At 44.4% G+C, this 125,074-nt stretch overlaps 1 protein-coding gene across 2 annotated transcripts; it reads right to left on the reverse strand.

Moving 5' to 3' along the window:
* Nucleotides 1-1,719: 1,719 nt before the first annotated feature.
* On the reverse strand, nt 1,720-111,632 carry eps8a (EGFR pathway substrate 8a, signaling adaptor). 2 transcript variants are annotated; one of them, XM_083632250.1, is made up of 21 exons: nt 111,442-111,632; nt 50,668-50,757; nt 44,730-44,806; nt 38,664-38,731; nt 36,205-36,366; nt 34,951-35,100; nt 33,266-33,348; nt 32,502-32,638; nt 30,756-30,829; nt 27,196-27,322; nt 21,879-21,967; nt 21,705-21,779; nt 21,092-21,240; nt 20,287-20,464; nt 19,752-19,786; nt 16,973-17,087; nt 16,486-16,626; nt 14,314-14,545; nt 13,386-13,569; nt 11,745-11,877; nt 1,720-4,969 (listed from the first exon to the last, which is right to left on the reverse strand). In XM_083632250.1, the coding sequence occupies exons 2-21, from the start codon at nt 50,730-50,732 to the stop codon at nt 4,859-4,861; spliced, it is 2,385 nt and encodes a 794-aa protein (XP_083488376.1). In that variant the 5' UTR covers nt 50,733-50,757; nt 111,442-111,632; the 3' UTR covers nt 1,720-4,858. The 2 variants fall into 2 exon arrangements, with proteins under 2 accessions (XP_083488376.1, XP_083488375.1); XM_083632249.1 differs by having other exon boundaries at nt 19,653-19,786.
* Between the last annotated feature and the right edge of the window lie 13,442 nt (nt 111,633-125,074).

Here is a 125,074-nt window from a genome sequence, read left to right on the forward strand (position 1 = left end):
GGTGTGTGTGTGTGTTTGTTATTGCATCAGTGAGGTCACAATGCATCCTTGTGTGTGTGTGCCGTGCCCCATTATGATATCACTGATGACCAGTGTTGGGGGTAACTCATTACAAAAGTAATGTAATATATTACATTTAGCACTAACTCAGTAATATAACTTATTACCAATAGGATTTCAGTAATAGTATACCAGTTACTTTGTTAAGTAACACAAGTTACAAATTGAGTTAACATTTTTTTAAATCAAAGCACATATTTAAATAAAAGATACAATCATTTCCTAATCAAATTGTGTGTTTTTATGCAAATAACCACTATAGATGAGAATAACAAATATAAAATTTAGAATTTTGGAGGATTTATACTGACTTTAAGACAGTTGAAATTATTTTTGAGGATGGCTCTGGGGTGGCGATGCTTCTGCTACTGCTGTTATTTTGGTGAAAGTAATGCAAACGTAGTGTAGTAAGTAACGAGTTACTCTACACAGACAGTAATAATGTAAAGTAAGTTATTACTTTCAAATGAAAGTAACTAGCAATATGTAGTATATTACATTTTGAAAGTAACTTGCCCAACACTGCTGATGACATCAGTGTCTGTGTGTGTGCCCCCTATGACATCACTGATCAGTCTTGTCACAGTGCCTCCTTGTGTGTGACATCACTGATCAGTCTCGTCACGCCTCATGTGTGTGTGCATGCCCTTATGACATCATCACTGATGACATCACATAATTAGCCTAATTAAAAAATCTGGCTCCGTCAGGTTAGGGTTAGCCGCAAGGGTGCCCTTTACACACCCTGGTTTCAGCCCGATCGCACGTAAAACGGCATAGCTGTGGCCGAACACAGAACTTGAAACAAACATCGCCCACATACTAAATTTGATATATATAGACGGTTTTAACTTGACAACAAAAACATTCTAAATTGAACCCCCGCTCACTTCCTGTTGCAGTGTTTGCTATGGACATAAAAGAAAAAAAAACATTCAAGTGCAGGACTGACCATTCCGTGAAAACCGTCTATACAGCTGAGCAGCGAAAACAAAAATAACTATGTCGAGTGAATATTTCTGCAGTTTGCCAAATGCTGAGAAAAAGGAAGTGCTGTGGGGTTGCGCTCTGGTGAAAACCGTCTATAGATACCGGTAGATAGATGTAAGCCATGACCATCATACAGTCTATCATTGTGTTACTTATGGATGGAATTATAGTGAAAATAAATTAGTCCCCTTTTAGCTGGGGACCCTGGAACTTAACCAAAACTAAAATAAATAAATAATTGCCGATTAAAAACTTTTTGTTAAGTTTTAGGTCTGAGGGAAATGTTCTATGGTCTCTTGTGATTACAAATATAGCTGAATCATTTGGTTTGATAAAGTGAAAGTATTTTGATAAGAATTTTAAGAAATGTCTATGGAAAAAAGAATGGAGGATATAATATCTTGGTGCATATGCCTAAACTGGAAGTGGGCATGACTTTAGCCCTCTATTTGGACACACGACACATTCAATATTAATCAACTCTTGACTAAGCGCAGCCACCACCGAAAAATACATTATATTCCTGTAAAGTGACGTTTTTAGAAAAATCCCATAATAAGCCTCAACTTCCTCAGAAAATTAATCAAATTCCTTGATCCCCTCCTCCCCCCACAGAGAGACTGACTAAGAACAGTATTTCTGGAAGTGTTTATTGCAGAATTAGCAGATTGATGTGAAAAAGGCACCATGAAAACTATACACAATTGCAATTTGCACCGCAATGAATTCTCAATTCCCATATTTTTGATTGACACCTACAACTGTTTGGGTCGGCTACCAGGGACAGTCAAGTAAATATAACAAGTAGTGGACCCTTCTACAGCCAACTATTTAGCTTTAAGAATGAACATCATACAGCGCTGTGCTACAGGTCTATTGTCACAATAGAGACAAATAGATTTTCATTCATTTTCCATTGTGCCACTTCACCCCGTCATATTACACATGCATGGGTCCATATGCTTTCCCAACCCTGGGGGTCTATACAACCGATGACACAGAAAATACACTGGTCCTTTTTGGTACAAATTATGTGCAGACATTTACACTACTTTATACATGTGCTATATAACATTCTCTCCATCTAGTGGGTGTTCTTATAGGCTGCTGTATAGTCATTGCTTCAAAGAACAGTCATGGTGTTATTAGCTGTGTTGGAATAATAACATTTTCATTGTTTTGTCTTGTTTATGGCATTTCCTCTGTGTGACAAACTTCCTCTGCGGCCACCACATTTCTTAACGCCTTTAGGTCGATTACTTTTGCAAGATGACATTCACTTTGGAATCCCTCTACACCAGTGATTCTCAAATGTTTTCACATGAAGGACCCCTTAAACTGACAAAGATTAGACCACGGACCCCCATTTGATAGGATTTTGTCCCACGGTCCCCCATATGATAATAAGATAGATGCTTTTAGATGTTTTATTACAGAAAGTGTATAAAACCCATGACCAAAATAGTCATGTTACTTATGAATGGAATTATAGCGAATATAAATTACCGCCCTTTTGGCTGGGGACCCCCATTTGAGAACCACTGGCTTGAAGAAATGCACCGTTTTTTTTGCTAGATTGGTCTGTTGGTCATTTTCAATGATGAGAACATAGACACCAGAATCACCCATGGGTGCCTAGAGGACCATTGTCTCTGGTACTCAATAATACTTTAGAATAGTATGCAGTAGCATTATCCAAAGTAAGAAGACTGGCATTTCAGTAATAAAAAGTTGATAGTGGTTTTTATATGGTCTGAAGGTTCATGGGGGGGTCAACATTTATAATTGGAACTATTTTAGGTATGCAACCACATTATTCATCCACTCTAGAAACAGGGAAGGTAGTCCCTGCTGGTTCAAAACAGTAATGAGCAGCCGTGACAGCGGGGCTGGCTCCGAGCTGTGTAGTTGACATAAAAATTAAGGTTGCGTTCGAGAAATGGACATGATCTGAGCAAGCCCCCCCCCCCCCTCACATTTGCTTGAAGTCGTGGGCGTCACGGATGGTGTGATCCACGGCAGATGGGATCTAGTTTATTTGTGGATCATATTTCATGTATTTTCTCCACAAACAGGTTGCATAATCATTTAGGACGACCTACCATTTAGCTTTAGAACTGCTACAAGTTAATTTTCTCACTATTACATTTAAATAACGCTAGCAGCCTACCATCACTCAACATAGTGTAGTATGGATAGCATGTTAGCCAAAGAGCTATCTGACATAAGATGATTTTGATGTCTCGGTTTAATGCATAAGCTGACAATGTCCCAGTCATCCTTTTGACATCCCCTTGGTACTGTGGATCCAGCCTACAGTAGGATCCAACCAAGGAGCGAGCGGAGATCCCTCACAAGACATTAGTATATGACTGGACTACATTCCTTTGGGTCTATGGATGATAATCCCATTTCCTTTAAGACCAAGTCAAAAGAAACAGATTTCCAGCGGCTGCAGTCCATGTCTGCACACACACAATGTCCATAGTACCCGCTTGTTCCCGTCTTCCTTAAATACACATTCCTCAAAATACTACATTGTGAATGATTTTAGAGGATTGATTTTTGATTAATCTCAATAGTAGATCTACATTTACATCTATTCTTGTGCAAAAATGCCAATGGATAAATCGAACGTCATCATCCAAGAAATCTGCTCCTTTGTGATTGCTTAGCTCCTAAATAACGGTAGGATTTAATGAATTCAATATTATTATAAAGTTATTGTCCATTTAATGGAAAGGTAGAATCATTATTTTGACCTCTTGGCTTTTTCAGTCAGTGCTATTATCCATTAAGTTACTCTTTTGATACAACGTAAAATAAAAAAGGAAGATGTATATAAATATCAGAATTCTCCGAAATTTATACAATTATATTTAGCAGTCTGTTTTTCACCATTTTCTTCTGAAATAATCGTCAGCACATTAGGAGTACTCAACATTCACCGCTTTTGGTTCATCTCTGAAATCTTGTGTTTCACATACATCATCAACATGACAGTAAGCATGAACAGCAACTACCTAACAGCCATTCTCCTAAATAAATACTGAGAGGCTCTGCGTTAGAAAATGTGTACAACGTTCCTTCAGTCTTTCCAAATACCAAAGATACAAAACTCTTCCGATCACCGACGTCAGGTCAAACCAGAAAATGACGCAGTGTCGATTCCAAAATGGGACATGAATTATCAGGCAAACATGGCAGAATCTTCTCTGTTTGTGGTTGCTCTGTGTACATTTGTGCATACTGGATGGTAGGTGGGGGAGGAACATTGATACAGCATAGTATTGTGATATTTTGTGTGGCAATATATAGTATTGCAGGAATGAATGTCAAGTATTGCGATATTTTATTATATAAATTGTCAGGCGTATGCAACATTTATGACAGTGTTGGTCAGTCTGTCTACAGTACTTGAAAACTTTGCTGCAATAAAAGTGATTGAAGTGACATGAACAGACTGGAAACTTACATAAAACAGATGCTGGGGACATAATTTGCAGTGGAAAAAAGTTATTAAATCGCAATATCGCAATACTCGATATATCGCAATCCTAGCATATTGCAATATCTCAATACTATCGTATCGTGACTTAAGTGTTGTGATAATATTGTATTGTGGGGCATCTGGTGATTGCCACCCCTACTGGACGGTCCCAAAGGTCGGTCGCTTCGTCTTCTACGGAGACAAGCTGAGAACTTCCTGCCTGCGCCGCATCTTCTCCAGGAACTGGGCGTGGTCGGACGCCGCCTGGGGACAACAATAGTGTAGTGACAAGAAAGTGTGTGCTTTTTAAACTAGAGGTCAGTGAGCGCTGCTTTCATCGAAAGACTCCACCCCTGAATCGCAGGTGCTGGCTGCCAGCTTCTCCTGCCTCCTCCTCATGATCTGCTGGAGCTCAGCTCCTGAGCTCCTCTGTAGACACAGACAGAGGAAAGAGAGAGAGAGGACAGAGTGGTGGAGAGGTGAGGGGAGAGAGAGAGAGGACAGAGTGGTGGAGAGGTGAGGGGAGAGAGATAGAGGACAGAGTGGTGGAGAGGTGAGGGGAGAGAGAGAGGACAGAGTGGTGGTGAGGGGAGAGAGAGAGAGGACAGAGTGGTGGAGAGGTGAGGGGAGAGAGAGATAGGACAGAGTGGTGGAGAGTCGAGGGGAGAGAGAGAGAGAGGACAGAGTGGTGGAGAGGCGAGGGGAGAGAGAGAGGACAGAGTGGTGGAGAAGTGAGGGGGGAGAGAGAGAGGACAGAGTGGTGGAGAGTCGAGGGGAGAGAGAGAGAGAGGACAGAGTGGTGGAGAGGCGAGGGCAGAGAGAGAGAGGACAGAGTGGTGGACAGGTGAGGGGAGAGAGAGAGAGGACAGAGTGGTGGAGAGGTGAGGGGAGAGAGAGAGGACAGAGTGGTGGAGAGGTGAGGGGAGAGAGAGAGGACAGAGTGGTGGAGAGGTGAGGGGAGAGAGAGGACAGAGTGGTGGAGAGGCGAGGGGAGAGAGAGAGGACAGAGTGGTGGAGAAGTGAGGGGGGAGAGAGAGAGAGGACAGAGTGGGGGAGAGGTGAGGGGAGAGAGAGAGAGGACAGAGTGGTGGAGAGGTGAGGGAAGAGAGAGAGGACAGAGTGGTGGAGAGGCGAGGGGAGAGAGGGAGGACAGAGTGGTGGAGAAGTGAGGGGGGAGAGAGAGAGAGGACAGAGTGGTGGAGAGGTGAGGGGAGAGAGAGAGAGGACAGAGTGGTGGAGAGGTGAGGGGAGAGAGGACAGAGTGGTGGAGAGGTGAGGGAAGAGAGAGAGGACAGAGTGGTGGAGAGGTGAGGGGAGAGAGAGAGGACAGAGTGGTGGAGAGGTGAGGGGAGAGAGAGAGAGAGGACAGAGTGGTGGAGAGGCGAGGGGAGAGAGAGAGGACAGAGTGGTGGAGAGGCGAGGGGAGAGAGAGAGGACAGAGTGGTGGAGAGGTGAGGGGAGAGAGAGAGAGAGGACAGAGTGGTGGAGAGGCGAGGGGAGAGAGAGAGGACAGAGTGGTGGAGAGGTGAGGGGAGAGAGAGGACAGAGTGGTGGAGAGGGGAGGGGAGAGAGAGAGGACAGAGTGGTGGAGAGGCGAGGGGAGAGAGAGAGAGGACAGAGTGGTGGAGAAGTGAGGGGAGAGAGAGGACATAGTGGTGGAGAGGCGAGGGGAGAGAGAGAGAGGACAGAGTGGTGGAGAGGCGAGGGGAGAGAGAGAGGACAGAGTGGTGGTGAGGGGAGAGAGAGAGAGGACAGAGTGGTGGACAGGTGAGGGGAGAGAGAGAGAGGACAGAGTGGTGGAGAGGTGAGGGGAGAGAGAGAGGACAGAGTGGTGGAGAGGCGAGGGGAGAGAGAGAGGACAGAGTGGTGGAGAAGTGAGGGGGGAGAGAGAGAGGACAGAGTGGTGGAGAGTCGAGGGGGGAGAGAGAGAGAGGACAGAGTGGTGGAGAGGCGAGGGCAGAGAGAGAGAGGACAGAGTGGTGGACAGGTGAGGGGAGAGAGAGAGAGGACAGAGTGGTGGAGAGGTGAGGGGAGAGAGAGAGAGGACAGAGTGGTGGAGAGGTGAGGGGAGAGAGAGAGGACAGAGTGGTGGAGAGGTGAGGGGAGAGAGAGGACAGAGTGGTGGAGAGGCGAGGGGAGAGAGAGAGGACAGAGTGGTGGAGAAGTGAGGGGGGAGAGAGAGAGAGGACAGAGTGGGGGAGAGGTGAGGGGAGAGAGAGAGAGGACAGAGTGGTGGAGAGGTGAGGGAAGAGAGGACAGAGTGGTGGAGAGGCGAGGGGAGAGAGGGAGGACAGAGTGGTGGAGAAGTGAGGGGGGAGAGAGAGAGAGGACAGAGTGGTGGAGAGGTGAGGGGAGAGAGAGAGAGGACAGAGTGGTGGAGAGGTGAGGGGAGAGAGGACAGAGTGGTGGAGAGGTGAGGGAAGAGAGAGAGGACAGAGTGGTGGAGAGGTGAGGGGAGAGAGAGAGGACAGAGTGGTGGAGAGGTGAGGGGAGAGAGAGAGAGAGGACAGAGTGGTGGAGAGGCGAGGGGAGAGAGAGAGGACAGAGTGGTGGAGAGGCGAGGGGAGAGAGAGAGGACAGAGTGGTGGAGAGGTGAGGGGAGAGAGAGAGAGGACAGAGTGGTGGAGAGGCGAGGGGAGAGAGAGAGGACAGAGTGGTGGAGAGGTGAGGGGAGAGAGAGGACAGAGTGGTGGAGAGGCGAGGGGAGAGAGAGAGGACAGAGTGGTGGAGAGGTGAGGGGAGAGAGAGGACAGAGTGGTGGAGAGGGGAGGGGAGAGAGAGAGGACAGAGTGGTGGAGAGGCGAGGGGAGAGAGAGAGGACAGAGTGGTGGAAAAGTGAGGGGAGAGAGAGAGAGGACATAGTGGTGGAGAGGCGAGGGGAGAGAGAGAGAGGACAGAGTGGTGGAGAGGGGAGAGAGAGAGGACAGAGTGGTGGAGAGGCGAGGGGAGAGAGAGGGGACAGAGTGGTGGTGAGGGGAGAGAGAGAGAGGACAGAGTGGTGGAGAGGTGAGGGGGGAGAGAGAGAGGACAGAGTGGTGGAGAGGTGAGGGGGGAGAGAGAGAGGACAGAGTGGTGGAGAGGTGAGGGGGGAGAGAGAGAGGACAGAGTGGTGGTGAGGGGAGAGAGAGAGAGAGGACAGAGTCATGGAGAGGTGAGGGGAGAGAGAGAGAGGACAGAGTGGTGGAGAGGTGAGGGGAGAGAGAGAGGACAGAGTGGTGGAGAGGTGAGGGGAGAGAGAGAGAGAGGACAGAGTGGTGGAGAGGCGAGGGGAGAGAGAGAGGACAGAGTGGTGGTGAGGGGAGAGAGAGAGAGGACAGAGTGGTGGAGAGGTGAGGGGAGAGAGAGGACAGAGTGGTGGAGAGGTGAGGGGAGAGAGAGAGAGGGCAGAGTGGTGGAGAGGTGAGGGGGGAGAGAGAGAGGACAGAGTGGTGGTGGTGAGGGGAGAGAGAGGGCAGAGTGGTGGAGAGGTGAGGGGGGAGAGAGAGAGGACAGAGTGGTGGAGAAGTGAGGGGAGAGAGGACAGAGTGGCGAAGGGAGAGAGAGAGAGAGAGAATAAAACCAGAGATAAATGGACAGATAATAAGAAGACAATACGAAAAGTATTAGTTGAACACTGGAGGCTTGGTCCACACTAACCCATTTTCGTTCTAAACAACATCGCTTTTTCTACGGTTACGCTTTGCGTCCACACTACCCTGGCATTTCCAACCCGCGGCCCAAACCGGAGACGAACTGCTGACCCCGTATCAGCTCTAAAACTCTGGCGTTGCATTGTTGCACATTGCTGCACATTTTTCCACCAAGCATGCTAACTATGCCACAAATCTGTCATGGCGGAAAAGAAGACAAAGCCCAACGTAATTGCCAGGCAGAATATTTTTTACAAAGCAGTCGGCCATCCAAGAATCGGCAATGAAAGTTAGCTACAAGCTGTCACACAAGCTCGTGAAACAGAGCAAGCCTCTCACTGATGGTGAATGTTTTAATGACTGTATGGTCGAGGCAACTAGTATTGTGCCATAACAACAACGCTCAGTTAGAAAACGTCAGTCTGTCTCGTCACACAGTCACTCAGCATGTGGTCTCAAGTCATTGGCCCTTCACTTACTTTATCTAAAGTCAGTATGCCCCCCCCCCCCACACACACACACACACACACACATAATCCATAAAGATAAACGAGAAAGATTAGAAAAAGACTAACTAGACAGCTCGGGCTAAGTTTGAACCATTTAGCTTAGCAAAACCAATCTAGTGGTTGGAAAATCTGCTTCCTGTTTACACGGGCACACGCATATCCAGTGTATGTGAATGGTCACGTGATGCACGTTTCAGGCATGTTAGTATGGACGGAGATTATTCCTGAAACGCTTGTGTGGACAGAGATCACTTCTTTTACGCCGGTTTAGAACCTAAATGTGTAGTGTGGATGTAGCCTCAGAAGAGCGTCTCGGCGGCTGGGAAGCTGGGAACAGTTTTTTTTGCCAACAAGCTGGTGAGCGGATCTCCTGTCCCATTCGTGGACCTGAGAACATTTTCTTAACAAATGTGACGAGAAAATCCTCTGGTCATTCAGGACCTAATAAGAAGACCTTCACCAGACCTGAGGAAGTTCTCCTAGACAAACTGCCACTCCAAGCCATGAAGACTGCATGGATGAGGATGCCTGCATCAATCATCTGGTCTAGTCAGTGGATAAGGATATTCACGTTAGTGTGAGCCAGGAACTACCCTGCTTCCCCTGTATTATACGGTACCATGTAATGCCTGGGGTTAGTCAAACAATGTTCCATAAGCATAACAGTAACGTTAGGCATATTTACGACTGTTACATTCCATTATCCACAAAAGATGGTAACGTTATTAGTGGAGCTGGGTGGTAATTTCTATAAATGTAAATCTGTAAATCTATATTAGTTAGCCGCGTTTAGCATCAAGCTAACGTTATAATCGGCAGTCTCACCCCAGCTAACTGCAGTCAGTCAAACAATGGTCCATGACCATAAGCAGCATAACGGTAGTAACGTTAGGCCTATTTGCGACTGTTGCATTACTTCACACAAGACGGTAATGTTATTAGCAGAGTTTCTGACCAGGTGGTAAATCCATTAGCAAGCAGCTAACGTTATCGGCCAAAACCACATTACAGCAGCTACAAGCAACAAGGTCCCTCAATGAAACGAAAACACAGCCCCAACTCTACTTTCCCCCGATATCGGTCACATTGCTGCAGTCTGGCCAGACGGGCTTCACTAGATAAATATTTATTTATTTTTCTGTGCGGACTTTTTACTGGAGTCTGTGTTGTTGTTTGTTTTTGCTGGCATTAGCTAGCGGCGAACATAACGTTAGCCACTGCCTGTTAGCCTTCTTCTTCATTGGTATATTTCCAGCCGGAGCCAGGAGGACAAGAGGCAGGCTCGTGAACGCTCAGAACGTCACATCCGCCAAATTTGACTGGAAATCATGACCAGCATGAAAATCCTGCAATATCTCTGCAATGGGTGAACACAGAGAGACGCAGCTGGGCTCATTTTTTAAGTTACGGAACTGCGCATTCACTCATTGGTAATAGAAAACACTTTGTGAACGTTTATTTTCCCCAGAACCTACGGATAGTTCCTTTAAGAGATCATCACTGTAAACTCAGAACTAAAAAAAACAAAACTAAAAACAACAAGTGGCCCTGGTAATTTTTGGTAGTTTTAAATTGTATGTGTGATGTAAAAAAATAAATAAAAAAAAATCAGGCGACCCTATTTCAATTCCAGGTGACGCAAATTAGGGTCATAACCCCAAAGTTGGGAACCACTGGTGTATAGTAATATGTATTAATGTATATTAGTATTAGATTTATTTTGTAGGCATGACTGCAGCAACAACTACTTACTACTTACTTACGTACATGAATACAGCAGAAATGTTAGGAGATTATACTTATATGTGACAGATGAAAATAATTGTGAGATGGGATTCCATGTTATGCAAGCATTGCACAGCCATTTGGAAAATGACAATGAACATTACTTGGACTGCCGTCCAAAGCCAGGAGACAGAAGACACAGTATAGTACGGAGCTTTTGTCTCTTCCAGATATCATTCCAGCCAGAGAAGCTTCTACATCTTCTATATCTACTGGGTGAGTGGGTGGTGAGGGTTAGAGACATGTAGATGGGGAACACTGGAGGCTAGCACATTCAGCAAGTTAAAGGGGGATTACTGTACAGCCACAGCAGTTATTTAGGAAGACAGACTACTTTAAATACTGCTACACAATCATAGGTTTGTTATCCTGCTGGCCAGAATTAGGAACGAGAAAGAAAATACAAAAAAGTATCTATTACAATACTTTTGATTAAAATGTTATTTGGCAAGGACATAATGGGCTGAAACGCGTGAAATTACTTTTTTTTTTGTATAGTTCCTTTAAAGCTGGCCAACAGAATAGAGCTGTGAACATTGATTGTACACACAATACCTTAATCAATGTGGCAATAGAATCAGAAGATCAAAGGAGGATCAGAAGAAAACCTGCAGGTAGGAAATAGACACCACAGACCAGACCTTGCCAGAGTTGGGGGATATCAGCTTAATGACACTGTAGACCACAAACCTGGCAACCATGCATCCTGCAATCTCAAGACTATCCTAAAGCCTGACTGAAATGAAACAAAACCGTGGATTACAATGTAACACTAGACTCACTGGTAATCATTCTCATAATAAAGCATGATAAGGCAACCTTTCAAACAAAATCTAAATCTAATCTCTAAAATTGACTCTTCATTGAAACACAGACTAATGAAATTATTTTAGGCTTAGCAGCTCTTTAAGGCAAGGTGACCCACCCCATCTATTCAATGTTAGGTGAAACTGTGAGATACATTGCTGCCTTAAATTAAGAACTAATTTACCACAAAACAAATCGAAGGAACCTCCATCAAATCAGAGGTGTACAACATTGACTGGTCAATATATGATATCTAATAGAGGTTCAATATCGGCCCAATAGATTGGTCTAACCCCAATTCCCATGATAAACCACTCAGAATAAGGCAACTTCTAAAATGGAAGAAAAACAGGTTAACATATTGAAGCATCAGAGGAATAATAGTATCTCAACAGTGGGATATGTTTTGTCAATTCACAATAACCCCAACTGTAGCCACGGCCAGCCATGCCATGGAGGACCCCTGGTACCCACCTCGAGAGCAGCCTTCTGGACAGAGACCTGGCTAAAGACCCTCGCTCCATCATCTGGACACACCGTCTTCAGCTCGTCCTTGTTGAGTGAGAAGAGCTGGGCTCCTGTCAGCACTCCTAGACTGGTGATGGTGCTGGGAAGAGAAGAGACCAAGACCATAAGCATTTTGATATCTCTGAAATTCTCTAAAGACCCTAACCGCGGTGTAAGGAGAGAACTGAAGCCTCAAAGCTAAATTTAGCATTCGGACTAGGGCTGATTATTTTCTCGATTAATTGATTAGTTGTTTGGTCTAGAAAATGTCAGAAAATGGTGAAAAAAACTTCGGTCACTTTTTCCCCAAAGCCCAAGATGGCGTCCTCAAATGTCTTGTTTTGTCCACAACCCAAAGATATTCATTCAGTTCACTGTCATAGAAAGAAACCAGAAAATCTTCACATTTTAGAAGCTGGAATCAGAGAATTTTTACATTTTTTGCCTTAAAGAATTGCTCAAAGCGATGAATCGATTATCAAAATAGTTGTCGATTTATTTTCTGTCGATCGATTAATCGTTGCAGCTCTAGTTCTGACCCTCAGCTATGGTCATGAGCTACGGGTACTGGCCAAAAGAATGAGGTCACAGATTCAAGCTATGGTCATGAGATATGGGTACGGCCCAAAATAATGAGGTCACAGATTCAAGCTATGGTCGTGAGCTACGGGTACTGCACAAAATAATGAGGTCACAGATTCAAGCTATGGTCATGAGCTACGGGTACTGCACAAAATAATGAGGTCACAGATTCAAGCTATGGTCGTGAGCTACGGGTACTGCACAAAATAATGAGGTCACAGATTCAAGCTATGGTCATGAGATATGGGTACTGCCCAAAATAATGAGGTCACAGATTCAAGCTATGGTCATGAGATATGGGTACTGCCCAAAAGAATGAGGTCACAGATTCAAGCTATGGTCATGAGATATGGGTACTGCCCAAAATAATGAGGTCACAGATTCAAGCTATGGTCGTGAGCTACGGGTACTGCACAAAATAATGAGGTCACAGATTCAAGCTATGGTCATGAGCTACGGGTACTGCACAAAATAATGAGGTCACAGACTCAAGCTATGGTCGTGAGCTACGGGTACTGCACAAAATAATGAGGTCACAGATTCAAGCTATGGTCATGAGATATGGGTACTGCCCAAAATAATGAGGTCACAGATTCAAGCTATGGTCATGAGATATGGGTACTGCCCAAAAGAATGAGGTCACAGATTCAAGCTATGGTCATGAGATATGGGTACTGCCCAAAATAATGAGGTCACAGATTCAAGCTATGGTCGTGAGCTACGGGTACTGCACAAAATAATGAGGTCACAGATTCAAGCAGCAGAAAGAGCTGCTGGAGAATGTACAACCGGCCAAGAAGAGGCAAGAGGAGGAAAGAACCCGATAGACAGAGCATGTCTGGCACACCAATCAAACATTCTCCAACAACTGTTGGCAAACACAGACAAACAATGATTGTAGATGTGGAATCCGACCAAGCATCTCCAAACGACGACAGACAGCCATGGCACACAAAACAAACATCTGTGTTTGTCTGTGTTGTAGAATATTTAGATTGGTGTGCCATGGACTGTAGAAGAACTTACACTGGGCTGAAGCCTTTCACCTCCAGCCAGGCCCTGACCTCCTCTGGGCTGGAGTCATAGGTGATGGTGATGGAGGGCAGGCTGGTGCTACGAGACGGAGCCTGGAACTTCCTCTGGGCACTGCGGCCCAGAGTTAGCCTGTGCATCAGCTCATCCTGGACCTCCTCCATGTTGGATTTTCGGCCTACAGGGAGAAGCAGACACCAGTCATTCGGACACATACTGTAGCATGCAGATCCAAATGATCAGTAAGCAAATAGAACATATTTTTACAGTATGCAAGTCCATGGTTTTTCTGGGGGGGAAAACATCATCTTGAGGATGCATGGTATGCAGTTGGAATATAAGTACAATGGTACTGTACGTGTTTTGTGCCACAAAGCAATCTCCCAGCAGATTTCCCACCAAATTTGCCCCAGTGTCACGCAATGTAAAATGCAGTGTAGCGGCCGCTACAAGATGTCAAGTTTCTCTGCAAAGGTCCCGTTTTTTTTAATGGAACACTCTCCCGATTCTCCCGACCAGCTTTGTATTATTACAAAATCTGTATATCAGAAAACTGTAAACAGTTTTGCAGGCATTCATTTAGTTTGACAGTTATTGAGAGTTGATTTGAGTTGAGTTGTGGACCAGTGATGTAATTTGTGCACGAATGACATCACTGGTCCACACCTTTACTCAAATCAACTCTCAATAACTGTCACACTAAATGAATGACTGCAAAACAGTTTACAGTTTTCTGATATACACATTTTGTACTAATACAAAGCTGGTTGAAAACTGGCAGAGTGTTCCTTTATGGTAACTAAATCTCAAATTCTGGTAATGATTACTGATGTTCAAATGCTACACATTTAGGTTTAGGTTTAGCACTTTCAATGCAACACATCCCAAAGACCGATAAATTTGCTGTGATGGAGCGACTCACGGCCAACGGGTATGGCGCGATCCCTCATTGCGACGCTGCTGCTGGACGTGGTGCTGTGCCGACGGCTCACGGTGCTGCTGCCCGCAGGCTTGGCAGGCTCTGCGGCCGGGGGAGGCAGCGGCGGCGTGGGCAGCCTCGCGGGGGCTGGGGCTGGAGGAGGGGGCATGGGAGCCGGAGGCATTGGTGTCGCCACTGGTTTGCTGGGGGTGAAGTCTGTCTTCGCAGTCTGTTTCTGAGAGAGGACAGATGGAAATGTGCCCTTGGTTTGAACATGGCACTTGGATACGTTGGCCTCACTTCTAGTTCAATTTCTGAAGATGTGGTTCGTTTACCTCATTCAACTCTCCCAGTAATTGCTGGCAGGGTGAAATGAAAAATCAAACAGTGTGATCGTGAGAGGGTGTTATGGTTTACAAACAGCACTGCAAACTCACCAGAGGGGGATTACCTAATGTATGTGATTGTGAGAGGGTGTTATATATCTATGTGCTATCTATCTATCTATCTATCTATCTCTGTAAAAGGTAGCAAGTGGGCAATGTTTGTCCATTTAAATTTTTGTCCCACTGATGAGGTCATAGGCATTGTGACATCACTGTCATAGGCATTGTGACATCATCAGTGACGTCATAAGAGCAAATGTGATGTCATTAGTGATGCTAAGTTGGGCAATCACAATGTCTATGACATCATCAATGATGGGACATCATCAGTGACGTCATCAGTGACATCATTGACCAAAATCATCTTATGACATCAGTGATGTCATCACTGATGCGAAGTTGAGCAATTGTGCGCTGTGCATGCCAATAGGGCAGGCGAGGCCATGCAGCAGCTGAGCTGTGGGCGAGGCTGCCCAGCGGCCGAGCTGCGTGCGGCCTCGAAGGGGCCGATACCCTAGTGGTTTACAAACAGCACTGCAAACTCACTACAGGGGAATTACGTACTGTAATATGACTGGTCTACTTTGTCGTGTATTGTGGCAAGGTTCTAATATTTAACTAAGCAAATAGATCACATCCTAGAAAAAAAGCTTAGTTCCACAGCACAACAACCACGTGTCAAGAGGAAAGAGGAAGCAAGATGCAATTCCACTAGAAACACTGGGCAAACGCCCGCACTACCTTGAACAACTCAAACTCCTTCAAACAAGCCGCCCTACCTTGAACAACTCAAACTCCTTCTTTGGCATCATAAGCTTTCATTGTCCACATGGAGAACACATGGGATGGAGATGAAAGGAAGTCATTTCACAGATAATGAAACTCATAATGTGATTATAAAGTTTGACAGGGCATGATAGGAGCTCACAGCAAGGAAGGATAGTACAGTATATAATGAATTACTCATGGTGACTACAACCATGCAGACCCATCAGAGGCACTGCGCTATTACATTGTCATAAGAATATTGGTAAGAATATTGATCAAATATGACAAGACAAAAGACAAGAAGACAATCTGATCAAAGCCATAAAAAAGCCATAAAATCATGTTAATGATGTCAGCAAGTTGCATAATGGTTCTGTGAGGGTATGTTCATCCCTACCTGTATGGTGTGGCTGTAGATGGTTATGTGAGGTATGTTCATCCCTACCTGTATGGTGTGACTGTAGATGGTTATGTGAGGTATGTTCATCCCTACCTGTATGGTGTGGCTGTAGATGGTTATGTGAGGTATGTTCATCCCTACCTGTATGGTGTGGCTGTAGATGGTTCTGTGAGGTATGCTCATCCCTACCTGTATGGTGTGACTGTAGATGGTTATGTGAGGTATGTTCATCCCTACCTGTATGATGTGGCTGTAGATGGTTCTGTGAGGTATGTTCATCCCTACCTGTATGGTGTGGCTGTAGATGGTTATGTGAGGTATGTTCATCCCTACCTGTATGGTGTGGCTGTAGATGGTTCTGTGAGGTATGTTCATCCCTACCTGTATAGTGTGGCTGTAGATGGTTCTGTGAGGTATGTTCATCCCTACCTGTATGATGTGGCTGTAGATGGTTCTGTGAGGTATGTTCATCCCTACCTGTATGGTGTGGTTGTAGATGGTTATGTGAGGTATGTTCATCCCTACCTGTATGGTGTGGCTGTAGATGGTTATGTAAGGTATGTTCATCCCTACCTGTATGGTGTGGCTGTAGATGGTTCTGTGAGGTATGTTCATCCCTACCTGTATGGTGTGGCTGTAGATGGGCTCTGCTCTGCCTGTCACGTCCACCGCTCTGGTGAGCTCCAGAATGTTATTTGGCACATAGCCCGATTCCCCACAGCCATTACGGACCTTCCACCACTGCTTCCTGTCATCAAGAACCTGTTGGACAAGAGTGTCATGGTTACATTTTACTGATGTACACTGATTTAGGATCAGGGTTTAGTTTATAGTTTGTCGGTTGTTACATAATGGATAATGTACAGTGAGCTGGTCCCAACGGAGTGAATCAACCATAATGACCAGTTCCCAAAATATTCAGGTAAAATGATTTTACATCACAAGCTAAAGTAATTTATAAGATTCCACAAATGAACTGTAGCTAGCATTCATGGCTACACTGTAGCAGAACTGTAACCATGGAAATGTATGTACCGGTAGCTAGCATCCATAGCTACACTGCAGCAGAACTGTAACTGAAGAAAAACATGCACAAAAGCTTGTTTACCTCAACAACCTCATCCTTGAGAACAGAGAGCTCTGTGTTGTTTCTTGCCACAAAGTCATATTTAGATTTGGCAAACACTTGTTTTGGCTGCCCTCTGCTGTCGGCATCATAATTTCTGAAACATACAAATCAGATTAAAACATTAGAGGTATAATTACAGAAACAATAAATCTATGTGGCTATTGACCCCATTAGTCACTATTAAGCACTTACCACTGTTAGAGCATGTTTAACTAACTCAACCCCAAACCCAAGTTTGTGTAAATCCTGACAGCTAATGGGAACGCATGCTGCTGAAATGGCCATCTGCTATTGGCTGATCTGTGGTGCCAGGGAGGTATTGTCATGCGTTTTACCATTAGACAATCTGGGCACCCAGAGTCTATCAGTCTGACGACTAATAAGACCCTGGGACACACAGACAATATTTTGCAGGTTCCAGTGTAGCGTGGACGTCCACGTCCATGACACCTAAAATTGGTCAACTCCATTCCCACTTAAATCAACTGGTAAACAATGACTGCGGCGCACGGAAGCAGAAGTCTTGGTGTGGACGTCCACTCAACACAGGAAACCTTGAAATATCAGCCGTCTGTCCCAGTCTTATTAGTCGTCAGACTGATACACTCTGGGTGGCCAGATTGACCATTAGATGCCAGGCCTTACACAGATTTGTATTTCGGGTTTAGAGGCCCTTTACACGAGGACAGTTTCTGGAAGAAACGACACAATAGCGTTTCCTTCACACCTTTTCCTTCACACCTTCTCCCTGTTTACATGAGCGCTGTTGAATTTTTAAAACGCCGTAATGTACATGCCAGGTCGCTAGGTGGCAGTGTGATGGTCAACGGGGCTTTGCTCGTCGCCGACATAGTGACGTAATGGTGGAGCGTCGTACAGTATTTGCATATAATGCATATAATCCATTTCGTGTACCTCCTCAGAATAACACTCTTGGATAAGGCGTAGAACTGCCAGTATTATCTGGTTCTGCCACATAAGCACCCGCAACATCAACGAGAGCACAACCGTAAGATCACATGGCCAAGATCTCTTGGCCATGTGATCTCATCTCATGGCTTCTCTTATCACTGCTATGCTGACGACACTCAGCTCTACCTCTCTTTCCCCCCCTCAGACACCCAAATTGAGGCACTCCCCGGGAAAGACTGTCCCCTCATCGATCTTTCCATATCCATTGACAACACCACGGTGTTTCCCTCTCAAACAGCTAAGAACCTTGGAGTGATCCTTGACAATCAGCTGTCCAACCCAGCCTACATCGCAGCAACTGCCCGCTCCTGTAGGTTCTCCCTGTACAACATCCGCAAAATCCGTCCGTTTCTCACAAGGGAAGCAACACAACTCATTCCGTTCGCGACTCTTCTTGTCCCTGGCACCTCAATGGTGGAACGAGCTTCCACCTTCGGTCAGGACGGCCGAATCACTGCCGATCTTTCGGAAAAGACTAAAGACACACCTTTTCAGGCTCCATCTGGGCCCTTCTTGAACTAACTTCTTTCTCTCTTAAAGAAAAAAAAAAAAAAGAAAAAAAAAACTGAACTAAACTTGTACCACTGTTCCTTCAGAAGTTGTAGTTGTCATAGACTGTGTTGCATAGTTGATTGCTCTATTGCTGACAAAAATGTGTTATTGTAAGTCGCTTTGGATAAAAGCGTCTGCCAAATGACGTAATGTAATGTAATCCATGTCTGCTTCTCTTCGTGTTGTTTTCCTGACTGAACTCGCGCACGGCTATGACGTAATCGCGTGTGTCGCGTGTGCAGGCACGTCAGAGTTCCTGAAATGAGCCGTGTCAAAGCGATTACATGGAGCGCTCAGCGGGGAGCGTCACCAAGAATTCCACTCTGGAGGGTGGTTTCAAAATGCGTCGTTTCCTAAGCGCAAATTCGCCGTCGCCGTCTAAAAGGGAGGCACTAACGATAAAATAATTCCCCGTCACCATAGGAAACCGTCCTCGTGTAAAGTGCCCCTTAGTTACACTTTAATTTACATTTGAAACGTCTGACACATTTAGAAAAACTATACTACTATAACAAACAATGCTTAAAACAGAACTTTGACAACACACTGTACAATCGTGAACACAACTAGCTAAACAATTGTCAGGAGCTCCAGATGCAAAATAGAGGAGGACACCAGAGTACAAGACAGTGTTACATGCTATTGAATGAATAACTATAATGGGAATGGGAACAAGCCAAACACTGACTGCTACTTGCCAATAATAATAATAATAATAATAATAATACAGCCGTGGAGAAGTGTCCCAACTTTAATATCAGGTTATTGAGAGACAAATGAAGATAAGTTAGAGATTGGCTTTAGAGCCAGAGCAAGGGAAGTCAGGTGGCCCATTGGTGGCCAAAGTTTTCAGATGCCACCTGAGAAAGAATGTTGAATGAAGAGAAAGAATGCCACAGAACAGCTAACACACGTTGGACAGTAGGGCACAGGATCGCCCAAGAAGACACAAAGATACAGATAGCAGCAATGTTACCATTAGAATCAGGAAATGAACAGATTGGACAGCAGAGAAGACCACACACATATTCCCCCAATTTAGAAGGGGGAGGGGGGGGGGGGGGATTTTAGTGACTGTAAAGTGGGAGCAGTTCTCCAGGGTGCGCCGCCTTTGGTCATGTGACCTCAACGTTACCGATCTACGCGGCGGCTGGCAGCGTGTTTAAAGGCAGCCACGGCCATGTCTTGGTCCAGTAGGTGCGTGCGTTCGTAGGCGGAGTTGCTGAAAGCGTACCCGTCTGTGGGGGGGTAACTCGGTCCTGCCATTTGCTGTCAAAAGAAAAGGGAGAGAGAGAGAGAATACAACACAAATTAATAGGTCACAGGAGACAGAAATGGAAAAAAAAATCACACTTTTCAGAGGGATATTAATCTATATATGATCAGTAATGATAATAGGGGCATGTTAACTTGTCCACATTTCAGTTACAGCTGTATTGTAGTTTATTGTGTTTGTTCAACTACATCTTACATTTATTCTCTCGCTATCACATTTGATCAATAACATTTGAATTTCTGTCCATATAAATAGCACTGCAGGAGGTAGTGCACTTTTTGATTTGGCACCGTAACTGGCAGTGAGAGAGATAACCAGTTGAATTTTCAAAACTTGGAAGAACTCAATTACCCAGAAACCCTGTGAGGAGAGGTATACCTGGCTACAGCTGAACGGGAGTGCACTAGGCTATAACAGTGGTGGGATCAGGCATCTGTGTTCAAAAAGGGGGATGCAATTCATGTGGATTTCCTTGTGCCCTTTGGGGTCTCACCTCCTGGCCTAGTCTGTGCGTCCCCTCCTCCTGCCTTTGGATCTCAGCGTGGGCCAGAGCTTCGGCCAGCTGGGCCACCTCCTGCTCCCGGACCAGGTAGGGCAGCGCCGGGGGCTCCCAGCCATCCCGAAAGCGCAACACAGACGGGGGAAAGTACTGGTCTCTAGGCCACTCCAGCCTGGAGGGAAGAAGACAGGCGATTGGATGAGGAGAGAGTGACCAGGTTCCCACCACTGTGACCCTGATGTCAAATTCCAGGATTTTCCATTACTTTTCCATGACATTTCCTTGCTGTGCATAGGAGGAATACAATTGAATTCCAAGGTCTCTCGTTATCATTTCACCAGATACGACATTTGGGTGACAAAAAGTGAATATTGCGGTTTTAATTCAAACAAACAACTAAGTTGTGTAGAAATAATTAAAAAAAAAAGGCTGAACTTGTGGGTGGGGCAGGGCAGATCGTTTTTTTTTTTTTTTTTTTTTGAGAGGGCAGAGAGGAAATAATATAAACGCCAGGGAGGGCAAAAAGAAAAAGAAGATATATCATATTTTACCCCACCCCACATAAATATCGAACAGTCCCTGAATATGGAGAATTAGATAGTAAGACAAAATAAAGACAGAAAAAGAAAAAGAAAAGAAAAAATATATAATTGCATTGACTTTTCAGGGATAGGCTGCATGTGTGAAAGGGGCTTAAGTCTCAACTAACATTTAGGCCAGATACTATATCAAGTCTTGGAAAAAGATGCCAGTGTGTGGCAGGAAAAAAGACACTTCAGGACAGGAAAATCAACCCTACCTGCATTTGGTCCAGCCCTCTCCTAGTGCCACCCAGAGGTGCCTCTCCTCTGCTGTGCCTGATGTGTGCAGGAAGTCTATGGCTTCCCTGGTCAGCAATGGCACCACCACGCTCCTGGCCAGATCCACACTGCCGGACGTCTGGATCACCTGGATAGTGAATATTGACTGATGACTTTAACCATCGTGGATTTAGACAAAACCGTTGGCTCATAGATTAATCTGAAGTCAAGTTATGCTTTAAAGTCCCCGTGGGGAAATTCATCCTCTGCATTTGATCCACTCTCTACTAGGAACCTTACTAGAACTAGGAGCAGTGGGCAGCTGCAGTGCAGCTCCCGGGGACCAACTCCAGTTCCATTGCCAGTGTCTTGGTCAGGGGAACTGACAGGAATACTAACCCTAACATACATGTCTTTGATGGTGGGAGGAAACCCGGAGGAAACCCACACGAACACGCGGAGAACATGCAAACTTGCACACAGAAAGGACCTGGGACGGACCGGGGTTCGAACCCGGGACCTTCATGCTGTGAGGCAACAGTGCTAACCACTGAGATAGCATGGCAGTGTATGTATGCACGGTGAAAAGAGCCTATAAACTACATGACCTACCAGTTTGAGTGGAGTGAAGAGGAAGTGAATCAGGTCCACAGCACTCGGGTTCTGAATGTGCTCGCTCAGTTTGCCCTGGAGGTCAGAGGTCACTCATGAACAGAGAAAACACTAAAGACAGTCAAAGAGTCCGTGGCCTAACATGCAGTGTGCAGCCAATACAGATGCTCTTACCAGCAGGTTGAAAGCATGTTTGAACTTCTGGAAGCAGTCGACAAACTCTTGCTCGCCGGGAGGCTTGGATCGTAGTGTTAGAACGCCCTCTGGTGGAGAAAAAAAATAAAATAAAAATGGTCAAGAATGAAGAAAAAACACTGCTTTGATTTTAGTTCCGTGCCGCCGTCGCCAAGTGCTGCTCTTGTTGAGAAATTGTCTCAATTACCACATGACCTGTGGAGTCAAATAGCCGGTGCATGTGAGAATTGTTATAAAGAGCCTGGTCTTCTACCTGTTCTATTTGTTTAATGCCTTGGGATAACTCTTGTTATGATTTGGCGCTATATAAATATAATTTGATTGATTTATTAATTGATTGATTGATCTGATAGGACCAAGTCATTCTGAAAATCACCAATATTGGACCTGGAAAGGTCATCAAATGACAGAGATACAGTAATGCCATCTTTGGCCATGTAGTCTGTCTGTAAGGCTGCATTTCACCCCCCGAAGAACACTGCCAGTCATATCAACTCAAAGATCCTATATCAAATCCAAACTTTCCAAACAGAAATATAACCAGGTGTGCTGCTGGAAAAGGTGTTGCTTAATCTTTTAAAATAAAAGTGCATTCATGCTGCCATAGGTAAGGAGGTAAAGAGATCAAATCTGCAGAGTTCCAGAACAAAAACAGTCAAACAATCACTGAATAGAAAGAGCTGGACACCATCATTTGTAGCAAGTCAATCAGCTGTTAGTTCAGATTGTCACTAAATGATGGTGTAAATACAGTAGAGGTCTTTTTGGAACTCTGAAGAACTGGTCCTCACTGACTTCAGCTGTTTTGGAGAAGACGGCTACCAAGTTGTGCTGACAACCTCCCTGTGTGTTATATGGACAAACTTCACCTGTGTTTCAACTGACATGAGCGGGAGGAGATGATGACACAATTAAAATGTTTGGGTGAAATATTACTTGAAGAACTGCTGAAGCCTTTGACACTGCATTCATGCCAGTTTAGATGCCTACATTCAGGTGTGCCAAGTCAATGACATCACTAGTGTGGCAGTACATTTTACTCTTCATATTTCAACCCCAGTTGATTCCCATAACATTTTCATTTTTTGGGCGAACTAATCTTTTAATTAAGATTTGTTACTGTCCCACAGCACAAACTGGCTGTCATGTTATCTGCGGGGGGTTGATAGGGGTTGTTGATGAATACTAATGACGGGGCCAGTTGCTGAGATGTCTGGTTTTCAAAGCTCCCTTTCTGGTCTGTAGTCTGTTTGGGACAAATACTCCCCAGTCCCCACCCATTGGCACTGTCTATGTTGTTGCCATTTCTACTGATCACCAATAGAGGGCGATAAAAGACAGATTACGCTCATGCCCCTTTATGGTCATGTTTTTTTACAAGAAGTTAACACCATTAGAGAATGTAGAAGAATGACTATTTTGGTCATAGTTTCACTGTTCTCTCTTTGTTTACAATACAGATAGTCATGGACTTCTGGACAAGATCATTGTCCTGCTGCCAAACTGGGATCTCTGCGACGCTGAGAAGACTGTTGTGTTTGGGACTAACAGCTCTAGCATTGTGCAACATCCTTTGGATTCCATCTATGCTCTCAAACTGATTACAAGTGAGAATAACATGACATCTGTTACATCATCAACACAGTCTAAATGGCTTTAAGCAACATGTCAGTCAGAGGAGGTGACAGCAGGGTCTAGACTCACCTCCCTCTGTTACAGCATCAACACAGTCTAAATGGCTTTAAGCAACATGTCAGTCAGAGGAGGTGACAGCAGGGTCTAGACTCACCTCCCTCTGTTACAGCATCAACACAGTCTAAATGGCTTTAAGCAACATGTCAGTCAGAGGAGGTGACAGCAGGGTCTAGACTCACCTCCCTCTGTTACAGCATCAACACAGTCTAAATGGCTTTAAGCACATGTCAGTCAGAGGAGGTGACAGCAGGGTCTAGACTCACCTCCCTCTGTTACAGCATCAACACAGTCTAAATGGCTTTAAGCAACATGTCAGTCAGAGGAGGTGACAGCAGGGTCTAGACTCACCTCCCTCTGTTACAGCATCAACACAGTCTAAATGGCTTTAAGCAACATGTCAGTCAGAGGAGGTGACAGCAGGGTCTAGACTCACCTCCCTCTGTTACAGCATCAACACAGTCTAAATGGCTTTAAGCACATGTCAGTCAGAGGAGGTGACAGCAGGGTCTAGACTCACCTCCCTCTGTTACAGCATCAACACAGTCTAAATGGCTTTAAGCAACATGTCAGTCAGAGGAGGTGACAGCAGGGTCTAGACTCACCTCCCTCTGTTACAGCATCAACACAGTCTAAATGGCTTTAAGCAACATGTCAGTCAGAGGAGGTGACAGCAGGGTCTAGACTCACCTCCCTCTGTTACAGCATCAACACAGTCTAAATGGCTTTAAGCACATGTCAGTCAGAGGAGGTGACAGCAGGGTCTATACTCACCTCCCTCTGTTACAGCATCAACACAGTCTAAATGGCTTTAAGCAACATGTCAGTCAGAGGAGGTGACAGCAGGGTCTATACTCACCTCCCTCTGTTACAGCATCAACACAGTCTAAATGGCTTTAAGCACATGTCAGTCAGAGGAGGTGACAGCAGGGTCTATACTCACCTCCCTCTGTTACAGCATCAACACAGTCTAAATGGCTTTAAGCAACATGTCAGTCAGAGGAGGTGACAGCAGGGTCTATACTCACCTCCCTCTGTTACAGCATCAACACAGTCTAAATGGCTTTAAGCACATGTCAGTCAGAGGAGGTGACAGCAGGGTCTATACTCACCTCCCTCTGTTACAGCATCAACACAGTCTAAATGGCTTTAAGCAACATGTCAGTCAGAGGAGGTGACAGCAGGGTCTAGACTCACCTCCCTCTGTTACAGCATCAACACAGTCTAAATGTGTCCTGGCTTTAAGCAACATGTCAGTCAGAGGAGGTGACAGCAGGGTCTATACTCACCTCCCTCTGTTACAGCATCAACACAGTCTAAATGGCTTTAAGCACATGTCAGTCAGAGGAGGTGACAGCAGGGTCTAGACTCACCTCCCTCTGTTACAGCATCAACACAGTCTAAATGGCTTTAAGCACATGTCAGTCAGAGGAGGTGACAGCAGGGTCTAGACTCACCTCCCTCTGTTACAGCATCAACACAGTCTAAATGTGTCCTGGCTTTAAAGGATGGCTTTACCGGTAATCAACCCACTTTGTATTATATAATCTTTGTAAAATAAGCACATGGCCAGTGTTTTGCCTTCTCTCTCTGTTTACCTCAGGGTGCATTTGCTCCCACTCCTGTCTGCAGAAACTCCGCCCCCACCAGCTGCAAGTAATTAAGGCTCGTTAAGGCTCTCCATGCGATTGGATGTGCACATACTTAAAAAATAAAAATAAACAATAACCGCCGCCCTCGGAGCAGATTCTGCCTCTCCAGCACAACTTCCGTAGCGCTTTGGCAGAGGAGGAAATGGGAGATCTCCGTGAGGAAAACACAGAGAGAAGGTAAACACTGCACATGTGCTTATATTACCTAGATTATTAATGATACAAAGTGGGTTGATTACCGGTAAAGCCATCCTTTAAGCAACATGTCAGTCAGAGGAGGTGACAGCAGGGTCTAGAGTCTAGACCGACATGTTGCTTAGTCTAGACTCTAGACTAAGCAACATGTCGGTCAGAGGAGGTGACAGCAGGGTCTAGAGTCTAGACCGACATGTTGCTTAGTCTAGACTCTAGACTAAGCAACATGTCGGTCAGAGGAGGTGACAGCAGGGTCTAGACTAAGCAAAATGTCGGTCAGAGGAGGTGACAGCAGGGTCTAGACTAAGCAACATGTCAGTCAGAGGAGGTGACAGCAGGGTCTAGACTAAGCAAAATGTCGGTCAGAGGAGGTGACAGCAGGGTCTAGACTAAGCAACATGTCAGTCAGAGGAGGTGACAGCAGGGTCTAGACTAAGCAACATGTCGGTCAGAGGAGGTGACAGCAGGGTCTAGACTAAGCAACATGTCGGTCAGAGGAGGTGACAGCAGGGTCTAGACTAAGCAACATGTCAGTCAGAGGAGGTGACAGCAGGGTCTAGACTAAGCAACATGTCAGTCAGAGGAGGTGACAGCAGGGTCTAGACTAAGCAACATGTCAGTCAGAGGAGGTGACAGCAGGGTCTAGACTAAGCAACATGTCAGTCAGAGGAGGTGACAGCAGGGTCTAGACTAAGCAACATGTCAGTCAGAGGAGGTGACAGCAGGGTCTAGACTAAGCAACATGTCAGAGGAGGTGACAGCAGGGTCTAGACTAAGCAACATGTCAGAGGAGGTGACAGCAGGGTCTAGACTAAGCAACATGTCAGAGGAGGTGACAGCAGGGTCTAGACTAAGCAACATGTCAGTCAGAGGAGGTGACAGCAGGGTCTAGACTAAGCAACATGTCGGTCAGAGGAGGTGACAGCAGGTCTAGACTAAGCAACTTGTCGGTCAGAGGAGGTGACAGCAGGGTCTAGACTAAGCAACATGTCAGAGGAGGTGACAGCAGGGTCTAGACTAAGCAACATGTCGGTCAGAGGAGGTGACAGCAGGGTCTAGACTAAGCAACATGTCAGTCAGAGGAGGTGACAGCAGGGTCTAGACTAAGCAACATGTCAGAGGAGGTGACAGCAGGGTCTAGACTAAGCAACATGTCAGAGGAGGTGACAGCAGGGTCTAGACTAAGCAACATGTCAGTCAGAGGAGGTGACAGCAGGGTCTAGACTAAGCAACATGTCAGAGGAGGTGACAGCAGGGTCTAGACTAAGCAACATGTCAGAGGAGGTGACAGCAGGGTCTAGACTAAGCAACATGTCAGAGGAGGTGACAGCAGGGTCTAGACTAAGCAACATGTCGGTCAGAGGAGGTGACAGCAGGGTCTAGACTAAGCAACATGTCGGTCAGAGGAGGTGACAGCAGGGTCTAGACTAAGCAACATGTCGGTCAGAGGAGGTGACAGCAGGGGTCTAGACTAAGCAACATGTCAGAGGAGGTGACAGCAGGGTCTAGACTAAGCAACATGTCAGAGGAGGTGACAGCAGGGTCTAGACTAAGCAACATGTCAGAGGAGGTGACAGCAGGGTCTAGACTAAGCAACATGTCAGAGGAGGTCACAGCAGGGTCTAGACTAAGCAACATGTCAGAGGAGGTGACAGCAGGGTCTAGACTAAGCAACATGTCGGTCAGAGGAGGTGACAGCAGGGTCTAGAGTAAGCAACATGTCGGTCAGAGGAGGTGACAGCAGGGTCTAGACTCACCTCCGGGGCCTCTCTTTTTGCCCTTTTTGGATTTCTTCCTCCTGGAAAGCTCGTTAAATGCTTCGGCAGCTTTCTGAAGTTTGGTGACAAAGAACTCGATGTCGTCCAGGATGTGGTTCAGGATTTGCTGCAAAACAACAGTGTGATACGTTTGTTTTCATAACGCCATGCAGCAGCCAAGCAGACCCCTTCTTAATTGTGTTTACTGTGATGATTCCAGATACAAAGATACACACTGCTGCACTGGAGTCCATTAGACTGTCTACTGCTTCACTGGTCTGTGGAAATCCCCACCATGCCACAGCTGTGTGGCTGTGTGGCTGTGTGTGTGTGTGTGTGTGTGTGTGTGGGGGGGGGGGGTGTTGTAGTCCTGGACTCATTTTCAGGGCTTGTGACTCGACTTGGACTTGAGCATTCATACATTCGGACTCGGAAGTTGGAGACAAGGGCCCCGTTCCAATACCCATACTTGTACTTCTTTCTTGTAGTATGTACTGCCGCTGCCCTCACAAAGTATGGATTGTAGTGTGCAGCATGCACGCAAAATGCATACTATTGGGACACACTACATCTGTCGTCACGTGAGCTTCCTGAACTCCGACCTCTTGCTCACTTCCGCCGACGTCCGCAGCGCCACATTTTTTTTTTTTTTTTTAATTCAATAAACAAAGTCTGGCAGTAACAAACAGTACATTATACAAAAAATTCAGACTAAACATTTACAAAATTGGAACAGACAATCAAATAAACAAAATAAAATAAATAAAGCAAAAACATTAAGTCAGAGTTCTAAACAGGAATCAAGATATGCATGTTTTGGTACACACCATGCTTGTTTGGTTTTAACATATTTCAAGGCTTTCTTAAAGTTAATTATCTCATTCATGAACACGCAGCTCAGTCAGTGCGACGTAACTCCAGTAGGTGGCGGTAATGCACAAAAAGTTGTTTGCCAACCGCCATAAAACATTAGAAGAAGAAGAAGAAGACATAACTTCCTGCTGCGCAAAGGATTGTGGGGAAGATTGGCTGGTGAAGCATGCATCGATGCATACTCCGAAATAGGAGCTGATGTAGTACAACATCCTGGTACTCTTGGCATACTGCATCTGACATACTATGTATTGGGACATACTAAATCTTTTTTTGCCTACTAAATAGTATGGAAGTATGGGTATTGGAACGGGGCCCAGGACTCAAACTTGTTAATTGATAGAGACCTTTTTTTTTGTAATAGGCCATAATCATTTGGCATACGTTATTGAAGCTACATTAATACCATGATATTATTGAATTTGGTGCAATGGCAGGCACGTGTGTTCCACTTATGTGGATTCACACTCATGTCAGTAACTCTGGACCAAGGTTGTTATAGTTAACTATAAAAACAAAAACAATACTAAAACTAAAATATTTTAGTTAAAGTCAGTTTTGTTCTCTTTGGCGACACCTATGGTGATGAGCGGTAATTGCAGGTGAGATCCAAGCAGTGTTGCATCATCATAATACTGAAAATGCAAAGGCTTCCATCAATGGGCCATAGGCTCCATCACCATTGTGTTAACTCAGTCTGTGATAGTGACTTAACAGACATTTATTTACATTCAAATCTTCACGATTATCAACTTTAACTGAAATAAAAATAAACACTAGTCTTTAGAAGAAGAAAAAACAAAAACCAACTGAAATGATATTGTGTACTTACAAAACTAATATAAAAGAAAAATATACTGAAAATGTATTTAGTTTTAGTCTTTAACAATTTGGTCAAATGTGTCAACACAACAAGCATGAGGAGGCAATGCTGCATATTATGTTTATTGAGACTGGGATGTCTACATATGACTGTGAGTCAAGGAGGGTTAAGCGTTTCATATCACCTTCTAACATGTCCTTAAAATGACATTTATTTTGCATTGATTTACTCAAGCCATGCCAGGCAGCCGGCTCCATCTAATGATTAAACTTAAGCTAACAATCCAAAGTACACATTTATCAAGGCTGTGATATTTGAGTGATCCCTTACTTTTACGTGAACAGATTTTCTCGATGCCTCAAAACTCAGATTATATTTAAAATAATGCTACATTGTGAAATCAGCTTAAATTCTCCATCTATGCCTCCACCTCCATGGTCCCGCAGTGAAAACTAGCCCCATGGCAGAGGTCCAGAAGCTGCCGACAAGCAGTGCAGAGACATGACACAGAGGCAGACGATGGCCAGAAACATCCGGGACATCCGAACAAAAAGTTGTTTTCTTTCCTGTGCTCCTGACCATCAGTATTGGGCAAGTTACTGAAAATGAGTAATTAGTTACAGTTACTTGTCTCAAAAAGTAATTTAATTACTTTACAAATTACTGCATAATAAAAGTAATTATAGCTGGAAATGCGAGCGGATGTCCCACCTTTAGGTTTCCCCAGCTTGGAGTAGAGACGTTTGGGCAGAAACATTTGAAAATTGCCCGGAGCCAACCATCTGTTTTAAGAGATTACATATCGCCAGAATAATGCGTTGACGTTTTTTTTCATGGAGTGGAGAATTGCTTTCTATATCTCTGATGTAGTCTACATTGAAAAAGGTAATTAAAAGTCTGTCTCACAGGGAGGTACGGTGGTGCAGTGGTAAGCACTATCGCCTCACAGCTCGAAGGTCGTGGGTTCGATTCCCACCTGGACCGATGTGAACACTGAAGGAATGTGTGCCCGTCCGCATGTCCTCGAGTGCCCACCGCCCGGGTGGGGTCGGCAAAATGGCCTTTCTGTGTGGAGTTTGCATGTTCTCCCCGTGCCTCCCGGGGGTCTCCTTCATATAGGAACCCCCTTCACAAAAACATGCAACATCCTGGTTGCTTATATGGTTCCTCCTCTGATCGTTAAGGGCGCCTGTTCAGAGGGAGGGGAACTGGTTGGAATAGCGTGAACCTCCCACGTGCTATGTCCTACCGGTGAAGCTCCCTCGGGCAGGTGAAAAGAAGCGGCTGACTTGACTGCCCATGTCTCGGAGGATGCAGTCTCGGCTCTCCCCAGATCGGCAGAGGATGGAGTAGCAACCAGGATTGAGTAATCAAAATGAGCACTAAACGGGGGATAAAATGGGATAAAAAAATCGGGAAAAAAAAAAAAAAAAAAAAAAGTCTGTCTCACATAAACCCCGCAGCACACTACGTCATGCCCCCCCCCCCCCCCCCCCCCCACTACTCTCTACAACCGAGGATTTTCCTCATGTGTGGAAACAATGATGGCTCTTCTCTGGAAGGGTAACTCCGGGGAACGCGTGGACCTGATTCAACAGGCATGTGGAGCATTTTTGCTGGTCAGTGAGGCGGCGTCTCTCCCCGGACGAGGACTGATCATAAACTGGATAATCCTCTGAAGTTGTCCGCTATTTCCACGTCCTAAATTAACATAGTAACTAAACCATTTAAATCTTGTAATTGAGTTACTACATTTGAAAAAGTAATTAGATTACTAGTTACTGCAAAAAGTAGTTTAATTACACTAACTAGTTACTCCAAACACTGCTGGCTGTGGACAAACAGCGAGACAGATTACACTCACCACGTCTCGGTCCACCCTGGCCGCCATCATCTCCACCGGCCCGTCTTCCTCAGAGTAGCGCCGCTCCTTCTCGTCTGGGTGCAGAAAACACACAGGAGATTAGCCTGCGCGCTAAGCTACATCTGTACTACAGAGACACAGGAGATCAGCCTGTGCGCTAAGCTACATCTGTACTACAGAGACACAGGAGATCAGCCTGTGCGCTAAGCTACATCTGTACTACAGAGACACAGGGGATCAGCCTGTACGCTAAGCTACATCTGTACTACAGAGACACAGGAGATTAGCCTGTGCGCTAAGCTACATCTGTACTACAGAGACACAGGAAATTAGCCTGTACGCTAAGCTACATCTGTACTACAGTGACACAGGAGATTAGCCTGCGCGCTAAACTACATCTGTACTACAGAGACACAGGGTATCAGCCTGCACGCTAAGCTACATCTGTACTACAGTGACACAGGAGATTAGCCTGCGCGCTAAGCTGCATCTGTACTACATTGACACAGGAGATTAGCCTGCGCGCTAAGCTACATTTGTACTACAGAGACACAGGAGATCAGCCTGCGCACTAAGGTACATCTGTACTACAGAGACACAGGAGATCAGCCTGCGCGCTAAGCTACATCTGTACTACAGAGACACAGGAGATCAGCCTGCGTGCTAAGCTACATCTGTACTACAGAGACACAGGAGATCAGCCTGTGTGCTAAGCTACATCTGTACTACAGAGACACAGGAGATCAGCCTGTGCACTAAGCTACATCTATACTACAGAGACACAGGAGATCAGCATGTGTGCTAAGCTACATCTGTACTACAGAGACACAGGAGATCAGCCTGTGTGCTAAGCTACATCTATACTACAGAGACACAGGAGATCAGCCTGCGTGCTAAGCTACATCTATACTACAGAGACACAGGAGATTAGCCTGCGCGCTAAGCTACATCTGTACTACAGAGACACAGGAGATCAGCCTGTGTGCTAAGCTACATCTATACTACAGAGACACAGGAGATTAGCCTGCTCGCTAAGCTACATCTGTACTACAGAGACACAGGAGATCAGCCTGTGTGCTAAGCTACATCTGTACTACAGAGACACAGGAGATTAGCCTGTGTGCTAAGCTACATCTGTACTACAGAGACACAGGGGATCAGCCTGCACGCTAAGCTACATCTGTACTACAGAGACACAGGAGATCAGCCTGTGTGCTAAGCTACATCTATACTACAGAGACACAGGAGATTAGCCTGCACGCTAAGCTACATCTGTACTACAGAGACACAGGAGATCAGCCTGTGTGCTAAGCTACATCTATACTACAGAGACACAGGAGATCAGCCTGTGTGCTAAGCTACATCTGTACTACAGAGACACAGGAGATCAGCCTGTGTGCTAAGCTACATCTATACTACAGAGACACAGGAGATCAGCCTGCGTGCTAAGCTACATATATACTACAGAGACACAGGAGATCAGCCTGTGCGCTTTGCTACATCTGTACCAGGTAAATTCCACAGGAAAGGGCTTGATGTGATGGAGTGTGGACTGTGGAGGAGGAATATATATTGTGTATCGCCATTTACCTCAAAACACCAAGATATGATTTTTTGGTCCACATCACCCAGCCTAATTTAATGTTTAAATGTACAGTATTTAAAAAAAAATGCAAAGAAAAATATTATAATAATCTACATTCCTAATGTCTATATGTATACATACATATACATGAGGTCACTCACAGTCTTGTTGCTCAGTGGTCCAGGCTGACCAGGCAGCCACTCTGCTCTTTACATCCACCTGGTTGACAGTAGCTGGGGGCTCGGGGGCGGGGGCAGCGGGGGGAGGAGGGATCACGCCGTCACTCTTCAGGATCATCCTGCAGACAGACAAAGCGGCCATCCAATCAGAGCTTAGATCAGACAGACGAAGGTACCGTCCAATCAGAGCTTAGATCAGGCCCAAAAAAGCAAGCCTGAGCCGAGCCCGGCCCAGCCCATTGGCTGCATTTATGGGCCTGAGCCTGGCCCTAAATTTTCTTAGTACGTTCGTTGTTTATCTAAACTACTGTATATCCATGTTGTCTGTTCAGTCTTGTGCATAATACAGTGATTGATAAGGTGCTATGGTTACAGTATAATAATACATACTGTATAACATTCTGATAATCACACCAAATATTACCCCAATTATAACAAAGAAAAAGAAAGGGCATTATATCTGACCACGAGCCCGACCCGGCCGGAAATTCTGGCCCGTCTCGGGTCTGGGCAGAGATTGAGAATCTAACCTCTACGTCCAATCAGAGAGAACCATTTAGAAGAGCACTGAAAAGACAGTCCAATCAGAGAGAACCATTTCGAACAGCACTGAAAGACCATCCAATCAGAGAGAGCCATATAGAATAGCACTGAAAGACCATCCAATCAGACAGAACCATTTAGAACAGCACTGAAATTGAAAGACAGCTAAAGCATGTGAGCTGACGTTTAGGAGAGGTGCTTACTTGAGAGCGTCTGGCCTCTTCTTCACCTTGCCGCTTCTGGCGTCAATCATGGCACTTTCAATATCTGCATGGATCAGATTAGCCTAGCAGAAAGTCAACACAGATCATGTCAGCACATAGTGTAGCTGAGTCATGCACAGACTAAGAGGACATGACACGAGGAACCATACATGTCAATCAGCAGAAAACCTATTTCTGATTTTTTTAATGCCATTTTGAATTTGAAGCCCCCCTCTAGTCAGTGGTTCTACCTGTTTAATGGTTGTTGTTCTATTTCAAACATCCTCAGCGTTCTATGAGCGCCTGCTGTAAACAGTAGTCGCATGTCAACTGATTCTGCATCAAAGAACTTACATTGATAAGAACCGAAGGCTAATAGGTTTCTAGTCTACGGTTGCAACATCATGGCGACAGCGCTGTTGTCAAAAAAATCACAAGAGCTTTGTCTCTTGGCTTCAATACTCTTTGTCTGCACTATAGCACAGTATACCCTCCGTAACGTTAGCTTAGCTGCAAGCCGCATTATTGCTGAGATATCAACAACTATTTTTCAAAACCGATTATGATGCTTATTGGAAAGAGCGTGACTCGAAATTGTTAACAAGCCAATGTTTTGGTCACAGTGGTCTTTTGAGACCAATGAAAGTAGCTGAAGCTCGTCCTCAGTCAGAATCGAAATGTCATTATGTACAGTATTACGAGCGTTCCATGACGTCATACAGCATTGTTCCATTTTGAGCTCGAGATTTGTCAAAATATATTTGGCGAACAGTGTGGCTAATCAAGATGGTCAGGAGGACATGAGTCAGAAATGTGAAATATCTCAAATAAAAGAAGACAAAATAGACTCGAGGGAGGCTTTAAATGCAAATTAAACAAAGCTGCAAAAGAAAACAGCCTGTTTCATATGAAGAAAACAAGACATTCAAAAATGTTTTGAGGCCTCAAAGGGACAGCTCACCCTAAAATCCAAAATACATATTTTTCCTCTCACCTGTAATGCTATTTATCCATCTATATCGTTTTGGGATAGTTGCCTGAGTTTTGGAGATATCGGCTGTAGAGTTTCTGCCTTCTCTTGAATACAATGGAACTGGATGGCATTCGGCTCGTGGTGCTCAAAGCGCCAAAAAAATGTATTTGAAAAACTCAACAGCAATGTCTCTTTCCAGAAATCATGACCCGGTTACTCAAGATAATGCACAGACTTTGTTGTGAGCAGTTTCATGTACGAACCATTTTCTTTTGCAGTCTCATGTAGGAACTAGCTAGCAGCTAGCGGGTGTACAGTAGTTCGGTCAAAAGAATATAGTTCCTCCATGAAACTGCTCATAACAAGGTCTGTGAATTATCTTGAGTAACAGGGTCACGATTTCTGGAAAGAGACATTGCTGTTGAGTTTATCAAATGTATTTCTTTGGCACTTTGAACACCACCAGCCGAGTGCCATCCAGTTCCATTGTATTGGAGAGAAGGCAGAAACTCTGCGGCTGATATCTCCTAAACTAACGCAAATAACACAAAACGATATAGATGGATAAATAGCACTGCAGGTGAGAGGGAAAATATGTAATTTGGATTTTAGGGTGAGCTGTCCCTTTTAAATGGAGGTAATTGATTTGCAAAGGTTTTCAGGAGCCGCCCTGCTGGTGCAGTGTTGGAAATGCACCCCACATGCAAGTTACCTTAATATCATCACACTGGAAGAGGTGGAGGTCGGGCTTGCCTTGACCTGACTCTTTGCACACCAGAGCCAGGATGGAGTCGTAGCTGCAGGCGTTCATCACGGCCTGACAGTGCACGACCGTCCCAACAGGGAAGTTCTCCAGCTCGTTCTGAAACAACAACAAGCCCAGACTCATCTGATAGGAATCAACATGGCGTTTAAATATGATGAGTCAAATCTACTGCCGCGCCTGAGATATCAGTGACTTGGCACACCTGACATTTAGGCATCTAAAATGGCATGACAAGTTTAACTTTATGCGGTGTCAAAGGCTTCAGCAGTTCTTAAGTTACAGTAACTCTTACAATGGACAATTTCTGCCTTAAAGGAGGAGGCATGGTGGTTCTTTTTTATGCATTTCTTACCGTCAACAAACTGTATGAAAATAACAAATTCAACAATCCGTTTGCTCTACTCCCGTTACTTTATAGCCGTCAACTGAGAAGTCATTGGCTACAACTGTAAGCTAAAAACCTGAAATACAGCTCGCAAAGAGATAGTTTCACTTTTACCCTGACTGACCTTTTTCACTGACTGTTACCCTGTTGTAGTTATTACCCAATCAAATTCAGATGGGAACACATTCCCCACCCCGTTTTTTGGATCACGTTTTTTCAGATTTTTCTCCCACGTTCTCCCCAATTGTACTTGGCTGTACCCCTGCTGTCCCTTGTTGCTCCACCCACCACCTGCTGTCCCTTGTTGCTCCACCCACCACCAAAACTAAAACAAAACAAATTCATTCTTGTTATTTTCATAGGATTTGACGACAGTCAAGCAACACATTAAAAACACCTGCGTTATCGTGAGCATGACAATTTAACAGAGGTGTGAACTGAAGTCAACTTTTCTCAGGTTCCAAGTCAAGCGCAACACATCCTAAGTAAAGTCTCAAGTCTAAGTATAGTTTTCCAAGTCAAGTCCATGCCATTAAGGTCAAGTCTCAAGTCTAAATGTAGAACAGCAAGTCAGTCAAGTAAGAACAAATCTACAGTTCAGTATCAATCGAATATCTTAAGGAAAACTAAATATCTACTGTAGGACTTTTCAAATATGGTTTTAATAGGTTGGTAAGAGCATGATGAGTTTGATTTCTATAATCCGTTTTAACGTCAATATATTCAATTATTCCATATAAATTCTCTTCATGCATCAAGTAAAGTCTCAAGGTATTACAATTGTGACTTGAATTTGATTGGGAGTCATGGCCCACCTTGGTCTCCTGGTCGATGAGGCTCACGGCCTTCTCCTCCACCTGCAGCACCATCTCCTGGGTCCACACCTTCCCCTTGGCGTCTAGCAGACGCAGCTTTCTGATGCCGTCCTCAATGGTGATCATGCCGTCCTTGCGGTCCAGCACAAATGTCGTCAGGTGCTGAGAAGAACACGGTTGCAGAAATAAAATGGTCATAAAAGCATAATAGACATTAAAGGTGCTACATGTATAATTTTTAGACCATGGTTGAATTGTTACAATTATTTAATTAATTAATTAATTGTTGTGTGGGGATGATTAGTAGTCTCTCCCCAGACTCAAATATGACGTTGAATCGCTGCGCTGAGTGCGCTCCGCACACTACATAACAAATATGGCCACAGTGGTCTGTGCCACTTCGCAGCCCCCGCTGCTGTTTTGAAGGGGGGGCAATTGAATGAGTGACAGGTCATAGCAGCAATGAGAGAGTGGTTCATTTTCAAAAGTCAACAGAGCCAGGTTGGGTGGGCGCACCTGATCTCTAAAGTCGTTACTGATTGGTGGCCCCCGGATTCCAGCCACCGACATCAGTTTGGAGCGAGCAGTATCACAGACCCAGAGAGAGAGAGATCTGCAGCATGCACTAACGTAGTGTATCAGACCGAGAGAGAGATCTGCAGCATGCACTAACGTAGTGTATCAGACCCAGAGAGAGATCTGCAGCATGCAGTAACATAGTGTATCAGACCCAGAGAGAGATCTGCAGCATGCAGTAACGTAGTGTATCAGACCCAGAGAGAGCTCTGCAGCGTGCAGTAACGTAGTGTATCAGACCCAGAGAGAGATCTGCAGCATGCAGTAACGTAGTGTATCAGACCCAGAGAGAGATCTGCAGCATGCAGTAACATAGTGTATCAGACCCAGAGAGAGATCTGCAGCATGTAGTAACATAGTGTATCAGACCCAGAGAGAGATCTGCAGCATGCAGTAACATAGTGTATCAGACCCAGAGAGAGATCTGCAGCATGCAGTAACGTAGTGTATCAGACCCAGAGAGAGATCTGCAGCATGCAGTAACATAGTGTATCAGACCCAGAGAGAGATCTGCAGCATGCAGTAAAGTAGTGTATCAGACCCAGAGAGAGCTCTGCAGCATGCAGTAACATAGTGTATCAGACCCAGAGAGAGATCTGCAGCATGCAGTAACGTAGTGTATCAGACCCAGAGAGAGCTCTGCAGCGTGCAGTAACGTAGTGTATCAGACCCAGAGAGAGATCTGCAGCATGCAGTAACGTAGTGTATCAGACCCAGAGAGAGATCTGCAGCATGCAGTAACATAGTGTATCAGACCCAGAGAGAGATCTGCAGCATGTAGTAACATAGTGTATCAGACCCAGAGAGAGATCTGCAGCATGCAGTAACATAGTGTATCAGACCCAGAGAGAGATCTGCAGCATGCAGTAACGTGAGAGAGTGGTTCATTTTCAAAAGTCAACAGAGCCAGGTTGGGTGGGCGCACCTGATCTCTAAAGTCGTTACTGATTGGTGGCCCCCGGATTCCAGCCACCGACATCAGTTTGGAGCGAGCAGTATCACAGACCCAGAGAGAGAGAGATCTGCAGCATGCACTAACGTAGTGTATCAGACCGAGAGAGAGATCTGCAGCATGCACTAACGTAGTGTATCAGACCCAGAGAGAGATCTGCAGCATGCAGTAACATAGTGTATCAGACCCAGAGAGAGATCTGCAGCATGCAGTAACGTAGTGTATCAGACCCAGAGAGAGCTCTGCAGCGTGCAGTAACGTAGTGTATCAGACCCAGAGAGAGATCTGCAGCATGCAGTAACGTAGTGTATCAGACCCAGAGAGAGCTCTGCAGCATGCAGTAACATAGTGTATCAGACCCAGAGAGAGATCTGCAGCATGCAGTAACGTAGTGTATCAGACCCAGAGAGAGCTCTGCAGCGTGCAGTAACGTAGTGTATCAGACCCAGAGAGAGATCTGCAGCATGCAGTAACGTAGTGTATCAGACCCAGAGAGAGATCTGCAGCATGCAGTAACATAGTGTATCAGACCCAGAGAGAGATCTGCAGCATGTAGTAACATAGTGTATCAGACCCAGAGAGAGATCTGCAGCATGCAGTAACATAGTGTATCAGACCCAGAGAGAGATCTGCAGCATGCAGTAACGTAGTGTATCAGACCCAGAAATCGAGCGCGCAGCACACGAGATTTCTAGTGTCTGAAACTTGTGGTGCTGTGAAAACACATTGCTCCCTAATTTCTGACAATGTCTGATATATTTGTGTTCAGGATAACCCTGATGATACTAATCCAAAAGTCAAATGTACACACATCATCAAGCACGATCATGCTTACTGTCAGGTGTAGTCTCCGCCCTAAAGGTCCATTCTGACTGAGCCAGGAAAACCCTGGAAGTCTTCAGTAATGAGACAGCATCGGGAATCATCTTACCTCCACATGGTACTGCGACGTGTCCGTCATGCTGTTGATACTGTTTTTGGTGTAGTGTTTTCTTTGCTCTGAAGAAGGCAGATGAAGAAAGAGTGTTTATAATGGACTTCTCCACTCACTATATTGATAGATATAAAAGCCTCATGATTGTTTTCACAGGGAAAGACTTGCACAGACTTGTTGGTGTAATTGCACAACACTCAAGGGAAACAAACCAGTTGGAACTTGGAAGGACACGACACACTACGGATACTGCAATGGCCTGATGTTTGGTTTTCCACTCTGCAGCTTGCCTCACTTTGAGTGATAAAGCAGTGTTCTCTACATGTTTTAGAGCAATTAGCTTGCTTTTAAATGTATGAAAGAATATGAGCACACATCGTCCAGCGTTTACCTTAAAAATCTATCAAACAGCAGGGATCAATGTGGCTAAGCTGCAAAGTCGGCAACATCTCTTGCTTGTTGCTTACCTACCCGCTAACATGAGGTCAGGGATTCGGTTACTGGGTGAAGCTGCCTGATGGTTTGGGGGGGGGGTGGTGGGGGGGGGGGGGGGGGTTACGATATTGCATATTGTATACTTGCCGGACACCACTTACTCAGGAAGTTGAGATTCCATTTGTCCGTGGAAACATTTGAGTAACCTATATGATGATGCAAATTGCTGTTTGTTAATGTAACGAGTATGGGCAGAAGCTGTGAATGATGACATGGTGAAGACTTAGCAGCTAAAATAGTGAATAACTACTACTTGCTACCGGCTTGAATTTCCTTTCCCACACTTGCAAGCTTGTAACTTCCTATTTTAGGATGTTTTGGGGATGAAATCATGCACAAACATAAATCAAGCATGTCAGGATATTACATTACAAGCCTGCAAATACATTATTATGTAAACTGGAATTACATCAACAGAACTTTTTATACCGAGTGTGCAAAGCTCGAATATAAACAACCAAAAGTGACCTTACAGTTACTAAATATACGTTTACAAAACGGCTTTTTGTCCAAAGCTGGAATGACGGCAACAGATCTTTTCATTGCAAATGCAAAACATTTGTGTGCAACCACACAGCATCTGAAAATGAAGTGCAGAGAAAAGCTGTAAATTCAGCACTGCGTATGGTTATCATCACGACAAACAGGATCCCAGTTTAACCCCTGTTTACTCATCCATTGACATATTGTGCTTCACACTGTATTAGTTAGGCCTAACTTAGGCCACCGGGGATCATAAGCTTCTTACGAGCCGTCATAAGCCACGATGGCCGCCAGCGAGTGTGAGCGGAGGGAGGGAAAGCTGACTTAAGAGAACAGCAGCATCAGTAGAGAGAGGGGGAGAGGAGCGCCAGGTCAACAGCCGTTTCTTCTGCATAAACCAATAGCTCTTCATGTTAGATTTGCGTTTATACAATTTGGTAAACTGATCCAAATTTGAATGTTGGTTATGGTTTTTGCTTCGCAGACAGCTGTGAAGCCTTGGCCCTTTACGCTCACACAGAGGCATGCATTTCCCAACACACACACACACACACACACACACACACACACATGCACGCACGCACGTTCGACCGATGTGGGTTTTCAAGGCCGATACTGGTGCTGACATTTTGTCACGATTTTGATGATCTTTATATTTGACCATTTTCATGTAAAAAAAAAAGTCTAAAATGAAAAAGGATTCAGTGTTTCACCCAGAATTTAGATTTTTGGCAGGGAGGAAAAGTCCAATATCGGCCTTTGGATATTGGTCTTAAAGGAACACACACAAACAGCTGACTCAGCTCACTTTTACTTGTTTTATGTTTGGCAGATGAGCGGAGGAAATACATTCCATCTGTTCCTGTGAATGTGGGAATGGGGTAATGAGAGGAAGACTGGATAAATGAATATTGACTGACTGGCTCACTGTCCTTTGTACCCCTCTGTCCTATCAATCAGTTCACTTCACATGCTTTCAGATTTTCTAGCTTCATATCAAAACCCACTGGAGCTCCAAGAATGCTTTGAAGACTCCGTGACACACCTCTCTACATCACTACTGCAGCTCATTCTGTCACATCTCAAAGGCTTTTCCGGAGCCGCGCTGCCGTAAACACACGCTCTTTTATTCACTGGCGGGGACCCCGCAGTAGGAGGAACGCCGCAGCGGGAACGCCGCAGCGGGAACGCCGCAGTGGGAACGCCGCAGTGGGAACGCCGCAGCGGGAACGCCGCAGTGGGAACACCAAGACGGGCGACGGGGAGCTCCCGACTGAGATCAGCTGAAAAGAAAAAGCACTACCAGCTTGCTTTCGATTTGTCTGGGGGAGCGACTGCACGTCCAAATCGGGTGTACTGTAGGTGGTTAACCCCGCCCCCTCTCTGTGTGGGAGAGATGGGAGCAGTTTGACCATAGACTGTATACAAATATGGACGTAGCCACCGTGACGTCACCCATTGGTATCTAGACTCCCATTTGGAAGTGGCATTTTGACCGTCGCCATCTTGGTTAGAAGCAGTTAGTGCGAGACCGAGGGTTTCCCACAGAGCGCCCTTCTCTTGGTCTGTGAACAGAGAGCTCCACGATCACTGGTCAGTCTGCTTTATCGTCTAGTTTACTCTCAATCGGACCATTATTTACTAAATAAACATCCTGCTGTATTGAAGAAGACTTGAAACTAGCAAAATTGAGACTATTAACTCATTAGGAAAGTGTTTACTGAGGTCATAAATCAAGTGGGAAGTAGGCTTATATCCATAGACTTCCATACATTCTGACGTCTTTATGCAGCCAGTGGAGTGGTGGCCATTGAGCAGAATGCAGGTTTAAGGGACGTCTGCATTGGCGGAGGTTGCCCCTTGAGGTTGACCCATAGTGGTGGGTGTTGTCGGGTGTGGAGGAGGAATCCATGTTCAACTGAGCACAACAAGTCTGCATACCAGCAGTTATGTTTACATGCCAGAGTAACGCATACAGTCTGACTGAGGTCAAGCTGTTTACATGAACCTCTGATGATAACCAGTGATTGAGTCTGCCTGCTGCCAAGGATTCACCAATTAACAGAATTACTGAGCAACTCTAGCTGCTGTAATGCTCTGGGGAGAAACCAAAAGTGAAAGCAGTATGCTGTTTCCATGCCACAGTAAGCAGTTACACTACTGACTTGTCTTCTGTTAAACAGAGCAGTTACACTACTGACTTGTCTTCTGTTAAACAGAGCAGTTACACTACTGACTTGTCTTCTGTTAAACAGAGCAGTTACACTACTGACTTGTCTTCTGTTAAACAGAGCAGTTACACTACTGACTTGTCTTCTGTTAAACAGAGCAGTTACACTACTGACTTGTCTTCTGTTAAACAGAGCAGTTACACTACTGACTTGTCTTCTGTTAAACAGAGCAGTTACACTACTGACTTGTCTTCTGTTAAACAGAGCAGTTACACTACTGACTTGTCTTCTGTTAAACAGAGCAGTTACACTACTGACTTGTCTTCTGTTAAACAGAGCACGTGAGGCACAGAAATGTACACACTTGAGTGAGAATAAAGCCTCCGACCAAAACACTCGTTGCTCATCTAGAAGAAGAACTGGACGGACAAAGTGTGAGGAGAGGTGGGTCCTGAGGACAAAGTGTGAGGAGAGGTGGGTCCTGAGTTTGCTGATAACAGAGCTACAAGTCAATATTGTGATTCATCTGACATCAGACGGGTCACTTCTTACAAATATTTAAGGGTCCACATGAATAGTGAGTTTACTCGGCACATACGTGTGGCAACTGGCAAGTGTCTGTGCAAGAATCCACTACCGCCTCCATTTCCTTTGGAGACTCAGAGTTTTCCATGTCTGTAGGAATATTATGTCGTTTGTTTTTTATAGAGCTACTATAGAGTCCATTATATGTTATGTACTGTATTACCAGCTGGTTTGGAAACCTAATGGTTAAGTTTAAAGCTAATAATATGTAGTCTGTAGTTCGGGAGTACCAAAAACTGCAGTTCCTTAAATAGCGACTTGAGGCTCGCTGCAAAAGCGAGTAAATCCCAAATACCCCCATGCTAAAAATGCCTGACTTTACAGCAGAAATAAACATGTTTACAGCCTGGTAAAAATAAGAAGAAAAAAAGAAACGGTTTTGGTATCCATAGCTCATTTCACCATTCATAACAACTGTACAGGGGTGTTTTTTTTATCTAACTCACCTGTTTATATGGTCTACATTCTCAATCACTAGTTTCAAGTCTTCTTCAATAAAGCATGATGTTCATGTAGTAAATTATGGTCCCATTTACAGTAACAGACGATAAATAAATAAAATTAAATAAGACGATACTATGCTACTATGATTGACAGGTCGCCCGTCCAGTGATCGCACAGCTCGCCGATCACGGACCAATAGCAGGTGGCTGTCTGACTAACAGTCAAAATGCCAAAATGGGAGTCTACAAACCAATGGGTGACGTCACAGTGGCTACATCCATATTTGTGTACAGTCTATACAGTCTATGTTTTGAACAGTGTGAATGGCTCTGTGACTCATTTGCTCGGTTGTTTTATCTCAGGCTCATGTCCGCATGTGTTCTTATATAAGGTGTTTTTAAGCAGTTCCCTTAATCCAAGACAATTTGCTCCTATGGGAGACAAAAAAGTCACCTTCACAAGTGGATCTTGTGTGCCAGAGAGACGTTCACCACCTGGGAAAGTCCACTGTAGCTGATGAGCAGCAGAGTGAGTGCAGCACTCAGAGCCTATGGTGCAGTCTGAAGACAGCTGGGGGACATGTCCTGCATCCTAATATACATTGGAACCCTGCAGCACTAATGGACTACTAATGTAACTAGGCTCTGGCTGGGTTTTTAACCACCAAAACGCCACTTTTTTTTCTGTCGATATTTTGTGCAGATATTCAAAATCCTCAAATTTCATTATTCTCATGCAATAAAACAATAAATACCCCACATTTGTCATGGCCTGGATTTTTTGGGGGGATGTCAGGATAGAAAAGCATTGAAATAGTATTTAGACCATCATGGGACACTAAGGGTCACTCATTTATTGGACAGTTTTGTGGTCACCTGACATCAAAACAACCCTTACGAAAGTCTTTGTTCTCACTTGCCCAAACTAATGGCTCATTTCCACCACATTTTACTGCCCTGCACAGCTCGTCACCACTCGGCTCTAATCGTATCGGCCCGATGGACGTTTTGCTTCCACCGCGGATCATCTGCCCCCGCCCACCCCCGCCCACAGCTGGTCGTCATAGCGACCGCATATCTGTCCTTCGCTTATAGCCGAAGTAGGCTATAACATAACGTTACAATTAAATCCATCCACAGAACTTTTAAACTGTTTATGAAATACTGGTGCCTCTAAATGACCTACAGTGTACATGGGCAAATGTGATAATCGAACAGGAGAATGGATATCACTTTGTAGTTAGTCAAACTCACAGGCATGCGCTGCGCTGTGCGGGGACGGGAGAGGCGCAACAGAGTGAAGCCTCTACCCCGCGGCCTCTCACCAGGCAAGACCGCGGCTTCACCAAACACCCGCTGCGGCCTAGCGGAGCGCTGCAGCCTGCACTCAGCTACAGAGCTCCCTGAGCTCCCCCGATTTTATTTCACCGGAGGCGAAGGCAGCAACACAAAAGACTGATGGAAATATACATAACAGAAGAGAAGGTAAGACCACTAAACTGGTATGCAGCCGCCAGCATTGCATTGACAGTCAGTAGACAGAGTAAACACGATTCTGCCTGACCAATCAGTCGTCAACAATGTTTTCACGTCACCGTATGAACCCGGGTTCACAGAATAGAACCACGACGAGGCAGGTACTAAAAGTAGCACGACTCGACCCCAATACAAACCGGGCTGGGATAGTTTTTAGTGGTGGAATGAGACCATTTATCGAGCAGAGCGGGACCGCGCTACTACAGTAGCTGCGGTGGAATTGGGCCATAAAAGTCTAAACGCTCTATGTTTCAGGTGAATCTAACCAAACCGGCCAGGTGTGAACATACCCGAAATCTCTCCAATGAAAACCAATGAAATGATGTGCGGGTTATAAGGCCTTCACTTACCGTATAGGGTTTTGGCACCAGACTTGGCTTTGTTGGCTTTATGTTCTGGGGGCTCAGGAGACTGTGAGCCATGGCCACTGTTGGAGGGGAAGAGGAAGGAGAAGGAGAGACTGTCAAATTTCTCTGACATTTTGCCTTACATCCACAGCAGCTCCATTTCATATCACATAACAACAGTGTTGGGCAGTAACGCGTTACTTAGTAACGCATTACTGTAATTAGTTACTTTTTTAGTAACTAAGTAATATAAGGCGTTACAATTTCCAAAACAGTAATTAGATTACAGTTACTAATCCAAGTAACGCATGCGTTACTGCGTTACATCATTGCCTGCCAGAATGCAGTGTTTTCTATGTAAAAGAAGAAAAGAAAACATTTTATCCTCACAGACTCAGATAGACCTGTCGCGCACACATATACGTCATAGTGTGTGTGCGCGATACAGCGTCAGAGCGTGCACGCTGGCTTTCAAAACAAACCGAGTCAGAAGAAGGAGACGAGCAAGAGAAATATGCGTTCAAAAGCTGGAAGATTATTGTCCTTTGTAAACTATGTGCGAGCAGCTTGGCAGATGCTACCTATTTGCACTGTTGACTCACCCTCATATTGATGCATCATAGAGAAAATAGCCACGAAGAACAATATCAAGCTGCCGCAGCCGCACACAGGGAAAGACGTTTGCTGGCTACCTCGAGAGAGAATATGCGGGGATAGAGCATAGGGATGGAGGCTAAATTCAAGGCGACACCACGTGAGGTAGACTTGGGTGGTGTAGTTCACTGGATTAACAGATACACTTTGGGTAAGTGTTGTACACTTTGTTACTTCCTAACCTTCTCGTCAAAGCCTTCTGACCTCTCCCGAGTCCCTTCACGTCTTTTCCAGTGTGAAGCTAGCCAGTCTTAACACACCACTTCCTGTTCTTTCTAACCAAATTTCAAAGTAAAATGCCTTTGGCGTTTCTTTTAACATAGCTTCTTTTGTGTGTTTTTTACTGAGATGTACTGACATTGGCTTCTGCTGTAACACAAGAATTTCACCCAGGGGATTAATAAAGTACTCTATCTATCTATCTATCTATCTATCTATCTATCATAATACCAAAGCAAAAATAATTAATACAGTGACATGCTAGACATGTAACAACTTAAGTGTAAGGTATTTGGGGTAAAAAAGAAAAGAAAAAGTAACTAGTAACGTAACTAGTAACGTACCTAGTTACTTTTTGAAAAAGTAATCAGTAAAGTAACTTTTATTACTTTTTTAAGGAGTAATCAGTAATCAGTAACTAATTACTTTTCCAGAGTAACTTGCCCAACACTGCATAACAATTCAAAAAGAATGTTTGATTTGACTGATTAGTATTATTTACACATTACAAGTTGTATGACATGACACATTTGAAAAATACAAGAAGTACTCCTCCTCCCATAACCTCCCATAACCTCACAGATTATATAACCTCACAGCAGAGATTATCAACAGTCTAAAGCCACTTCTAAACACAAACTCTGGATTACAACCGTAGAATCAGACTCTGTCTCATGCCCTCTGGTTCTGCCCTTCACTGGTCGGATTCTGGGCCAAGATATTTGACTGGTACTCTAAGGCCTACAAAATAACCCTTCAGCCGGAGGCAGAACTCGCCATCTTCGGCTGCTCGGAGTCCTCTCTCGACTTCCCTACAGCTGTGCAACAATCTCTGACACAGGGGACAATTGTCGCCAAGAAACTCATTCTGCAGGAATGGAAGTCTCCCTCTCCACCCTCTTTTCAACTGTGGTCGGCGGACATGACCTCTGTTATATACGGGTGGAGAGACTCAGGTTCCTGAGGACCAACTCACTTAAAAGATTTCTAACTATTTGGGAGCCGTTTTTGGCCTACCTTGACGAGGTTAGGCGCGACGGGTGACTCGCCCGGCTGGTCTTTAAGGGTCGCCCTTGTGTGAGATCTCATACATAGCATCTCTTGCGGGCACATGAGCACCTTGTGTGGCTGGTGGCACCACATCGTGATATTGGAGTGTTGATGTATGCGTTGTTTTGTTTTTGCATATGTACGGTATGTTTTTTCTCCCTTTCTTTTCTTTTGCCGTGTCTGAGTTTGTTCTTGTTTGTTGATGTTCTGAAAACTAAAACTACAAAATAAAATATTAAAAAAATAAAAAAATAAAAACGTAGAATCAGGTCCGACTATCCCGCGCAGTTACCCTGCTAGACATGACTCAATAAACCACCTAATCTGTTTCTGAACACAATGGAGAAGCTCCGGCGTACAGTACGTGGTTTAGGGGCACCGTGGATTATATATATGCCGAATTGAGGAGTGGCGTCTGGTAATACATTTGACGTACCTCTGTATAATCAAGAACCGTGAAATATGTGATGTTTTTGTGTGAGACAACGGCACGCACGTGTAACATGCTGAGCAGCTCAGCAGAGGTAGACAGCAGACAGTGCTCTCTCCGTCACCAGGCTTCCCATCATGATCTCCACTTCTTCAGTGTCAATATCAGGCTAAGGTGTTTTCTCTTTACTTGAGACTTGATGTTCTCTGAAATCAGGCGATTTTTTTTTTTAATCTGTATCGGCAATCGGCCAAAAGAGTTAGAAAATATATCGGATATCGGAAAAAAATCCAATATGGTGCATCCCTAACTGAGCGTGGACAGAAGGCTGTGGTAGCAGGCAGCCCGTCATCTGTGTGTGGGATCAGTGATGGGCTCAGGTGTCAGCGGCTCTAATGAGCTCCTTGACACTTGATATTTTATTCTGAGCCATCAGCTGATTAATAATGCATGTTGTAATTGACACAGCTGACAGGCCCACACCTCTTCACCTGCACTCCACGCTGCATGAGAGGAAATTAAGTGGCAACAGTTGGACACATTGTTGTTATTCAATGCCCTGGAGCCAACGTCACACGTTGCCCCCAAACGGCATTGAGGGGTAACTTCAATAGGGATGTGCGCGTGACTAGTCGGTTAAAGGGTTAAACTTCCACTACATCGCTAGTCGGCATCAGAAATACTAGTTGGTGAAACTAATTATGAAATGAATAATGTACAACGCAGGTGAAGTTAAGTGGTGCGTCTAAGTTACGCAGCCAAGGTAAACAAACCAGCGTGGTGGAAAGTGGGACTGGACAGAGATGGCGTCTCCCCGTAAACACTACAGCTTTGTCAACAGGCTGGGAGTTACACAGAGGTCATGGTCTCCGTCATGGTCTCTCTCTGGCCGTCATGCCCTGACATCCCTAAGGCCACCTTAGCAGTGCCCTGCTACCAGCCTGCTACTAACAGTTGCTTTGTTCTAGAGGCCATTCGACTGGTGAACAGCCACAGTACAAGAAATGGTCAGTTTATATAGACTAAGTCTGCACCTTGACCTTTTGATTTGAACCTTTTGAACAAGTCTAATATGCACTTTAGATTGTATTGACTGAATTTAATTTATATTGACCTGACACCTATATTCCTTTGTGGTGTTACACAAAGGAATCCAATGTATCCCTGATACATTGTAATCAGGGATCTTTGCTTTATCAGTGTCATGTATTGTCTTGTTTCTTGTTTTGTTTTTGGATGTGTACAAAGTACAGCTTGTTTGCAGTATTCATGCCTTAAATTGCCCTTTGCGAGACTAATAAAGTTGTTTGAATTAAATTAAATTTAAAAGTGTCAGTGGTCTCAGTTTAATGTAGCCTGCCCTATGCAAATGTGTGCAATGCAATGTGTAATTGGCTTATTTTAACACACATTTCAGAAAAATCGCTCTTCATGATGTCAATCATGGCCTTTGTGCCCTGGCATGTGGCCTTGTGCCCAAAAATAAAATAAAATAAAATAAGGATGTATGTGTGTGTAGGCTTTGTCAGATAAAACTGGCAAATAATGACTCCACCAGAGCAATGCGTAACATAACAATGTGTAACATGACCACATTCACATGCACGTTAACCTGCAAGCACAGCAAGCTGCCGGTGCTAGCTGGCACTGCTAACGTTAGCCACACTCCAATACGACATTGTTTACCAACCCAGCTGTGATTCCACTCAGTCTGAAAAGGACCACCAATATGATCAGATCACTCAAACCACTTGCCTACTGTAGGTGGTCTGGGACACATTTGACCACATACTTTTTGTAGTGTGACACTAACGTGTAGGGCTGGGTTAAAGAAAAATCGATATATCGATATTGAATCGATATTCATGTGAAGGAACAAGTATCGATACATAAATCCCAGTATCGATCTTTTAAAATGCATTTTACAAAAAAACAAAAAACATTTTTTTTTTTTTTTTTTAATAAACATAGGCTATAATATTATAGGCTGTGTGTGGTAGTTAAAACATAGTTTCAAGTTGACGTTTATTTATGTTTGTAGTTGAAACAAAAACATAAATACTGTAGGCTACATGTGCATTGTGCATGCACCATGAGCCAGATGTACAGACCTCAAATCTGTTTGCACTATAATGTTTGTGAACTGGAAATGTTCATGAGCTGTATTTAATTTTATTTTATTTACAAAGCATTTATACTTTATGAAACACTGTTTGCAACATGCTGCTGTTCAATGATTCTGTTGTATAGTGGAAATCTAAATTTGTTTGGCTTCTCACAGAAGACTGTAAAGAAAGAGAGAGAAGACTGTAAAGAAAGATAAGATGTTGAATGACTGTGTTGGTCATGTTTAAATAAAAAAGAATTACATGATGTAACTGCTTGCTTTATGGTCAATTCTTAATGTAAATATTAATATTTTTTAATAATGCACCAGGTTAGAGGGTTCCTTGTACAATTTACAGCATTAGTTCTTTGAGAATCTCTTCCATTATCAAAGCAAAACTGGTATTGTAACTAAAATAACGAAATCGAATCGTATCGTATCGTATCGTAAATCGTATCGACTTGGGACCTTGTGTATCGGAATCGTATCGGGAAGTCAGTGGCGATGCCCAGCCCTACTAACGTGTCCTGATGCGTCCTCGGGACACATTGAACTCAACTGATGTTCTCTGTGTTTGTGTCACTTCCATGCATCTAGGCAGAAATAACCTGCAATGCAATTCATAAAAAAAAAATCAGAAGCAGTGCTGCTACTGATTACTATTATACAATAATACAAATACAGTGCACTCCTCTTATAGTGATCACCTTGGGATGGGTCAAATTGATCACTATAAGCAGATGATCATTATAACGATTTTCTTTCCATTTCTTTATTTCTCATGCAGATTACCATCTAATTGACATTTATATACTGTATGTATAACATGAATTCATACATACATAAAAAGTAAATGAATGTTATTGACTTTAGAAAATCCATACAGTAAGTTAGGCCTCCAGCTGTTCCAAACACAGCGGTCTTGCGTAGACAGAGACACTGCCATCTCTCCATATATACAGACAGACACGCACAGAGTATCGCTGCTGTATCTCGTTGGCTCATTTTTGGCAGTTTATAATTAAAATAATAATAAAATTACTGTTGTTTCAAACATTTTTTCCATTGTTCTCAGGCAGGACAAGTCCCAAAATGATCACTATAAGCAGAGTATTGATCACTACAAGTGAATGCTCTAAACAGCATGTGTATAGGAATGATTCTGGACCAAGCTTTTTAATCAATCTAAGCAGTTGATCACTATAACCGTGATCACTATAAGCGGATTCCACTGTACCATATAAACCACCATAGAACATGCTTTTAGCATCCAATGATTTAGATCCAATCACAAGTGGTCACTGAGGCTGCATCTTCACTACCGCGTTTGCAAAAATGCCGCAGTCTGCCTTCCCAGTCTACACATAGAGCAATAGCTCCTGCGAGACGCATGCTATATGACGCGCCACGTCCCACAGTCCCGCAGAATTAAATAAATGTGAGTCAATGTTTACCAGGCTAGGTGAAACTAGGTTACTCACTTCACTTGGGTGTTGTAGGAGCCGAACATGCCAGCGGCGAGGGCGGGGTTATCATACCCGTTCATCCTGGGCTTCACAGCAGACAGTCACCTGGACAGAACACAGGGATGTGAAGATCAGTCAGATGTATATTTGTTTCTGTATAACTAAACGACAGCTTCCTTTTTTTTAATCAATTTTTATTGATTCAAAAAAAAGTACATGACAAAGAAAGAAAAAGGCAAAAAACCACAAACATCTACAAAAAAAACCTATACATACATACCAGATTCACTCAGAACATAACCCCCCTCCTCTAGCTTCCTCTTTCAATGTCCTCCACACCAGAGCCACTACTTGTTCCGTTTTTTTTTTACCGTAACCCAAACCATAACACTAACCAAGGTGTTTTCGTTTTCAACTTCACCGCCATTTGTTTTCAAAATTGATGTTGAGATTCTACAATTTTAGATGTTGAGATCGAACCATTGTAGAGCCGTGACTGTGAAATGACAACATTTTGTGGACAAACGTTGCCATTTCACAATTGTTTTGGAGATGGCGTTGGTAATGGGAACTTATGGGAAATAAAGATAAGAGCAGTGAATTGGTTTACTACCCTTCTGAAACTCTGGGATAAAGCTATCACAGCCAGAAGAAGAGAAGAGGACATCTACATTGTTCTCTAATGATAAGACTTCATTCATCAGCTATTGCTTCTCTTCCTCCCACACATGTTGGCACTGATGGCTGATAATGCTGCAGCAGGTAGGTTATTATTATCACACTTTGCTCATTGTCTTGACTGTGTGTTGCTCAGCACATGAAAGAAAGGACTGGCCTCATTTACTAATGCAGACATTGTCTGAGAAGAGCAGTTTCCACTGAGGATCTCATTGTGTTTTCCACGTTTGTCTCATAACCGATACCTGCCACCTGGAATGCAGACAGCACAACAGCCCATTTAGTCAAAAGATTCTCTCTCACCCATTGAAGAGTGAGAATGAATGCAATGTCATAAATGTGAATATCCCCTGGTTTCTTTAGTCTTCTGTGACAGTAAACTGATTATCTCTGGGTTGCACTGTCGGTCAGGACAAAAGAAGACTGATGACATCATCTTGGGCTTTGGGGGTAAAAGTGATCGACATACAGTATTTTACCATTTTGTGACTTTTTATAAAGCAAACGAGAAACCACTACTAACTCGATTAGTCAGGAAAATAATCGACAGATTAATCGATAATGAAAATAATCCGTTGCAGCTACTGTAGGGATGTAACAATACGCGTATTCATACTGAACCATATGAGGCTTTAGGTTTCAATCATTGACTGGGCTGGAGGCTGAATTGCCCACTGGGTTTAATACGCATTGCAAACCGAACAAGTCTTCTACCAAGATATCATGGAAAACTAAAACTGAGACGAAAAAGATGGTGTTAAAAAGATCAATGTCATAAATTGAAATAAAAAATTCAACTAGACTGTGAAAATAATATAATAAATAAGTCCAACAAATGAAAATCAATTAGAAGTTTTAAAATCAATTAAAGTTCTCTGGCATTTCTACTTTTTTGCTGTATTGAAAACGCATCCTTCTATCCGGCGCTACTCTGCCAGAGCGACTCCTGACATGGCTCAGTGTGTGCACTGTAAATCAATGCTTTTTGGTGTTTTCGGGTGTTTTTATTGTTTGTTTTATGTCTCGTCAAGATGTTAACGTCAACAGCGTTCAATATAGCGTGCCTCCGGATCATGATCGCCAATCTTAAATCAACATCCTAACACTGCTTTTGTCAGTTTTTTTTTTTTTATTATGTGTGTGTTTTTCATGTGTTTTGTAACATGCACCTGAGCCTGGTCAAACGAAAAATGTCTGTTGCGTTGTGACAAAGTTTATGAATCTTGAATTTAATCTTGAATCTTACCGAACTGTGACACCACTGTGTCGTATCAAACCGAACCGTGAAGTTTGTGAGCCGTTACACCTCTAGTTGCAGCCCTAGATTAGGACCGTTTTACTATTCAGGAACAGGAACATGTGAGTGTTCCTATTGACCTCTAGTAAAGCAAGACTTACATTACCGCTCTGCTGTTTAGCCCATGGCACACCAATCAAACATCATCCAACAACTGCCAATGGTTGATTGGTGTGCCATGGGCTAAACACAGACAAAACAAGGACTGGACACGTGGAATCTGACCAAACATCTCCAAACAAGGACAGACAGCCATGGCACGTACACCAAACAAACATCTGTATTTGTTGTAGAATGTTTGACTGATGTGCCATGGGCTTACAATCTCAGCCGCGCACAAGTGAAGTTACCTCATGACGCTACATCTAATATAAGCCTCTCAGAGCCCCTCAAGTCTCGCCAAGGTAACACAGCGGCCATGAGGCAAGCAGCTCCTCTTTGGCGCGTTGAAAACAGGACAAAGGCATTCCCATCTTTTCCACTCATTAACTAATCATTCAAAGCTTCCTGCAGACCTGAGAGAAGTCTGGAGGAATCCGTGCCACTCGGTGGCGAGGCGGAGATTAAAACAGCCTCGGCACAAAAGAGTCTCCAAGGTGATTTATGAGGAGATGGAATGGTGGTGGAGAGGTGTGTGTGTGTGTGTGTGTGTTTGAGTGTGTGTGTGTGTGTGTGTGTGTGTGTGTGTGTGTGTGTGTGTGTGTGTGTGTGTGTGTGTGTGTGTTTCTCTGTGGATATAGACACCACTGCTGGCATAGTGTTGCTCTATGTACAGTGCAGTGATGTGATTACTTTTCCCAGGGCCACAGTTTATTTCTACATGTTTAATTCAGGTGGGGTAATTCAAGCAGCGTTTTGGACTTGGTCGCCATAACGACAGTCATGGAGGATGATGAGGTAGTGACAGGACAGTCATGGAGGATGATGAGGTAGTGACAGGACAGTCATGGAGGATGATGAGGTAGTGACAGGACAGTCATGGAGGATGATGAGGTAGTGACAGGACAGTCATGGAGGATGATGAGGTAGTGACAGGACAGTCATGGAGGATGATGAGGTAGTGACAGGACAGTCATGGAGGATGATGAGGTAGTGGCAGGACAGTCATGCAGGATGGATGAGGTAGAGACAGGACAGTCATGGAGGATGATGAGGTAGTGACAGGACAGTCATGGAGGATGATGAGGTAGTGACAGGACAGTCATGGAGGATGATGAGGTAGTGACAGGACAGTCATGGAGGATGATGAGGTAGTGACAGGACAGGCATGGAGGATGGATGAGGTAGTGACAGGACAGTCATGGAGGATGATGAGGTAGTGCAGGACAGTCATGGAGGATGATGAGGTAGTGACAGGACAGTCATGGAGGATGATGGGGGTAGTGACAGGACACTCATGGAGGATGATGAGGTAGTGACAGGACAGTCATGGAGGATGGATGAGGTAGTGACAGGACAGTCATGGAGGATGAGGTAGTGACAGGACAGTCATGGAGGATGATGAGGTAGTGACAGGACAGTCATGGAGGATGATGAGGTAGTGACAGGACACTCATGGAGGATGATGAGGTAGTGACAGGACAGTCATGGAGGATGATGAGGTAGCGACAGGACAGTCATGGAGGATGATGAGGTAGTGACAGGACAGTCATGGAGGATGGATGAGGTAGAGACAGGACAGTCATGGAGGATGATGGGGTAGTGACAGGACAGTCATGGAGGATGATGAGGTAGTGACAAGACAGTCATGGAGGATGATGAGGTAGTGACAGGACAGTCATGGAGGATGGATGAGGTAGAGACAGGACAGTCATGGAGGATGATGAGGTAGTGACAGGACAGTCATGGAGGATGATGAGGTAGTGACAGGACAGTCATGGAGGATGATGAGGTAGTGGCAGGACAGTCATGCAGGATGGATGAGGTAGAGACAGGACAGTCATGGAGGATGATGAGGTAGTGACAGGACAGTCATGGAGGATGGATGAGGTAGAGACAGGACAGTCATGGAGGATGATGAGGTAGTGACAGGACAGTCATGGAGGATGATGAGGTAGAGACAGGACAGTCATGGAGGATGATGAGGTAGTGACAGGACAGTCATGGAGGATGATGAGGTAGAGACAGGACAGTCATGGAGGATGATGAGGTAGTGACAGGACAGTCATGGAGGATGGATGAGGTAGAGACAGGACAGTCATGGAGGATGATGAGGTAGAGACAGGACAGTCATGGAGGATGATGAGGTAGAGACAGGACAGTCATGGAGGATGATGAGGTAGTGACAGGACAGTCATGGAGGATGATGAGGTAGTGACAGGACAGTCATGCAGGATGATGGGGTAGTGACAGGACAGTCATGGAGGATGATGAGGTAGAGACAGGACAGTCATGGAGGATGATGAGGTAGTGACAGGACAGTCATGGAGGATGATGAGGTAGCGACAGGACAGTCATGGAGGATGATGAGGTAGTGACAGGACAGTCATGGAGGATGATGAGGTAGTGACAGGACAGTCATGGAGGATGATGAGGTAGTGACAGGACAGTCATGGAGGATGATGGGGCAGTGAATATTGTGGGTGTGAGTGGAAACCTTGGAGACCGTGTTGAGGGTGCTCATGTCTGACGATCTACTAATACATCTGAAGGAGCCAATCCCGCCCCGATGACTGCTTTGACAGCAGAAGCACATTTGTTTCTGTTGTATTGTATGCTTTATACAAATTATTATTATTTGGTTTTCTGAGGTAGAGACCCAGAATAAGCCCATCCAGGCTTTCCTGTACAGTACCTGCTTTTTGTTTATTTTTTTAATCTTGTTCTGTATTTTATGTTTGAAAAAAACAAACAAAGGCAACTGTTACAAGGTCAAGAAACAAATGGGGAATAATAATTATGGTGTGAAGATGTCCACTGAAAAACCAGAGACCTAACAACAAGGAGGATGACATTTTGAAGCCAGGAAGATCTGAAATGCTGTTTTATGATTTTCTTCATCCTGGTTGGCATGGGCTGTAGCCGGTCACCATTAGATGCTAGCCAGCTCGCAAGAGGCTAGAAGAGAACTGCCAGTATGACGTAATAGACCAAGTTAAAATGTGTTCCAATTGAAAGTCTCTTCTACACATCCTCACTCCCCCACTAGCTAGCCGGCCCGAGCCACTATGTCAACGCCAAGGGGCTAGCTAAGCTCCACTGGCTGCAAAAATAAATGGGATTGCATGGAAGTCAATGGGAAAATGACCCTACTTCTCACTTGATTTATGACCTCCACAAACACTTTCCTAATGAGTTTATGGTCTGAATCACTAGTTTGAAGTCTTCTTCAATACAGCGTGATGTCTGTATGTCACCGTTCATTTCTCTGTTCACTTCAGCTCATTTTCAAAGACAGCTGTCAGTTGTCCATGCAGCGCTGATGATGCGTACGTCTCCAGCAAATGTCCATACGTTTTGATGGACAGAAGTTCAAGGGGGTTGAACTTTTTCTGGATGGGCGGATTCGTCACCGTCCGTTTAGCCAATCAGAATCGAGGAGGCATTCTGGCGTAGCCCACTGGACAAAAACAACCCAGCGGACGGAAACCTATCCGTTTATAATTCTATCCATTTTCTGATGGATCAGTGTGGCCGCAGCCTTAGGGTGAATTTAGTGGGGGTGCACTAGGGTTTGCACTAGGTGCACTAGGGTTTGCACTAGGTTTGGCTTAATGTAACACCAGCTCAGACTTTTACCCTCCTCTCGAAACCCTTTCAGGACCATGTATTGCAAATCAGCAGAGGCTTAGCGTTGTCGAGAGAGGAGAGCGCGCCTGTCTCTTTGTTGTGTGATTAGCCAGCCAGCGGAAGTCGGTCAGTGGAATGTGGTCCGCGGTGCAGCTCGTCCGACCAGTCGTCTGTATTCAGCAAAGTTCGGCAACATCGGTTCCTGCAAACGCATGCGGGACTTGTCCCGCTTTATAAATTATAAATCTGCAGGAATTGCCGAAAATATGCACGATGGCCGCAATACTGCCACGAATTTCAGACCCTGTTCACTATCCAAATGGAATCCCATGTGCATGTGATTTGGCAGGAATCTGCTGGATTGCTTTACGGCACAAAAAGGGAGGATTTCAGAGTTTTGGGGGAATGGCAGACAGTGGAAGGAGTGAAAGTCAGATGCAAATTTTTTCAAACAAACAACAGTTTTAGCAGTTAGTTACTACACCTACTTTCATGACTGGATCCTTTGCTTGTATACGGTACACAATGCATTCACAACACAAACAATGACCAAAACTGCAAAGGAAATTGAAGGGATAAAGCAAGGTGACGCACACAGACGGTGGTCACACGGTGGTAGACAGGTATGAATGATAGATGAACAACCTGATGTGTGGTCATTATATGGGTCTCACACACACACACACACACACACACACACACACACACACACCTCTGCATGGCCCAGTCTCTGCAGTAATGCACCACAGCAAGTCTTCTTGTTGGGTGAGAGAGCTCCCATGGTGCAGGTCATAGATGGACTTATCAGGCCTAGCAGCTGGCTGTCGGCAGACTTATCACTCTTGTCATGTGACCAACAAAGCTTCAACTTTAACTACCGCCTGGCCTTTGTACTCTAATCATCCTCATTATAGGTTCTCATGCTAATGTAGCCCTGTCTGTGGTCCCCCAGCCCATCCCTCCTCTGTCCTGTCTCTGTCTCCTCTGCCCTGTCCTCCCCCAGGCCATCCTTCCTCTGCCCTGTCCTCCCCCAGGCCATCCCTCCTCTGCCCTGTCCTCCCCCAGGCCATCCCTCCTCTGCCCTGTCCTCCCCCAGGCCATCCCTCCTCTGCCCTGTCCTCCCCCAGGCCATCCCTCCTCTGCCCTGTCCTCCCCCAGGCCATCCTTCCTCTGCCCTGTCCTCCCCCAGCCCATCCCTCCTCTGTCCTGTTCTCCCCCAGCCCATCCCTCCTCTGCCCTGTCCTCCCCCAGGCAGTCCCTCTTCTGTGGTCCCCTGTCCTCCCCCAGCCCATCCCTCCTCTACCCTGTCCTCCCCCAGGCAGTCCCTCTTCTGTGGTCCCCTGTCCTCCCCCAGCCCATCCCTCCTCTGCCCTGTCCTCCCCCAGGCCATCCTTCCTCTGCCCTGTCCTCCCCCAGGCAGTCTCTCTTCTGTGGTCCCCTGTCCTCCCCCAGGCCGTCCCTCCTCTGTCCTGTCCTCCCCCAGGCCACCCCCAGGCCATCCTTCCTCTGTCCAGTCCTTCCCCAGGCAGTCCCTCTTCTGTGGTCCCCTGTCCTCCCCCAGGCCGTCCCTCCTCTGTCCTGTCCTCCCCCAGGCCATCCTTCCTCTGTCCTGTCCTCCCCCAGGCCGTGCCTCCTGTGTGCTCCCGTCCTCCCCTAGGCCGTCCCTCCTCTGTGGTGCCCTGTCCTCCCCCAGGCCGTCCCTCCTCTGTGGTGCCCTGTCCTCCCCCAGGCCGTCCCTCCTGTGGTGCCCTGTCCTCCCCTAGGCCATCCCTCCTCTGTCCTGTCCTCCCCCAGGCTGTCCCCCCCAGGCCGTCCCTCTTCTGTGGTCCCCTGTCCTCCCGCAGGCCGTCCCTCCTCTGTGGTCCCCTGTCCTCCCGCAGGCCATCCCTCCTCTGTCGTCCCCTGTCCTCCCCCAGGCCGTCCCGCCTCTGTCGTCCGGGAAACGGTAATTTTCAAAGTAAATACATAGCCAGAACTAACGTGGTGGAACTAAAGTTACTTCCGTGTTGACTGAGGCGCTGTGTGCAGTCATGAGTACTTCCAGGTATGGATTTACTTAGAAAATGACCGTTTGCGTGATGAGTACATAAGTCACAACATGTACATGTGAGTGTTTTGGCGCTGTTGGAATGTGTATTTTTGGTGACTGAACGGGGGTAGGCAGCTGTACTGTTCACTACCACTGTAGTTAGCAGGATGGGCACGGTACTACTTTCTAATGCACGGACAGGGAAGAGACGGGTATCCATCTTCTCGTTTTTATTAGAATGTTTTAATCTGCAATTGTTTTTAAGTGTTAAGTTTTAAGTGGTCCGAGTGAAATGTTCCATGGTCTCTCCTGAATCTGAATAGAGCTGAATTGCTTGGTTTGAGTTTGATCAAGTAAAACTTATTACAATTTAATTACAAGCATTTTACGAAATGTCTGTGGAAAAATGTGTGGCGGATGAAATCTCTTGGTGCGTATTATGGCTCATTTCCACCACATTTTACAGCCCTGCACAGCCCGTGACCACTCGGCTCTACTTGTTTCAACCCGATGGACGTTCTGCTTCGACCGCCGTTCATCTGCCCCCGCCCACACCTGGTCGTCATAGCGAGCGCATATCTGCCCTCCGCCCATGTTCCGAAGTAGGCTATAACATATAACGTTACAATTAAATCCATACACAGAACTTTTAAACTGTTTATGAAATACTGGTGCCTCTAAATGACCTACAGTGTACATGGGCAAATGTGACAATCGGCCAGGAGAATGGATATCACTTTGTTGTTAGTCAAAACTCACATGCGCTGCGCGAGGGACGGGCGCGAGGGACGGGGGTTGCGCTAGAGTGAAGCCTCTACCCCGGCGGCCTTTCACCAGGCAAGACTGCGGCTTCACCAAAGCGCCTGCGGCCTAGCGGAGCCGACGCAGCACTGAACTACACAAGCGCTTCCTGAGAGCAGCGGACTTTTGGACAATTGAAACCACCGCCACGATTTTATTTCACCAGAGGCGAAGGCAGCAACACAAAAGACTGATGGAAAAGCATAACAGAAGAGAAGGTAAGCCCCCACTAAACTGGTATGCAGCGCTGCATTGACAGGATAGACAGAGTAAACACGATTCTGCCTGACCAATCAGTCGTCTACAATGTTTTCACGTCACCGTATGAACCCGGGTTTGCAGAATAGAACCCCGACGAGGCAGGGACGAAAAGTAGCACGACTCAGCCCCAAATCAAACCGGGCTTGGCCGGTTTTTACCGGTGGAATGAGACCATTTATCGAGTCGAGAGGAGCGGGACCGCGCTACTACCTGCGGTGGAATTGGGCCATTAGAGGGTTGCAACCGGACGGGACTCCCGCGGGACCCGCGCAACCCAACGCAAATCTCGTGGGAGCGGGCGGTAATCATGTTTGCGCGGGCGGTAACGAGCGGTCAAAAAATAAACAGCGGGTCCCACGATTTCAGTCTCTCCTCGTTTACTGCCGAGTAAAGTCATGGTCGCCTCGGAGATACACAATCCTTTGCCGGGTGCGGCTGGCCTGCCTGCCTGTCAGTCAGTCTGTGAGTTGCTAGGCAACCCTCGCCCCTCTCTGCTCGGACTCGGAGCGAGACAGACAGGCTTGCCTGCATGTGAGGAGAAGCGAGCAGGCGGCAGCAGACTGAAACCAAAAGTTTTCCCTCAACATGAAACTAGGGAATAAAGTTAGAGATGGTAGAGAGGACTTGTCACTTACACCCAGAGACATTCAACTGTTCAAACCCAGCTGGAGAAGAAGATTTGACAGATTTGGGATCGCTGCATGACTCAATGAGAGGAAGACCAGGTGAACTCTCTTATGGGATGGGAGATGCATCTGACAGTTTAACTACCATGACTGAGGCAGATAAGAAGAAATATGAGGCTGTTAAAGCAACAGCGTTTGAAGAGCGTTACATAGGAAAACATGATGTGACGTTTGAGAGCCCAGTTCAAAGTACCGCGGAGCGGCGGCACCCCACTTTTTTTTCCTTTTTTGTGGACGGTCAGTGACACACACGTTGCGGGAGCGGGCAGTAATGGTCAGAAACCCAGCGGGAGCGGGCAGGAGTGGGATTTTAAAAACAGTCCCGCGCACCCCTCTAGTGCGTACTGTATGTCTAAACCGGAAGTGGTTGTGCATGACTTTGGCTCTCTATATACATTGTGTGCCACCGGTTGGATTTGGCAGGTAATCTGCTATTGCTTATGGCACAAAAAAGGAAGAGGGCGCTGTTCTTTCAGATCAAACAGCTACAGATTGGGCTGGGTGATAATTATGGACAAAATCAAATATAACAGTATTTTTTACCAAAATACTTTGATATCGATAATACTGTAGGGATGACTAATTGGTGCTTTCACAAAACATTTACGCAACAAGATTTTTGACAAATAATCATCAGTAAAGTGGATATAATGACTAAGTGGGTAAAGGTAGGGCTGCAACGATTATTTTCATAATCGATTAAACTGTCGATTATTTTCTCGATTAATTGTTTGGTCTATAAAATGTCCGAAAATGGTAGCAAATGACGATCAGTGTTTCCCAAAGACCAAGATGACGCCCTCAAATGTCTTGTTTTGTCCACAACTCAAAGATAAGATCAGTTTACTGTCATACAGGAGTAAAGAAACCAGAAAATATTCACATTTAACTCATTGAGTGCCAAGGACGAGTATGTTCGTCAATTGGTTTAGTAACGTAGAGTGCCAAGGACGAGTATGTTCGTCAATTGCGTTTTTTGACGGTGGGACGTGGATCAAAGCCAGATCCATCTCCTGTAAAATTTTGGGGCATGTTGAATGTGTATAACCTATTTTACCGACCCATTAGGTGGCGACAGTGCTCTCCAGATTACAGAAAGGTCCGGAAAACAGCAGGAAAAACCCCCGTGATCAAAGAGAAACCGCTCATGCTGCAGCCAGAGCCATATAGATGGCTCTGACTGCAGCTGATGTTGGCTGCGAACAGCAGTCAATCCGCGCACACAACTGAGCCCCTCTGCCTCTGTCTGTCTGTCTGCATAGTTTCTCCACACGATTAGCCGCCAGAAAGGCAGCACCCGACGCCGAAGGGCCAAACCTTTCCCTGCAGTCCGGTTTGGCATTCCCGTGTTGCGCTGGGAGCCGGCGCAAAAAAACGGAGCGCTCCGAAAATAGACTGGATGCGTGTGGCTGTGTGTTAGTGTGGGGAGGAGTTTGCAGCTGAGGGGGGGAGAGGGGGGTGGGGCACGCAGGCACCACACAACTACACCACGTCACTACATCAGAAAATATTATCTTCAGACTCCGTGAATGTGCTTGAAATGCTGCATTTCACAAAAGGCGGAATAACTCAGCTTCTAATTTGAAAAGTGTCTTTTTGCTCAAAACAGCCTATCTTCTCCGGCTCATAACTAAAGAACGGAAAATGGGATCAATAAACTTTTTTTTGTAGATGATAGAAGAGAGTCTCATCGTTCTTTGTGCGTGTTCGGTGTTTACATAGTAATATCACACAATATTCTGTGGGCCTCGAGAAATCACTGAAAACGCTCTGAAACTCTGGCACTGGGAGCGTCCGTTCTCCAAAAGTGGCTGGCACTCAATGAGTTAACACATTGAGTGCCAGCCGTTTTTTCAATCCTGTAGGTAAGTTGTGCCAGGTTTTTTTTTGAGGATTCTGGCTCATTTTACAAGAGCCGAGGATTCTTTTCTGTTAAGACTTCGTGAACACCAATCATCTAAAAATAACTAATAGAATGTGTGCTTTCTCTGTCTAAAAGAGTTAGTTTGCAGAGTTAGTAGTTATGTAGATATTAGCCGTTGAGTACAGCATGGTTTTAGCGTCTGAGACAGGAAGCTGAGATAATCGCAGTTTTGTGAAATTCAATCAAACAGGCAGAACAGTCACCTGCCTGTGATTATGGGTGCCCTTGGGCAAGTCTGTATACTGTATTGTGTGTGTGTGTGTGTGTGTGTGTGTGTGTGTGTGTGTGTGTGTGTGTGTGTGTGTTCGCGCGTTGCTCCGCGGCTCTGAGAGGAAGAGATCTCTGTCCGTTCTTTGCCCCCACAGCGTGTCTGTCTCCCACTCTGTGTGCTCTCTCTCTCTCTCTCTCTCTCTCTCTCTCCTCTCTCTCTCTCTCTCTCTCTCTCTCTCCTCTCTCTCTCTCTCGGGACTAGAGAGAGAGAGAGAGAGAGAGAGAGAGAGTGTGTGTGTGTCTCCAAACTCCTCCCTCCGCAGCAGGCGGAGGGAGGAGGCTCCGCAGCCGCTTTCGGGCAGTCTGGACTGTAAAAAAACTGGCTCGTTCGTGTCGGCTGAGAGCTTTGAAGAAGCTTTTGCGATTCTGGTCTTATTTATGCGCAAAGGTACTCGAGTGTGTGTGTGTGCGCGCGCGCGCGTGCGCGTGTGTGTGTGTGTGTGTGTGTGTGTGTGTGTGTGTGTGTGTGTGTGTGAAATCGAAAGAGTTTTCGCCCAGCTATTTCCTTGTAATTAGACTGGCTTTCTGCAGCGGACCCGTGGCTGTGGCTTTCTGTCTGTCTTGGGAGAGAACTGTCGCCACTTAGTGGTCGGTAAAATAGATTATACACATTCTCTTCCTCCAATATTGATATAGAAGACGTAAAAGGGGTTGATTGATGTCCGAGATATCTCGTCTTTGGCACTCAACGGTCGGATTATGTAAGACGAGATATCTCGTCCATGGCACTCAAGGTGTTAAGAAGCTGGAATCAGAGAATTTAGACCTTTTCTCTTAAAATTGTACTCAAAACGATGAATCGATTATCAAAATAGTTATCGATTAATTTTCTGTCGATCGACTAATCGATTAATCGTTGCAGCTCTAGGTAAAGGCAAATAATAGCACAGCTAGAACAGCCTAGTAAGTTCAGAAAATGACATCACTTTACTGTAAATGCATCCTTTGCACAGTAAAAGACTGTGTTATGCCATATTACATATTCTAAAATCTAAGACAACCTCCATCTAGTCTCATATCACAATGTCAATATAATCATATATTGCACAGCCCTACTGTAGCTTAAGATTTGAGTTTCTGGCAATGACAGATAGTGGACGCAAAGTAGAAGTACAAAGGCCGCTACTACATCCAGGTGACAAATATACAGTCATGTTCTGACATCGAAACAAATGACCCATAACATTTGCAAATGCATGTGGAGTTGCTATGGGAACAGACATCAAGAGAGACTGTCAACAGAGTGGTTCCTAAACAGAGCTGTTATGTCAGGGCTGATTAGAAGACAGAAATGTAAGGAGTGCAGATGTGCATGTTAAACTGATGAGCAGCACACAGTCTTGTATTAGTGTGTGCTCATACATCCCCACAAAGCACACTTTGTTTCCACTACTGCAGCCTGGGACACCTGACATTTTGACGGTATGATAACCTTAGGAAAAATACCTAAGGTTATATATATACATATATATATACATATATATATATATATATATATATATATATATTAGGGATGCACCGATCGATCGGCACGTGACCGGAAATGGCCGATTTCCACGTGATCGGCCTCGATCGGTGATCTGCGCCACTCTAAAATGCCGATTCTGTGAGCCGATTTAGTGACGTGCGCGCACCCAAAAGCAGCGAGACCGACGGATGAGTTGCAGCCTAAACAAAAGCTGCCACTACACACATGCCACAGCATGTCTTCGTCAGTGTGGAGCCGCGGACTGGAGGGGCCGGGTAGGTTGTTTGGAGTCCACTCCAGTCCAGTCTGAGCGGCTCGCTTCACCTCACCCCTCTTCCGCGACCAGCTGCACTCCACATCACCGCTGCCTGCTGCTGCTGCTGCTATCTGCCAGTCACGTTGTGGATACAGGACTCAGGAGAGGACTTTTGTTTCGTATTGCGAATAGAACGACGAACATAATAATAAAACGCATCGGACCAGTGTGCAAGGTTTACTGTGCGAGATGATTTTTTTTCGAATGGCGGATTAAAAAAAACGGACTGTGTGTAAACTACGATATTCAAACTGAGTCAACTCAAACTCATTTCCTCATCTAGGCTACTCAATAACAGCCAAATCCACAACTGTAGAGTGGGCATGGCTTCGAAGGTCTCTGGGCTCCAGACCTATAGGCTATAAACTCCTTGTCCATCGATAACATTTTGACGTTTATTTATTTTATTTTATTCGTTTATTTGGCAGGGACATATACAAAAAAAACATTAAACCCTATAGGGGAAGATATGCTTTGTAACAGATTCAGCCATAGGCTACTTTCCATCTGAAGCCCCTGTTCTGTTGCACGTTTTTTCTTTTGGAAAAGTAAATGCATGATAGCTGTGGGATATACTGGAATTAATTGTTTTATATTCATTGTATTTACACAAAAAAGAACAGCTCTGTCCAGTAACCTGGAACACTTTTATTTTGAGATGTTTTTGAGTGAGATCGTCCTACCTCATGCAAATGATAAGAAATGTGACATGAATGTTAATTTTCTATTAAAGCAAAGTAAAAAAAAAAGAAAACGTCAAAAAATAACCCGTCAATTATTGTTCTTAGAAAGAAAATCGGAATCGGCAAAAATCGGTATCGGCAAGTCAGACTATTCAAAAATCGGAAATCGGAATCGGCCAACAAAATCGCAATCGGTGCATCCCTAATATATATATATATATATGTATATATGTATATATATATATATATATAATATATATATATACATATATACACAGTATATATATATATATGTATATGTATATGTATATGTATATTAGGGATGTTCATTTTGAAAATTTTCCAAAATCGATAATCGGTGAGAATTAACGATCAATTATCGATTATCGATTTTATTAATACTTAGAAAATTTTCAATATTTTAATTTTTTTTTTTTTTTTTTTTTTTTTTTTTAACAAAATGAATGCCTATGGCAGAAAATACGAAAGACAACGTGTTCTCCTCAATGAACTCTTTATTTCAATGTGTCTCCTCTCCAACACTGCTGTCCCCGGCGCATGCCGGTGTGAATTTCTCATGTTTAAAACAGTTTTGTTGGCACAAAGGCCCGTGCCCAGCCAGAAAACTAGAGACTATATGAAGCTCCACCTCATGTTAGTCGGCTGTGCAATGGAGTGGGGCGAGGAGGAACGAATTCCACCCAAACCTAGTCCAAAAAAAAAAAAAAAAAAAAAAAAAAAAAAAAAAAAAAAAAAAAAAATTAATAATTAAAAAATCGATCCAAATGCCACAGGATCGATTCCAATCCTTAACGATCGATTATCGATTTTCGATAATTGATGAACATCCCTAATGTATATATATATATATATGCACACAGTATATATATATATATACACATATATACACAGTATATATATATACATATATACACAGTGTATATATATATATATATATATATATACTTTCATTTTTAAATAACAGAGCATAAATTAAATTATTTTCTGACGACTGGATGCTGTGTGGTGTGTTTATAGTACTATTATACATAACCATTTGTGGTGTTCTGCACAGACCAAGACCCAAACTTGTCTCAAAAGTAACATAATATGCTTTTACTCTGAAAGCAAAATCACTCCACTTCCTGTCTTGAGGGGGGTAACTTGACACAGCGGAGGCTGCTACTTTACAGTAGGAGGAGCAGCAGCAGCTGAGCATGAAAGCTAGCTTTTATTTTTGTTTTTATTTTTTGTTGTATCGTTTGTTCAAAACGTAGCATTCGACGTCTAGCAGCTGGCACTAGCAGCGCAGTGTTGATGCCAAGAACAGGACAGTATGATGGAAAATATGAGTGGTTTTGGAAGCGTGACTTTTTCAAACCGTGGGACTGTAATTAGAGATGCTGCGATCGAGATTTTTCAATTCCGATCCGATTTCGATATTTTAGCTCAAAACCGATCCGATTCCGATCAAATTTCGATACCCGATTCGATACCGATTTCGATTCGATACCGATACAGTCTCTCTATGCTGTCTGATAGCTAGCAGGCAACAAACATTTTTAGGGTTAGGTATGTATGTGTGTGCTTTGGTAATATAGTATGTAAACGATTTAGTTCATCTAATTCATTTGATGTAAAACTAAAACATAACAATCAAATTAGGGCTGGGCGATATGGCCTCTAAAGAATATCGTGATGTTTTTCGGCTATATCGCGATACACGATATATATCTCGATATTTTTGAAATCTCTCATAAATGCTCAATTTAACCCTTCACGGTTCATACACATTTTGACCAATGGATTTCCATGACTTTTCCATAAGTTCTTAACCTGTATTTTATGCACACCTGGGGTAAAAAAGAAGAAGAAAGAAAGGGCAAATGTTGTGAGCAAAGATGGATGATTTAATATTCCATAGCTCTGACCTAAGCAAATCTGACATCACTATTGTGATATAATTGTGATATAATATTTTTTTTTAGTAAAGTGTATCACTCAATAGTCAATACAAAAAATAATGGCTTTTATAGAACCGAAAGCCTAGCTGCTTAGTCTGCAGATAAAACATAAAAAATTACATTTAGACTCTTATTGGCATGACGGCAACATATAAGCGGTCTGAATTTTGCATGGGGCCAGTTCTATAGTGAGGCATGGAAAGCCTCACTATACGCCATCATATCTGTGTCGCTTCACTTTTGACTGAAAAATTATGCCTGTAGTCTAGATTAACACATTCAGTGCCAGCGACGCCATATGGCGTCATTAGAAATTTACCGTAGAGTGCCAGCAACGCCAAATGGCGTCAATAACTCAAATTTTTTTTTTTGACGGGGGGGTGTCGATCTATGCCTCTTACATCGCCTCTTACAATATCAGAGGTATTGAATGTGTCTAACCTATTTTACAGAACCCTTAGGTGGCGACAGCGCTCTCCAGATGAGAGAACGTGGAGTGAAACACACAGAAGAAGTCCCCATGTCGTTGGGGAAAAGCAGGAAATCGCATCGCATCCGTCCGTATGCAGCTGCTTCATTGAAGCAACGTTTAGCTGTGCCCCTGCAGCAGCCAATCTGCTATCACAATTGAGCACCTCGGTGTCCGCTGCAACAGCCTCCGTGTCCGCTGCAACACCCATTTGCATGATCAGCCGTGGATTTGTTATTATTCTCAACTTGAAGCATGGGAGCTGGTACACGCGGCTGTAAAAAAGCAGGATCTAGCGGACTTTTTCAGTGCTGAGCACAGGCAGAGAAAACAGCAGAGCAGAGAGACACTCCTCCCACAACGGGGGGGGGGGAGGAGGAGGGGGGGAGGTGGGCACGCAGAGCCAAGTACACAACACAGACCCAGACAGCAGGACAGGGTTGGCAAACGCAAGCCAGAATATCCGATGCCCACCAGCAGCAAAAGATCAGCAAGAAGCTGCAACCAGCAGCGCATGCAGGCGCCAGCGCTGCTGGTTTCAGCTAAAAATATTATTCTTCCAAACAAAATTCCCTTGCCTTCACTGTTTTATTGAAGGAAATTATTTTTGAGGTGTGACTACATCAGAAAATTAGCTTCAGAGTCAGTGATGTGCTTGAAATGTTTAATTTCACAAAAGGCTCATTATCTCAGCTCGTAGAAAAAAAGCTCTGTTTTTCGTTCAATCAAGCTATCTTCTCCGGCTCATAACTAAAGAATGGAAAATGGGATCAATAAACTTTTTTTTGCAGGTGATAGAAGAGAGTCTCATCGTTATTTGTGCGTGTTCAGTGTTTACATAGTAATTATTAAAGAAATTATATGACTGTTTTAAAATGCATTGCGGCCTATGTGGCACAGCAAGCAACCTTTTGCCCAAGGGCCGTGGCACTTAAAGTGTTAAAGAAAATACATGTATGTGATGTTGACAATTATGTAGGCTATGTGCGCATTCGTTTTCCTTATAGATCATGAGTGCTCCGCAGCTAGCTACGTTAGCTTGCATGTAACGTTAACGTTAGTTGATTTTGGAGACACAAACCCTGGACGTTTCATTTTGAGTAGGCTAATGCATGAGGTTCTCTATGGTTTACGCCAGCTCTGGGAGTATGAAATGCTTTAAATGCGGGGGTTTTGGTCACAACAAGCTTGTGGAGCGCTGCCCTGCAACTAGATAGCCTAACCAGCTAGCTAACGTTAGCCCCGTTAGCCATCAACACAACAGCTAACATTAACGCCAAAACAAATCTGCTGCCTCATCCCCACGTTTGGTTTAGCGTAACGCCAGCTCAGACTTTCCCCTAATCTCAGAAACCTTGCGGGACATGTATTGCAAATTGCAATAGTGGTTGTTTTGTTATAATTTGAAACTGTCAGCCACACTGGGGGCGGCCATGTTTTGCCAGTCTATGGTGCGGACGCGTGATTTCGAATCGCACATAGGTTAAGGACGGGTGTGTCTGACGTTTTGGCCCTGGCCATCCTAGGCTCAACGCGGCCTCTGTGTGCTGCTGCTGCTGCTGCTGCTGCATGCTGGATAGAAATCCTGGAGCGGAGTCATGGAATGGAGTGCTTATATCGGAGCCTTGGATCGGTCATTTTCGCTGGAATCCGATCCGATCCGATCCATGTTTTTTGGCTGATATCGCGCCGATATCCGATCACATGATCGGATCGCAGCATCTCTAACTGTAATACCTTGAAACCGGAAAGCGGCCCATGCCTACTCCACTGACAACCTGGGCTGTAGCCAAGGGGCTAGCTCGTAGCTCCGTTTACTAAATCAATGCAGAATTAACTTAACCTGCATCATTTCAAATAGCCTGCAGGAGGCGACTCCATTGGATGCAAAATAAGTCTGATTACATGGAAGTGAATGGGAAAATGACCATACTTCTCAGTTGATTTATGGCTGCAGTAAACACTTTCCTAATGAGTTTATGGCCTCAATGAATTGCTAGTTTCAAGTCTTCTTCAATACAGCATGATGCCACTTCTGGCTCCAAATAACCAAGATAGCAACAGTGAAAATGCCAACCTCGAGGCTTCAAAACACCAGTCTAAAAACCAATGGGTGGCATCACGGTAGCTATGCCCTTTCCCTATTTTTTACACTTTATGTATTTTATTGTGTGTTTTTTTTTTTACTCTGAATGGCCTCTGAATCCACCCTGCCCAGGGACTCCAGATGGAAATGAGCCTATGGCTAAATCTGTTACAATGCATCTCTTCCCCTATGGGGTTTAATGTCTTTTGTAAATGCTCCCTGTCAAATAAACTAATAAACTAAACTAATGTCCATCCATATATTTATAAGGTCTCTGGATGTAGCAGAGGTTTACTGTGGTATTCTCTGAAGAAAGCCATGCTGGTGTAGTGCTGTCACTCATCATGGCAGAAGTTTGACTTCAATAACAGGTTTTCTATCTACAAAAGTCATACCAGCACATTCTAAAATATTGGTTTGGCAAGGAGAGGAAAAGCCTCTCAAACAGCCTACACACACCATGAAACACAAACTCTCCACTGAAACCCTGGTTAACAATAAGCACATCACGCATACGTGCGTAGAAGCCAATCAAAATATCAATGGGATATCAATTATATAGAAGGTATCAAGTAGGCTATGTAGTAATCAAATTCCTCTAATCAGTGGTGGGTGACATTAGCCAATGAAAAAACACTACACATTTCTTTCAATAAACAACCAATAGACATCCGGTCAAAATATCAAACGTATGTAAAGCTTCAGTAGTATTGAATTAAATGTCAGTCATCATGATAATGACAGTGGTGTTTTGGTGTTACTGTGTGCATGCCTGAAGATGGGGGGGGGGAGAAACGGGTGATTACCGCAGAATACAGTGAGAAGCAGTGTGAGGCATCGCCATGGCAACGCAGTCCCCACCATCTGCAGTGGAAAGACCCAGCCCCATTATTCATACCTGCCAACATTAGGCTGTGAAAAAGGGAGGGAGATTTTCTGGGGTATCGGCAAATGCACCCCCACCCCCCAAAAAAAAACAAAAAACAAAAACAAACAACAACCCCACAATCAGATCCGTTGGGTCGGTTGGGTCCATCGAAACTCCGTCAGCGATGTGATCCTGTTCTGTCGACTTATGCTGCCTTGTCAAAAAATGCTCGTGCTACCCTATCTGTAAAGGGGAGCCTCGTGGGGTGTCCTTACAACGCATTCTCATTCAGACCCCTTTGAAAATGGTCATGTCAGTAGTTTTTCACTGGTCATGTATCCTAAATGTAGCCTAAATTTGGAGCGTTATTTAGCCCCTTTCCCGACAAGCTTTAGCCGACATAGCTTTATAAATGACCCCGCTGCAGCAATTTGAAGTATCATTATCAAATTGGGACATTAATGAGAGAAATGACCAATCGGGAGCCCAGCAGGAGAAAGGGTTAAAAACAGAGAGACTTCAGCGTGTTGGCAGGTATAATTATTATTACATCGACCGCAACACCGCGGTCATATATGATCATAGTCAGCATTGAGCCGTGTGTCTTTCATGTATGCTCGGGGTTGGCATTTTCCAAAACGACTGTATTGACTCAAGCTCTTGGTCAATATCTAACCCAGATAAGGCCAGGTGGAGAAATGGAATGTAATGACAGTGCAAACATAAAGTTTACCTGAGATAGTCTGTTGCTATGCTGGACAGCCGCAAGTTAGTCACCATACAGAGGGTTCCCACGGTGCCACGGAGGTTAGGGTTAGGGAGCACTGTGCTCAGGCTAATGATCACACAACACATGAACACTGTGCCCAGGCTAATGATCACACAACACATGAGCACTGTGCTCAGACTAATGATCACACAACACATGAACACTGTGTTCAGACTAATGATCACACAACACATGAACACTGTGTTCAGACTAATGATCACACAACACATGAACACTGTGCCCAGACTAATGATCACACAACACATGAGCACTGTGCCCAGACTAATGATCACACAACACATGAACACTGTGCCCAGACTAATGATCACACAACACATGAGCACTGTGCTCAGACTAATGATCACACAACACATGAGCACTGTGCTCAGACTAATGATCACACAACACATGAACACTGTGCTCAGACTAATGATCACACAACACATGAGCACTGTGCTCAGACTAATGATCACACAACACATGAGCACTGTGCTCAGACTAATGATCACACAACACATGAACACTGTGTTCAGACTAATGATCACACAACACATGAACACTGTGTTCAGACTAATGATCACACAACACATGAGCACTGTGCTCAGACTAATGATCACACAACACATGAACACTGTGTTCAGACTAATGATCACACAACACATGAGCACTGTGCTCAGACTAATGATCACACAACACATGAGCACTGTGCCCAGACTAATGATCACACAACACATGAACACTGTGCCCAGACTAATGATCACACAACACATGAGCACTGTGCCCAGACTAATGATCACACAACACATGAACACTGTGTTCAGACTAATGATCACACAACACATGAACACTGTGTCCAGGCTAAGAGAATGAGAGCAGGCATTGATTAATGTGCTGATGCAGAGCTCCTGGAGCATCCAGGCCAGTGGAACACTGCTGGGAGGCCAACCATTTATTTCTGGTGCTTGCTGCACCCTGAGTAACCTACATACAGAGAGTGAGGACACTTAAAGAGCTTCTGGTGATATAATAATAACTAGAAATACCTGCCTGGTTGTATGCCTCCACCATCAATTCAAGTTGCCGTCTATATCCCTGTCTGTCCAGACGCATAAAATATATTATGTAGTGAAGACTTTGAAGGAATTCAATAAAAAGCTATTGACAGGTATGTTTCCAGTGAATAACTTCCAGGGAGAAACATGCTGTCTTCACTTGCAGACTATTTTTTAGAGAGGAGTACAGAGGACTGATAGAGAGCTTCGTCACATGGTGCAACAACAACCACCTGAAGCTCAATATCAGCCAAACCAATGAGGTCGTGTTGGACTACCAAAGGAACAGGAGGCCACGCCCCCTGTCCTGGCTGTCATTCATCCAGGGAGAGGATGGGAAGAGGCTGGACTCAATACAAGTAGCTTGGGGTCCAAATTAGAGGTCTGACTGCACAGGCCTAAAATTTAGGCCCTAGCCCAGCCCTGGCCCGAGACAATCAAGCTCGAGCCCGGCTTTTTTGAGGTCACAGGGACCTTGAATTTGACCTTTGACCACCAACATCTAATCAGTTCATCCTCAAATCCAAATGGATGTTTGTGCCAAATGTGCAGAAATTCCCTCAAGACGTTCCTGAGATATCGCATTCACAAGAATGGGAGGGACCGGCAAGCCTAAAAGATAGTGCCTTTGGCCATGCCTGTCACTGTCAGCAATGCCTCAATCAAATATAAATAATGACTTTACCCAGTGGTTCCATGCTTGTCACTGTCAGCAATGCCTCACTACACTCTAAATAATGACTTTACCCAGTGGTGCCACACCTGTCACTGTCAGCAATGCATCAACACAATCTAAATAATGACTTTACCCAGTGGTGCCATGCCTGTGACTGTCAGCAATGCATCAACACAATCTAAATAATGACTTTACCCAGTGGTGCCATGCCTGTGACTGTCAGCAATGCATCAACACAATCTAAATAATGACTTTACCCAGTGGTGCCACACCTGTCACTGTCAGCAATCCCTCACTACAGTCTAAATAATGGCTTTACCCAGTGGTGCCACGCTTGTCACTGTCAGCAATCCCTCACTACAGTCTAAATAATGACTTTACCCAATGGTGCCATGCTTGTCACTGTCAGCAATGTCTCAACACAATCTAAATAATGACTTTACCCAGTGGTGCCATGCTTGTCACTGTCAGCAATCCCTCACTACAGTCTAAATAATGACTTTACCCAGTGGTGCCACGCTTGTCACTGTCAGTAATGCATCAACACAGTCTAAATAATGACTTTACCCAGTGGTTCCATGCTTGTCACTGTCAGCAATGCCTCAATACAGTTAAATAATGACTTTACCCAGTGGTTCCATGCCTGTCACTGTCAGCAATGCCTCACTACAGTCTAAATAATGACTTACCCAGTGGTTCCATGCTTGTCACTGTCAGCAATGCCTCACTACAGTCTAAATAATGACTTTACCCAGTGGTTCCATGCCTGTGACTGTCAGCAATGCATCAACACAGTCTAAATAATGACTTTACCCAGTGGTTCCATGCTTGTCACTGTCAGCAATGCCTCAATACAGTTAAATAATGACTTTACCCAGTGGTTCCATGCCTGTCACTGTCAGCAATGCCTCACTACAGTCTAAATAATGACTTTACCCAGTGGTTCCATGCCTGTCACTGTCAGCAATGCCTCACTACAGTCTAAATAATGACTTTACCCAGTGGTTCCATGCCTGTCACTGTCAGCAATGCCTCACTACAGTCTAAATAATGACTTTACCCAGTGGTTCCATGCCTGTCACTGTCAGCAATGCCTCACTACAGTCTAAATAATGACTTTACCCAGTGGTTCCATGCTTGTCACTGTCAGCAATGCCTCACTACAGTCTAAATAATGACTTTACCCAGTGGTTCCACGCTTGTCACTGTCAGCAATGCCTCACTACAGTCTAAATAATGACTTACCCAGTGGTTCCATGCCTGTCACTGTCAGCAATGCCTCACTACAGTCTAAATAATGACTTACCCAGTGGTTCCATGCCTGTCACTGTCAGCAATGCCTCACTACAGTCTAAATAATGACTTACCCAGTGGTTCCATGCCTGTCACTGTCAGCAATGCCTCACTACAGTCTAAATAATGACTTTACCCAGTGGTTCCATGCTTGTCACTGTCAGCAATGCCTCACTACAGTCTAAATAATGACTTGCCCAGTGGTTCCATGCCTGTCACTGTCAGCAATGCCTCACTACAGTCTAAATAATGACTTTACCCAGTGGTTCCACGCTTGTCACTGTCAGCAATGCCTCACTACAGTCTAAATAATGACTTACCCAGTGGTTCCATGCCTGTCACTGTCAGCAATGCCTCACTACAGTCTAAATAATGACTTACCCAGTGGTTCCATGCCTGTCACTGTCAGCAATGCCTCACTACAGTCTAAATAATGACTTACCCAGTGGTTCCATGCCTGTCACTGTCAGCAATGCCTCACTACAGTCTAAATAATGACTTTACCCAGTGGTGCCATCACATAAGAATTATTGCTGATATTGAGTCACCACCACAAATTGGGGCCAATTTCCAGCCATTCAGGATATGATGAAGGCACAGTGCAGATAGTGTTTCAACACCCCTGGGGTGTATTTGAGCCTAATCCATATCTATCAACAGACTAACTGCTATTGACTGCTACTGCTGAGCCGCTGCCACTGGACTCCATCCACACATGTTGGGAATCTGGGGCTGCTTTCACAAAAATAAACTTTGACTATGGGTCGTTAGCTACAACAAATAGTCAAGACTTCATCCAGATAGATGTCTAAATACCTCCGTTACACAAAGCAGTTTAGTTCTTGAGTATCTTTTTTTTTTTCTCTATTTTACGGATGGACGGACAACCTGAATCCATAATGCCTCCGGCCTGGCTATCGCCGGCGGAGGCATAATTAACACTGGCCTAACACTAATAGTGGAGCGGCTAAGTGCTATAATCTTTCAATTTGTGATACAAGCGTGAAAATTGGCATGAGCACTCTCCATGGGTCACTTGACAAGAAAATTGCCTGAGCCAATTGAAATTTCAAGATGGCTGGCATTTTTCAAGATGGCCGACACCTTATTGGAGCAGTTAAGTGATATAATGGTTTATTTGGTGATACAAGCATGAAAATTGGCATGAGCAGTCTCTGTGGGTCACTTGACAAGAAGCCACCCACAGCCACTTGAAATTTCAAGATGGCGGCTATTTTTCAAGAGGGCCACCACCTTAGTGGAGCAGTTAGGCCTAAGTAATCATTTAGTTGGTGATACAAGCATGAAAATTGCCATGAGCCATCTCAAAGGGTAATTTTACAAGAAACCGCCCACAGCCACTTGAAATTTCAAGATGGCGGCCATTTTTCAAGATTGCCATCATCTAAATGGAGCAGTTAAGCAATATGATTGTTTAGTTAGTGACACAAGCATGCAAATTGGTATGAGCAGTCTCTAAGGGTTGCTTGACAAGAAAACACTCTCAGCCACTTGAAATTTCAATTTTCAAGATGGCCACCCCCTGGATCCTCAAAAGATCAATTATCTCATAGAAATGTATTGGGATTTTTTCAAGGACGATTTGGTGTAATTTTATTTTATATGATTTAGATTATGCTAAATACAATTTTTAACGCATCAAAATACAGTTGTGTTGATCATAGATAGATAGATAGATTAGACAAGAGTGAATATCTGCACTACCAGGGCACACTGGTGATATATCACTGCTGTTAAACTCAGAATGGGGTTCAATGTCAGCTAATTGAAAGTTAGTATCCCAAATGCTGTTTAATTTACCCCAAAACAGTTAGATAGCCGCACCTGAATTAACAGGTTGTGCCAGCGCAGGAGAGCCGAGCCAAGGTTAATGGGGTTTTAGTTAACCGGATGGTGTACAGATCGCACGGGATATAAATGACATTGGATGAACGATCGGACTAAGTGTAGGGCTAAGGCATGAACTTAGTTGTATCCCATACATCAAAGTGCTTAAAGGTGGTAAAAGGATAAACCCTCGGCCTCTATGAAATTGCTGCAGACATGGCAGAAGCCATCATATCAGTTGAGAAAACCAACTGGGACAGATGTTTCATTTGTCAGCAGGAAACCAAGGAAAAGCTCATTCAGCCGAGTTTCGTCAATATAGAGCACGATCAAACTGGTTATGTACCATTACAAGAAATGTTCTATTATTTCACAAGATCAATGCTCTGCCTATCTTACTTAGTCCAATCCGATTAGATGAAGGTGATGCTATAGAAAGTACATTGACAAGAAACAGAGCAAAATATCATTTAAGCTGTAAACTTATGTTCAACAACACAAAGCTCGAAAGGGCCCAAAAGAGAGCATCTTCTACTGCTGCTGAAGACACCGACGATACCAAAGATATCAATGTCAAGAGGCGAAGAAGACCCCAGCCCTCGAAAGCTTTGTGCTTTATCTGTGAAGATGAGAGTGCAATGCCCCCCTTAACTCATTCACTGCCAATATCTGACTGGCATTTTTGGCACAGGCCAAGTATTTCCATAATGTTTGGTCATCTTTCAAGACCCACAGTAAATTCTGTACTAGGACTACAGTGATGTCCAATACCTCGAAATGAAGATCTAAGTCTCTACTTTCATCCCCAAAAAGAAAGTTAGCTTTTAGCATGTTCTGTACTCTACTTATAACCCTTTTTATACACCCCATGTTCACCAAAAAAGCCTGTCTGGGAAGAGAAAAGGGAGAAAAAAGCATTTTTGTAAAAGGGCACAATCTCAGGCATAACTCACTCTCAATTCTTTTATTTTGAACTGTACTGACATCAGACATGTAAATATTATTCGTTAGGACACAAATGACAAAAAAAAAAAAATATATATATATATATATACACACATGAAGTGCTTTTTTTTTTACATTCAACAATACAGTTTACTCGGTGTGAGTGTGCAGACAGACAGACAGACAGACAGACACACCGACAGACAGACAGACAGACAGACAGACAGACAGACAGACACACACACACACACACACACACACACACACACACACATCCCCCTTTTAGATTTCTAACCCAACATAGGATAAGCAATAACCACGCCCTGTGGCGCTGGGATTGGCCAGGAGCAACACTGGAGGGCACGCAGCCCAGCGATTTCATGAACCAACTGAAGAGCTCTTGAGAAGGACAGCGGGCTGCTGTGAGTGCCTTCTGCCCGCTGCTGCCTAGCTGTTCCTGTGTTTATTTTTGATTTGTTCTGGTCCTCGTCCTCGTCCCTGTCATATCAACTCTGCTATTTGATCGTTCCCGTTTTCCCCTCGGCTATTCAACACGTCCTCACCGCCCTCGCAAACTGATCGATCATTTCCTCATTCCTCCGATGATCAAACACATCTCTTGATTACTTTCTCCCGTTTTCTCATGGCTGGCACAGAGGAAGGCGACTCCAGCTCGTGCAGCGCGCCGAGGGCGTTTCAATGTAGTTTCTCCTGTCTGCACAAGGAAGCGTTACCCGTTTTGCTGCTTTTCCTCTCGCTCAATTTCAAAACAACAGCTGCGGTATGTGTTTGATCGCGTGCTGTCGGCTACCCTTTGAAGGCAGGGACCTGTGTCTGTGTGACAGGCTGGGCAAGTGTTTGCTGCAGGCGCTGCACCAATAAAAACAAAAACACGTCAAACACGTCCTTGGCGGGGAAGGCCATTGCTGATAACACGTCAAAGACGTCTTTGGCGGTGAATGAGTTAAGAGAAGCAATGACAATGCCAGGAATCTAAGTGACATGAAGCTCCTTGCAAAGCTTATTGCTGGTGATGTTGTTGCACAGGAATTTAAATACCATTCTGCCTGTCTCGTTGGACTGTACAACAGAGAGCGAGACCATCTCAATGCCCTCAAGCATGAGCAGAGCCTTAAAAGCTCAGCTAGCCATAACTGGCATCCCTCTATTTTTTCAGAACTTGTCATCTACATCACAGACATGAAGACCACAAGTGACGGCACAAATCCAGTTATATATTTTTGTTCCCCCACCCCTTAGTATTTATTTGACAAATTTAATGGCTGTTAGTTTAAAAAAAAACAAAAAAACAACAACAACAAAAAAACAACAATAACAACAACAACAAAAACTCCCTTGTGACTGTTACCTTGTCGTGGTAAGGGAGCTTGTGTACCTCAGTGAACCCTGAGAGCTATGCCAGTGGGAGACAACTCCTGACAGGTTTTACCAAACTGGACAGGTCGTGGGTGAGGAGTCAGACAAAACACAGTCAAACAACCTCTCTTGACAGAGCCTTTTGAGGAACCCAATACATTTCTATGAGAAAATGTATCATTTAAAGATCCACATGGCGGGTGGTAGCATCCCGGAAAATGGCCTCTATCTTGAAATTTCAAATGTCTGGGAGAATTTTCTTGTGAAGTGACCCTTTGAGATGGCTCATGGCAATTTTCATGTTTGTATCAACAACTAAATGATTACTTAGGCCTAACTGCTCCATTAAGGTGGCGGCCATCTTGGAAAATGTCTGTCATCTTGAAATTTCAAGTGGCTGTGGGTGGCTTCTTGTCAAGTGACCCACAGAGACTGCTCATGCTAATTTTCATGCTTCTACCACCAAATAAACCATTATATCACTTAACTGCTCCACTAAGGTGTTGGCCATCTTGAAAAATGCCCACCATCTTGAAATTTCAATTGGCTTGGGCAATTTTCTTGTCAAGTGACCCATGGAGACTGCTCATGCCAATTTTCATGCTTCTACCACCAAATAAACCATTATATCACTGCTCCACTAAGGTGTTGGCCATCTTGGAAAAATGCCCGCCATCTTGAAATTTCAATTGGCTCTGGCAATTTTCTTGTCAAGTGACCCATGGAGACTGCTCATGCCAATTTTCATGCTTCTACCACCAAATAAACCATTATATCACTTAACTGCTCCACTAAGGTGTTGGCCATCTTGAAAAATGCCCGCCATCTTGAGATTTCAATCTGCTCGGGCAATTTTCTTGTCAAGTGACCCATGGAGACTGCTCATGCCAATTGTCATGCTTCTACCACCAAATAAACCATTATATCACTTAACTGCTCCACTAAGGTGTTGGCCATCTTGAAAAATGCCCGCCATCTTGAAATTTCAATTGGCTCGGGCAATTTTCTTGTCAAGTGACCCATGGAGACTGCTCATGCCAATTTTCATGCTTCTACCACCAAATAAACCATTATATCACTTAACTGCTCCACTAAGGTGTTGGCCATCTTGAAAAATGCCCGCCATCTTGAAATTTCAATTGGCTCGGGCAATTTTCTTGTCAAGTGACCCATGGAGACTGCTCATGCCAATTTTCATGCTTCTACCACCAAATAAACCATTATATCACTTAACTGCTCCACTAAGGTGTTGGCCATCTTGAAAAATGCCCGCCATCTTGAAATTTCAATTGGCTCGGGCAATTTTCTTGTCAAGTGACCCATGGAGACTGCTCATGCCAATTTTCACGCTTGTATCGTCAACTGAAAGATTCTGATGAAAATAAGCACTTAGCCGCTCCACTATAAGGAGGCCAATTGACCAAAGAGTGCAGTGATGTGTTTTGCTTGGCAGAGCCTCTAATGGCAGTGATCCTGGAACAGCAGAGCACATCAGTCACAACAATCAGTGCTAACAGCTCCACTGCCTAACGGGCCGGAGATAAGACTTATCTCCCTTTCTTTTCTCTTTGCGTTGACCTTCCATGCAATCATATATAGTATCCTTTACACAAGGAAGGAATCACATCATTGCTGCCTTTCAACAGATGGCGTCCCGGGGAGGACAGTTGTTTTCATGGATTGTTACATGGCGCCAGACAGATAGATGTGCTTGTGTGGCCTAAATCAAAGCAAAAGCTATGATGCACAAGAACCTCTACCACATGTTTTGACATCCCTCAAGCCTTGATCTGATCTGATGCAACATGTCAAGGAGAAAACAAAAAGTGCAACTGTATGCATCAACGTCAGATTAGAGTTACACTTGTTTTCAAAGCCAATGTTTTCAGCTCTGGCACTGTAATACTGTAGTAAGTACGTACTGCCGTCATCATAGCCGAGATAGAGCAGGGATAAACATGGAACTAGGGCTGGGTCGGTTTGAAAATTTTAAAACCGGTTCGATATTGCCGTCTAAACCGGATCGAACCGGTATACCGATTTTTTTTGTGCGGTAATTAAATTTTTTTTTTTTTTAAGCAGGGCTCCCGAGTGTGGCCCATAACTGTCTGTAGTGCAACTTCAGTCCACCTGATAGCGATAATACACCTCTAAGCTGGTATTGTCAACCAGCAATGATACTGAATAAAAAGAAGCAGGACACCTGTGTAACAAACACACCCTGTATTTATTTCTCATAACTATTCAGCTTAACTTTTCTTCAAACGTCAACATAATAAACAAAATAAGACTTTTGCATACTAGTGCAACTTGAGAAGAGGCTAATACGAACAATAGTGCAATCAGAATGGACTGGCAAAAAAAAAATATATATTATATATATATATATATATATACACAGTATATATATATATATATATATATATATATATATATTTTTTTTTTTTTTTTTTTTTTTTTTTTTGGTTCGCACGTGATCAAACCGGTTTGGGCTCATACACCGAACCGAACCGGTAACACCGGAAATCGACCCATGCCTACATGGAACGTGTGTTCTTTTTCTGAGCTTGCTGTGGAAAGGTTGGTAAAATGGCAAACAAAAGCAAAAGATTTTTCATGAACAAAAAGGTGGGGACCCTCTTTACTTACTTTACATCTATCCTGGGTGACTGGATTGCAGTGGTGTAGTGGAGGGTAGACGCGGGTAGACTAGGTGTAAAAACACACCCAAGACACATTCAAGGGATGAGCATCCAAAACAGCTCCAGAGGAGGTCAGATGCACATTGGGTCACACTCACATCAGTAACCAAGTTTAAATACTGTGCTGCATCCAACCAGGAAACACTAAAGAAACAAACTCAAAAATGGAATCAAAGCCTTATAATGTCAGGTGTGACTTTAATCTAACCAAATCCAGCATATAGACACAATCTGGATACAAACGCATGTTAAACAATGAGTATGTACTGTATAGTAGGTATGTATTAATCACCGGTACAAATAAATACGCCACTACAAACGTTTTAAGTTGCTAGGTGAGGCATGTAAGTGGTACCACGCTGAGGTGAACAACAGAGGCTGCTTCAGGTTGTCTGTGGCAACATACTGTGAGCACAGTAAGTACCGTAAAGCCTAAAAATAACTCTCACACAACAAAGCATGGAGCTGAGCCGTTCCACTTAGCCGCGCTGATAGCCAAATCACAGGCCAAGCCCAGTGCTGATAACTCCTGTACCTTACAACAGAGGTTCTCAAGTGTTTTTCAGCCAAGGACCCCTTACAAGATAGAAAATATACCGGGGACCCCCTCATTCTGATTTGTGATTTTGGGATAAGCTTACCGTAATTGTTTCCACGGTAACGTGCTTGACTTTTAAATTTATAGGTTTGTTGAATTAGAATTAGATTAGATTTAAAGCATACAATATTTTTGTTGAACTATGTAGCTTTTGCACACACAAAAAAAAGTTTTTATTTTTATTTTCCTGGAAACATTTCGTGGACCCCCTAGCAAAGTGCCACGGACCCCCATTTGAGAACCACTGCCTTACAACATACTTTACCAGCTGCTGATCACTCCTATACCTGTTCAAAATACTTTACCAGCTGCTGATCACTCCTGTACCTGTACAAAATACTTTACCAGCTGCTGATAACTCCTGTACCTTACAACATACTTTACCAGCTGCTGATAACTCCTGTACCTTACAACATACTTTACCAGCTGCTGTTAACTCCTGTACCTTACAACATACTTTACCAGCTGCTGATAACTCCTGTACCTGTACAAAATACTTTACCAGCTGGTGTTAGTGCAGTCGGAGAGCAGAATTCATGTGGAGCAGTTGCAATGTGAATCTGTCATTGTATTGTTCCGCTCAGGAAGAGCTCATTCATCTGCCTTCTCCTCTGTGAAAGGAGAACTTTGAGACTTCCAATGTGTTGTGACTGCTAATGGCCTTCCTCCTCCGTCATCATGGGAATCTTATCTGTGCTGCCGACGCTGAAATGATCAAATAGTTCCACATGAAATGCGTGTTTAGTAATCAGCGTTGTCACGTCACCGAGCTGAAATGTCAACACGACTTTGACAGCGTTGCTGAATTCAAAATTGAGTTTTCTAAACGTTCTGTACTTTTACCAACTGTATTGTGTACAAGCTGAAAATCCAGTTCAACATCACTTCTAGAGGAGGAGAAGAAGCAGCTTTAAAATGCTACCGGTTGTTACTTGGAAATGAAATTTAAGACCAAATTAAAACCGCAAATTCAATTTCTTAAACTATAAATGGGTAGAATAAGAAAAGGTCCACCAGAAAATGTATTTGGTACAGTAGCTAGGCTCCAGATTGGTAAGCCTGTTCTGTGTTCATCTGACCGTAAGCATGCAGCACAATTGCATGGTGCTGAAAAAATAATAATTGGAATTGGACAATACCATATTAATCATTTTTAAGACGTTAAATTTAGATATTGAGAGTTTATCAGGACTCAGATACACTAAAACAGCAGCCATTACGTGATTGTACCTCTATCATTAAGGCAGTGTATAAGTCCTTTCATAAATAGACTATAAATATGAATGATTTGCCATTAGAACTATTTTGGATGTTAGCTTTGTAAACAATAGCTGTAATAAAGGAGCATTTCCTTCACTTGACACTTGACCTCATCCTTCCCGGCCGTTTCTGAAGAAGAAGCGTTCCGCCTCCTTAAAGCTCTCAGCTTGGAAAGGAGCCACACACATTCTCTGGCCTCAAAATACACTTTCACACCATGCTAACATGTTGGTGTGAGGCTTTACCACTCACTGCCTGCTGCCTCTCAGTGTAGCTTCAGAGAGGCATGTTGGTGTGAGGCTTTGCCACTCACTGCCTGCTGCCTCTCAGTGTAGCTTCAGAGAGGCCTGTTGGTGTGAGGCTTTACCACTCACTGCCTGCTGCCTCTCAGTGTAGCTTCAGAGAGGCCTGTTGGTGTGAGGCTTTGCCACTCACTGCTGCCTCTCAGTGTAGCTTCAGAGAGGCCTGTTGGTGTGAGGCTTTACCACTCACTGCCTGCTGCCTCTCAGTGTAGCTTCAGAGAGGCCTGTTGGTGTGAGGCTTTACCACTCACTGCCTGCTGCCTCTCAGTGTGGCTTCAGAGAGGCATGTTGGTGTGAGGCTTTACCACTCACTGCCTGCTGCCTCTCAGTGTAGCTTCAGAGAGGCATGTTGGTGTGAGGCTTTACCACTCACTGCCTGCTGCCTCTCAGTGTAGCTTCAGAGAGGCCTGTTGGTGTGAGGCTTTACCCCTCACTGCCTGCTGCCTCTCAGTGTGAAGGTTGACTCTGAAAAGAGGTCACTAGTAATCAGATCAGAGGAAAGAGCCATACATGATTGAGAGCAAATCCATTCAGGAAGATAATTAAATTAAGGAAGCTATAGGATTAGACCTATAGATCTCCTCTGTTCTTTTCAGAAGCCACGCAAGTAAACATCTCCATACTTGGTTTCTACAGGTACAACGTCCTGTAAACATCTTTGATGCACTCTCTCCATTCGTCATAACTAACCCTGACCTAGCATGAGCCAGGGATAAACCTGATTCTAACCTAAAACATCATTCTACGTTTAACCCTAAAGCCGAGTCATATCCCTAAACCCTAAACCAAGCCCATAAGCAGCTAAATTCCCTCAATCTGAACGGCTTCCCTCACATCTTTCTATCCTTTCTATGGAGATCATAAGGATAAAAGTGTGTGTGTGTGTGTATGAGACATAGTCTCAAAGTGTGTGTGTGTGTGTGTGTGTGTGTGTGTGTGTGTGTGTGTGTGTGTGTGTGTGTGTGTGTGACGCATATACTAACAGTACACACGCATGCGTGTGTGCGCACGTGCACCCACACACACACTTTGAGAGTATGTCTCCCTAGGGAACCCTGACTATCCCATCCAAGTCACAAGGCGCTGAGGGCAGGTTACCCATCTGCTGAATATAAAACATTCTGATCTACTTTCCCAGGCAGCATCGGGCCTGTTATCCTGATCCACTTTCCCAGGCAGCATCAGGCCTGTTATCCTGATCCACTTTCCCAGGCAGCATCGGGCCTGTTATCCTGATCTACTTTCCCAGGCAGCATCAGGCCTGTTATCCTGATCCACTTTCCCAGGCAGCATCGGGCCTGTTATCCTGATCCACTTTCCCAGGCAGCATCAGGCCTGTTATCCTGATCCACTTTCCCAGGCAGCATCAGGCCTGTTATCCTGATCCACTTTCCCAGGCAGCATCAGGCCTGTTATCCTGATCTACTTTCCCAGGCAGCATCAGGCCTGTTATCCTGATCTACTTTCCCAGGCAGCATCAGGCCTGTTATCCTGATCTACTTTCCCAGGCAGCATCAGGCCTGTTATCCTGATCCACTTTCCCAGGCAGCATCAGGCCTGTTATCCTGATCCACTTTCCCAGGCAGCATCAGGCCTGTTATCCTGATCTACTTTCCCAGGCAGCATCAGGCCTGTTATCCTGATCCACTTTCCCAGGCAGCATCGGGCCTGTTATCCTGATCCACTTTCCCAGGCAGCATCGGGCCTGTTATCCTGATCCACTTTCCCAGGCAGCATCGGGCCTGTTATCCTGATCCACTTTCCCAGGCAGCATCAGGCCTGTTATCCTGATCCACTTTCCCAGGCAGCATTGGGCCTGTTATCCTGATCTACTTTCCCAGGCAGCATCAGGCCTGTTATCCTGATCTACTTTCCCAGGCAGCATCGGGCCTGTTATCCTGATCTACTTTCCCAGGCAGCATCAGGCCTGTTATCCTGATCTACTTTCCCAGGCAGCATCAGGCCTGTTATCCTGATCTACTTTCCCAGGCAGCATCGGGCCTGTTATCCTGATCCACTTTCCCAGGCAGCATCAGGCCTGTTATCCTGATCTACTTTCCCAGGCAGCATCGGGCCTTGTTATCCTGATCTACTTTCCCAGGCAGCATCGGGCCTGTTATCCTGATCCACTTTCCCAGGCAGCATTGGGTCTATTATCCCAGCAGACTGGCTCAGTAAGGATGCACCATATTGGATTTTTTTGCCGATATGTCAATATTTTCCAACTCTTTTGGCCGATGCTGCTACAACATGCATGCAATTTTCCCACCTAATTTCAGAGAACAGAACATCAAGTCTCTCCTGTAGTGGAACTAACACATTATTATGCCTGCTCTTATCATGATGGCCCACTGGCAGATGCACACATAAATACAATGCTTTCCAAAATGTACACATTCACTGGACACAATAAGAAAAAACTATTTCAACTTGGGTTATGTAAAACATGTCATATATTTTTTATTTATGTAACATTTCCTTTCAAACTAAACTGTAAGATTCATCCTACTTAAAACAGGCTTGGATGATGCTGTCTCTGAGACAATCCTGACAATAGCCACCACAACCAAGGGAAATTTGGAACAAGTTGCAAAACAAATAAATAATGTCAAGTCAGTCAAGCATCGAGCATTTGGACATAATTAAAGCATCATTTTATCATGCTGTCATATCGGCAGATGTTTTGGGCCGATGCCGATATTTCATTTTAAAGCCTTTATCGGCCGATGATGTGCTGATATGATGATGCATCCATAAAGCTCAGCTGCAGACTCAGAGGGGAGGATCCTCATAACAGATACAGTTAGTGTCCTCCAGAGAGAGTGGCGTCAGCGGAGGACCAAAATGCGAGACTCATTAGCCAATGAACAGCCAGGAAGGGGTCTCGCGCTACTTTTGCATGGTAAAATAAAGCCGATAATGTACAATTTGATTCAAGGGGGGAAAACCCCTTTCAGAGTACAACACAAACTGTCTATTTTGCTGCAACTCGACAGTGCTGCTTAATCCAGGACCTTACTTCCTGGAACTCTTGAGAGTAAAAAACTGGTCCATTGGAGTGAATGGAGATGTCGGGACTCTTCTATATACACGGCTCTGGATACAGTGAGACACTGAGACACACAAATCATGTGACTTCATTCAAGTAAAGCACGACTCACGTAAACAGCAGTATCATGTGGAGTACACTTGAGCCCTTTTCCCACATGCGTACCGGAAAATTACCTGTAAGTCAATATCGGACATTTCCCTTCACACCTCTCCTCTGGCATGTGGGAATCTATCAGCGAAATTGCCTGTATGTGGGGGGTGGGGGGGGCGGCACTGCAGAGCGAGTGGGGGAGTGACGTGTCGGCAAAACTCTGAATGGTGAAATAAGTTTGCTTGTTTATCCGTTCACCTGCATCGCGTTGAAGCACTTTTTACAGACTGGCTTCATTTGATGTGTCCGGGCTTGCCTTCGCTGTCGGCAACGTAAGCAAAATACTTCCACTTTCGCTTCATGCATTTGCCCTGTCGGGCTGTGACTGAAGGAGGAGGACGGACTGTGGCCAGAGAGCGAGCAGAGAGGAGAGGGGAAAATCAGCACAGCACACCCACACATTAGCTGACATAGGCTACTGCTCTTATTATCACAAGATCATTTCGCCAGTTTGCTTTAATGTGCGCGAATGATTAGATTATGCCCGCTGGAACATTAAGCAACGTGTGTACACCTCGCCCATGAGAGTGTCGCGGAAAATGACTGCACCCGTTTCTCACTAGTATCCGCTAAAGCGCATACCGCTCTTCTGACAGGCTGGAAAGTGGTGAAATCTCCGCGACGACGGGGTCGCGCTTATACCGGCACGGCGCCTTTCTCACATGCAGGCATTAGACCACGTACCGGTCATTTTGCGGTACAAAGCGCATGTGGGAAAAGGGCTTTGTTCTACTGGGCCAGTAAGCCAGTAGGTTCTGTGGCTAGACCAATCAGAACGTGGCAACATCAGTCACATGTCTTCACATGTAGGTGGTGACCTAGCTCATGTTGTCCATTTCAATGAAGGATCAAGCTGATCAATATTCAATAACATTGACTGCACTGTGACTGGACTCTTTCAGAAACCAATGACCAACACAAAGTAAAGAGAGAGCCTACCTACATGTGCTTAGTCCACAGGAAAAGTGTCTGTTCTTAATCATCCAAAGAACAAACAACAACACAGCAAACAAACAGTGTTCTCAGGTTAACATTGTATCCCAGTGGAGCTCCAGAGATTTCAGAAGCCTCTTCTGACACACTGCTGAGTTTGGCTCCGGCCCACACAGTCATCAGTTTGGCTCCGCCCACACGGTCATCAGCAGGAGGTGAGTGCAGCTCTGGATTTGCTGCTGCTGCTGTTTGCAGGATTGACAAGTTTAAGCCGCTAATTGATGAGCCATTAGGGCGGGGGGGAGGGGCTGAGGGGCGGGGCTGTCAGGTAGCAGCAGGATTACAGTCTGCAAGACTGGAAAGAACCAGCCTCATCGCTTAAAAAGCCAGTGTTGGGAGTAATTACTGTACTTAGAACTACTTTTTGCAGTAACTAGTAATCTAACTTTTTCAAATTATTCTGACATTACCTGAATCTTTACTCTAGCTTTAAAAAGGAGCACGGAGCTACAGCCTCTGAAAGACAGTGATGTCGGCCATGGCTGCGGTTGAAATAGGGGGGGGGGGGGGGGGATCTGGATTTTGAAAAGTGAGGAGAGGACATATCCCCCATTTCCCGAGTGGAAATTTTGCCCATGCTCTGCTCTGCTCCAACTGGGACAATACACTGACTATCAATAAGTAGCTCATATACAATGTCAAATAATCCAAAAGTGGCTCCCTTTAAAAAGAAGCGAGGGACTTGATGGATGAAAGTCTGCTCCAGGAGGACAAGTCACACACTCATGCAAGGTAGTTCATCTTCTGATGTGCATCTGACACATTCCACACATGGTGATGTCAGCATTTGTCCTCACAGCTTCGTCCTCCTTGGTGGAGAGAAATAAGGTCATTCCACACGGCTTTGTTACAAGGTGTGCTCCATTTATTTCAGCCAGTTGAAAAGAGAGAGTTAGGCTGCTCCTCCTGAGCTGTGTCTTCCTGTCGCAGAGCACAACATGAGCACAACATGAGCACAAGATCTCTGCAGGGCTCGATAGGGCCATCACCATCACTCATCAATACTCAGACTTGGCCAGGAGCTGAGAGATTTATGCCTTTCAAAACTCACGTTGCGTAGCAACACCACATAAGGCATTGTGCTTGATTAGTTATGCCCTACATTAAATGTGATGTCATCATCAGTGATGTGAAGTTGTTACATCATCAGTGATGTCATAAGTGCAAGTGAGCCTGCACAGCGGTCGAGCTGCAGGGCGAGCGAGGCCCTATTATCAGCTGCATCCAGCTGATAGTATACCCTTTGATTGTTTAAACGTCTGACCCTTTCAAAGTACATCACAAACGGTCCATTTTGCTGCAACTCAACAGCGCTGCTTAATCCACAACCTTACTTCCGGGAACTTTTGTGAGGTAAAAAACTGGCCCATTGGAGTGAATGGAGATGTCGCAGCTCTTCTATGACTCTGGGTATGCCCTACATTCAATAATGCAGCTGTGGGGAGGTGTGTTGTGAAGACGTTCACCCAGTTAGCTTGACACAATTGGCTGCAGTTATAAATACTTTGCTTCCTCTTCGGGCCTTGGAGTCCATGTTAGGAGGAACTGATCCTGATCGCATTGTGATGTGATGGATGACACAGACTTCTGCTTGTGTTTGGTGTGGTGCTAGAGCAAAGTCCTGACTCTGTACTACTAAACAACACTGACCAATTGACAAGTCTTTGAGTAGAGTTGTGCTCAACATCCCCTTTTATTACTGTAAGTCTGATAAGCCAACTGTAATGACACCATATTAGCACTAAGCCTCCTACCCCTTCATCAACTATAGAAATAAACACAAGGCAGCAAGCAGCCAGCAGGTTCTGTACTCAAAGCTGACAGACTGGAAGTGTTGTACAGGGAAACACACAGCATTGATAACTGTAAGTGGAGGGGAAGACGATAGTTCACAGAATTAAGTCAACATGGAAAACTACCCAAAAAAAACACCCATTACTTGCAAATGAAGGGCTTGAATATATACCAGCGATGTCATAGTGACATCACTAATGATGTCATCAGTGATGTCATAAGATGCGGAGTTGCGACATTATCAGTGATGTCATTCATCAGTGATGTCATATGGGCAATTGTGAGCCTGCACAGCGGTCGAGCTGCAGGGCGGGCGAGGCCGTGGAGCGGGTGAGCTATGTATGTGAGCTGCAGGGCAAGCAAGGCCGAGCAGCACGTGAGCAATAGGTGAATCTCCCAAAATGTTGGCACATTCCTTTAACTAAAGAAAGACTTGAATTGCCTCACCAGGCTATAGGCAAATGTCAGTGTTCAGAAATCAAACAGTCACAGACTCACAGGTAAGCAATAAAAGCACCAGTTCTGTTAAGAATTTATTATCGTCTCATCTTTCCACCAAAAAATAGGAAAGTATCGATAGTGGTATCGATAAAGACTTGGATCGTTAAGCAGTCTCGCAAATTGTATCAATAGGGGGCAGGGTGGCGCAGTGCTATTGCCTCACAGCAAGAAGGTCCTGGGTTCGATTCCCGCCTGGGACGCTGTTGGCGCTGAGGGTGTGTCCCCATTTCCATGTCCTCAGTGCCTACGGCCCAGGTGGGCTCGTCATAAAGGGCCTTTCTGTGTGGAGTTTGCATGTTCTCCCTGTGCTCCTCTGGGGTTTCCTCCAGATAGGAATCCCCCGGAAAAAAAAACATGCAAAAGTATGTTTCCCGCCCCCCAAATTCCGTTCTAAGCCTATTTCACAATTATGAAATCATTTATATGTAATATAATTAGGTCTACTTTTGATTTTTATAATTATACCTACTTTTTATCAATTTCAGACAGATTATGGAAAATTCTGCAATATTCCATGTTTTACAGCTGATTCCATTTTTATTACCAAATTCCATTATTCAGTTTTTTCGATTTTGTGGAAATCATATGGCCATAAAAAATTTACGATCCCCATCCCTCATGATGGGGTAAACAGAGAGAACAATAGCTGGGTTACACTGTGCATGCAAATGTAGTCACACTGTTACACATCGTTCGTTGACTTTTGACTTTTACTGCTGAGAAGGCAGACTGCACTGCCACAGGTCCACCCTATACTTTTGCACTGTGGAGTTGGCAAGATAAGACAAGATAATTCCACTGTTCATACTTGCAGCTCAGTGAATGAACGTGAGTGTTTTGTCTCTACCTGAACCATGACCGTCATAAAGGTGAGAACCTAAACATGGAAACTAATGAATCTCTTTTGCAAGTGTTGGGGACCAATTGAGTGTCATTTGAGATCTACAAGAGAAAACTGCTCAGCCGTGCCAGGAGGAACAGGGTTTGCAATATTAAAGGTAATTGACTATGTTTACATGGACTGCAATATTAACCCGGTTAAGACAACACTCTGAATAAGACACTGCCATTTAAACAGCATTTTCTGATGCCCTTAATAAGGTCCTCCTATTCAGACATCCGGAGTATTCCGAATTCCGATCAGTCACATTATTGAAGTGCATTGTAGACATGTATACACCTTCACACTATCGGAGATTTCGCAGCGTTTTGCAACACGTACGGCAGTCCAAATGCTTGATAACGCAAACTCTAGCGTTCAGCGAGTGTTGCGCAACTTTTTTTTACAGAAGAAAAGATGGCTGCCACCGAAATTCAGAGGGGAAACTCAGACACAGTGACAGGACGTAGGGACGTCATGTGGGTCCAGAGCTGGAAGACCGGGAAACTGTTACCGGAAACAGCCGCCATGACAGTCTGCGCGCATCAATATTCTTTGTTATTTTAGAGCCACAATATTGTTATAAATATCAACAACTAGCCAACAGATATCAAAGCTGGTGGGCTTTATGGAAAGAGCGTACTCGGACTGGTTGACAGTTATATCAAACTGGTTATTCAGTGGCGTTTTACTGCCACATAACTAACGTGCTAGCTAGCTATACATATCTATATATATATACATCTCTATATATATATATATCTATCTATATATTAGGGCTGTCAAACGATTAATTTTATTAATCGCGATTAATCTTTGTATCGCATGTTTAAAATGCCATTATTTTGCATTTCAAAGCATTTTTTATTAGATATTAATCATTCTTACCAGTGTGTCATGATTGGGAATCAAATTAATGCAAATAAATGTACTTTTTGATCTTGAATTTTAGATTTATTTTCAATTCAATAGAAGTGGAATGTAGACAGGAGGTAACAATGTCTACAAAATATATCTAGAACCGATACTTGCGACGGCGGCGCTGTGGAGCAGTCGAAACCCAAAATGATACAGCCGAAGAAGGCTGTGTCTGAGCTAAAAACTTTGGCACTTCCATGTGAATAATGGCTTCTAAACGAGCCATTTAGAAGCGTATTGCTGTCGTTCTCTTCCATGCCTGCACAAGCAGGAGACAGGAAACCGAACGGCTTGACTACAAGTACGGGTGCGACGAAGGGACAAAATAGCAGCATGCGATTTAAAAAAAATAACGCGTTATGGCCGGCCCTTAATCGCATCGCGATTAACTCGTTAACGCTGACAGCCCTACTATATATATTATATATATATAATATATATATATAAAATAATTAAATGTAAAAGCGGAATGTGTAGACAGTTGCAGTGACAATATCCTATGACGGCTGCAACTAATGATTATTTTCATTATTGATTAATCTGACGATTAATGTTGACTAATCGATAGTCGTTTGGTCTATAGGCTCTTTCACACCGGCCTTGAAAGCCGAAAAATGCACGGAAAATAGGATCCGCTCCTCCGATGTGAAAGTCATGAACGCGCGTTGGTGGTAAATTGTTATACGCCTTTTGTCCCGGGAGCAAAGCTTGTCACAGCGCCGGTTTAGCAGGCAACCCGCCTCACTTGAAAGCGTCGGAGCAGCAAGGCGGAACAGACTGGCGTGCGGTCATGTATCGTTCCAATTTTAGTATAGCCTACTAGGGCTGTCAATCTCCCTCTATAATCAAATTCGAATTTCAGTGCTTTATACATTTTAATATTCGAATTATATTCGAATATTTTAATTAATTTTTAATTGAATTTAAAAAAAAAATTGTCTTCTCTTATGTTATGTTCTGATTCTAAATATAGCTGAATCTTTGGGTTTGACCAAGTAAAACTTTTTCTAAGCATTTTACCAAATGTAGATGGAAAAGTGAATGGTGGATGCATATTCAAAATAATATTAGGCTTATCACAAATAGTCCAGCAATGATGTTTATTTAAGAAAACATGTTCCTTGTACAATGTACATACATTCATTGCATTAGAAAATAGGTCAGATAACCAGAGCTTAGTTAATATTCATCAGTGATGTATTGGTGCTGTCTGAAATGCTAAAATAAAATAATTGATAATAAAAAAAGACACAGCCTTTGTTTGAGCTCCTTATCAATAAACAAATAAGTAAACTTTGCCAAAACAACAATGAGCCATGAACAAAAAAAAATCAGTCACGTATTGCACTTAAGAGCTACAGGTTTACATTCAGTATAGCAGCTTCAACAGTCAACTTCAGTTAACAATGAATGAACATACATTTTAAGAGCTACAGGTAGGTTTACATCAGTATAGCAGCTTCAACAGTCAACTTCAGTTAACACTCTTTTCTTCAAGTGTGTTGTCAGAACTTGTCACTGTTCTAGTGTTCTAAAAAAAAAAAAAAAAAAAAATTAAATAAAAAAATATTCGTTTTTAAAAAATAATAATAATCGAATTTCGTTCATAATTATTGAATTCGAATAATATTCGAATATACTCAATTGGAACGATACAGAGAAGACCGGCGTGCGGTCGTGTATTGTTCCAATTTTAGTAGGACACCATATCGATCTGCTTAGTCAGTGAATTTACTTCTATGAAATGTGTTGTATAAATAAAGTTGGCTTTCCTTCATCATACAGTAGCCTAGGCTACACTAACCTATGAAAATATTCATTTGGGCTAGGAGGAGCTGGAAATCCCTCCGCTCGCGCCGGGAGCGGGGGATTTCACCTGAAAGTACACCGCAGCACGGGAATGTGGCCGTGCTGCTTGGCTCTGTGTGAAAGCAATTTCTGTGGCGAGGCTGCGGGCTTTGCGGGACTCCTAAACTGCAATTTTGCGTGATCTGTGTGTGAAAGAGCCTATTGTCACAAAATGGTGAAAAATGACAACTTTTTCCCCAAAGCCAAAATGTCTCAAATGTCTTCTTTTGCCCTGACCAACAGTCCACAACCCAAAGCTAATCAATTTATGGTCAGAGAACTGAATAAAGAAACCAGATAATATTCACATTTAAGAAGCTGGAACGAGATAATTTTTAGTATTTTACTCTTAACACATTGACTGCCAGCCGTTTTTTTCTTGCTGTAGGTAGCTTCTGCCAAGCCGTTTTTTGAGGATTGTGGCTCATTTTACAAGAGCCGAGGATTCTTTTCTGCTTGGAGTTTGTGAACATACAATATCTCAAAAGTACTAATAGAATGTGTACTTTCTCTGTCTAAAAGAGTTAGTTTGTAGAGTTAGTAGTTATGTAAGCATTAGCAGTTGAATACAGCATGGTTTTAGCGTCAGAAAAAATATTCAGAGATAAACGGCTTTTTGTGAAATTCGATAGAACAGTCACTTTAACCATTCATTTTTGGCTCTCTCTCTCTCTCTCCCTCCCCCTCTCGCTCTCTCTCTCTCTCTCTCCCTTCCCCTCGCTCTCCCTCCCTCTCTCTCTCTCTCTCTCTCTCTCCCTCCCTCTCGCTCTCCCTCCCTCTCTCTCTCTCTCCCTCCCTCTCGGGAGGGAGACGCACTAGGTTTAATCCTAGTGAGAGGGGGAGAGGGAGAGAGAGAGAGAGAGAGAGAGGGAGGGAGGGAGAGAGAGAGAGCGAGAGAGAGAGAGAGAGGGAGAGAGCGAGAGGGAGAGTTGCTTCAACTCCTCCCTCCGTGGGCGTTCTTCTTGGCTGCAGCGGCCGTCACAGTCTCAGTGCTTTGCTGCTGTCCTGTGCCTGTGGCTGCGCGGCCGCTGTTTGAGGAAGTCGGCATGGACTCGCTCGCTTCTTGGAGTTTTGGTTGAGAGAAGCTTTTGCGATTCTGGTCATATTTATGCTGCGTGTTTCAAAGTGTGTTCCACCTGTAATCTATTATGTAAATTTGCAATCCCGCATCGCCAGCAATCAGCGCGAAAAAGAAAGCGTTTTCCCCCATCCATTTTCATGAGAATGGCTGGGGTGAGAATGGCGTGACAAGTTAAAAAAATGCTTGCCTTCCTCTAGTCAGGAGAGCACTGTTGCCACTTAGTGGGTCGGTGGAATGGGTTGTAAACGTTCGGTGGCTCCAATAATTATATAAGAGATGTAAAAGGGTTAGATGCACATCCCACGGTCAAAAAAAAAAAAATCATTTTTTTGACGACTCAACTCGTCGTTGGCAGTGAACAGCTGGATTGTGTTTGACGACTCAACTCGTTCTTGGCAATTAACGTGTTAAAAATGAGTCTAAACAATTTAGTGATTATAAAAAATAGTTGGCGATTAATTCTGTCCATTTATTATCCGATTAATCAACTCCAATCAAAATCTAATCTTGCCTGGCACACTGAGCTTCACATAAGCATGAGGCAGATGACGCCAAAGACAACATGCCAACATCTCAATCACTTTGTGATTGCAGATGCTATCACTAGATGCTACTGTATCACTAGTTCAGAAGGTGCTCGCTGGATACAAGCTAAACTAGAACATAGGGTAACTTGTCACGATACTAGAATTTCAACTTTGATATCGATACCCAGGAAAATATCGATACTTGATACCATTTTGATACCACGGGGGGGGGGGAAATTACAACACATTAACTCATTGAGTGCCAGCCACTTTTGGAGAACGGACGCTCCCAGTGCCAGAGTTTCAGAGCGTTTTCAGTGATATCTCGAGGCCCACAGAATATTGTGTGATATTACTATGTAAACACCGAACACGCACAAAGAACGATGAGACTCTCTTCTATCACCTGCAAAAAAAAGTTTATTGATACCATTTTCCGTTCTTTAGTTATGAGCCGGAGAAGATAGGTTGTTTTGAGCAAAAAGACACGTTTTTAGAATCTGAGATATTCAGCCTTTTGTGAAAGGAAGCATTTCAAGCACATCATTGACTCTGAAGCTAATATTTTCTAATGTGACACCTCAAAAATAATTTCCTTCAATAAAAGAGTGAAAACAAAGGAATTTTGTTTGGCCAAATAATATTTTTTAGCTGCAACCAGCAGCGCTGGCCCCTGCGTGCGCAGACCCTACACCTTCTTGCTGGTCTTGATTTACTGCTGGTGGGCATCAGATAGCCTATTCTAGCTTGTTTGCCTGTCTCTGTGCATCAGCCTGCTGCTGCCTGGGTCTGTGTCAATGGTTGTATGCTGTAGTGCCCTGTGTGCCCCACCCCCCTCCTCCTCCTCCTCCGAGTGGAGTCCGAGTGGGAGTGTCTCTCTGGGGCTCTGCTGCGAGTGCGTTTGCTCTGCACTGAAAAGTCCGCTGCACCCCGCTTTTTCACAGCCTGTCGCCCGCTCCCAGCTGAGAATAATGTAACTTTTCAGAAAGAGGCTGGTGTCGGCAACTAAATCATATGGAGGGGCTATCACAGCGGACACGGATGGGGCTCAATTGTGGCAGCAGATGACTGCTGTTCACAGGCACAGCTAACGTTATGCTTCACGCATATCGATGCAATTTCCGTTTCCCCATTACTTCTTCTCTCTTTTTTCCTCGCCTTTCTCTAATCTGGAGAGCACTGTCGCCACCTAATGGGTCCCTAAAATAGCTTTTACACATTCAACAGCCACCATTAGGGATGTCAACGGTTAACCGTTAATCGATTAACCGTCGCTAACGTCGTTGTTCGGTTATTGCAGTTAATATTAAAAAAAGAAAAAAAAAAAAATTGTCTATTTACTCAATGAGCTCATGCCCAAACAAGGCGTGTCTATTTAGATGCTGAAATGTTAATGCTTTTTGTGTTAGAATTATGCCTTTATTTTTTGTTGGCTTTGCTGAAATTTATAAGTTTATTGCCACATTTTGATCAGGTAATCATTCCAAAATCATTCTGGCTCTTATATGGATGACAAGGAAATATATTTTTGAGAGCTTTATTTCCTGTTTATGTAAACATTACAACTTGTAATGTTTACATAAACAGGAAATAAAGCTCTCAAAAAGAGCCAGAATGATTTTGGAATGATTACCTGATCAAAATGTGGCAATAAACTTATAAATTTCAGCAAAGCCAACAAAAAATAAAGGCATAATTCTAACACAAAAAGCATTAACATTTCAGCATCTAAATAGACACGCCTTGTTTGGGCATGAGCTCATTGAGTAAATAGACACAAAAAAAATAATAATAATAATAATATTAAAAAATTATGAATTAACCGATAGGTTAATCGATTATTAGCGTCGGTTAATCGAATGTGAAATTAACCGAAAATTGACATCCCTAGCCACCATACTTTCACAGGAGATGGATCTGGCTTTGATGCACGTCCCACCGTCAAAAAACGCAATTGACGAACATACTCGTCCTTGGCACTCTACGTTACTAAACCAATTGACGAACATACTCGTCCATGGCACTCAATGAGTTAAGAAGCATTTTTTTTTTTAAATTATTATTAAAACATGAGAACAATATTTTATGAATTTGTGGAAAATAAACCTGGCTGTAAAATAAAATTTTAATTGTCTTAACACATTGACTGCCAGCCGTTTTTTTTTTACTGTAGGTAGCTTCTGCCAGGCCTTTTTTTGAGGATTCTGGCTCATTTTACAAGAGCCGAGCATAATTTTCTGGTTGGACTTTGTGAACACAAAGTTCAGAAAAGTACTAATAGAATGTGTGCTTTCTCTGTCTAAAAGAGTTAGTTTGTAGAGTTAGTAGTTATGTACATGTAGATATTAGCCGTTGAGTACAGCATGGTTTCAGCGTCTGGAAATTTATTCAGAGATAAATGGCTTTTTGTGATTTCGATAGAACAGTCACTTTAACCATTCATTTTTGGCATCAGTAAGACCGTCAGACATTCTAAACAATAGTTTTGAACAGTAATTTCCTCCATAACAACAGGAAACACCCCTCTCATTCAAACTCCTCCCTCCGTGTGTCTTCTCCTCCTTCCTCCTGGCTCTACAGCGGGCGTGTCAGAAGCGCGTTGCTGCTGCCTGCCTGCCTGCCTGCGTGCCTGCCTGCCTGCTTGCCTGCGTGCGGACGCTCCTTGTGCAAGTCAAGATGGGCCGGGGAATGCGTGGGCGATGGGCAGATGTTGATTCTGGCCTTTCTGAGGTGTTTCAAAGTGTGTTTCACCTATAATCTATTTTGCAAATCGCTCTCCGCTCTCTGTGTGCCGCTGCCTGCGCGGCCGCTCTCGGGCAAGACAAGTCTGGAATGGATTACTGTAAAATCGCCTCGCCATTTCCTTGAATGGCTTGCTCCCGCGGCAGTTTTTTCTTTGATTTCGCTCGTCTGGGGGAGCACTGTCAACACTTAGTGGGTCGGTAAAATAGATTATACACATTCAATACCTCCAATAATTGTATAGGAGACGTAAAAGGGTTAGATGCACATCCCACGGTCAAAAAAAAAAAAATCATTTTTTTGACGACTCAACTCGTCGCTGGCAGTGAACAGCTGGATTGTGTTTGACGACTCAACTCGTTCTTGGCAATTAACGTGTTAAGTTGTGTGTGTGTGTGTGTGGGGGGGGGTCCATCTTCCATGTTACATGTACAATTTCCCCCAAAGCCAAGCTGCCCCCTGTATGCTCTGAGTGCAGCACAAACAGCAGCTCTGCATGTCCCAGGACTCAGTTATAAATTGCAGGGTAAACTAAGTAATGTGGCTGTGGCTCTGCTGCTCCAAAAGTCCCATACCTAGGATTCAGTGCATAAGGTGCTGCCTGGAGCCCAGACAACAAGAAGCCGGGGTGAGAGCAGGGAGGAGGCTGTGCTGCTGCTGCAGCCATGCGGTGTGTGTGTCCCTGTGTGTTTGTGTGGGGGAGGCGAAGAAAGCGCTGTTGTATCTGGTATGGATAAACTCGATACTGTAGTATTGTATCAGTTTAAAATGTTTAGTATCGAGTAAGACCGAAGTATCGATATTTTTGACAACCCTAAACACACCGGGGATATATGCCTCCGCCAAAAAGCGAGCAGTCGATATCCATGTGTGTCCAGACTTTGACGTTTGAGCCAAATGTGAAGAAATTCCATCAATGCGTTACTGAGAGATGGCGTTACCGAGCTTGAAACTGCCGTTTGTGAGGTCACAGTGACCTTGACCTTTGACCACCAAAATGTAATCAGTTCATCCCTGAGTCCAAGTGGACGTTTGGGCCAAATGTTAAGTAAAGTTATCCTTTATTTATCCCCATGGGGAAATTCATCCTCTGCATTTGACCCATCCTCTACTAGGAACCTTCCTAGAACTAGGAGCAGTGGGCAGCCGCAGTGCAGCGCCCGGGGACCAACTCCAGTTCTTTTGCCATTGCCTTGGTCAGGGGCACTGACAGGAGTATTAACCCATTAAAGTATGCATATGGAGCCAGAGTGTGCGACACTTTCTTTCATTTAAAGTTTATCTTCAGCTGTCAGCACCTCACCACAACCTTTGGTGTGCGTTATTTTGCCTTTTATGGAGTATTAACCCTAACCCTAACATACATGTCTTTGATGGTGGGAGGAAACCGGAGCACCTGGAGAAAACCCACACAAACACGGGGAGAACATGCAAACTCCACACAGGAAGGACCTGGGACGGACCGGGGTTCGAACCCGGGACCTTTTTGCTGTGAGGCAACAGCACTAACCACTGAGCCACCGTAGGCTATGTGCCGAAATGTGCTGACATTTTGTCAAAGCGTTCCTGAGATATCGCATTAACGAGCTAGAAAATGGCGTTTGTGAGGTCACAGTGACCTTGAACATTAACCAACAAAATCTAATCCGTTCATCCTTGAGTCCAAGTGGACGTTTGAGGCCAATTCGAAGAAATTCCGTCAAGGCATTCCAAAAATATCGCATTAACGAGCTTGGAAATGGCGTTTGTGAGGTCACAGTGACCTTGAACTTTGACCACCAAAATCGAATCAGTTCATCCTTGAGTCCAAGTCGACGTTTGAGGCAAATTTGATGGAATTCCGTCAAGGCGTTCCTCAGATATCGCCTTAACGAACATCGGACGGACGTACAACCTGAAACCATAATGCCTCCGGCCTGGCTATCGCCGGCGGAGGCATAAAAAGGGTAATTAAAATAAGCAGGCAATTACTATTGATCGATTGATATTTTCTTTTCTAAAGTGTTGATTGAATGTTGGCAGAAGTACATTTCCTACTTAGAGATACAGTACATGTAACCAAGTGATGAGGGAGATTATCAGCCCTTTCTTCAAAACAAATGTCTGGCAGCAGCAGCCAGGCAAATGAAATCAGAAAAGCCACAGCAAAGGGATTCAAACAGAAGACAGCAGTGAGAAGGGCAAAGGCCTAAAGCTCCTAAATAAAACAACACACTGCAGGTAGACTGTGTGGGCTACACGTCCAGCACACTCAGCTGGACACACTCAGTAAGGCAGAACAAGAAGCTACACACATGCTATCCACACAACACCAAGTTCTTATGTATCGACGCCAGTGGATTAAGAGTCTGGTCTCCTTTTCCAGAAGTCAACATTATTGAAATGGCACTAAGCCCTTTGAACCTCGGACGGACGCGCCACGTGATCGTCCTCCACTCAACAGGCAAGAGACCTCACCCAGAGCAGAAATCACTGTTACACAACTAGCAGAAAACAAGCTACATATAGGCTATACTAGGGTTCAACCATGGGTTCAACTGATATATGGGTCTGAAGGTCAATACTGGTGGTGTTTGTGGCTGTAACTGCAGGTTAAAAAAGGCCCAGGATAGCGTTTTCTGCTCCGCTGACCCTTTTCTTGAGCACCTCTCAACTGAACAGACAAGGTTTTGGCTCCGGTTAAATTTTGACTCGTGACATTTTGCACTCTGAGACAGCATTTAGACTAGAGTACCACCTCTCCTTTCAATCTATCTCTGGAAGGGACATTCTGGCATACTGGCATACATTCTGGCCTTTCAATTTTAAACCAAACGGGGAGGGACAAGCCCGTCTTTATTGTCACAAACATCACACACCGCATGCACGCACGCACACACGCACGCACACACACACACACACACCGCATGCACGCACACACACACACACACACACACACACACACACACACACACACACACACACACACACACAGACAGACAGACTTTTTTTTATGACTTGGCTCTGTCAGACAGCCTCTTCGACATCTTCCTCAAAGTGAAAACCAAGTTGTGAGGTGAGGTAAGGGTCCCACACAAGACCGACTCCCCTCTCAAAACACCCCAATCAAGAACGGAACGATTTCTCTAGGCCTATTTTACAATTATGAAATCATTTAGGTTACTACAATAATTAGGTCTACTTGTGATTTTGATAAGTAGGTCTACTTTTATCCATTTCAGCCAAATTATAGAAATGTCAGCAATATTTTATGTTTTACAGTGGATTCAATTTTTCGTATTAAATTCCATGATTCCGTCCGTTTTTTCTGTTTTGCAGAAATCATATGGCCTTAGGTAACCTAATGTATACAGCGTTTGAATTAGCGCCGCAGTTAATCAAATATTAATGGTGATCAGGATCAAGACTTTGGCTTCCCAGTTCCCACAAACAAACACGATCATTGAAAATCCAGATGAGGCATTCCTATTAGCAATTGACCTGGATGTAACCATGACATGGCATGACTCAAGCATGACTCAAGCATGACTCAAGCATGACGCAAGCATGACTCAAACCCTGACATCGGTCATTTTGAACATGCCGTTAACGGTTAACCCTGTGGTGTAACACACGGTCCTGTGCTGTGTAACAGGACTCCAGTCAACCTCCTGACAAACTGATCTTCTGTAGGTCCAGTTTCACTGTCATACTCCACCAGATCATGGCTACAGCAGCACATGGCAGATTCCATGACATCACCCTGCCATCAGACACACAGTATTGTTCTATGGAGACGCCTTGGTGCTTTGAGAGACAAGTAATATTCAGTTCTGCATGTATATGTTACTATATACTGATATGTTACTATACTGATATGTTACTATATACTGATATGTTACTATATACTGATGTTACACCGATATGTTTACTATATACTGATATGTTACTATATACTGATATGTTACTACTGATATGTTACTATATACTGATATGTTACTATATACTGATGTTATACTGACATGTTACTATATACTGATATGTTTACTATATACTGATATGTTACTATATAATGATATGTTTACTATATACTGATATGTTTACTATATACTGATGTTACACCGATATGTTTACTATATACTGATATGTTACTATATACTGATATGTTACTATATACTGATATGTTACTATATACTGATATGTTACTATATACTGATGTTATACTGATATGTTACTATATACTGATATGTTACTATATACTGATGTTATACTGACATGTTACTATATACTGATATGTTTACTATATACTGATATGTTACTATATAATGATATGTTTACTATATACTGATATGTTACTATATACTGATGTTATACTGACATGTTACTATATACTGATATGTTACTATATACTGATGTTATACTGACATGTTACTATATACTGATATGTTTACTATATACTGATATGTTACTATATAATGATATGTTTACTATATACTGATATGTTACTATATACTGATGTTAAACTGACATGTTACTATATACTGATATGTTTACTATATACTGATATGTTACTATATACTGATATGTTACTATATAGCCTACTGATATGTTACTATATACTGATGTTATACTGATATGTTTACTATATACTGATATGTTACTATATACTGATGTTATACTGATATGTTACTATATACTAATATGTTAATATATACTGATATGCCAGGGAGAGTATCATAATGATGCTGCTAACCCTTACCCGAGCGAGCGCCTGTGTGCTCATGGAGATACTTTCTCCTCAAAGCCAGCTTGTGTTGAGCCACAGCAGAGTCTGCACACACAACTCTTCTTCTTGTGTTGAGCCACAGCAGAGTCTGCACACAACTCTTCTTCTTGTGTTGAGCCACAGCAGAGTCTGCACACAACTCTTCTTCTTGTGTTGAGCCACAGCAGAGTCTGCACACAACTCTTCTTCTTGTGTTGAGCCACAGCAGAGTCTGCACACAACTCTTCTTCTTGTGTTGAGCCACAGCAGAGTCTGCACACACAACTCTTCTTCTTGTGTTGAGCCACAGCAGAGTCTGCACACACAACTCTTCTTCTTGTGTTGAGCCACAGCAGAGTCTGCACACAACTCTTCTTCTTGTGTTGAGCCACAGCAGAGTCTGCACACACAACTCTTCTTCTTGTGTTGAGCCACAGCAGAGTCTGCACACAACTCTTCTTCTTGTGTTGAGCCACAGCAGAGTCTGCACACAACTCTTCTTCTTGTGTTGAGCCACAGCAGAGTCTGCACACACAACTCTTCTTCTTGTGTTGAGCCACAGCAGAGTCTGCACACACAACTCTTCTTCTTGTGTTGAGCCACAGCAGAGTCTGCACACAACTCTTCTTCTTGTGTTGAGCCACAGCAGAGTCTGCACACACAACTCTTCTTCTTGTGTTGAGCCACAGCAGAGTCTGCACACAACTCTTCTTCTTGTGTTGAGCCACAGCAGAGTCTGCACACACAACTCTTCTTCTTGTGTTGAGCCACAGCAGAGTCTGCACACAACTCTTCTTCTTGTGTTGAGTCACAGCAGAGTCTGCACACAACTCTTCTTGGCACCATCTGTTCACTGAGGCCACTCCAGCTAAGCTCTGCTGTCTCCCGCTAATACCCACGATCCTCCGCTGCAATCTGAATTGTGCCCACAGTGACCACCTTTCACCGACTCCTCAAAACTACACTAACCAGCTGCTATTTAGGTTCCAGGTCCACTCAAATGCAATGATAATAATGCATCCTTTGAATAAATGATGCAGACTTATAGTTAGAGCGGACATAGAAAGTTTGGGGAGGTTTGGATATTGTGATATGAGACTAGATATCGTCTTAGATTTTGATCTAAGACTGGGTTCTGCGAAAGGAGGTATAGAATTATAGGTTTAAAAGGTATACTATTACAAGAAAACGAAGTCATTAAACATGTTTTCTTATATAGCCATGATCTACCAACTGAGCAAATATTATCTGATTTTATGCAAACCCCAATGATGTTTCAAGTCCTCTAAGTTTTTAGCTATTTTTGCAACTACTACGCTCGTCGCTTAATGCACTTTTTATGCTCTTTTTCAAAGTTCGGTTGTGATGCTTTTAAATGTCTATTTCATCCTCTTCTTTTATTCTTTTATTTTCTTGTGTCAACCATTTTATGTGAAGCACTTTGAATTGCCTCTGTGTATGAAATGTGCTATACAAATAAACTTGACTTGACTAGATTTTTTCCTAGTTTTAAAGGCTGCATTACAGTAAAGTGATGATGTCATTTCCTGAACTTACCAGACTGTTATTATTATTTGCCTTTACCCACTTAGTCATTATATCCACAGTGTTTGTGTGACCTCACGTGTGGCTTTGACTTACAACTCAACATTTAGCCCGTGACTTCATAGAAAATACAGCGATATATAATATATCGTCATTCAGCCTAAAACGACAGAGATATGGTGTTTGGTCCATATTGCCCAGGCCTGATTGAAATAGTATATAGCAGCAGCTGGTACATGACACTTGTTTAAGCATCAAGGTCACTCACACGCCAGAGCCAAAAAGTGGTCATATTTCACTCAGTGTGAAAGGAGAAATCTCCAACAGCTCTGCTGCAGACAAGGAATTACAGATTGTGCTTGGTGGGGTTTCTGCTGCCTGTTATTCTGAGAGATTCTGAAGGCTGGGAAACAACTAAAAATACTCCCCCTCAACCTCCGGCCCAGTGGCTGAGGAGGAGTTTGATGTGGAGCTGTGGGACAGTGGCTGAGAGGAAGTTTGATATAGAGCTGTGGCCCCAGCTGAAAACAAGAATGACAGACAGCTGTGTACTTTAGTTGCTGGCTATCTGCAGAGGGGAAAACAGGAAAGACGGCCTACGCTCTTAATATAAGTGTTGTCTTGAAATGCTTAGGTCGCTTTCACATATAAGCCGTTTAGTCCGCTTTAACCGCGCCAGAGTTCGTTTCCTCGGATAGTGCGGTTCGTTTGGGGTGGGGTGAAAGCGCAAACGAACTCTGTGGCGGAAAACAAACAAACGAACTCTGGTCCGCTTGAAAACGTGGGTCTCGGTTTGCTTCCAAGTGAACCCTGGCGCGGTTCGTTTGTTGTGTGAAAGCAAAACGGACTAAACACAAGAGCGCCAGTGCATCTGATGCACTCATGCAGTGTATCATGAGTAGAAGATGGTAGAAGGGAGCAAAACAAACACACGTGCACACGTGTACAGTACCTGTGTGCCGCGTCGTGACGTACGTCGTCATAACAACATCACATTTCTCAACAGCTGGCCGGCTTGCCTATCTCCTTCGGTACGTAGGCTACTCGTCTCATCTGCAGAATGAAATGTTCAACAGCTTGCTGCCTCATCTGCTGCTCATATTGGGCACATTCTTGTTAAATCATTATTTGATAGTAACACCAAAGTAAAACCAGAAATCCCAATATCGTAGGTGGTGTTGCTCCATGGTTTGTGTTTCGTGGATTCACTTGTGTTGTTCAGTCAGCCCTCAGCCAGGCAAGAAGCCTTCTAGAGAGGAGAGATTTCCCTTCTCTATTCTGTCCAATAGATGAGTGACTGTTTCGACCATGTGACATTGTTCAGAAAGTTTGGTGCTTGTGACAAATTGCTGTGTGAAAGAGAACCAGACCAAATGAAAATCGCAACAATGTTGCAACTTCACCCCCCCCGAATCACACCGAGTCCACCAGCTTATATGTGAAAGCGACCTTAGTTAACATTACGCAATAGTTAGATCAAAGGTCTTTCAAGTGTCTGGCATCAGCAAACAAGTGGGATTTTCTCCAAGATCTCGACAGCCCTTCACCTCAGTGCACTAGTAGGTACTAAGCCCTTCACCTCAGTGCACTAGTAGGTACTAGGTCCCAGCTAGTTCAGACCTTCACCTCAGTGCACTAGTAGGTACTAGGTCCCAGCTAGTTCAGACCTTCACCTCAGTGCACTAGTAGGTACTAGGTCCCAGCTAGTTCAGACCTGCCAACATTAGACTGTGAAAAAGAGGGATATTTTCAGGGGTATGGGCAAATGCATGTCCTCCCCTCTCCCGCAGAGAACACAACCAGATTGGTTGAATCTGTCGAAACTCTGTCAGTGATGTGATCCTGTTATGTCGATTTATGCTGCCTTGTCAAAAAATGCTTGTGCTAACCCATCTGTATGCTATGTTACATCTGGAGTGGTGACACTGACAGGTATGCTATGTTACATCTGGAGTGGTGACACTGACAGGTATGCTATGTTACATCTGGAGTGGTGACACTGACAGGTATGCTATGTTACATCTGGAGTGGTGACACCGACAGGTATGCTATGTTACATCTGGAGTGGTGACACTGACAGGTATGCTATGTTACATCTGGAGTGGTGACACTGACAGGTATGCTATGTTACATCTGGAGTGGTGACACCGACAGGTATGCTATGTTACATCTGGAGTGGTGACACTGACAGGTATGCTATGTTACATCTGGAGTGGTGACACTGACAGGTATGCTATGTTACATCTGGAGTGGTGACACCGACAGGTATGCTATGTTACATCTGGAGTGGTGACACTGACAGGTATGCTATGTTACATCTGGAGTGGTGACACTGACAGGTATGCTATGTTACATCTGGAGTGGTGACACTGACAGGTATGCTATGTTACATCTGGAGTGGTGACACTGACAGGTATGCTATGTTTAATCTGGAGTGTTGACACTGACAGGTATGCTATGTTACATCTGGAGTGGTGACACTGACAGGTATGCTATGTTAAATCTGGAGTGTTGACACTGAAAGGTGTGCTATGTTACATCTGGAGTGTTGACACTGACAGGTATGCTATGTTAAATCTGGAGTGTTGACACTGACAGGTATGCTATGTTACATCTGGAGTGGTGACACTGACAGGTACAGTATGGTATGTTAAATCTGGAGTGTTGACACTGACAGGTATGCTATGTATAATCTTTAGTGCTGACCCTGACAGGTATGCTATGTTAAATCTGGAGTGCTGACACTGACAGGTATGCTATGTTTAATCTTTAGTGCTGACACTGACAGGTATGCTATGTTAAATCTGGAGTGTTGACACTGACAGGTATGCTATGTTAAATCTGGAGTGTTGACACTGACAGGTATGCTATGTTTAATCTTTAGTGCTGACACTGACAGGTATGCTATGTTTAATCTGGAGTGCTGACACTGACAGGTATGCTATGTTAAATCTGGAGTGCTGACACTGACAGGTATGCTATGTTAAATCTGGAGTGCTGACACTGACAGGTATGCTATGTTTAATCTGGAGTGCTGACACTGACAGGTATGCTATGTTAAATCTGGAGTGGTGACACTGACAGGTATGCTATGTTAAATCTGGAGTGTTGACACTGAGAGGTATGCTATGTTACATCTGGAGTGTTGACACTGACAGGTATGCTATGTTAAATCTGGAGTGTTGACACTGACAGGTATGCTATGTTAAATCTGGAGTGGTGACACTGACAGGTATGCTATGTTAAATCTGGAGTGCTGACACTGACAGGTATGCTATGTTTAATCTGGAGTGTTGACACTGACAGGTATGCTATGTTAAATCTGGAGTGCTGACACTGACAGGTATGCTATGTTAAATCTGGAGTGTTGACACTGACAGGTATGCAATGTTAAATCTGGAGTGTTGACACTGACAGGTATGCTATGTTAAATCTGTGTTGACACTGACAGGTATGCTATGTTACATCTGGAGTGTTGGCACTGACAGATATGCTATGTTACATCTGGAGTGGTGACACTGACAGGTATGCTATGTTAAATCTGGAGTGGTGACACTGACAGGTATGCTATGTTTAACCTGGAGTGGTGACACTGACAGGTATGCTATGTTAAATCTGGAGTGCTGACACTGACAGGTATGCTATGTTAAATCTGGAGTGTTGACACTGACAGGTATGTTATGTTTCTTGAAAATCATCATGTTTGTAGAGATTGGGAAACTGGCTTTTAATTACCATGCTCCACATATACTAAGTGGAACAATCTGCAGAAACTTGCCAAATTCGACAAAATTAGACTTGCAAACAAGACAATCCCCTTGTTTGAAATCATGTCCCTTACGCTAATCTGTCTTTGTATTCTGTTGTTCCTGTTCATGTCTCAAAGCCTCAGCGTAGTCTGCATCAAGGTGGGTTGGGACTGTGAGGCCCACGTTTGCAGTCAGGGGGGCGGCCAAGAGCCTGAGGTCCTGGAGTCTCCATCTCCTGTTGAGGAGGTGGATTTAGATGAGTCTGTGTGTGTGTGTGTGTGTGTGTGTGTGTGTGTGTGTGTGTGTGTGTGTGTGTGTGTGTGTGTGTGTGTGTGTGTGTGTGTGTGTGTGTGTGTGTGTGTGTGTGTGTGTGTGTGTGTGTGTGTGTGCATGTGGGGTTATGGTGCCAGGCTTCAGGGGGCAGCCTTTGCCAGTAGATGAGGGGGCGCAGCGGGAAGGTGTTGGACCGGGTGTGCAAGGGAGTGAGGTGAGAGTTTGTGGTGAGTATGTGTCTTTCTTCCCCCCCCCGAAGTCTGCACCAGGGGCGTCAGGAGAGGAAGAAGTAAGCACTAGGGGGTAAGCTTTCACCTCGTCCACCGCCTTCGCCAGGGCCTTGTAGATCGACTCGTACTGCTGCCGGTGTCCACTCTAACCCAGGTGTCCACTCTAACCCAGGTGTCCACTCTAACCCAGGTGTCCACTCTAACCCAGGTGTCCACTCTAACCCAGGTGTCCACTCTAACCCAGGTGTCCACTCTAACCCACACAGGTTGCCTACTAGGTCTGTGATTCCGCAGCGTGTTGTGGCAGTGCTAGAGCAAGTTCTTGTCGTTGTAGCTGGGGGGCCACACTGCATCAGTGGGACACTGATTGAATAGCAGGGGGGGGGGGTGGATGTAGCCAAGTGGAACGGATGCTGTGGGGTTGCCGTAGCGACCGGAAGTGTATCAGAGTGAAGGACCGTGATTTAGGCAAGAAGAGGCACCTGTTGGCGATCGGCGGCTGTGAGACTGGGCTTTGGTCGCCTCCATGAAGCGCTGGGGATCCCACACGCAGCGTGGGGGAACACACATTTATTGTGGCTGGTCTTGGGCTGCATTTAGCAGCAGCAGCCAGCGTCATATTGAGCAGCTTGTGAGGCTGCGACAGGCTGACGACAGCGTGTGTTGTATCTGGGGAGAGCGGGCTCAGTGTTAGAGAGGCGTCTGGCCTTCCTTTTCTGTGTGTGCCGGTGGACCACCTGTACAAGGTACATATAATGTGTTGCCTGGATTTTGGGGGAGGGGTGGTTTGCTGTGCATATATCGGATATGTTGGTTAACCGATGTCAATTTGTATTTGTGTTCTATAGGGCTCTTTGAGCAGGTACAGCGTACAGGAATAGTGGGGGGAACCCGAGCAGGGGATTGGCTGTGTAGCTGGCGGGTTTAAACATGGTTGTTTTCTTTCTGGTTTGTGTCTTATGGGGGAGAGTTATAAGTGTGGGGAATTAATTATGTTTTCTTTCATTTGGTTTACAGTTAGTGGGCCACTGCCTTGGTCCGTTTATATTTTCTTTTGTTGCTTTAATTGTTATACTGTATTGCCATCTTGCTGTCAGCCAACCTGCATTATTGTGGTGCTTAGAGCGGTTTTAATGAACAAACTTATATATTTTTCTCTATAATAAATTCTTCTATTTTAATAAGCTGCTTCGTGGTATGTGTGCCTTAACGGCGTTGGAACCTGTGGTCTGTGGTATCTAGTTGCCACATTAATGTCCTGTTTCTTGTATAATCTGTTGTTTTCTGTACTGTAACTTCCGTGTTCTTTTATTGTTTTATATCATCTACTTTTGTTTTTAATGTTCTGATGATGTATATAGGCTACTGTCTGTAACACTTCTGTGTGCTTTTATTGCTTTTATATGTCCTGTAATCAGGACATATAAAAGAGCTTGATCCCAATGGCCTTCCCTGTTTATATAAAGGTTAATAAATAACAATAATAAACAGAGGTGCAGTAAAACATACAATACGGAGGTTATTCATGTAACATGTTAATATGGAGAGTGACTTTGGACATTTTTATATAACCTGGCTGACATGAAGGTTAGCTCACCAGAGACCTGCACGGCTCATAACAATTACCTGCAGAGTCATGGAGGAACTGATGAGCTGGCCTGCCTATTAACAGCATACTGTTAACCATTTGCACCTTTCTTTCTGGAAGCTTCAGTCCATTTATCAGATTTCTCTGAATCAGAAAGACTTTATTGATCCCCAATGGAGGAAATTATGCAACTCTACAGTTGCTCACATTTATGTAGGTAAATAGCCATAGGGAAATGTAAGAAGAATAGACTGAGGTAGTAAAAATAACAAAATAAAAAATAAAAAATAAATATGTAAATATGTTTCTGTAGAATAAGAGAGTACGGAATGTCTACTCTAAAATATGTACAAAATTGATAGTATTCTGTTACATCCCCACAGGCCATCTTGGTAGGAAAATAACAGGTCACTGTAATCAATTAACAGGTGATTACAATCAAATCTGACACAAACAGCCAATGAGGTGAATGGTTGAAAAGTGCAAAAAGTAAGTTGCAGGTAAACTGCACATTAAGTATTAGATACCGGTAGTCATTGCACATTGGATTATTCTCACACTGGATTACTGGATAATTATTCATTCTCACGATAAATAATGAACGAGGTGTCCTACATCCGCTTGAAACTGATGAAAAACTGAAATAAAACGTTACAACCCCGCAGCCAGCCAGGTGAGCTTGTGTTCAAAGCTTCATGTCCAAATTACAACGTCAAGTATGCCAGCAGTTGGACAGGAAAACAGCAAAGCATTTTGCTTCCAAAAGAGACAAGGAAATGCACAATCAATGATAAAACATTAGCGCAGAGAGAGAGGAGACCTTCCGTTAACCCTGGCTCCCTGACAACCGGCTCCATTCAGCCGTGCCGTGCCGGGTGCCAAGCCAAACAAAGGGCCGCATCAGCTCGTCTATCCTTCTGGGAAGCTTCGTGTTGAAATAGCCTGGTTGAGGTGCTGGCTAACACTTGACTCTCGCTGTAGAATAGTTTGGGTTTGTCCTTTGGGCAATCATATGATTAGCATAATTCCTGTTTTAATGAAAAACTCTGGGTCCCAAAGCGAGGCGTACTACAGTTGTTGCGGTTTTAGTCGTCAAGCCACGAGACTACACCAAATATCCTGGCGATTTAATGTGAACTTGCCTGTGGAAACGTACACGCCTAGTAGCCTACACGTATTTCAGACGTTTTATGAATCGCTTTTATAGGAGCCGTTCGTAAATTCGGCGTAAAAGTGATCCACCAAAAAGCACTTTATTTCAATGAATCTCAACTTTGAATTGGTCCAAAGCGCTTGCTTCAGTCCACCACGGTGTTTGGTTGCAGAAGATTCGGGGAGTAGCGTTTTAGCGGAGCAAAAACCGCTGCTTTGTGACATTTTGATGTCATGTTATTAAAAAACGAAATCTGCTTGCTGTAGAGGGTGAATGCCGAATTGAAGAGCGGACCCACAATCGCTTCGTAAACGCGTGGTCTGCCTATATCGACGTTTATATAAGATAAACTACTAGGCAACATTAAATTCACATGCGGCTTGTATCGGGGCTACCTGCGCTCAGTAGACGAGCAGATCAAGTTGCCTCAGATCACATCACATCTGATCTCTCTTTAGACCACATCTAACGGGGTGTTGCCAAGCACAGGTGCTTATGCTAGGCTATACATTTTCACAGTGACATCAAGTTACCAATTTCCACACAACTTAAGACAATGTGTCAATACATTTATTATAGGTGGGCGTTACACGCCAAATCTGCAGGTGGAGATCCTAATGGAGGAATAGAGTGCCTTGTTGCAACAACATATTTAAAAAAAGAGTCTTACCTGCAGTCATGGGCTTGGCTTCATAGATGAACTCCTGTAACGTTAGCCTACATGGCACTAACTGTAACGTAAACGCTCATCTACCTGACAAAACGGCTTTGCAGTCACAATGGTATTTCCGACAAACGTAACCCTTCCTCGTGGCGTTTGCAAATTTCGCAAAGTAAAAAAAAAAAGTTGTACCGGAGCTCGCCGGGAGATGCTTGCTAAACTAACGTTAGACTTGACTTTGAATTGTGTGGAGGAGCAGCAGCAGTCAGCCAGCTGAGCCTGCCCGAGCCATGCATGATGCACACAGCCTGGTCTGGGTTTGGCCCTGAAGCGCGACTGGCAGGCCGCCTCGCAGCTAACAGGACCCGCCCACAACCAGTGTTGACAGGTGTTATGCCGAGTTTTGCCCCCCGTCGGCAAATGCCTCCCCATTACTAAGTTAGTTTCATTAGTAACTAAGTTACTAATGAAACTTCAAGTTACTCACTGCATTACTTTCTCCAGCAGGGCTATTTGTGACGCAAACGTGTTATGCAAACATGTACATTGATTGTGTAGGCTATTGAATGCTTTGGCACTGTCTTGTTGGCCTCTTTTTACCACGTGCGTGGTCTGTTTGCCTCTCTTGCAGATTTTACAACAGAAGCTGTTTAAAAGATTGTTGTCATCACTGAGCAGGTGTGCTCTTCATCATGGATTTAATTTTCTTTATATGCTGTTACTGTAGGAAAAAAACTGATAGTTTGAAGCATTAGCTGTGCTTACGGTGAAGCGATTACACCTATTCACACTAGCCTACTTTATGCACATGCAAAGTCTGAATTTTGAGAAAGGACATAGCCTAATTAAGCAATTTTGTGGGGTGTAATGGAAAAGTAGCCTACTGCTGTAATATAACAAGTAGTGTAACAAATCCTTTCACGATTTCACGATTTCAGACGGCAGCCCGTCTTTATTGTCACACGAACACTACAACACATGCATGCGGCCACAACACACACTCATGCTCAGGGCCGATCCTGGCCATTTGGGTGCCCTAAGCGTAATTGTTCTGTGGTGCCCCCCCCCCCCCCGTAAAACTTTCAATAACTGTCAAACGAAAGACTGCAAAATCATTAATTATGAACGATACTAGTGTATCTCACATTTCATTACATGTGGGAAACAAACAATTGTTAGAATTACTGTACATGTCAGCAAACAAGTGATTGTTAAACTGTACATGCAAGCAGGGGCGGACTGGGATCATAATTCAGGCCGGGCATTAGATACCAAGCAGGCCAGGCCGATACAGGCCGACGTGCGTGCCGGCGTCCGAAGGGCGGCGGCGAAAAATTTGGGCTGTTTGAAGCCCAATTTGGGCTGTTTGAAGCCAGATTTGGACCGTCTGAAGCCCGATTTGGGCCAGTTGAAGCCAGATTTGGGCCAGTTGAAGCCAGATTTGGGCCGGTTGAAGCCAGATTTGGGCCGCTTGAAGCCCAATTTGGGCCGTTTGAAGCCCAATTTGGGCCGAGTCCAATTTTACAATGAGATGCACCCTGAATAAAGTAATAAAACCACTAGTAAACCAGTAGGCGGCGCCTGGCCTGCTGTTCAGTGAGTGGCCTGACTGAGGGCACCAAAAAAAAAAAAAAAAATTTTTTTTTTTTTTTTTTTTTTTTTTTGGTGCCCTCAGTCACGTGATGCCCTACGCAGTCTGCGTACTCTGCGTAATGGGTTGGAGCGGGCCTGCTCATGCTGACGGTGGCCGGTGAAATATGTCCTCTGCATTTTACCCAGGCTTGTCCTTTCCTCCAGGGGGCAGGCCAGGAGCAGTGGTCGCTATTTCTTTCCAGCGCCCGGGGACCTTGATTGGACCATCATTGGACCAACTTCAGATGTTGTCGTCACTGGTCGGATGACGATCTTCTGCATGTTTTTAGTGGGGGGTTATGTACGGAGGAACCCCCTGGGGGGTACGGGGAGAACATGCAAACTCCACACAGAAAGGCCCTTTCGACGAGATAGCCCACCTGGGCAGTAGGCACTGAAGATATGGGGGGGTCACAACTCCAGCGCCCACAGCGTCCCAGGTGGGAATCGAACCCAGGACCTTCGAGCTGTGAGGCGACAGCGCTTACCACTGCACCACCGCACCCCTTTTATTACTCCCAAATTACTGTTGGCAGGGAGTAATAAGTAAAGTAATATTACTTTGGAAAACAGTAATGAGAGTGATAATGTATATTACATTTTTTTGAGTGAGGTGCCGGCGTGCCGGGCACTACCCACAACAACCCATGTCACTAGGGACGTTGGCAGCCTCCGAGGCAACGGCCTTCCAGTCGACACTCAGGGCAAAATACTCATCCAGAGTGACATCCACCCTCCCTGCTCCGTCTGCTCTCTGCACACAGAAGCCGCACCGGCGCCCTCTACTGCAATTTGCACATTGGCGCATCCAGGTGAAAGCGTAGCATTCGTAGTATTCCCATGTCACAAGCATTTTCCTATACCAATATGAAGCTACAATACACACAGCTCATTGGCTGTTTGTGTCACTTGATTGTAATCAACTGTTAATTGATTACAATCAATCACCTGTTATTTTCCTACCAAGATGCCTGGCCATGTGGTGATGTACAGTCAATGGATGTAACAGAATACTATCAATAGGCTACAATCCTATCCGTGTGTGTGTGTGTGTGTGTGTAAGCAGAATTTTGTCCGGCCACAGCTATGCCATGTTACGTGCAATCGGGCTGAAACTAGCAGGATTATTAATTAATAATAATTAATAATAATAATTAATTTTAATTAGGTGATTGCCCTAATTACCTAATGATGTGATGTCATCAGTGAGGATGTCATCAGTGATGTCATCCTTCCTGGTGCCAATAGGGCAGGCGAGGCCACGCAGTACGCGACACACAGCGTGAGATTGCTAGTAACAATGAAAATGGCATGAGTCATGACCGCATTTTCTCATTCGAATGCTGTAGTAGCGGTTACAGCATTCGAATGAGCTACTAAGTAGCCTATTCAGTGTGCGGTTAGTTTGAGATCAGCGCCAATTTTTATCCAATCAGAGAAAAGTTGTCATTTTCTGGGAAACGGAAGGTCGGATCGCGATGCCTAAAAGACTACATCCGTGAGTCTCTAGGAGTTACATGGTTGCGGAGATACGTCCGCCCTGCATGTAGGACTACAGAAGAGAGATATAGGACAGTGGGGGGTTCGGGGTCACTGACCAAATACTCTAATTCAGTGATTGCTGTCAGAATATAGAGCCATTTAACACTTATTTTAATAGGCTACAAAGCATCGCTGAATGTACCTTTAAATGACAATGCATCAGTGAGTCAAATAGAAAACCTCTCTTTATACAATAAGAAAACCTGATGAATTTAGACTGTGAAGATCTTAATTTATGCCCCCCCCCCCCCCTATTAAAAAAAAATCCTAACCAGGGGCTCTTGGTTGCTTCTTTTTGTATGCTGTCCACAGCTCTGGCCAGTCATTATTGGTGTCTACAAAAAAAAAACAAGAAATACTACTACAACTAGAATTTGCCCACCCAGATGAGCCCTGTGGGTGAATTTTGGGGTCTTGGCTCATGGACTATAGAATTATTCTCAAGAGAATTGATATTGCAACATTTTATTTGTTTTTCCAACACGCACACACACATACATTATAACTCTGTGACGATGATCCACGGTAAAGATCATCTCTAATTTTAAGTGACACAATGCACAAGAATGGCACCAATGACGTACAAGTTTGGACTGGACACACACGGAGCAAGAGAAACAATTGTAAAAGAGTGAACAGTGCCTAGCTACTGGAAATGTCTGTAGATTTTTCTGTCCGTTTCCACAGCTGTACCAAAGTGCGTTTCACCGGCCACAGCCAGGCCTTTCTCCATGGCTTCACCGGCCACAGCCAGGGCTTTCTCCATGGCTTCACCGGCCACAGCCAGGGCTTTCTCCATGGCTTCACCGGCCACAGCCAGGGATTTCTCCATGGCTTCCAGCAACCAAGAAGAACACTGAAGATGCTTTTTTAAAAGCTGGGCAGTCTTTCCAAAAACATCTAACCTTTCATGTCGACACTGAAGCCCCCCTCAAAAACAAAAAACAAAACAAATCATTGTCATAATGACCTTTGTTTCTGGCTCAGGTAATGATGATTCACATATACAAAAAAAAATACAAATAAATCAAACCTATAAAGCAACAAAGTCATTTCCACAAGAATTACTTTGTAATAACATGTAGAAACATAATAGTTAAAACAGTAGTAGTATGTACAGTACATTTGATATCTAAGAGTGAAATGTAACATATTGGCGATGACCCTGAGGTGTCAAACCTCTAATCTCTGCCTGGTCCTCTGATCCAGAGGCGAGGACTTCAGACTGTGAAGAATCAGTATGATCAAAGGCCAGTATGAGAAATCCAGTTGGCGTACTGCAAATATCCCATTTTACAAATAGATAAACATTGAATTAAACATTGAATCCAATGGCCTGATATGCTCTGGCTTACCTCAGATCTTGTGCACATCAATTGATTTCTCCCAGTTTTTACCATCCGGATACAACGCAAGGCCAAAATAACGGGAACACCAGCATTAAAGAGGAACTAACCCCAAATCTGTGTCAAGCCTGACATCTAATGGTAAAAAGAACGCTACTGACATTTTCCGTGATGTTTTGCAAATAACGGTTGGTTACATTGTAACCCAGGTTATCTGAGTGGAGATTCTCTCAACCCTAAATATTCCATATACACGGGATTATATCCTGATTCAGCGCAGCTGTCGTGAATTAGATACATAATCACACCACCTGTGTGATTGTGTCTGTGCGCTGATTGGCCCAAATGCTGATTGGATAATCTGATTGAAAGCAGAGCGGCTCTTAACTGGAGAGAGTCTCCACTCAGATATGCCTGTGAACAACTCTCTCTTCTTAAGTTAAGTGGACCAAACACACTAATTATGTGTATTATAGAAGCTAATCCACGACAGCTGCACTGAATCAGGATATAATCCACCGTACATATGGAATATGTTGGGTGGAGAGAGTTGACACAATAGATGAACACAATTTAGTTCAAACTTCAATTGAATGTATTTCAAGAGTATGTCCTCACAATAGTGGAATTTGATTGGCTGACAACAGCAGCTCCTCTAATTCAAGTTAGGTAAACTCCTTGAGTGGAGGCTTTCCAGTTCAAATGCCAGTCCAGTTGTGATGCATTTCCTGGACTTCAACTGTACAAAAGTAACTGGCAGATTCTTGAAAATGCAATAACTTTCCATTTAAGCACTTAAACAAAATATATATATTTTTAATGTCTTCATTAAACCTCTTTGATCGAATACAGTTTTGTTTCGTTTGGCCGCTTTACTGCCAGGTTACCATGGTGCTGCTGCAGGGGTAAAAGTGGGGGCTTTTGTTATTTACATTTTTTCTATGTTCTTTACAAAAGAACCCTCACTGCTGCCATGGCAGTACCACTGCAGTAGTACCGCGGTAATCTGGTTAAATGAAATGAGCAACAACTGTATGTATATAAATAGGAACATTTAAATTCCTGTATTGGACCTTTAACCTAGCCGTTGGACTGAAACCTTCTCAGAAAAGTGATTACTCTTCATTAGCGAGCCCAAGCTTATGCTGGTTCATTATTTTGACAACATGACTCGACTGTAAAAACTTGGTAAAATCAAGTTGACCATTCTCATCTGTAAGCACACATTCTCTACAGTCCTCAATGTGCATTTTCTTCATTGCCCTCCGAGTCAAATGTTCTAGTAGAAGGATGATAAATGAAAATAACCATAAATGATGAGATCCTGAAAACTAGTGAACACCGATGCTTGAGAAAATGGCTTGGGAACCATTTCTGTACAGTAATCATGTATTCAAGAGACAGAGATATGCTTAGTAGATATGTTTCCATTGCCCAACCTCGGAGACGGAAGGGAACCCAGATATTAGGTATTCAGATAACTTTTTCATGGTATCGGCAGTTCCACTCTCTTAGACCTAGTCGCTCTCTTTAGACGAGCTACGATGGCTCACTTTACTCTAAGTGCCAGATATGATCAATTTCTAACATGCATTGTTCATTTTGAAACACGATTGTTGCAACCAATGAAATGTAATGTATCCTGGTAAACTGGAGGTTGAGACGTTGACGTGAAAACCTCCCCCATTTTAGGCTATCCTACCTCTTTGTCCTTCGTTAGGAAGAGCCCACAGTGCACGGGACGGAACAATAGTTACGCTATGTAACTACGGTTCTATGAACTACAGATGGCTGTTAGGGCAGCTGCATTAAATGCAGTGGATGTATATCCAAATCGCGTCAGCGTAGGTCGAGAGATTAATATCAACTTTGTCACGTGAGTGACCTATCCCGGGGGCTACCCTGGTATTTATACCTACGTCATCCAGAGTCCATACTCTTTTGTAACATTCTCGCCAAGATTCTGAAGTGACAAGGGAGCCCTGGCAGCCATTCATAGTTCATAGAACTGTAGTTACATAGCGTAACTATTGTTCTATTTCACTAATAGTGGCTGCTAGGGCAGCTGCATTAAATGCAGTGGATGGGTAATACAGACTAAGGCCATGTCCACACGGAGACGTAACCGATCTTTTTTTTTTTCGTTTAAGAAAAGTTTTCCATAAACACGGAATCATTTCAAGAAATGTGTGTATCCACATGAAACCACTGAATACCACTGAAACCGCTGTAGTTTATCCACCTTATTTCTAGCTGCCATGATGCCTGATGGGTGCTTCTTCCGCTTCCGGTGTAATAGACTGTTTTACAGTCTATGGTTTTAACTTGACAAAAAAAATGTCTATGAGGATTTTACAGCAGAGCCATTCTGCTCTACAGCCGTGTCGTTCGGGTGCTGGGATAACGTAATGCATTGTGGGTAGTCGGCTACTGTGGCTAATGCTAGCGGCTAGCGTAATAGTTACTTTACATGGCAGTAAAACGCCACTGAATGACCAAATTGATTTAACTTTTAACCATTTCGAGTAACACTGTTTCCATACGGACCCCCAGCGTTGGTTAGTTGTTTATAACGTGACTATATTTATAACTTTTATAACGTCCTCCAGTTTCCGGTTTATAATTCGGGTCTGCAGCCGAGTATAACAAAGGAAATGGCAAGCTGCAACAATGAGTCATGTTAAACCGGACCTTGTACCCACAATTATTTTTTACAGTGGGGCATTCAAAAATAAGGTGGATATGCCAGGCCGGTAAGTGGCGCTGTAACGCTGCCACAAAGTACACCAAAAACAGAGAATAAGACAATCTCGTCAATAATGGCATTCAACCACTAGGGGCGCACAGAGTCAATAATGTGTATCTCACTGTAGCGCGCAGGTTAAACCCTTGGCTTTGCGGGGTACTATTAGTAGCCTCTGTATCTCAACTCTGGACGAGGTTTGCCATGTCGATGAATAAAATGATTAAACCTATACAGGCAAATGCAGAGCTGTTCAGCAGGGCTGATGGTCTCCCTGTAGCCTACAATATAGAACATTAACTATCGGTGACGTTCCTGATACCAGCCACTTCCATGATCTTTAGACTGTTGCAAACACATCCCAGCGTATTGGCCGCTCCTGCACATCACAGCACAGGCTAAATGATGCAACAGAAATATACATTATATAAAGTCATGGCATAAATGTGTTTTTATTGAAAAAGTGGCGTCAAGTAAGCTAAAGTCTTGTTGGAGTGGACGTCACAGTGCAACCGTGTGGTCGTCAAACCTCTCACTTCGCTATATACGTTGTATTTGCGAGGGCTATATATAGAGCATCGAGTATGTGTGTTACACTCAGGGTTTACATTTCATTTCATTTAATTTAGTCCAATATTCAAATATTCCAGAATTGCATGTTGTATTAAAAATAAATATTATTTCTATCTAACACGTTTAGCCTGATTTTGTTTGTGTTATTGTAAAAACTTTCTGGGAAATATCCGATGAAGGGAGGGGAGGGGTGGATGGGAAGAGGCAGCTGTGGAGAGGCTCCATAGCTGTTGCTGGCGGAGACAGGTGGGGCTATGGCGTCATCGGTTCAGGAAAGATGCGTATGGGTTGTAAACACGGAAATGCAAGGGTGGCGTCTTCAGACTTGTTCACTCTGAGACCCGGTTTAAAAAATTAGCGTATTCTCCCAGAACGTATACTCCCAGAACGCTGGTTCCATCTGGATGAAACGTCCATACGAGAAAAAACTTTAGCGGATACACCTAAACTCGTCTCCGTGTGGACATGGCCTAAGTCATGAGGAATCCCCACCTACCTATTGAGAGGCAGAGGTGGGAGGATGAGGTAGAACTGCCACCACCAGCGCCTGGGAAGCGACGATGTTGACGGTCAGTCAAAACTGGGAAAGGTACACAGCCCCGTCAAAGTGGCCGCCTTGCAGATATCACTGCGTACTCCTCCCAGTAGCAGAGATGCTGCCGAGAGAAGTGTCCGACGAGGCACGGCCCCCTCCCCTGGGGCGCAGGTTGCCGAAAGGACTGTTGTATTGGTCCCACCCAGGAGGCGAAGGGTGGGTCCCCTACTCAGACTGGCAAAGTGTCGCATGGAGTCTGCCACCTGGACGCTGTGCTTCAGCGCCTGCTGGGCTGCTGGTCCAAACACCTCTCCCGGCAGGGAGATGAAGGAGGGTCCTCCTGCAGTTCTCTGACAACAGAGACTGCACCAGCCAGACCGGGTCACCGGGTCAATGTCAGTATCGACATAAGTCTGCCCAGCTTCCTAGTCATGTAGGCAAATGCCTGCAATGACACACTACCGAGGGCCCGTATGGTAGGATCCGCATTCGAGTCACACAGGGCCTGGTCCTGGGACAGCATGAGAAGGGACAGGGAGTTCCCTATACGTCCCATATGAGCGCCTGCATTGTAGCTCCATGAGAGTAGGCTATCTGTGAGACGGCACTAGGGCTGCAGCCGGCATGGTGTCCAGCCCATATGCACCAGGGTCCCGCATGGCGGCGAGGGCCCTGGAGTCTCTGGAGTGATTGGGGGAAGTCCTGGGGTTTCACCAGCTCCTTCTCAACTGTGTCAGGTACTGTAGGGGGTCTGAGGGCGGAACTCGGAAGAACATGTTGGAAGCATCCAGGACCAGAGCCTCATCGAGTTCCAGTCCTCATCGAGGCTCTGCAGCGTCCATGCAAAACGAAGGGATGCCCGGGGGAGGTCGCACCAGTATAGGGGCCAGCACCCACAGTGGTTATACACTGTCTGGTTCAGGATTGAGCAGTAGAGTCTCCATACAACACATCTGGTGGTCAGTGCCCCTTCCCCTGCTGCCCTCTTTGCGGGGGATGCCCTTGCCACCTCGGGTGTGGGGCGCATGGCAACACACCTAGGCGCTGGCACACCTGAACGGGGGAGGTTGTCCGGATGCCTCCGGCGACCCTCCATCTGGGGCAGCCTAACTAGCTTGACCTCGGCCATCATCATAAAGACAGAATTCATGCACGCAAGGTCAGCTGACAGTCCCTCCCTGAGGTGGTCAACACCCAGGCAAGTGGTACACAGCGTGTGGCCATCAGCAGGATCGAGGGGGCCGAGCAGGAAGAGCAGAGATGCGCCCCGTGGTGGTCCATGATGCATGTCTGTGCATAGCCTGTCCGAGGCACAGTGGCTATGAATGCTGGGGGAACTGTGAGATAGCTCCCGTTACAGGTGAGCTTACCTGAGCTCACTCTCACTGAGCAGGTCCGGGTAAATTAGTATGCTACAATTAATGCTAGGGAGGCTATGGGACAGCTCCCTGTTACAGCTGTAGCTTAGCTCACTTGCTAGTGAGTGGCGCCGTGTAGAATAGCAAACTGTCGCCAACAGCAGCGCAGAGGCCCAGCCGCCCAGTGCTATCAATATTAGGTGAAGCTGTGGGACAGCCCCCATTAGCCCTGAACTTACCTGAGCTCACCTGCTAGTGAGCACAGCCATATAAGGTAGCACACTGTCGCTTACGGCAACACCCAATGCCCAGTGACTACTAAGGCCACCAGGCCTAATGTCATCCTCGGTTATAGCGTTAGCTTAATTGAAACCACTATAGTGGAATTACACCATAATTACACACCGTTCAGGTGCTCCGTGAACCAAGCTACGTAACCTAGCCACGGGCTAAACTGTTACCCACCTGCCCAGGGCTAGCCTCAAATAGCGCTGGCTCTGCTTAGGCGGCTCTCGGTCGGCTCTCCGGCAAAGATGTAGATTCCGAAGGGAGTGGTACATAAGGCTGCTGTCGGCCAATCGTGTTCCGTGGAGGATGACCTAAGTTGGCAACTTAGACCAAAGCCTCAACCATGTAGGTGAACTGCTGAACTAGCAATCCTGGGGTAGCCCCCGATGTCACCCGAGGTCACTCAGCTCACATGACAAAGAAGTTCATATTGATCTTTCGATCTACGCTTATGCGATCCGGATATACATCCACTGCATTAAATTCCCTATCAGCCAGCAGTAGTGGAATAGAACAAATATTGAGCAACACCGCTGTACAGTAGTTTTCCACAATCAGAAGCAGCAGCCACATCTTCTCTCAGCAGCTCAGGCAGCTCCAAGGCCTCAGTGCAAATACAAACTACATTGCTACACCACAGTCCCTAGCATATAAACTGGCCTCCAATCTACCGTTCGTATGGGAGTTGGCAGCTTGATCCGACAGTGTCTGAATGAAAAAGGCATTCCCTCGAACCTGTTCCGTGCCCTCTTATATTTTGTGCAGACCCAGCAAACATTTGGACGTTGAATCGATAGTCGATACGATACGGCACGCGCTGAAACGAAAGTCTGAAACGACGTCCGTTTTCGTCCATAGCCGCTACCTGCATTTTGTCAAAATCAGGACCTAAATATCTTTTGGATATCAGTTCGAGACACTTTCCAAAGCAGTTTAAATGCTTTTCTTTTCTTTCTTTCTTTCTTTTTTTTATTTGACGTTGGTTTGATATCATAATACTGTAAAAATGTGCTCGTTTGGGTGGACATTGGACTTTGTCGTCAGTCAAATGCTTGCTGGGTTCCTTCAGTGTTGTATATCCTCCATCCGCATGTTCAAGCCTGGAGCAGTCGCTACAGTAATAAATCATCAAACATGTTAGTCCCATGGAAAGTACGGGTGGCAGTGTAACATTGCTAGTGACAGCCGGGGTCAAGTCGGGCTGTTGTGAAGCCAACTCCTCGCTTTCCTTCACCTAAAAGCCAGCAATGATGTGAACGCTACAAACTACCCAGTGAACGCTACAGTCGTGTCGGAAAAAGGGCAGCCAACGACGCAGAATGAACTGTGAACCTGATCGGCTACTTCTGAGCACGCAAAATGTCACTCTCTAACGGTGAGCCACAGTACCTAGGGTGTAAGTGGAGGAAGAGGCCAGTGTGCTTGCTGGTTTTTCAGCTAATCCTGAGATTAAAAAAAAACATAATTTAATGAGAACTGCTGACCGACGGACTCACTTGCACCCAATTTGTCGCCTCATTTTGTCTGAATGAGGACGGATCCACATATGGGTCCCTTTTGATAGACATCCACTCGCTCAGTAGGGCTCACTCAGTAGGGCTCACTCAGTAGGGCTCATACTCCAACTCTGTGTACTCTTCACATGGAAACTCCAGTTCAGAGGGCAGGATTGTGGTTGAATATGTGGTCGGTCAGTGAAGGCTCCTTAAGGCAAAAATCCATCCCATGCTTAAGATCAATTCAAACAAAAACTTGATGTCTTTTTTCTTTTTCTTATGTCGTCCGATATTTTGCTGTTTTTTTTGGTATTGATGATGACGTGGATCTCTTTGCAGAGAATGAATGCCTGAAGCACAGGAGGTTGGGTGCATGTTCACAGCCTGCGAGACAGGGGAAAGAAAGGACATTCATTCATAATCTTCAATGTAGCTATGAACAATTCATCCTTAGCGTTAGTGTTGGGGGTAGCGCATTACAAAGTAACACACATTCATGTAATCACATTACATTTGTCTGTAACGAGTAGTGTAAGGCTGGGGTTTTCAAAGTCTGAGACTGTAGGCCTCCCTTCAAACAAAGCTTGGACAAAGCCCCCCCCCCCCACATCACGAATATGTTATTTAATCTCATTGCCACTCAACAATTTTTGATTGAATCTGCAGGATTATGGAGGAGAGAAAACACCAAACGTGCGGTGCTTTTTCATGCACTCGATTACGCAACACAACAACAAGAATGGATGGGCTGGAGGGACGGGGTGGACTGAGATCTTGTGTATGTCATAAAAGAAGAGGAAGTCCGCACACTGTTGAAGCTCCAGCGACCACAACTTTAATTAAAGCTTACATACAACGTTTCGACCCCTTCGGGTCTTCATCAGGTAACCCTACCGGACTTCCTCTTCTTTTATGGTGTGTATTTTTGAGTCCAGCACCTGTAAATTTTCACGGAGATGTGCGTGCTTCCCTTTTTGTTCTGAGTTCATCTTGTGTATGTCCTCCTTATTAGGATAGGGATTATCGTCCCATTCAGAGTAACAGATGATAACGCAGACTATACTTTGGGGCGTGATTGACAGGTCGCCTGTCCAGTGATCGTGCAGCTCGCCGATCACCGTCCCATAGCAGGCGGCGCTGCGGCTCGGTCTTGCAAAAAATAAAAGTAAACAGTAAATAACAAAAATTGTGACGGTCAAAATGCTAAACTCGGCTTCAGAACGGCAGTCCACAAACAAATGGGTGATGTCACGATGTTTTCGCCGTTCTGATTTGGATTTGAGTGGATCCGATGCCGATTGGCTGAAGGACTGGATTTGGCGACACTGATTGGCTGAAAGAGTTGTCTGTGAAGGCAAGTACTTCCCCGCACACTGAAATGACTGTGGACTGCTTGGAGTCCAGACTGATACGTAGAGCGAAACAGAATGTGAGATGATGAATCAGGAAGGTTTTAAGCTCTGGGGTTGTCCTTACCTCTGGAAGACTCTGCCATCATAGGTTTTAAGCAGGCTAATAAACACATGGAGCTCTGCAGTGGGTTGCACCAGCTGTGCGTAAGTTGAAACGTAAGCTAGTTTGAACGTAAAGTCTCACTAAGTCCGAGTTTACGCACTACTAAAAATATTTGGGTTGCACCAAGTGAAATAGTTACAACGTAGGCATAAGTTAGAACTTAAAATTTACACCTACTTCTTACTAGGTATAAAGTCCTCTGTAAAATAGCAGTTGGCACGGATCGCAATTTGGCACCGTCCGGCGCATCGTTGTTTTGCGTCCGCAACGCGCTCTCCGTGATAAAGTATTACACCCTTTGATATTTATGACTCACGCTTTTGTTCCCCACAAGCTGCAGCGCATACAAATTAAAATAACCACAACAATTTAGCGAGGCAGGATGGTGGTAAATTAGCCTACAATGAAGAGCTCACAGATAAACGTTAACAGTAGCTAATATGAACCTAAACAAACGTTACTCAATAACGTTCTCATTTGATTAGTGTTGATGAAATATGAAAGCACTAATTTGCGGTGGGCAACATGTCCTGTTTTCACTCCACTTACTTAAACAACCGTAAATAAACACCGTTTCCACCATGCTTTTCACTGATTGGTCACAGATACTGTAC

The sequence above is a fragment of the Poromitra crassiceps genome (assembly GCF_964638095.1).
Source record: "Poromitra crassiceps genome assembly, chromosome: 2".
In the NCBI taxonomy this organism is placed as follows: domain Eukaryota; kingdom Metazoa; phylum Chordata; class Actinopteri; order Beryciformes; family Melamphaidae; genus Poromitra; species Poromitra crassiceps.

Excerpts from the sequence above, each read along its gene's own strand:
- eps8a (XM_083632249.1), bottom strand. The coding sequence starts at position 50,732 with ATGAACGGGTATGATAACCCCGCCCTCGCCGCTGGCATGTTCGGCTCC. Across the intron at positions 27,323-30,755 it reads CCAGGGTGGACCGAGACGTG|CAAATCCTGAACCACATCCT; the intron begins GTGAGTGTAATC and ends GTTGTTTTGCAG. Across the intron at positions 16,627-16,972 it reads TCAAGGATGAGGTTGTTGAG|GTTCTTGATGACAGGAAGCA; the intron begins GTAAACAAGCTT and ends CTTGTCCAACAG.